Source organism: Lytechinus variegatus, chromosome 5, assembly GCF_018143015.1.
Source record: "Lytechinus variegatus isolate NC3 chromosome 5, Lvar_3.0, whole genome shotgun sequence".
Classification (NCBI taxonomy): Eukaryota; Metazoa; Echinodermata; class Echinoidea; order Temnopleuroida; family Toxopneustidae; genus Lytechinus; species Lytechinus variegatus.
The window spans coordinates 18,456,094-18,600,272 of record NC_054744.1 but is presented as its reverse complement, the minus strand read 5'-3'; the positions used below and the strand labels follow the sequence as shown (position 1 = coordinate 18,600,272).

At 37.2% G+C, this 144,179-nt stretch overlaps 4 protein-coding genes across 4 annotated transcripts; 1 reads left to right on the top strand and 3 right to left on the bottom strand.

Annotated features, from left to right (window-relative positions):
- Positions 1-1,303: 1,303 nt before the first annotated feature.
- Positions 1,304-19,546, top strand: LOC121415636 (glutamate receptor 2-like). Its single transcript, XM_041608924.1, has 12 exons — positions 1,304-1,399; positions 1,534-1,669; positions 6,177-6,362; positions 10,371-10,616; positions 12,621-12,796; positions 13,325-13,378; positions 14,188-14,469; positions 14,977-15,090; positions 15,916-16,050; positions 16,525-16,700; positions 17,403-17,490; positions 18,041-19,546. Exons 2-12 carry the CDS (start codon positions 1,594-1,596, stop codon positions 19,262-19,264), a joined length of 2,757 nt encoding a protein of 918 aa, XP_041464858.1. The 5' UTR covers positions 1,304-1,399; positions 1,534-1,593; the 3' UTR covers positions 19,265-19,546.
- A 5,779-nt stretch (positions 19,547-25,325) lies between these two features.
- On the bottom strand, positions 25,326-40,524 carry LOC121415635 (glutamate receptor 1-like). The gene is made up of 10 exons (XM_041608923.1): positions 40,108-40,524; positions 34,024-34,197; positions 32,654-32,908; positions 31,602-31,780; positions 31,189-31,242; positions 30,406-30,729; positions 29,716-29,823; positions 28,860-28,991; positions 27,973-28,251; positions 25,326-27,202 (listed from the first exon to the last, which is right to left on the bottom strand). Exons 1-10 carry the CDS (start codon positions 40,226-40,228, stop codon positions 25,991-25,993), a joined length of 2,838 nt encoding a protein of 945 aa, XP_041464857.1. The 5' UTR covers positions 40,229-40,524; the 3' UTR covers positions 25,326-25,990.
- Positions 40,525-43,056: 2,532 nt separating this feature from the next.
- Positions 43,057-65,763, bottom strand: LOC121415634 (glutamate receptor 3-like). The gene is made up of 10 exons (XM_041608922.1): positions 65,390-65,763; positions 53,805-53,978; positions 52,984-53,238; positions 52,381-52,556; positions 51,487-51,540; positions 50,774-51,097; positions 49,856-49,963; positions 48,531-48,662; positions 47,748-48,002; positions 43,057-46,742 (listed from the first exon to the last, which is right to left on the bottom strand). Exons 1-10 carry the CDS (start codon positions 65,499-65,501, stop codon positions 45,534-45,536), a joined length of 2,799 nt encoding a protein of 932 aa, XP_041464856.1. The 5' UTR covers positions 65,502-65,763; the 3' UTR covers positions 43,057-45,533.
- A 14,652-nt stretch (positions 65,764-80,415) lies between these two features.
- On the bottom strand, positions 80,416-138,022 carry LOC121414923. Its single transcript, XM_041607969.1, has 9 exons — positions 137,900-138,022; positions 123,432-123,805; positions 122,784-122,955; positions 120,126-121,748; positions 119,091-119,262; positions 117,976-118,063; positions 116,645-116,815; positions 86,622-86,854; positions 80,416-81,813 (listed from the first exon to the last, which is right to left on the bottom strand). Exons 2-9 carry the CDS (start codon positions 123,753-123,755, stop codon positions 81,720-81,722), a joined length of 2,877 nt encoding a protein of 958 aa, XP_041463903.1. The 5' UTR covers positions 123,756-123,805; positions 137,900-138,022; the 3' UTR covers positions 80,416-81,719.
- Between the last annotated feature and the right edge of the window lie 6,157 nt (positions 138,023-144,179).

Below are 144,179 nucleotides of genomic sequence, written 5' to 3'. Positions count from 1 at the left end.
ATATTCGTCTTGATGGGTGTTTGGACATGAACCTTCGATCTCCTGCCTGTAATTTTTGAAAAAATAGTTTCGTTCTCTCTCTGAGGTTCTCATAGCATTATGTTCTGGCCTGATCACGCTGATAACAAACTTCATTTGACCGTGAGAGCAACGAGGATAGAATGTTATGCATTATCCTCAGTTAACAAGAGTATTGGTTTAGGGAAGATTAAATGCATTCTTAAAGATTACCCGTAAACTTAAGAAACTTGTTAATCCTATTTCGTTGAAACAGCTTTTGCATATGAATAGAGGCATTTATGTGGACAAAGTGAATGTCCTGCAGGCCGCAGCGATGACGTATACGAACGTCACTCTAAGTTGAACTTGAGTGACCGTCTATGAGGACTCGAATTTAATTGTGACAAATAAACAAAGTTACTCCTTTACTTGATTTGTTTGATCTTAACCATAAACTACTATTTCCATAGTCTTGATTTTAAGATACAAATACCTAAATATGCATACATGACATGTAAATCGGTACGTCAGAAAGATTGATCTTCTTCTTGTACGTCAATTTTTTGGTTTTTCTTAATTTTCACAGAGTGGATATTGCATCTCGCAGTTTTGTTGATGTATTTGAAGCAAATTGTTGGAAAGTGCATACATTTGTGGGCGGGCTATGTAGCCAGAATAATGGCCTGCTGGGATATGTATCTGACTTTTCCTTCTTAAATCTCTTAGATATACAGATATATGTTAGATAATTCTTGATAAACCTTCTCCATATTTTTTTTCAATTTTAGTGGAGGGGACATATGGAAGTCTTGCCAAAATCACTTTAGAAATTATGCAAAGATTATGCAATGAATTACCTGTCATGGGGGAAATATATCCACTTCTTATTTGAAAGATATTTCCTGGGAGATTCCCAGGAGGGATACCATCCGTCAGTTCCGTATATCCGATCCTGAGGTGGCACTGATCGACACCATCATATCCCCAGAGCTTAACTCATTAAGTTGGTATCCATTTAAAATAGAGAGAAGGATGGAATAAATTGGATGGAAGAAGTAAAAATGGAAAGGTAGAAGGGGTGAAGACCATCTCTTTCCAGTCGAAAATAGTCCCGGCTCTTCACAAAAGTAGTCTCGCGTTCAGATGGCATTCCTCCATTGTTCCACTAATTTCCCCACCAATCGGTTGGGATGACACCAGGCTCATTGCTAAGCTTCAAGTTCATCAAGGCGTTACGGATTAAGACGGCGATCAACCGAAACTATTTTCATCCCTCCTTCTAATCTCATCATCACCCCTCTGGAAATAGTTCCGTCCCACCTTGGGCTTCTTCGTGGGGTTGGCTGTTGAGGTGTCGATTAAAAGAACTTTCACGCCGAACTTCTGTTTCAGCGCCAAGGTGTGTGTAATGAGGTCCAGCTAGGGGTCCCGTGTACTTCCCTGTGGCGGCGACACTGATCACAGACATCTTTCCCGAAGGTGACTTCTACTGAATTACACCATTTATACGTTTGTTCATATTTTATTCTCTAGCTGCAGAGAGCGGACCCTTTACTCAAGATTGCAACCATTTTTTAATGTTGAAATCAGACGATGAGGATGGGGATACTCCATGCCATCATTCTCCCGATGCTACTGGCCTACTGCGCCGCCGAGTCCATCAAAATAGGTGAGTAATCGTCAAAATACCTTTAGTTCGTTCTTATCTAACATGATTGACCCGGGTGTTTATATCAATGTTAAAGTGATGTGTATATGATATTGGCCGTTATAGAAAAGTTTGAAAAAGAGGGAGATAACGTATAGGGGGCATGCAGCTAAGGTGGGCGCGGACCCCCCCCCTCTCTGTCTCTCTCTTCCGCGACGTTCTATTTAGATATCATCTTCTAGTGTAGACCTTCGGGTTGTTATATTTCGATTAGACCTGTTTATTGTCTTTATCACCTTTATTTTATTGTACCGTCTCTTTTGCATGTTCTTTTTTGATATTTTAAAAGTCTCTCTTAGTTTCTGATTTGCCTTTGTAAAATAAAAGATGCTGGGTGTTTTATTCTTTCAGTTCTAATTTCTCCTAGAAAGAATTAGGGGTTTTTAAAATGTATTTAAAGATATATAAAATTACTTTTTACATTAAATATAATACCCTTTTATGTGTGTAAAATGACCCATCAAATGTGGTAGAAAATCATGATCTCGGGTGTGACAATACAACCATATGTTTGTAAGGGTTATTCCCGAACTCTATGGATAGCTTAGTCATTTTGTTTTTATGATTGACAACTGGTGTTGTTGTATTTGCCGACGCGCTTTGTCGCTGATGACAGGAGAGAAAGAAGAAGAACAAGAAGAAAAAGACAAAAACAAGTAACGATCAACACGCTGTCATTGACATTGTCAATGCCACTCTTGGTGGCAGAATTAATTAAAGTCTGAAATTCAATATTTTTTCAGCTCACTAAAATGCATGCAGGAATCACGAACACTGTGTTATCTGTTTGAATGATTTTTATTTCAGTTTGATGAATGCAGTCTATTTGATTTTTGAGTCCCCTATCCTTGAATTACGTGTGACCTATATACAAAGTAGATACGTTTGAATTAGACCTACAGTTCGTTTATATACTTAAGGGATTAAGCTAACGAATTCATAAATTCTGTTAAACAGAACAATTCCTCTCCAAAATATGTGTTTTTGCTCCCCCCCCCAAAGAAAAAAATGTGGAAATGTACTTCCCGCCTTTCATGGCATTTCCTTGAACTTCTAAGTGATCGGGTAACATTTTCCTCTGATAAATTTCATTACCCCCCCCAAAGAAAAAAACCGGATAAATGAATAAAAGAAAAAAATGCTCTGTTTGAACACTCAAATGTTTTAAGGAACAAAAAAATATATCAGTGAATGGATTGTCTGGATATGGAATTCCGAATTTCAGTAGTAACCAGTTTCACATATGGCCTTTCTGCACATTACGATATTACTACAAAAGCACATCTCAAATCTGTATCTAGTTGTTGAAGCTGAGATGTGATGTTTCATGTGACGATACGCTCATGAATCTCTCTATGGGGGGTCATTTATAGGTGATAATAACCAGACAAGTGTAGTGATTTATAGTACCTATGCAGGTGAGATGTGATACCTGCCCGAAACCACTAAAGTTGGATCCTCCAACTGGCTCACTCCCTACATATATCCGCTTTAAAGGGCGTATCGGGCCCCTCAAATCAAACAGTTTTCAGGAAATTCCGAAACTCTTCTTTGAAAGAGAATTTAATGAACGGTGACGCCCACGGTCCCAAATAGGAATACGAAAAGTTAGCTACTACTAGCAATATTGCAGCAGCAGCAGCAGTAGTAGTAGTAGTAGTAGTAGTAGTAGTAGTAGTAGTAGTAGTAGTAGTAGTAGTAGTAGTAGTAGTAGTAGTAGTAGTAGTAGTAGTAGTAGTAGTAGAAGTAGTAGTAGTAGTAGTAGTAGTAGTAGTAGTAGTAGTAGTAGATGTAGTAATAGTAGTAGTAGTAGTAGTAGTAGTAGTAGTAGTAGTAGTAGTAGTAGTAGTAGTAGTAGTAGTAGTAGTAGTAGAAGAAGAAGCAGCAGCAGTAATAGTAGCAGCAGCAGTAGTAGTAGAAGGGTTTAAATCAAGTACGTTTAGGGATATAGGCCTAGGGAGAAAATCCGGATCTAAGACTATAAACAGGTAGTAGCATGATGCAGAAGCATTGCGTGATGTTATTTATAAAGCTAAGAAATAATATTTCTGACGTGTTTTCTCAATGTTCAAAAAGTTAAACGAAATAACATTCTATTTCTGCATTGTTCTGCTCATTTCCGCGGCATTATGCACTGAAAGCATTCTTCCCGCCAATCGACTGTGCATCATTAATCTCAGTCAAGCATGGAATAAAGAGACGAATAAAGACTAAAGAAGGGGCTGATTAAGAAAAGAATGGGAATCAACGGACCAACCATTCTACCATGTCTACGTAATATATTTGGAACAAAGCGAGAAAAGTTCAACGAAAAGCCGATTAAGGGGTAAAAAGGAGCAGAGCTGTGTTTCCCTAATAATAATACAATTATGCCCCCACCCCTTACCCCTCACCCAGCATACCATATTTCGTCAACCCCATTCTTCTCATTCCAAGACGGAGTGACTTATTACCAGAAATCATTTCTTCAATGAAAGAGTAAAGATAATGTTTCCCAATTTTCAAGACTTGTGAGGAAGAGTAGGAGAGATATAACTGAAGGGGATCCTCTATATAGAAATAGGGACCGTTGGTCGTAAACCCGCACCCGAAGGTTCGCCAGTCATAAAACGGAAAGTGTATCAATATTCATAAATCCATAAGGGTTCGATTCACAAAGTCCAGTATTCATAATACGGAAAGGGTGTTGTTTGTCGTGATGGAAGAAAATGACAGCTTTTCATGATAAGAGAAGGGTGTCTCTTTACATAATATTGGAGAAAAGGATCTTTAACATAATTCCAGAAGATCAAGGTCGCCATATTTGAAATAATCACTAGTAGTCTGATGATCCAACATAAAAGAGTGTGTACATCCCTTCACAAGAATATCGCATTTCCGAGAGCAGCTCTTCGTCAATCAAATAGAAAGATTAAACAAAGAATAAAGAAGACATGATACACGCATCTCTCTCTAAGGAAGTCGTGGTTATTCAAAGTTATGCTTATTGACCAACATATCTACGGGAGGTGTACAAACGCTTCAAAGAAGCTCATTTTAAGGTCAGCTTTACCTTACCCAGGATAAGTTTTAAGATGATAAAAACTTCCAAACATATTTGATTTAGTTCAAGATCCATGGATTCAGAAAGATATTAAAATGTGAAGGAAATATCTTTGCTCGTTTTAACGATGGAGTGGGGATCGAGAGGAAATTTAGAGGGGTTGATTCTATGATGTAGCGCATGAATCATATCTCGTATTCTGAAGTCGGGTTTAACTTAAACTCAGGCTTAAAGTTGTGGTTTAAGAATGGGAAGCCAAAAGTATCAAAATTTTTATCAAGTTGTCTGTTTCTTATGTTTACTGTGCTCTTTCCTGATTCACCGATGGTGAAGACAATCATCTATTCATACTTCCTACAAAATCATGAATGATTTGAGAGCCGAATAAGCTGAAAGTATGATATCTCTACTGTTAGTGATTATGTAACAATTGGCTGTCCATACTTAAACCACAACTTTAAACCTGAGTTTAAGTTTAAACCCTACTTCAGAATACGGGCCATATTGTATATTGCCTTTGTATACCGTGTGGAGGTTTCATCATCATGCTCATGGAGAAATATGAACTGATTTTATCGTAGCATATTGCATACTGTATTTTCCAGGGAAATCAGAGAAAGGTAGTTGACTTTTACGATTGGTGATACGAGATACCACTTTTGACACGAACAAGAGAAAGTTCAGGATCTCGATAAAACACTACCGCCTACCTTTAAACATTTCTTATTGCAGTCAGTCATAAATCATTTCTGTATCTGCAGACGTCAACGAGATGATAAAACACCCTGTTCCCCCGTTATCATTATCTGATATTTTCAATGAAATATGGTCACATCAATGACAGCCTAGCATCACGAGCATTTATGCCATGCCGAATAGACAGAGACACAAGAACGTCCTGAAAAAAAAGATAACCAAGTTGACGAAGAAATGATAGAATGTTATCATCCACAAACGGTGTATTTGACAAGTAAAAAAAAGTTTATCCAGGGAAGTGGGCGGTAGAAGTTCCCCGTCGTATCTTTCAGATTGAATATATTGGATGTTATGATATTTGGGTCTGACTGAGACCCTTCGATTTTTACGATCAATAGCAGAGTGAAATGCGGTCTTTTTTATCATGCATGTCTTTAACCAATAGTTCAGTTCAAGAACCCGTTTGGTATGGGTACAAAGGCTAGAAATGCATCTCTATGTATGATGAAAAGTTTTCCGAGGAGAAGCTGATGGGGTGGGTGATGATTTCGGTCAAAAAGATTGATTCCTTATACAAGGCTGGTATTGTATAAATATATCTATTACATGTAGTTTAGAAAAGAAAATGTAAACACTCAATCACGGTCATGAATATGTCTCCTCTCCTCTCCCCTTCTTTCCCTCTCTTTAATAACTATCACACTCTCAACCTTATGATTCCCCTCCTAGGTGCTTTATACGGTGAGAACACCCATGTCGACGACATCTACAAGAACATCTTAACGGATGCCCAGCAGTTCATCAACCGAGATTTCTCCATCCTCCCTAGCGGTGATGAGGTGTCCGTGGTTCACTACCAACCACCTAACGGGAATGATTGGTCTTGGGGTTCGTTGGCCGTTGCAATAAGAGCATGTAAGTTGATCGATAGATGTACTTCTATCAGCTGCGACCATGATGATGGAGATGATGTTGAGATGTGATCGATGGTGATTTGTCGGCAATGACATCGTCGGAATAATGTTTTAATTTTACACTTTTTTTAAATGTAGAGGTGAGCGAAAGGTGTATGTATCAGGAATACGTGTATGTGTATGTGTCAGGAAGCGTCAATATGTGTGTATGTCAGGAATAGTCAATATAGAGTATAACAATATAAGTGATCTTGTGATCATACTGAAAATGTTATGATGAGGAGGATGAAGATGGTGGTGGTGATGGTGAAAATATGAAGATATAGATGGTGCTGCAGGTGGTGACGATGGCGTTAGTGGTGGTGAAAACGGTGAGAGTGGTAGTGACGACGGAAATAGTTGTGTTGACGAGATGGAGACACTGATGACGCTGATGATGACGATGATGGTAGTAGTGGGGGTGACAAGATGATAAAATTGAAGGTGATGGTGACGATGGTGGTAGTGGGGGTGACAAGATGATAGAATTGAAGGTGCTGATGGTGACGACGGAAATAGTAGTGTTGACGAGATGATAAAATTGAAGGTGCTGATGGTGACGATGGTGGTAGTGGGGGTGACGAGATGATAAAATTGAAGGTGCTGATGGTGACGATGGTGGTAGTGGGGGTGACAAGATGATACAATTGAAGGTGCTGATGGTGACGATGGTGGTAGTGGGGATGACAAGATGATAACATTGAAGGTGCTGATGGTGACGATGATGGTAGTGGGGATGACAAGATGATAAAATTGAAGGTGCTGATGGTGACGATGGTGGTAGTGGGGGTGACAAGATGATAAAATTGAAGGTGCTGATGGTGACGATGGTGGTAGTGGGGGTGACGAGATGATAAAATTGAAGGTGCTGATGGTGACGATGGTGGTAGTGGGGGTGACAAGATGATAAAATTGAAGGTGCTGATGGTGACGATGGTGGTAGTGGGGATGACAAGATGATAACATTGGAGGTGCTGATGGTGACGATGGTGGTAGTGGGGGTGACAAGATGATAAAATTGAAGGTGTTGATGGTGACGATGGTGGTAGTGGGGGTGACAAGATGATAAAATTGAAGGTGCTGATGGTGACGATGGTGGTAGTGGGGATGACAAGATGATAAAATTGAAGGTGTTGATGGTGACGACGGAAATAGCTGTGTTGACGAGATGATAAAATTGAAGGTGCTGATGGTGACGATGGTGGTAGTGGGGGTGACGAGATGATAAAATTGAAGGTGCTGATGGTGACGATGGTGGTAGTGGGGGTGACGAGATGATAAAATTGAAGGTGCTGATGGTGACGATGGTGGTAGTGGGGGTGACGAGATGATAAAATTGAAGGTGCTGATGGTGACGATGGTGGTAGTGGGGGTGACGAGATGATAAAATTGAAGGTGCTGATGGTGACGATGGTGGTAGTGGGGGTGACGAGATGATAAAATTGAAGTTGCTGATGGTGACGATGGTGGTAGTGGGGGTGACGAGATGATAAAATTGAAGGTGCTGATGGTGACGATGGTGGTAGTGGGGGTGACGAGATGATAAAATTGAAGGTGCTGATGGTGACGATGGTGGTAGTGGGGGTGACAAGATGATAACATTGAAGGTGCTGATGGTGACGATGGTGGTAGTGGGGGTGACAAGATGATAACATTGAAGGTGCTGATGGTGACGATGGTGGTAGTGGGGGTGACAAGATGATAAAATTGAAGGTGCTGATGGTGACGATGGTGGTAGTGGGGATGACAAGATGATAAAATTGAAGGTGCTGATGGTGACGACGGAAATAGTTGTGTTGACGAGATGATAAAATTGAAGGTGCTGATGGTGACGACGGTGGTAGTGGGGGTGACGAGATGATAAAATTGAAGGTGCTGATGGTGACGATGGTGGTAGTGGGGGTGACAAGATGATAAAATTGAAGGTGCTGATGGTGACGATGGTGGTAGTGGGGGTGACAAGATGATAAAATTGAAGGTGCTGATGGTGACGATGGTGGTAGTGGGGGTGACAAGATGATAAAATTGAAGGTGCTGATGGTGACGATGGTGGTAGTGGGGGTGACAAGATGATAAAATTGAAGGTGCTGATGGTGACGATGGTGGTAGTGGGGATGACAAGATGATAAAATTGAAGGTGCTGATGGTGACGACGGAAATAGTTGTGTTGACGAGATGATAAAATTGAAGGTGCTGATGGTGACGATGGTGGTAGTGGGGGTGACAAGATGATAAAATTGAAGGTGCTGATGGTGACGATGGTGGTAGTGGGGGTGACAAGATGATAAAATTGAAGGTGCTGATGGTGACGATGGTGGTAGTGGGGGTGACAAGATGATAAAATTGAAGGTGCTGATGGTGACGATGGTGGTAGTGGGGATGACAAGATGATAAAATTGAAGGTGCTGATGGTGACGATGGTGGTAGTGGGGGTGACGAGATGATAAAATTGAAGGTGCTGATGGTGACGATGGTGGTAGTGGGGGTGACAAGATGATAAAATTGAAGGTGATGGTGACGATGGTGGTAGTGGGGGTGACAAGATGATAAAATTGAAGGTGCTGATGGTGACGATGGTGGTAGTGGGGGTGACAAGATGATAAAATTGAAGGTGCTGATGGTGACGATGGTGGTAGTGGGGGTGACAAGATGATAAAATTGAAGGTGCTGATGGTGACGATGGTGGTAGTAGGGTGGCATGTGGTGATCGAGGTGGTGACGATCGTGACAGTGGTGGTGACGATGGTGATAGTGGTGGTGACAAGATGATGATATTGATGGTACTGGTGTTGACGATGGTGGTAGTGGGGTGACAAATGTGACAATATGTGACGATAGTGATGGTGACGAGATAATATTGATGGTGCTGCTGGTGGCGACGATGATGTCAGTGTTAGTGACTATGGTGAGAGTGGTTTTGACAACGGAAATACTTTAAGTAATGAGATGATAACATTGATGACCCTGGTGGTGACGGTAGTGGTAGTGGGGTGACGCTTGTGATAGTGGTGGTGGTGACTAGATGATAAAATTGAAGGTGCTGATGATGACGACATTGGTAGGCGGGGTGACATGTGGTGATAGTGGTGGCGACGATGGTGGCAGTGGTGGTGACTATGGTAATAGTGGTGGCGACAAGATATACTGGTGGTGACGATGGTAGAAGTGTGGGTGACAATTGCAACAATGGTGGTGATAATAGTGGTTGTAACTATATGATGATATTGATGGTGCTGCTGGTGGTGACGGTGGTGTTAGTGTTGGTGATGATGGTGAGAGTGGTTTTGACAACAGAAATACTTTAAGTAATGAGATGATAACATTGATGACCCTGGTGGTGACGGTAGTGGTAGTGGGGTGACGCTTGTGATAGTGGTGGTGACTAGATGATAAAACTGAAGGTACTGATGATAACGATGGTGGTTGTCGGGTGACCGTGTGGTGATAGTGGTGGCGGCGATGGTGACAGTGGTGTGACGAGATGATGATATTGATATTACTGGTGGTGACGATGGTTGTTGGTGGGGTAACAACTGTAACAATGGTGGCAATGATAATAACGGTGACGAGATTATTATATTGATGGTGCTGGTGGGGACAGTAGTGGTGGTGACAGTGGTAGTACTGCTGGTGATTACGATGATGGTAGCGGTGCTGACGATTGTGATAGTGGCGGTAACGATATATTGAGGGTGCTGGTAGTGACGATGGGGGTGATGATTAATGTATATATTGATGGTGATGATGATGATGATGATGATAACAATGACGACGACGATGATGATGATGCCGATGATGTTGATACTTGTTGTGATGGCGACTCTGTTGATTGCGATGATAACCAGGGAGGGGGCACGTTTAGAACCGTAAGCATTTGACTTCGTCCACAGCAGTGACAATTTTCTCCTGATCATCGACCTCCTCCTCCTCTTCAAATTCATCAATCCCAATCTTCACCCTGTACCTCCAGCATGCTCCTTCATCAACAACAAAGATGCACATACCCTCATCATTCCCGACGATGTATGCTTGGATTGTGGAGGACTCGGAGGGGTCATAGGGAATGGCTACTCCCCTACCCTCGCTACCGACCAAGCCGCCGATTCAAGGGCCATCAAGCTATACCCCATCAAAGATGACTTGATAGAGCTGATTTCGGGGGTGATCAAACATTACAGATGGACCACGATGATCTACCTGTATGACCAGGACAGTGGTAAGTCAGACAGCTCTTATTTTTGTTGGGTTTTCTTTTTTTTTTTCTTTTTTTTTTTTTTTTTTTTTTTTTGTGGGGGGGGGGGGCAATTACACCCCTCGGATACCACTGCTGGTTGTCATTTCGCTATCTTGCGTATTACAATATTTAATGGTGTTTTTTTATTATTCATTGTACTTGTCCGAATGTCCTAATACCGAACAACTAATGATGATGATGATGATGATAACAACAATAGTAATAATAGTTATAGAAATTATAATTATAATAATAATGAAATGATAATAATAATAAAATATTAATAATAATAATAACAACGTTTTATTTACCAAGGGTAGCCCCTTCAGTTAGGAAACTGTTCTACCAGCGGGCCCTGCATAACATAATAATGTGTATGTTATTCAGTTTTATAATAAGGTATATGTTATTCAATTTTTCAATTTAATAAACCATCCACAAAACCAGAACAAATTTTAGAAATGACAAATACACATTCTGGCATTATATTTTTATGATCTCTCTTAAAGATGAACGAGGTTAATGGTAACCAACTTAATTGATTGTGTTCTGCCGTTTACATTTAATTTTAAGAGAGAATCCGATATCATTAAAAAAGAATGATTCATGGTTTGTTTTCCTCTTCACCTGGATACCCGCCGCTGATTTAATTTGATTGATTTCTTTTTATGTTTTCAATTTTATAAAAAGATGTCAGATTGTGAAGCCATGGTTTGTGAACATTTCAATAAAAGATTCGAATCCGTCCAATTCGCTGCGATGACAATAGTAACAAATGCTCCGATTTTGAACTCGGCTAGTTCCACCTCCCCCGCCCAAAAGGTGTCTTGCGGATTTCATGCGCATCGTTTGGAACCACATGACCTAAAATAGCTGTGAACTTCTCAACTTTTGATGTTTGTACGGCTGCTTTCAGCTGCTTTACAATATGATACAAGCTTCGTTTGCTAGTGAATGACAGTGCTTCGAACTCATAGCTTACACGACGGAATCCCATAGATTAGACAGAATAAAAGCCAAATAATTTAATTAAAAAGTTTGCTGAACTCTTCAAAAAACGTGATGGTAGTTTGCACGTTTTTAAGCGGGAGACAAAACACAATTCTTAAATTATTTTTTCAATTTCAATTTCAGATCAGATTTCTATTCTTTTGGAAGGGTGAAGGACAATATACTTAATTATCTCATAATGCTTAAGTTAGAATTGTCAAGTTGACTGAAAGTTTACATCGTTTCTTAGGAAGTAAACAGACAAACAATGTATTGGAAATTTGCTTGCAAATAGGTACTTCAGGATTAAAATCATCTTTTGAGTAGATAAAGTAAAATCCAATAACAAAACACTGAGAATTTAATCAAAATCAGGCATGGAATAAGAAGTTATGACATTTCAAAGTTTTGCATCATTTTTGGAAAAAGTTCGACGCATGTCTTCACGAATAAGCAACGAGCAAGGAAATGATGTCATATCCCAACTTATTCTCTTGTGTTTATATGTCGTTAAATGTTATCAGTTAAAATTTTGCCCCCCTGCGAAATAAAAATAGATTTGATATCTGATTTAATGCGTAAGATATTCATTGCTACTATTTATTTTGTTGCAAGGCCTATCGTGCGCAACACACATATGAAAGTATAATAGAAGTATGATTTCCTATAATAAAAGGAAATTGAAAGTGGAATATGACGTCATAAGCTCAGCTAATTTATATTCATGACGGCATGTGTATAACTGTTTTCACAATATATTGCTTAACTTTATATTTCAACAAATTCGTGAATTTGCTATCAGATTTTAAAGTTTTTTTCAGCGTTTTGCCCGGTGAACTTCAATAAATATAATTAGTTTCAGCCCGGAGTATCCATTGATATTGATTCAGAATTCTTGAATTGCACTCCCCCACCCCTCTCCAGTCGTGTCATTCCGGTTACCAAGCCGATTTATCGGCATGTATCTCAAGGATTCTTTATAAATTTCCTTAACAGCCTATGACATCCTTGAGGAGTTGATGAGGAAGGCTCCTGAATACGGCTGGGTAATCCATCCCATGGTACTCGCTGATGACGTCAGATCTCAAATGAGAGACCTCAAAGAAAAGGCAATCAAGAACATCATCGTCTACATGCACGTCGAGGAGAATATCAAGACCGTCGTCGATCACGTATGTGATACTTCTAAAATGTTTGCCATTTCTGTTGGAGGCGTTCGTGAGATTAACTTGGCCGATGTTTTTCTTGGACAAAGTTTGTTTTATCCGACATCCTACCATAACGATCAAAGCTTCCCAGTCACTAAAAACTAGAGAAAGTTATCCGAAAACAATGAATGAAATGTTCTCATGTTACCAATTTGGTTGGGGCGATTGTTTCTTTTATTATTTGTCGATCAGAGTTTACACATTAATGGTAAAATATACTTGTTGACCATTTTAATATTTTTCGTAGGCCATGAAGATGTGTAAAAATGGGTCATTGGTTCATCAATAAGTATATCCCCAGAATATAAATTATCAACGAAGTTGCGAAAGATTGGTACATTGGTATGAAAATGTATGAATTTTAATTTGCAGATAGGTTAGCCTTGCATGATTAAGTCACTGTCACCAAAGGTATAGATATATAGAATGTGTTAACGAACTTTTCTCTTGTTTTTAACAGTTTCATTCTCGTCTTTTCCATGTCCAATATAGGCATATGAGGAAAACGTACTCAAGGATACTTGGCATTGGCTCTTCGGTAATCCCGTAAGTTTGATTCTTTTCTATCATTCTTGGGCGTTTTTTCATAGGAATTGAAGTTGTTTATATTCTCTATACTTTTCTTGTTAATTGCATAGTGTATGTTTTAGTTCACTGATGTTGTTTTGTTCAGTCTTGTAAGAGTTTGTTTCGTTTAAATCTGAGAAGCCACATTGAGTAAAATGTTGAGCATTGTAGATAAAGACAATTTAATGGATTTTTTTCTACCGCGACGAAATCACAATGACCTTCATGTCAAAGAGTAACCAAGAAGTCTTCTTCGAAAATTTGGACTCCAGACAAACGACATATTTGCACATTTTCGTCAGATCCGAAAATTAGGACGAAACTGCTGTTCCGGTTTTCCACCAATATTTCGACAAAGACCTCCCAAATCTTCATTGTGATTTGACTTTCAATTTCGATACATTTACTGTGTTCTTAAATTGGTCGTGCCATGTGCGAAAACTCTGTGATAAACTATTTACGCCCTCTCCACCATGTTGTCAGAAGAGTTAAGAATGTCAGGATCATGTTTAGTTTACCATTTCGTTTAACTACTTTCTATATTCTATTTTATTTTTGAAACTTTCGTCAAGGTCTTTGTGGCTCCTCGTGGCCAATGGTTCACTATACTCTGACTAGCATTGTCTTCCATAATTCTTCAAATACGACATCCGAAATATTTAGAGTTCAAGTATACTTTCACATTCGGTGTCAAGGATACAAATTGCCAAAATTTAGCTTAATCTCAATATATGGCATTTTCCTTTTCTCCAAATCCTCTCTGCAATCAATATTCAACCCTGGTATAGAATGTGGCCTCCCTTGGTAAGACATTTCTCGAGACAAAGCTCCGCTACAACTCGGCCTTCCTAACTCGGTTCAAGATGAAAGTTTCTTCAGCGGTGGAAGGAACCTTCTACACCCGAAGGCCAGACGCCATCCGAAAATGGCCGTTCAGACAGCAGTTGACCTACGACTCGCTCTTGGCTACTTCATACGCCCTTCGAGCTTACCACGACGAGCACGGCTCCTACCCAGCATCGGCGAGGTGTGGCAGGACCATCAGTCAGCTTATGCCATATTTCCACAAGGTATGCCTGCAATAAATTGATAGATTTTAGGAAATATGAAATATCGAAAGTGATTTGAAAGTCTGCATTTCCATGCTATTAATATCATTGTGCTTCTGTTTTCACTCTTCACTCCATCTATCTTCTATCTCTTTATCTTTCTGTTTCTCATTCTGTCTAGCTGCATAATCTTTATGACTCTCTGTCATCCTATATATCTATCTTTCTATACAATGTTTACGTATCATTCCATCTCGCTAACAATCAACATCCTCTTACCTCTCAGTCTTCATAACAATTCCTCATTTTTACAGGCCTTCAATTGAACAAAACATGAAATTATCCAAATCAAAAATATTCACTCCCTGATAGCAAGATAACCGTCCACCATATCGCAAGCACTTTCGTGTTCAGATTATGAAAGATGATACTTTGTCTTGATTTCTCCCATCACGATTGGTTTCCCAATACGTGACGACTGACGACTAAAGTAGTAACTAGATGACGCTTTTTATCTCTCCTTTTTAGGCTCGAACTTTCGAAGGTTGCAGTGGAGAGGTTTCATTTGATGCAGATGGCAATCGAGTCAACTACACCATTGATATTTTTGTCGGCAAGAACCAATATCTTTCAACAAGTAAGGTAAAGGAATCACTCCCACTGCAATTTATATATTTTTTTATTTTGTGAAAGTATAAAGTACATCTTGAGCAAGGTACACATAAAACTATTATTTAAACTTATTGTTTACGAAAATCTAAAGTGTGCGATACTGTCTCTCATGAGAGAATGAAATGTGACATGACACGATGCCGTGAATTAATTTGGGGGAAAGGTAAATTGATGAAAGATGGCGCATTGCAAGACAATCAAGAATTTTATTGATCAACGAAGCGACCGATCATTGGGATATCGATAATCCAAACAGTCATCTAACCAACTAACCGACCAACAAGCTGATAAATCAACCAAACAATTAATCAATCAATTAATCAAATAATCACTAGTCTTTTAATAATCGATCAAACCTCAAACAAACAACCAACCAGTCACCTAAAAATCAATTAATCACTCAACTGAAAATCAACCAATTAATAAATCTATCAATCACTTAGTTCAATCAAATGTTAAACAGTCAGTCATTCAACTATCGAACAGTCGATCAAGCAAACAGTCGTCTGTCAAATCTTTCATTCATTCAATCAATTAATTAATCAATCAATTAAACAGTCGGGTAATCAATTATCAATCGAGTAAACAAACAATCAGATAATCTACCCTCAGACAATCAGTCAATTAATCAATCATTCACTCAAATCAACGAAGCAATGAGTCGGTCATGTTACTTATCTACCAATCAAGTAAGTACGTGATCAAGCAAGCAAACTATAAGTAAATCTCAAACAATCAAAATAACCAATTAACCAGCCATTAAATCAGTCAATTATCATTCTTCTTTTTCTACAGCTTGGTGTATTCACACAGAACATCGACCACTGGGAGAGGAAAGAACGATCAACATGGATGAAGCCAGGTTCAAGACTCTACATGAAACCCTACAGGATGGCTGAAGCCACTCATATCCATGTTCTAAGTATCGAGGTAATTCAACAACACAACACTTGGGATTGTCTTTCCAGCCTAAATTGTCCCAATTATAATCGAAAAAAACATAACAAAATCTTGTTAAATTATTTGACTATAGACGGATCCCACTGGAACCAAAGTGGTTAAGATGGCATCTCTTTATTCGTAATACTAGAATTGGATCAAGTTCGATGATAGTGAACCAGTTAAATATTTTTGTTACTGTGTAGAATAATTTCTAAATACAAGATGTTCCATTTTTAGGGGGGGGGGGGTGAGGCACAGTTGACAGTTGGACTTGTGACTAGAAATTTATTACCCCTATCTTTAAAGTTTAGAAAATTGTGTTTTTTTAAAAAAAATTGTGGTATTTTGTACCAGAGACACTACAAGGAATGTTTTTGTTTGTACATTAACGATATATTTTATGACGTCATAAATGACCAGTTGACAATTTTTTTTTTAAATCTTATTGATCGAAATCTACAGGAACCTCCTTTCCTGATGCACAGGGACTACGAGCTGACTCGACGCCCTAACCGTCGTCGCTTCCGTCGCCAGGATGTCAATCCCGAACTCGACCTCTACATCGGCTACGTCCCAATGCTCCTCAAGGAAATCAAGAAAGTGTTCGAAGAGGATATGGGGCTCGACTTTACCTACAGGTAGGCTTTGTGTCGATTTCGTGAGCTATAAGTGTCTATAATAAATAGACCGGGTGAGATTTCTTTTTTTAAACACGGAGCAAAAAGGTTTAAACTCGACTAATAGGAGAGGGCTGGCTTAAATGATATTGGGGTGTTTGTGGTGGTGATGTAATTAGGGAGCTTTCGCAATGCGCCGCAGAATCAATCTTAGCTCGCAGTAAAGGCATTGAAGATGCAAGTCAAATCACAATGAAAACCTGGGAGGTCTTTGTAGAAAATTGCCCAATTGTTGAATTGGAACAGCTTTTTCGTCCGACGTTTAAAAAATGATGAAAAATTGCACATAATATGTCGTTTGTCCAGAGTCACGGCGAAATTGCTGTTTCAATTCTCTAACCTACTAAAAAGATTTCATTGTCATGTAGGGCATTTCATAATAGATTATCTACGTCCAGAAGCGTCTGCGCAGCTTTAGCGAAAATTCCCTTGAGATGATGATGACGACGACGATGATGATGATGATGACGACGACGATGAGAATGATGATGATGATGATAATGATGATGATGACGACGATGATGATAATGATGATGATGACGACGATGATGATGATGATAATGATGATGACGACGATGATGATGATGAAAGAGTTGGTACTCAACTGTGATACCTGTATGTAATTGACATGACTTATTTGATGAGTTATATTTGGTTTTACAGGCTTGAGCTTCTTGGTGAAGGGAACTATGGTAAATACGACAAGTCTACACTTGAGTGGGATGGCATGATGAGAGATTTGTACGACGGGGTAAGTGTGACATCCTGACAGTATATACGACGGAATTTTAATTGCTCAGTATATTTAGACGACCGTAAATTTTACATGCGGAATCAGGCCTGAAAAGGACGTATTTTCATTATTCTGTAGCATGTTATAGGGATGTCTTTTCAAAGTGAGGCGCCCTCCTGACGATGGGTGACGTTGTTTCTGATTTCAATCTTACCCGGGTATTGCCTTTTAATAAAATAAACCCTTTTTATATTCGTCGAAGTGATCAATAGCCATAGCCAACTAGGGCTTACGGGAACCGAAAATCCAGTAGAGCTGTGATGTTGAAAATGCAGGTTTATTTTACTGGGGGGCGAGAATAAGTAAAAAGCTCAAGAATTAAAATTGGTCAAGGGGATTGAGAGTCCCCCCCCCATTGGACTCCCTTCCTCTTAATGTTCTACCAAAATGATACTTGGTAAGAAACTGATAAAAACGAAATTGACAATTATGTATTTAACATGTTTCCATTCTTTCTTTTTTGTCAAAATTCAGAAAATTACTTTTATCAATTATTTTATTTTTTTAGGACGCAGATGTCATTGCTGCTGCTCTAACCAAGACTGATATTCGAGAGGAGTTTATCGATTATACGTCCATCTGGTATAAAAGCGACATCAAACTCCTCATCAAGCATCCGTCTTTCGTGTGGGAATACCCGTTCGTGCCCCTTTTCCCATTTAATGTCTATGCCTGGATGGCTAATTTCCTTGCTTTCTTTGTTGCCACGATACTGATGTGGGTTATCAGTCGGCTGAACCAGAATGAATGGAGGGCGCTATCCAGCCGTGGAGAGGCCACTGAGGAAGAGGGTGATACCTTCACTCTCTACAATACCACCTATTATATGATGTCCATCTGGGCTTTCCAGGGGTACAAGAAGTCGCCAAATTCCTACAGCGGAAGAGTCTTTACCGGCTTCTGGTTTGCGTACACCCTGATCATGGTATGGCTCTACGTCTCCAACCTCACTCCGTTCTTGAAGGCCAGCAAGGTTGGCATGAAGATATACAGCCTCAATGACCTCAATAAGCAGGAACAGTTCGATTATGGTGTTGTTCGGAACAGTCCGACGTATGATCTCTTTCAACAGTCGACCAAAGGTGACAAAAGAATCACGTGGGACGACATCCAGACCGGTGACGAGGACAAGATCGTTCAAGACAGCATCGAAGGCGTCCGTAAGGTTAGGCGGGACAACGGGCGTTACGCCTTGCTTTCAGAGAGGAAAATGCTCGAGTATGAGGCCTACCGTTGGCCATGTGATCTCTACGTGTCTGGTGGGTATGTAACCAAGATCAAGTTCCCTCTAGCCGTTCAGTCAGGGTCACCGCTCCGGGACCAACTCACCTACGCTATCAAGAAACTCAAGAAAAATGGCGTCATCGCCAACATCACAAGCACTTCATTTTACAAACCATATTGCTCCAAGTCCTCCCTGTGGCAAAAGCAAGCAAAGAAGTCTATCACAGGAGCCGATCTGGCTGGAATTTACTACCTAATGCTTCTAGGTTTTGCTTCTAGTCTTATTATGTTCGCCGTTGAGACCATTTATTTCTATCTTCGAGGGAACAGCGGCGTCCGAATTCCAGTCAAAAGCCGTCAGAAGAGAGATAACATTCCGCTTAGCCGTAACGGTGGAGGAGGTGGCGGGGGTATAGCAAGTGGTATGGGGGTGCATGATACCGGTCGTGCCGGTACTTCCGGTTACCGTACCGGAGAACCAGAGAAGAGAGCTGCTGACTGGCTTTAAAGCAAACAAAATACTCTTTGATTTTTCACATATCAAAATTAGCAAAGTGTTTTCGCTGTTCCTGCTAGGGCTACAAAAACTTCCATCTAGAATAAGTATTTTTCAGAAGTGTGAACATGGCCTCTGTCATGTTGTAATTGCTTCATTCAATCAGATATACCAGAGAGCTTGGATTCGGACAGTAAAACAGCTAAATATCTTGTCATTCTATTAGAATGGTGATCTTCCCGAAAAATTGAGATATGAGGTTTCGTCGCCTCAATAACACTATGTTAGATGATATTCGAACAAAATAACTGTTCATCCTAGTCGATGTCATTTTTGTACGGTTTCCTTCCCTTGTTTCATCATGCTGTCACTTGTTATTATTATGTGCTTTACTCAGATGAACCATTCCTAATTTAAGTATTGCAGTTGCGTTCAGGATTTTTTTTTCCGCCACTGCAATTTATTTTGCAGTATGGACGCTTCTGTATTTAAAGGAGAATGAAACCATTGAAACAAGATAGCTTGTGTGAAAACAGAAAAATCAAAGAAACAGATCAACGAAAGTTTGAGAAAAATCGGACAAATAATGAGAAAGTTATGAGCATTTGAATATTGCGATCACTAATGCTATGGAGATAGCAAATTGGCAATGCGACAAAGATGTGTGATGTCACTTGTGAACAACTCTCCCCATTACTTTAGTATATATTTCACTTGAATTGCCTCTTTTATCACATCTATCCATAAATCATACTGTTCTTTCTACATGAGGGCATGTAATACATATTTTTTAAGAATACATCATGGATAAAGAGTTTGTATCATCATAAGAAAAAGCAAAAAGAGACATTTTGAGGGTATTTTATAGTCCACCAAAGGAAAAGTTGTTCATCAGTGACATCACACATCCTTGTCGCACTGCCAATGTGAGGATCTCCATAGCATTAGTGATTGCAATATTCAAATGCTCATAACTTTCTCACTATTTGTCCAATTTTTCTCAAACTTTCTTTATTCTTATTATTTTATTTTTCTGTTTCTACACAAGCCTATTTGTTCCAAAGGTTTCATTCCCCTTTAAGATTCTCATTGTGTATACCCTACAAAATGGTGGGGGCCAAGATAGCTAATATAATATACATGTATTACAAGTAAAATACATACATCCATTTCCCAATTTCACTTTTCATCATTGTTTGGGGTGCCTTGGTGTGGTTGAATACGACTTTATACAGTTTACACCATTTAATTGATAATACTGTTTTGCTTATTGATGGGGGCGGCCTTCAAGGCCTATATGGAAGAATTGAGATTTAAGATAATTAAGGATAGTCTACAGAACCTTGATGTACTCTTTTTATGAAAATATTAAATATTGTTTGTCTTTTTTCTAATAAGACGGGAATGTTTTTCTTGTGTGTTGATTAGTATGTTGTAATTGTCTATTTGATATTGATAATTTACCGTAACGGTCAAGTGTTTATTTACATTATCTTCACAGATTGAATTAATTGGATTTATTAAAACATCAACATAATTTACCATCCCCTCTCGAAAGTTAGTATGAGTATCAAACAACCAATTAAATGCCCTGAACGAAAAACAGGTATGGTCAATTCTTTCATGGCAGACGGAACTATTAGTACAAAGAGCGTGGTTTATAGAGATTTTGTTTCCAAATAATGGTGAATTGTATATAGTCAGAGAGGAGAAAAAATGAAGAAGGAGTGAGCAATAATCAGAGATAGAGGGAGAGAGAGAAACGGGAGATATCGATAATGGAATAGTGAGGGAAATGGAGAGATATGAAATAAGAACACAGAAGGAAACCAGAAACTAGAAAGATATTACCGGAGGAGGGGTGGGGGTAAGCGAAGACCTCCCTCTGTATATTTTCAAGAGGTGGCCAGGGGAGTGGGTGATAAGAGGAAAGAAAGGGAATGAAAAAGAGAGGTTCGGTAATTCATGTTATTATCTTTGTTGTGTACTACCCGCCCCCCCCCCCATGTGGTGAGAGAATAAAAAGAGTGTGAGACTGACAGTGTTTAGGCAGGCTGCTTGGCATATCCACTCTGCAAAATGCTGAAAATGTCACCAAAATCGGATTACAAATAACGAAGTTATTGAATTTTAGAAATTTTTAACAGTTCTAGGCATGTCTTCATGAATATTCATTAGTTGGGCTGATGATGTCACATCCCCACTTTCCTCATTCGTATGTTATTACATCAAATCCTAATTGTTTCATTTCTTCATAAATGTGCAAATGATTTGTCTCCATCATGATGAAATAAGTTGCAGCAAGGAATAACTAATCCACTTAATCAGCTGTCACAGGTGCGTACGCAGGATTTTTGAAAGGGGGGGGGGGGTTTCGAGCTGATTTTTTTTTTAAATCTCCCGCCCAGTCTCTAAAAAGTGATGAGCGGGGGGGGGAGGTGATGATTTTTTTTTCTTTTTTTTTCAGCGCTGCAAATAAGACAATAACATTTAAGTGGGGATGGGTATGTAACAGTGCGGTCATGACCCGCGAGCGAGCAGAAATGTTCTCGTTTTTGCGTTGAAAACATAACCTTTTTGTCAATAGTTTGTTGGTATCATAGTCATAGTCGATGCTACATGTCCTTCGGATCGTAACACTCATGATATGGCCAACCGCGTAGCCAGGATTTCATTTTGGAGGGGGCGGTAAATGCACGCGAAGCGTTCGCGCGCTCCCTAGGGGGTGGGTGCAGGGAGGGGGAGTTTCCCCCTCCCGCGCGAAGCGCGAAGCTTTTAGTGTTTCATAAATTAAAATGAAAAGGAGCCGTTTCTCTTGTCTCTAGTACCTCCAATTCGGTTGACTATATTGCGATTTTGAACCTTGTTTTCAAAAGTGATTGTAAACGCGCAGAGGTATACAATGGAGGAAATTAAAATGATAATAACTCCGCGCGAAGCGCGGAAGCTAAAGTGATTTATCAATTTTTCTTGCCATAAAAGGGGTCCCGAGAAAAGGGTATTCTCAAAGATATATTGAAACTTTCTTTGGAAAGATCAGATTTGATTACAAACAATTTAGCATCAGTGCATATTTTTAACTCGCAAAACAGAGGAGAAGATTGGTAGAGGAAGATATTCCTCCCCGCGATGAGCAATGAAACTCTGAAATTTCAAAGGGCGGACGTTTCATCAAATGTAGATATCTCTAATACCCAATCGTCTCTAATTCAATTGATTTTCTAAGATTATTGAACTTCATTACAAGGAAAATGGTGCGCATAAAGTTGAAACTTCTGTGATTTATTGAAATTATCTATCTATATAATAAAGGATGATTAATTTTTTGACTTATCCTGAAGCGCTTCATTTTGAATATAAAGAAACTTAAGTGTCATTCAAAATTTCAAACTGAGGGCGCAAAACAGGACAGGAGATGAATGTATACAGGGAAATGACATGAAGTTTAATACAATTTGATAAAAAAAAATATTGTACTTTTTTATTTAATACGACACGAATTCCATACCTTCCTCTTTTTAAATTAGGAACCTGTTTGCCCCCAAATTATGGTTGTTTATAGTAATTAGCTGAAAAGCGGGAGAAGCTGACTTTATGGAGGTGACGGCAGAAACTGATATAAAGATTTTACCCGCTCGGAGCCGACCAGACCAGAAGTTGCGCGATCAATTGAAAAAAAAAGATAACTTCATACATTTACTTCGGCCTAACCTTACTCAAATTCATGCCCTAATGTATACAATTTTAACTTTAACTGGCAAGAAGCACATAGCTGAGGTGGAAAAACAGGGTTAGAGAAAAGGTGGGGGAACAATGGAGAACTTCAATACTGTCATTTAACCGCGCGCAGCGCGGAAGCAAAATTCATATATGAATTTAAAGCAAGAAGAGTGAAGGAGTTTCTCTTTTGAGAAAAAAATAAAGAATAAATAGAAAAAACACAAAGCTACCTTTCTTCCCTTTCCTTTCTTCACTTTTCCTTTTCTCCTCTCCTTTTTTCCCTTCTTTTTTTTCTTTTTGGGGACGTTTTTTTTGGGGGGCGACCGCCCCCCCTGGCTACGCGCCTGGATATGGCCTTGATCAGAACACTAGAAACTTGAGAAATGTCATGAATAATTACGAGCGAGCGGAGCAAGCGAGCCGAAATGTTTGCGTTTTTCCGTCAAAACATACAATTCTTCTCAATAGCTTGTTGGTAATGATTACATATTAGTTGATGATACATGTCCTTCTGCTCGTAAGTCTCATGATATGGCCTTGATCAAGAGACTAGAAACTTATGGAATTTCATATATTACGAGCGAGCGGAGCGAGCTAACCGACATTTTAGCGTTTTCCGTCATTTTGGTTTTCATATTGGTAAAACATATTTTGTAAGAAAACGTATGTCTTTGTCTTGGTTCACTTGTATTCATAAGTATACATCATGATAATCATGTATGGCCTTGTTAATGGCGATACCGTGATCATGTCGGCGACATGCGGAAATAAAAGATATAATAAAATGGAGCGAGCGAAGCGAGCGGAAATTTTTTCTGTGTTTTTCGTCGGAAACATGAGATTCTGTTCATTATTGCTGTCATATACATTATTGGGTAGGGGAACTGTCCGTAACCAGACCAAGGAGTTATCAGGCTCTTGCCCGATAACTCCTTGACCAGATCGACCTCTGGGGAGACAAGCAAAAAAAAAAAAAAAAAAAAAAAAGGAAACGAAAAGGGGGGGGGGGTTGAACCCCCGAACCCCCCCCCCCCTTGCGTACGCGCCTGAGCTGTCAATCCATTTTTTCAGTTTTTGGTAGAAAATTTTTGAACAAACCTAATTTCATATAATAGAATACAAAAGAATAAGTGGGGATATGACATCAGCCCACCTCATGAATATTCATGAAGACATGCCGAGAAATGTTACCTTAAAAGTCAATGACTTCGTTACTTTATCCGATTTGGAAAACATTTTCAGCACTTTGTTCTGTGAATTTACTCTATTTATCAAGATATAATTATCTTCAGGGCTCACAGGCCTAAATCATTTCCTATAGACTCGTGTGTTAAAGTGGCACTTAAAAAGAATTCATAAAAAATGAGGAAATTCGAGGGTTGAATGTTTACTACCAGTGGATAGGATAAATGTCTGACATTCCATATCTGACCAGAAAAGGGTACCTCGACCGGCTCATTTTAAAAGTAAATCAGCAAATTTGAAGACTACACCTGACGGGACCAAATTCATCACTTGAGGGAGTAAAATGACCCTAATTCTTCCGTCAGTAAAAGTATAGTTCCATAGTAGTGATACATCTTTCCAATTTGGAAAAAGTAAGTTCAGTAGGTACCCTCCCGAGAATCCGTGTTAGATTGTCAGTCGTATTCATTCATTTTTGTCAATCAGCAATATCAAATTTAAAAATTGAGCTCGAATGAATATCTATGGCAAAACATGTAGGGACTTTGAAATACTACAAAACTCCTTAGCATTAAGTCCATTATTAAGGAGAGTGTTAATAATTAGACTGTAGTTATAGCAGTAAAGCTCAAGATATGAAATGCAAAAGCAACGTCAAATTTCGAAATCACCCCCCCCCCTCCATGCCCTCGCTCTCTTTCTCTCTCCCTCTTTGCCCCGAGTAGTCAATCATACATATAGCTGTCTATTTTCACCATCATCCCATCACCCTTCATCACAATCAGTATCTTTATCATATCACCCACCATCACCGCCATCATCCTCATCACCATCATCATCATCATCATCATCACCGCCATCATCCTCATCACCATCACCGCCATCATCCTCATCATCATCATCATCATCAATATAATCCTTTATCATCCGCATTACTATCATAATCCTCCTTTTCATCATCGCCGTCATAACTTGTTCATCCATTAGGTAGCAGCAATCCTAATGAAACTCGACAATCGCCATTACCAACCTCGTATAATCAACATCAAAATACCATGATAATCAACATCAATCTATCGTCAATTTCGCTACACCACCAATACCATAGTCATAAGTCTCAAATACTTAAAAAAACATTGAAAGGAAGTATTGTCAGTTCATACATATGTATTTTATGACAATTAAAAAAACTCTCTCACCTTTATTTCAATATACATTGCAAAGGGTGTATTTGAAGTTGCAATATCATATCATACATCCAATTCATTTTATACAAAACTTTCAAACACGAATATCATTCAAGGAGTATCAAACAGGTTATATGAAAAGTAGCCGCATTGTCATTTTTTGAAACAACGTATACTTCATGACAAATAAACTGAGAGTGCAACATATACATTCATTTAAAACATGATCATGAATTCTAATACGTTTTCCCTTACAATAATATCATCATAATATGGCATTACAATAAAACATATTAGGCATATTATTTACAACAGAATTTTTTAGGAATGCTATCTATATTGAAAGATATTTTTGAGGAACGCTATAAACTCTATTCACATATCTCCCCCTTCCGGGTCTCGTCACGAGAAACAATTAACAATAATTATGTTTAAACTTGATAGGGTGCATATTCTATGAAAAGGGTGAAACAGTTTCCGCTCGTGATTTATCATTATAACGCATGCACTGTTACATAAGAAAATGCAATGAAAATGTATCATATACAGAGAAAAGGGACGTCTTAAAGGAATAGCTCGTCTCCGTCCTGAGGACTTTACAAAGAGTGATTGATTCGAAAGTTTCTTGGGAGGATTTAGATGAGTGTTAGATCCATAAGTTGGGATCATTTCCTCCGCCACCTCCTCCTGCACCACCACCACCGGATGCAGACTTTTTACCACCAGACTTGCTGGATCCAGTCCCTCCCCTCCCAGTGCCGTTCAGCTGATGGCCGCCGGATTTTCCTGAGGTTTTCTCTCTTCCTTTGCAACCATACACCATGATCTCGAGAACGAACACGAGGATGCTGATGGCGAACCCGAGCAAGAGGAAGAAGTAGATGCCTTCCATATCACTGACGGTGAAGGAGAACATACCCTGTCGCTCGTAGCGGGTGAGATTCCTGCAGCGTTGCCAGTAGGTTCTGTCCAAGCCCCACCATTCTCTGTGAAGATCTTCCAGGACACCAGTATCTCTAAGGGTCTCTATGGCATATGACAGGTGGTCACCGAGCGGTGACCCCTTCGAGACGACCATGGCGTAGGTGCTACGATCCACGTACCCACCGCTTACGATTAGATCACACGGGCGCAGACTGGCGGCGTAATCCAGCTCACCGGATTCTCCCAGGAAAGCATATTTGCCATTGCTGTCTCGTACCCTCTGGATACCCACTGTGGTGTTCTCGACGTACACCTTCGCAGGATTATGGTACATCCGGTGCCAGATGCGGCTGTAGGCTGGGATTCCAGATTTGAAGAGATACCAATGGATGGAACCATCGTACACCGTACCAATATTCACATCAGCTTGGTTGGTCAGGTCATCGGGGTTCTTGATGTAGGTGAGTCGTTTGTTGGTGTTGAGCTTTCCAGGGAGATTGAATAGATAGACGAACACCATGACCAACACGAACACCCACCAAAAGGCCGTGAGCGTATGCCCGGCGTTGGAGCGAGGAGCGCGATCGTATCCTTGGAGGAATAGTGTAGTTGTGCAGTACCAAAGTGAGTTCTTCCAACAGAAGTTGCGGCCGTTCTCCTCAAAGGTCTCCCCACGCTCGGCTGCGGCTTTCCACTCGTACGGATCAAAGTAGTTAATGAGACAAAGAACACCAGCAACGATGAGGAATGTTCCTAAGTTGACAAACCAGACTTCGATGCCGAAGGGATGAAGGAAACGGAATGGATTGTGGTCGATGTAATAAGGATTCTTGAGGAGAAGTTTGATGCCTCCGCTCATGAAGGAATCTGTGAACTCGACATCTTTTAGGCGCTCTTTAGTGATGGTGATGGGAGCAGCAGCGATGTCCGCTTTCTGTGATTATAAGAAACAATAAATTCATTTTAGTTCACATCAAATTCTAGATGTTTACATTGAATAAAGCTATTTTTCTTGTTGGGATTGTCTGTCAGTTTCGATTTGTCAATCAGTTACCAGAAATCACATAATATCGATACGTTCTGCAATGCGTGAACAAAATTGTAAGACTCTGAATCCTTCCATTTCCATTGGAAATGACAAAGTGGTATATAAAAAAAACACTTTCTTCATCTTTAAGCATGCTATTTATTCTGAATTTCTGCATGCATCTGAAAATAAGAAGTCAATCCAAAACATCACATAAGTAATTCAATCAGTTCAAACAAATATGTGGTAAAGGCAACCATTATCTACGTCTGCTCATCTTATGATATTAAACATTTTGATTAATAAATCGTTCTATTCAACATTGAAATTTATTCTCAAAATAACGTTCATATAACGAAATTTTTACTTTGAATTAGTCTGTGCTGTTTTTCATGAAAAATGAAAAGAACATGGACATCAGTTCAGTGCAGATAGGGCATGGGAACCAAACAAAATTCGCTTTAAAATGATTAACATTGTTAAAGAGAAGAATTTAGATGTTTTCAACAAATCTATAACGACGACAGGCGTCACCCCTTTTGCCCCTCCGTGATTCAGAAATATTCTAAATTACTGATACTGTCATCAGAGTAGAAATATATAGAATAGACTCATTTCTGGGAAATGTCGGAGGGAGTGTTTAACGGACAGGGGAAAAACAGGGCAACACAACTCACCTTCCGCAACACCTCTCCAATCATGCCGTCCCACTTCTTGCTGTACTTGCTCTTGTGACCGTACTTGCCATCAGGTACGAGCTCCACCTCGTATTCGAAGTCTATTCCGCGCATGTAAGCTTTGATCCTGCTGAGCAGATCCATGATGTAGCCGTCGTAACGGTCGTTGCCGGTGTATGGACCTGTCTGGATCTGCCGCTTGCGTCGGCCAGCGTAGAGGCTGTTTTCCTGGCGACGGAGCTCCAGGTAGTTTTCACGCTTGAAGAGGAACGGTTCCGCCTTTTGGAAAATGTAAACGGTGAAGGAACTATAAGGAATCCGTTTGACCTGAACTTATCACCTTACACAATATTATTTCATGATCATATTTATTCATCTCTATCTCTGTTTGCCGTTATGGCAACTACCACAATAACAGGGCTCATTATTCAATCACATTCAACATGTTCAAGGTTTCAATGGAAGTTACAATAATGACAATTTCTCAAAAGCTGCAAGTTTTTATGATCGCGTCACAGTTCTATACATTTTTTTTTATTTTGTTCTTCCCAGATTAAATATCAGTTCGATAATCTACCTTAAATCCCAAGAAATGATACATATCAAATCATTTGAGAACTTACGCTGGTATTGCCAATTGAAAACACTAAGCGCGCAAGTGTAAACGGGTCCTTTTAAAGTCCCAACTCCATTGAAACTAGGCAAATTGTAGAATATTCCAACATAAATATATCTTTAGCTTTATCTAATTCTTGATTCATCAAACCCCGATTAAAACATACACACGCATGAAAATCTCATGTGCGATCATGATATCGGCATGAATTCAAAGCGACAAATAAGGCATTCGGTTTCTAAGGGAAGGGAAGGGAACATAATATTCTCACCTCAATTGTCACGATCTTAATACGTCTATCATTTCCATAGTTGTAATTGGTGACGTTGAGTCTACCCTCGCTTTGCCATTCCCTATTCCACGTGTCTTCCCAATGTTTGATATTCTGGGTCCAGATGCCACGCTGTAAAAATGATAACAGAGAAAGGGGTGTACATTGAAAGGAAGGCCGGAAGATAGATCTTCGAAAAATATTTCACCTTGCAGGACTGAATCCACCAACCTTACAGACAGGTCAACCGTTTACATGGTTTACATGCCTTAAATCTTACTTTCCACTCTTCCAACAAAACGATGAACGGCTTCATTGATAAGTGGGTGCGTCGTGGTCTAGTGGTTCTGACTCTCGCCTTTCAAACAGAGGGTCGTGTGTTTGAATCCTAGCCATGGCGTATTTTATTTATCCACATTGTGCTGCACTCGACCCAGGTGAGGTAAATGGGTACCGGCAGGAAGTAATTCCTCAAAAAGCTGTCCGCACCAGAATCGGTAGACTAGCTTAGCCGGGGTAATATAGGAGCGCCTTGAGCACCTAGCAAGGTGGATACGTGCGCTATACAAATCCTTTATTATTTATTTATTAATTCCTTACAATAATTATTGCACTGTAAGACATGGTGGTACTTAAAAAAAAACATTTATTAGAGTGATGTAGTGCCTTGTTTTCATTCGAACTGGAGGTACTGTAATATGATCCAACGGCCCTACAAATTATAAGTACAGCAAATATTCCAGTCACGGCATGATATTTCATACCCATAATTCATCTTAATTTGCTCTCTTCATTCTACATTTTATTTACATCTAAATAAATGAATACCGGTATTGCGCCTTTTTGGTATACTTACTATTTGATGGACCGATTCTCCTTGCCCGCTGTATATAGTAATTGTGTAATTGGTGCGATCTCCGTTATCGTTGAAAGCGACATTTCCCGTTATGCCTTCAAAACTTATCTGATATGAAAAAGGAAGATAATGTCACACATCAGGTCAATGTAAAGTCTCCCAATCCTCTTTTTCCCTACAAGTTTGTTTCCATAAATGCATTAGGCCCCTCAGTACCAGTAGGTTAGAATATCAAATTCAAAATCAGCTTAATTTGATTAAGAAACTATTTATATGAAGCATCGAATAAAATCTAAACACCTTTAGTACGTTTAATCATCATTAACATTTTAAGGTTTTGATTCACTTTGAAAGTCTGGATACACAAAATACATGCGCATAAGCAGGACGAGCTGCCCCATCGTTGAAGTGATAATAAAAGCAGAGAAAGGGATGTTTAAAACAAAAGAAAATGAAAAAATATGAGGGAAGAACGGTAGGCTAAGGTTACTGTATGTACATCCGTAAATAAATAATATTTTCACAAATCAGCTAGGAAACGTTTTGAGCGCTGTTCTCCTCTCTCAATGATAATAATAATAATGACAATGATTAGCATAACATACAATATGGAAAATGAGGATTGACGGGAACTTTATACTAAAATCAAAGACTAAAATGTCAAACTACCGCCAAAACTTCGGCGCTTACATTTTTCAAGTATCTTGTGAGCACGTTGGTGGCGACTATTGAGGGTGAAGAGGGACACGCGGGCATGGGGGTATCTCCGGGCAACACCGAGCTACCGACAACCCCGTCGGCTTCTCTCTTCAAACGGTACTTCCTGAGCGCGTGCCCGATGGCGATGGCGGCATCGTAGGCGTTTCGTTCACGGAATTCCCACTCGGTGAACTGTGATGAACCGGTGGTCGGGAGGGCGTACTGCCAATCACGGGTGTAGTTCATGCTGAAGCGAGTGATGTAAGCGTTGGTGTCTTCTAAAGTTTCCATGAATGTCCGGTCCATGGCCAAGTCCTGCAATCGGGAAAGAGAAAATGTTGCTTATTTTCATATTATGTCTAACCAAAGTTTGGATTCCGCAGTGTTACAACAAAACACTATATTAAACGCATAGGCCTAACCAGAATTCTAGTAAGCCTAAAAGTGTGTCGATCCGGTATAGGGGCTAGTTCGTGCCCCTGAAATAGAGATTTCACTATGGAGCAAGGATCGAGGGTGACAATGCTCCTAATAATATATGAAATCTCGTACTAATTTTCTATTAACACTTTACAAGAAACTAATTGTGTTTTTCTAGAGTCTTAACAAACAATACGCATTCTGTTACACGTATAAAAATGTATGTAAAGATTAATATTCATTTGTATGATGGAAGTCACTGCAATTTCATTATGAGTAGCATAGGCCTACTCTCATTTTACTCTTTGATTAAAAAAAATACGATATTTGGGATGGTGTTATATTTATACTCACCAGGTTGCCGATCATCCACGTGTATTTCGGTCCTAATATTCGGAGGTCAATGGCCTGCAAGATATATAAAAGTATGATTGTCAATATAATGCTGTCAGTTCTGTTAAAACTAAAAATTGATTGACCTAAATCAAGACATTACTTCAAAACGACACTCCGGAAAATAACTGTTAGATAACATGGATAATGAAATTCAATTTCAGTCTAAGTTGTTTCTCATCAGTGACAATAGTGATCACACTTCATCTTAGTCAATCATGTAGTCAATGCTTCCCCCTTCTTACCTGTAAAAACCTCGATATGGGTCTTTTTATAAAATCAGTAATCTTTGACAAGGTCGACCTCAAATACAATAGAGAAAACAATGAGGAAAAGTCTCATCCATTCATGAATTTCCAGAGACTATATCTTACCCTATCAAGGGTCCTCCTTAGTGTTGCCTCCGAAGTACAGATGAGGAAGATATTCGTGGTCTTCTCATCCTCGATGGTTGGGACGTTGTTCTCGAAGTCGTCCTCGTCCAGGACCACGGCCGTTACGTTCCACTCTTGCGATGACGCATATTCCAGAAGGCCTTCCATGTTGGCAAAGGCTGTCAAGGAGAAAAATATATATATATATATACACAAGTTATTATCGTAATTCATTCCTCTATCATAGTATACCTTATCACCACTGGCGTATAGCTGGGGTGGATTCATGGTCCCAAAACTCCTCCCCCCCCCTCTTAAAAAGGGAGAAAATTAGAGGAAATGAGAGGAAAAGTATGAAATATGATATCATTTACTAATATTGCCAAAAATCTATAAAAATATATCTTTTCAAATTCAAAGGTCAAAAATTACGTCAATTCCAGAATGTGATTGTCATGGTTATAAATGATTTCATAATCATAATAAAATTTCATTTGAGAATATCAGTCGGTTTTCTTGTTCCCTTTTTTTCGACATTCTCCTTTCTCCAATCGATCTCCATGCTAAATTCCATCTTCTTTTCTTGACTCCCCTCCCAATTCCATCCTTCTCCTTTGTATATCACATTCAATTCTTCCCCTATCTAAAATCGAATACACCCCCTCCCTACCCTTCATGCCTTCAAAATCCTCAATATTATCATGTACCTCTCCTCTGCTCCAAATTATTTCCTAATATTTTTCTTAAGACCCCTCTTTATCAAGAGACATTATCAAAGGTGATTTAAAGATGTAACTATGTAGAAAGCTTGATAATTTTTTAATAAGAATGAGTATGTTTTATGTGCACGCGAATATTTTGTACTTGTCTCTCCTTGATTATGTATAATTCCTTATGTGTTGTAATTTGTATGTTTGCATGTAAACAAAATGAATTTCCATTAAGTTGGACAATAAAACAATATTATAATCATAATATACCAATGCCATTGCTACTTGGCAAAAACAAATACAATTTTATTCTTGCAAAATGAGTATAAATTAGATTCTTACCACTGCTGTCATCGTATAATAAGATGAAAGCCCTCCACGAGAAATACGTCATGATGTCGACATAGAATTCAGTCATTTCCTCGGGGGTAGGGTACATTTTAAAAGCCTTGGACCCGGACCCGAAATTGCCCTGGTCGATGGAAAAGACAGGGTTGGAGCCGTGACTGACCACGCCGGCGATGTCGTCGTGGTCTGTACACCGGTCGGCTGGGAGGATCAGTGCCGAGATCTGCTCCGTCGCTATATGCTGACAGGCTGTTCAATACATAAACATAAATCATAGACTTATAATTGTTTTCATACTTTTTATTTATATTATGCATGTAATTGCATTTTCTGTAATCCGAGGCCAAAATATGGGAGTGGTTTCGAAAATAATCCAAATGGCATGTCAAAACATTAGGATGAACGAATAAACTGACTAAAGGAAAAACGACTGATGAATAAAACAAAACACATCGACAAGTTCACGTTTTTAAAAACTTGAATCGTGTAAAATTAATCATGATAAAAACACGTGCGATATTCGATGAATCAGGGAAACGTCTGTCTATACTGAAATTATTGAGTTTCAATTAATAGTAATATACATAATTATATACATATTTCGTTACATATTTATTATCCTTATGTTTTTATTAATAATCATCAAGAATGACAATATTTAAAATAGGTTGCCATGATAGCATTGTAAAAACACCGACCCCCAAAAAATAAACATTAAGAATAAAAAGAAATAAAAGAAAAGGCAGAACATAATGTAAAACATATTATTTTAGAACAAACTCCGAGAATGACAAAAGATGGTATACGAGGAATGATGGTAAAACCAACCAATCGCCTTACCGCTGAGCGGCCTCACTGAAAACCAGAAGAAAAAAACTATTGAATGAATGTGACGTTTTCGTATTCTTTTTCAAATAAGATATTTTGTCATCTCAAAATTAATTGAACGGGCACCTTGCTATAAAGGTTTATGATGAGTCAAAATCTGTAAATTGATAGATTCAGGATATGTAGTATTTACTATGCCATTATTTTAGGGTGAATCTGAACATGGACCTTCTACAGGTCCATGATCTGACACGCAAAGATCAGTATAATAAAATAAAAATGTGAATCGCCAATTCGCCTCTTTAAGTAATATGTTCGACTAATATTCAGAAAATCAATAATGATATGGTAATAATAATGATAATGATGATGGTACTAATAGCCTTATAATGATAATAATAATGATGATGATATAATAATGATAATAATCAAATAGATCAATAGATAAACAAATAAGTAAATAAATAACTAATAAATGAATAACTAATACATAAATAAATAAATGAAAGTAAATGAATATTCAATGGGCAACTCACCGTCCACTAACCCATCGTATGATGTGTTGCTGGGGATGATATTATCTTTATCAATGAACTCCAGGGTATGAATACCACCGAGGAATGTCTGGTTTCGATTCACGTAGAGTACGCCATCGTTGATCACGGTCCGGTAATTATTAGCATACCCGGTATCCTCTCCAAACATGGCACCTTTGGGTTTAAAGAGAGGAAGAGACAACAAGAAAATCATTTAGAATTGTATTTAATATAGGGAAGGCTTTGGTTAAGGCCTGATAATTATACCAAACTGTGGATGAGGACTGAATATCTAACAAAATATGGTCTACATCATTCGGGTTATTTTATTCTACAAACAAATTGATATCCAACCCTGCAACCTGTTACGATAGCCCATGGCTCAGAAAATAACTACAATTACATTTAATTCATTCATTGTAAGCGCTTTGGATTTAATAGGAAAGGCGCAGTATAAGTAATAATGATAACCATGGCCCGTTTTGATTTAAATGTGAATTGGCACGCATTTGGCGTGCATTTACATGTAATTTATGTCTTACGGCCGTGTTCACATCTGCACTGTATCGCTGTGAAGCCAATTCCTTGTCACGCGTCACTGGCTTGGCATTGCGGTGCGTCACGTGATCGAACAAATTAGCCAATCACATGAGAGTATTTTAGGAAGGTCAATGAGCGGTGCTATGTATACGGTCTTGCCAAGTTGACGCTGCCATCGTTATTCATTTCTTGATGTTATAAAATGTGAAAAAATATATAAAATACGGAATGTTCGTCAAAATATTTCAATTATTTTGAAAAGAGGGAACAGGGGGCCAAAATTTTAAACAGAATATCAAACAGAAATAGAAATTGAAAGTGGAAAGAGTAAGAGACACAGATATGAAAAAAATGCACAATCAATAATATAATTCATATTGATATGTTTTATTAAACATTACAACATTTTGAAAAAAATTGTTAAGTTGTGATATAAATGCTCTCAACTAACTTTCTGATATGTAACCTTGTAACAACTGACATAAACTAAACAAAACTTGAAAAGAATCCTCACAGATCAGTCCAGACAATTGAAGCACCAAGGTTAGTCAGAGGTAATTGGGTCAGTTTTCGGCCAGATCTGCAGCACGTACCAAACATTACAAATGTTTGAAAGGGAGACTAAAGAGATTATACTGATAGATATACAATCGAATATGCGCGCCTGAACTCAAAAACATACTGCCAGACAAAGGTGAGGAATAATCAAAATTTGACAGATATCTTGGGGACTAAAAATGTATATTTATTTGTCCCATGGCATGAAAATACCAAGATCCACTTAGCTCAGTTGTATGTTCAACAGGCAAAATAGTTCACGTTTTATAGACTAGATTCCATTTTGCTCCATCCTGAAGATGGCATTATAAGCAATAAGAAAATAAATTCAATCCCATTAAGCTATTTGATGTCTTTGAAGTATATTTTCTATGAACTTCTCTGACCTCACCCCCTCCCCTCACCCACCCCAATCATTTATATTCATTTGGGTTTCTGTCTTTCCTTTCTCCCTCGTGGTTTATGTGATTTCTTGCTTCTTATATTTTTCCACAATTCATTTTCTATACTGTATTTCAATGTGTTATATTTTTTTAAATTTCATTATTACCAAATTATGTGTGTGTCTTTTTTTTTTAGAATTTATGATACATCATTAATAGGAAATACAATTAATAGACCCTATTCAAAATTGACTGTATTTTTGTTAATTGTACAAACATTAACTTCTTGTGTCTTTCATTATCACCAAATCATGGTGTGTGTGTTTTTTTTTAGAATTTATGATACATCATAAATAGGAGATACAATTAATAGACCCTACTTGAAATTGACTGTATTTTTGTTAATTGTATAAACATCAACCTCTTGTGTCTGTTTTTCTATCCTCGCCCACAATGTTTCAAAGATTGTGATACTGTTACTCTGCATTCTAATAACCCAAACCTTTCTTTATATGGTCTGGGAGTCCTAAACTATCACAAAGTATAAGGTATGACTTCAGATATTCCAATCTCTTTCTCAAGCATTCCATTTCCAATTGTAAACGAAAATTGATACAATTCCGCTCAAAGAGGGAAATAATCTAAAACACATTCAATTGCACTCGGTCAAGAAGAAATTTAGAAATTCAATTGAGGTCAACGAAAAGAACAGAATAACAATTTTGATGAGGTGACGTAAGAAGATCACGTGGGGAAAATAGGACGTTAACCCCCTCCAAATACAACAAGTTTCTTGAGGGAAGGTTTGAACTTCCCGAGCAAAGCTCTCTTATAATCCCAGTTATGATCGTGTGCGGTATATAGTATCAAATATCCGAAGGCCTATATCAAAAATGTGAAAATGAGAAAAATACATTTAATACCCAAATTGCATGGACCTTGGTCGCGGTAGGAAACTCATATTACTGGTTTATTCTATCTAGGAATAAAAAGGGTGTGACGCTGTGAACGAAATAAGAAATTGACAGACCATTTGGATCTTATAACACGAAAACAGAAAGGTTAGTCCTAATTTCGGTATTCTGCCGTTTCGGACCAAGGTTTTGATAACAAAGATTTTTTAAATTCAATATGGCGAAGATTAAAAAATATATTTATAGTCTATTGCACCTGTCATTTACATTTAAGAAAATAACATAAGGAAAGCAATTATTGAAAATGATATTAAGATCCTTTTTTGTCGATTCACCAGTTAATAGGCCCAATATAAAAGCTCCGTCTTATTATCAGTGAACAATACATGTACAATGTCATAGATAGACATGAAATTGCTGTTGTATGTTGATGATTGGCATGATCTTTGTATACATGCAGTGCCGGGAGGTGGTTTTAGATTCGACTTGACTTTGTGTTTATGAAATTCTTATCCGACGTACGTCTGTTATACCGCGTCAACAAAACGCCAGACCCTCCATCGCCTCGACCCTTCCCCCTCCCTCTCTCTCTCTCTTTCCCACACACACACACACACACCCACACTCACACACACACTCTCACACGCACAACACACCCACATACACCCCCCCCCTCTCTCTCTCTCCATTCCATATCCTATTCCTCCACACACCTTCCACTGTTCTCCTGCAATGACAATTAAATGGGCTAGCCACTAATTGCAATCTAAGAATTAGAATCACAAAGAACCTGTAGAAGGTAGATCCAAGTTCACTGCCGGATACACATTGTTTGTAGTGAAATCTATGAGGTGTGGCTATTACCCTAGCATTGACCCAGCCAAACAATAGCTACCCATTCCATTCCCGAAGTGGGGGCAAACTTATCCCTTTGTACCCCTCCAAGGACTGATGAAGTCATACACAATCGGTTAAGGTTCACCAAGTTTTAGATGGGATTCTTTTCACATGACTTTGTGAAAAAAAGTTAAATGTCATCCTTTCAATATTATTTGTTGATGTTTTTTTCATCTGGCGATGATCGCAGCACATGTCAGATTTATGCAAAATTTATCATGCCTATTGTTAATAACGATATCAAAAGCTATATCAGCTGGCCAGGGGAGAGGGATATTAATTTCTTGAACTTGATTTCAATCAACGTTCATTCCGTGGTGCACAATTCTTTTCATGAAATTCGATTCCCCTTTGATTTTAGTTTGTATTATAGAAAAAAAAAATTGTTGAGATATAAACAAAATGGTACTTCAATATATCGTGAAATCGAAAGCATCGGATGCAGTCCTTACTAGTATCGGATTATTCTGACTTGAATAATTTTGACCTTCATATTTTCAAGGATACAATGAAGATGTTTTTCAGATGTCATCACCTATAGTGATTCATAGACCATGTAGACCATTACGATGGACATAAAACATATATTGTTGAGTTGTCTGTCAGCGTCCAGCAAGATTTTGTCCAATAAATTTTCATATCTTGGCCATTTTGACGGACTGGTAAGCTTTCTTTTATTCTACATCAATGATATAACAAAGCGCCATATATATATATATTTTTTTTCTCACAGATAAAACGTCCGTTCACATCATATGTGTTCTATACCTTAACAGAAATTGTGAAAGCATCAATAAGTTGTTGAATTTCAGGGTATGATAACGATATGGAGACTATAGCATGTCTACAAGTACAAGGTATGCTCAAAATCATGAACATCGATCAAACAAAACAGTTTCTTACCTACTGAAGACGGTCTTGCTCTGTGTTTGTATTTTTGCCCCCCCCCCCAAAAAAAAAACATATACATATGACCCCCCCCTCTCTCTCTCTCTCTGTCCCTCGCCTTATATCCCAAACTCTATCTATCCCCATTTCTCCCTGCTCTAGTCTTACATACCCCTCCCCCCATATTTCTTTCTCTTCTTGTATCCACACAGCTTTCTTTCTCAAGTTGCATCAATGAACAACCTCCTCGGATCTGAACTCACTGCTAAAAAACAAACCTGTGCAACACAAAACTGCTTGTTTTTGACCTACCAGATTATATACGTTTCCCCCAGCTGATTCAAAGTTTTCTGGAGTACCTTTTTAACCCAACCCAACTCCAAATGGTACCCGTGAGGTTTAAAACGTGACAGTCATTGGGAGTTATTGATGCATTGCTCGCATATGTTCGTTTGTCATCCGATGGTTTTAAACTTGAAGAGCGAATCAATAGCCTTGTTGACTTTCAGTGTATTTTTTTTTACTGTGATGCTAGTCATGTATGTGAAGCGACAAGGGAGGAAATTTGAAGTTTGTGTTACTTCGGTTGGAGATATTCTTGTTTTATTTTTTTTAGATATGCTTTCTTTCATGTACCGATTTTGATGTGTAGGGTATCACCAAGTATTCGACGCGGGTGAAAGTCAAGTTTCATTTCCTATTTATGATTACTACATATACGACTAAATAGAGTAGTAAATCACTGTGATGAAAAGAAGACTTTAAAATAAGATTATCTTCAGATATTTTAAAAACAAACAATCATCCACCCAACTACAAAATAATTAAACACATCAATTAGATAGATATTAAGATAAATAAATAGATAGATAGATAGATAGATAGAGAAAGAGAGAAGGAGATATAAATATATGAAAAATGAAAAAAGTTCCAAATACATGCGTATCCTCGCTGATATTTTCAATAAAAAATTGTATTGCTCTTTAAAGGTATGATGAAGAAGACGAAGAAAAAAGGAGATGGAGGAAGAGAAGGAAAAAAAGAAGGAAAAAGAAGAAGAAGCAGAAAAAGAAGAAGGAAAAGAAAAAGAAAAACAAAGAAGAAAGAATAAGAGGAGGAGGAAGAGGAAGGAAAAGAGGGGGAAGACAAAAAAATAGAACATATTTTGTCATTTTATTTCGAGATAATTGAAGATGAATTTACCAACCGGCTTTTTGAGGTCAGGTTCAGTGGCGCCGGTCATTTATATCATCTGATCTCCGATTTGAAAGTGATACCTCGATCGAGAATTTTTATCTTCATCAGAGTGCACTTACCAACAACTTTCACATCGTCGAAATCAATTATCTTTCAGTTTTGTATCATGTCAGATCGATTCGTTTTGCCCATTTTCACCGCTTTTTAGAACTATAATTATGATAATAATATGCATAAGCAAGACGTCTTATCTTTCCGTTAATGCCAGCAATCAAGTACAAAATCTTGGTTATTGCGGTTGAACTATTTTAAGTTTGACTTGTCCTAAATGCATCGCGGATGAACATCTTTTACATCGTATAACCCGTATCCATTGAAAATAGTCGAACTTTTAGAATTCATAATACTAATTCAGCACAATTATAGTACGAACAATCAAACATAAAATCACTCACACACACTCAAAACAAATCATTGACATAGTTAATGAGTGCAAAGTGGCATTCCTGTAGTCAATCCTTTATCAAGTTACGTTACTGTCACAATGGCCCTAATTGGACATATGACGTCATAATATTCAGCCACCCCCCCCCCTCCCGCCACCAACCCCAATTGCATTCCCTCTAAACTACTGCGCATGGAAAGTCGCGGGATTACTCGTGCAATGTCAAATACATTGAAACAAATATTTTTTTAGGTTTACTTACTTATTCCAACTGTTGCTGCATCACACACCAAAGAACCAAGCCAAATGACAACAAGGATCTGGACCAGTCCTGGTATCCAGGAAGGGGTCTCCTCCCCTCTCCTCCTCCGTCGTCCTGTCATTTTGCCCCTTCTCGCTTCCAAAAGAGCCAAGAATCAACTGGTATCCAATCGCCTTTGCTTACCCCCTCCTCTCCTGGCACTCACCACTTCAAAAACGAATTATATTTCATAAATCATTCACTTCCTAGACGCTTTTCCCGAAATAAAAACTTCCAATGATGCCCCTTTTCTCAAATGTTACGTGAGTTTTAAGCGTCCTTATACCGCTTTTTCTGAGATGCATCCAAAAAGTAGGAGAAAAGGGCTCTCCGAGCTTCTCCGCCGATATGAATAACACCGCTCCAAAGTGCTTGCCTCCGCGTAGGTATTCTCTGTTCGAACTAAAACCATTCGAGTGTAACATCGTAGTCTCGGTTTTCAGCTCTTTTTGGTGAGTTGTATCTTTTCTGATTTTTCACTCTTATCATAGGAATTATCGATCTCCTTACTAGACACATTGGTATTTGTTGACTGGAAAATGTCTGAAATATAATGAAATCCAATTCGGTGCCAGTTTTGACAGAAAATTATATCAGTGAGTGTAAGGGGAACACCACTTCAGTTGATCTATAACTTTACTCAGCAATATTTTACCTCAGTAAATTAATTTTACACAAGGTCTTAACTGAAAATAAGTATCAAAGAAAAGTTCTCAACACATACTTTCCCGAATTTGCTTTGTTTGGGACAAGTCGCCCATTTTCATCGAAAATTAGTGTTACAAATATTGTTTTCGAAGTAGAAGAAACAAAAACTCTCCGCGAGGCAAAAATATAGTCCCGCGGAGCAATTTTACTTTGATTAAAAGGCTCTAAGCTATCAGCTCTGATGGACAAGGCCAGCTGAATATTTGAAGTGGGATTATAAAAGGTCGGCCAGATCGGAGGGAACATTATCTGGTTTTATTTAGCCTACCAAGTGTTTTCCACATCGTATCTATATGGTATCCTTTTTTTATCAAAGCACTAATTTGACATATTTTTCTTCTGACGTAAAATATATCACAAGCATATTCAGTCTGTCATAGGTATATTTTTTATTATGATCTCGTTTGAAATTTGACATCCCCTAGATTTAACATGGGTCTTACCATATCAATGATGTCACTGGCAATGACATCATTTCTCAAAACCATCATAATGTCATTGACATTGACATGTATTGTGTTCATTGTAATTAAATTGTGGTAAAGATATAAGGCTGTTCTTTTGGGGGAACATGTAAAGAATAAAAAGAAATGGGGGTAAACATTGGAGAGAAAACATTAAAGAACAGTATAGGAGAGGGATGGAGTATGGGTTGATAGGGGAATAAACTGTGATGCTGCAGGCGTTAAAACTCAGTAAAGGACGATTCCTTCAACTGATGTAACCCAAGTCAGAACATTATTTTTTTCCATAGTTTTGTCACTGCATCGGTTTTTGTATTCAAACTATCAAATAATAACGGATAACGCAATATTAACCCTACAAGAAGCGACAGGGAGTTAGAGGCTCGCGCCTTCATCCCGTACCAGATGATGATGATGCTGCTGCTTCTGCTGCTGCTGATAAGATAAAGACAATAAGCCATAGGTGACCTTGTTGATAAATAAGAAACAAATTGCCAATTTTTCCATCGCAATAACTTCAGAATTATCATATATTTTAATGACATGTTGCCTATAAGTGTTGATGTACTGGTTCACGGCATTCGTGAAAGGGTGTGGAAGTTACTATAATGTGCATGTTATTTGCAAATCAAGTTGTATTTTTAATTAAATTGATTGCGAGGTTATTCGACTAACGAAGATTTTAGTTAGCCATTTTGCAGAGGATGGGGCCTTTCATCATTAGTCGATATACAGTGATTTTAATGAATTTTGAACTTTTATTATTTCATATAAACCTGTTGATTATTCTTCAATCATGATTTAACGTGTAATAACCATAATTTAACATCAACTCATCGTACTTTATACTTATATAGATCGTAGCCCCCCCCCCCCCCCGTTTCCGCGACCCCTTTAACTGATCACGTTCGATAATTTTGGAAATAATTTACCACTCAATAATGATATGTTCATGGTAAGCATACAGGAAAATATCTATTCTGTTACTGGTTTTATCACGCAGAATAATAATATGCATGATCATGTTACTTTTTGCTTGTATAATTTAGTACAACACAAAGCCGAGACGAACCACCCCATAATTTGCATTTCTATCTACGCCTCTTGAAACGTAGTTCTTCCATCTAGTAACAAATGCCTTTTTCTTTAAATTTCATTGTGCAAGCCGAAGAACGTCGAAGGTAATCGTTGAACATGCGCGGTGCACTAATATAGTTCTCTTTTGCTTAGGAATTAGTGATCCATGCTTCAGTGGCATTGACACAATGCACGCTTTTACACTATACTCACAATGGTGAACTGCTATGTTGTATCCAAATACACTATGCTATAGTCTGTGTGCACTATAGCAAGTACGTCATGTCGAATATAGGTCTAGTCAGAACAAGACATTACCCTTTGAAATAAACATTAAGGGCTAATTAATCACGTGACCTATGATATTGTTTGATCTATGCATTGTATTTACTGTTTTTTTAACTGATGAACTGTATAGCTCTCAAAAATGTTTTATTGTGATCCATAATCTACACAATTTAGAGAATTTACATGTGAAAGGGTGTGGGGTGGATGTGTGATGGTATGTGTGTCGTTAGTGTATATGATAAGCCTATGTTTGTAAGAATCAAAACATAATATTGGTTAATACGCTATATACACACTCATTGCATAACATAATAAAGCCTACTACATATCTCAATTAAACAATCAATAATAACACTGTATTTTCGTTATTGTATTTTTCTACAATTTATTAGAAAAAAAGTGAAAGAGTTTATACATTCTTGAGTGAAAATGTGTTAACAATTATGTACTAGAAACTTTACACCTTTGAATTCGATTAAAATCAGCTAGAAAGTAAACATTATAAAGTTACTTTAACCTAAAATCATTAAAATAGATATTTTGATCCAGTGCTTTGTGATATGAAAACATGTATTCCATTTGTACAGTATTTCAGTAGGCCCTAAGGGATAACTGTTGAACAATGAAATATATGTCCCACGGTAGGAAGAATGTTACACAATTAACTTGCAAACACGAAAATATGCACTTGCCCAATATTGTCCTATCCACGTGCGTATAGAAAAATACAAATGATAGATCAAGTTTCTTCATTTTGCGCTTTTGTACGATAAAAGAAAAATCACATTTTTTTTTAATTTGAAGAACAAGGGGCAAGCAGTAAACGGGATTTAATTGCATTTTCTTGATGTTAGTAATACCAAATTAATTTGGAATGTATGCTTAAAATAAAAAAAAATTGATGCAATGCCCCTACAAATTATGTACATGACGAATTAACGATAGTGAAAATGCGTTGCCTCAACTAAAATATAAAGTAAACGTTTTTACTTACGAACTACATTGGTAATTACTACATGTAGTTCATGTATTTATATTTCATATGGGAGCCTATTTCTAAGATTTGGCGCAAATATAGTCTGTATTCATATACAAAACGAACTGACGATTATGTATCAGTTGAAATATAAACAATCCATCCGTCATATACATAATTAATTTAATCTATCCGAAAAAGGTATATCTACACAGTTAAACAGAGTCCCAACATACACAAAGCCGTTCAAGAACACGCACAAGAGCATGATTAAGCACCTTGGTCGATATGGTGCTAGTCATTCACTTAAAGGCATTTTTTTGACAGATGCCCCATTCACAATGAAACCTAAAATCGTATGAACGTCCCCAGAGTCTGAAACTGAATACACACACTTTTGTCGAAAAAAAATCATACACAATGGTAAGACATTTTCCAAACTATTTACATCCTCTCAATAACACCTTTTTGCTAGATATAGTAATATGATATAAAAAAAGTGACACATTAAAACGAATCTAAAAGCAAAAATATCAAATTTTCTTTCTTAACCCTACACATTCTTAATTTTGACTGACGACATATATATATCATTATATTCACATTATCATACATAAAATCATTACATGCTGTTTTCATAAACCGACATGACATAAATCTGTATTATTTGCATAAGACAGACTGAATACAATATCCACAACAAAATATTAGTAGCAGGTAACAGCAGCATCTATTATTTCAACTCATGCACATATCGAGGAGCCGGAAAAATGAATGTATTGCGAGTAGGCTATTTCACGTGAATTTTATCATACTTCGTCACTTCGTCACGCAGGGCAAAATCTAAGCGTCATTCGATAAAACGCCAAATGTTGTAAAAGAAATAAGCCCAATCTCCTCATCTACGCAAAGTTTCGGAAGCATTACTAGCTACATGTACATAGCGAATAAAAAAAAACACGGTTGCGAAAGTTATATAGCTTCTTTGTGACTCTTAAAAAACAAATGGAATATTTTGGTTATCACCTTTTGAGCACTGCAATAACGTTGTGGTTCTATCTAGGCTGCGACTTACAGATGCAAATATTTCTTAGTACTGCTAAAAATAGAAATTAACAGGGAATCATCACAATGGGTCTATTCTCAGAGGTAACTCAGGTTCAATTCCAGACAGGGCAACATTTCAATTCCTACTTCTATAGGAATTGCGAGCTTTTTCTTCATTTATTCAATATTCATGACAAAGGAAATCTGTACAAAGAACTCATTGAGCCTCAATTTATATTCATATTATTCTCTTTTCTTTCTCATGTTAAGTCTTTGTAAACCTACTTCAACTTATGAGAGCATCTACACAAAATAGCAATACATTGTGTGACATCAACGTAAAGATTGCTTCCCAATAATTTTTTTAAGCATTACAAAAGGACCGTCGAAAATAATGTCTCTTATCATTAAGATTATTTTCTCTAATATTATTACAGAAATCCTACATAGCGTTTCTTTAGTCCAATAAGCAGATTTCAATCATTATCAAGCGATCATGGTGACGATAATGTTTTTGATACAATTTGCGATTAAAATTTATCCCTCGTAGCCGCCCCCTCCCACCCCCCCCCCAAAAAAAAAACAAATCCCGCTTTTGATGCTGCTTAACACGCGAAATTTTGTAAGGGATCCGGTCTCAAATTAGCACCAATCAAACTCAAAGGTCACAAACTTCCCTGTCGTTCTTGCTCTTCAGATCGGACATATTTCTTAGAGGCACAAGAGTATTATGTCCTTGGATTGATATACCTGATGTTCGGCGGAGAGGGCGTCGTGCTAGTTTTTAACATGTCCAGCAAAGAATTGAATCAGAGTTGATAAGGTCACTATATCCACATCTTTTCTTTGCCATCGCTTGCACCTCCTCCACCACCTATTGGCTGTCCTCCACCAACTGGCCCTCCGCCACCTGACCTGGCGGGCTTCTTTCTTGAGGCGCCTCCACCACCGCTGTTGGTTTTCTTACTTTTCCCACCACAGGCAGCGAAAACAATAACTTCTAGAATAAATACCACAAAAGTGATCAAGAAACCAAGCAGCAGCATGTAGTACACACCTTGAAGATCATTGACGGTGAAGGAGAAAACTCCTTGTCGTTCCCAACTTGTCAAATTTTGGCATCGATACCTGTACGTGACGCCCGTGTCCATCTCCCACCATTCCCGCTGCAGATCCTCCAGGACACCAGAATCACGAAGGGTCTCGATGGCATACGAAAGTTGGTCACGGAGAGGTGAATCTGTCTGAACGGCCAAGGCGTAAGTGGTGCGGACTATGTAACCCCCACTGACGATCAGGTTACATGGGCGTTTGCTTGCAATGTAATCGAGCTCTCCTGCTTCTCCCAAGAAAGCGTAGAACCCGTTACTATCTCGTACACGCTGAACTCCTTCGGTGACATTCTTGACAAACGCAGTTGGTTGCGCTGAATACATGCGTTGCCAAATGCGATTATACTCGGGAATGGATGACTTGTAGAGGTACCAGTAGATGGATCCTTCATCAACGGTTCCAAAGACGACATCATCTTGGTTCAGGAGGTCCCCGGCATCTTTGACATGCACCAAACGCTTGTTGGAATTGATGAAGTAGGTGAGATTGAATAGGTACAAGAACACCATCACCAGGATAAAGACCCACCAGAAGGCTGTCAGGGTTCGACCGGCATTGGAGCGTGGGCTGTTGTCATAGCTCTGCAAGAACATCGTGGTGGTGCAGAACCAGAAAGAATTCTTCATGTTGAAGTTCTTGCCGTTCTCCTCGAAGGTTTCCCCTCGCTCGGCGGCAGCCTGCCATTCATATGGATCAAAGTAGTTGAAGAGGAAGAGGAGAAGAGCTACCAGCAAGAAGACGATGAGGTTGATAAACCACACCTCGATTCCGAACGGGTACATGAGGCGGAATGTGTAGTGTTGGACGAAGTATGGGTTCTGGAGGAGGAGCTTAACACCGCCGCTCATGAACGAGTAAGTGAAGTCAACATCCTCTTCACGTTCTTCGGTCACTGTCAGCGGTCCGGCTGCAATATCAGCTTTCTGTGAATATAATAAAAAAGGGAGAGAACAATAATGATCCTGATATCGACACAAGATAATACTATGTAAATGTATTATGATATACAATGTCGAGATGAACGTTTTATCATAAACAATAATACATAACAATCAAGAAAAACATGTCAAAGTCTGAAGCGAGTCGCCGGAGAAAACACCTTGTCAAATTGACAAAAAAGAATAAACACTCGTAACGTTTGCACCTCAAAGATGACAACAATCACATTTAATTCATTTATTTTTATTTATTTATGTGCTTTTTTTTTGGGGGGGGGGGTGGGGGTCAAAATGGAATTGCAACTTCAGTATTGTGAGAAAGGATGAGGGAAATGAGAAAAATACCAATTATAACAATACCACGCCATATCAATACTGCTAAAACTTGATTAATGCTATAAAGCGACTTCATAATTTACCTGAACGAAATTATTTTATGTTTATTCACAATTATTTATTTATTTGTTTTCTCTATTTTATACTGCAGGGTAGGCCTGTTCTGTTATGCAAAACTGCTTTCCAAAGGCCCCTGCAGTGTAACAAATAACGCAACATCAATAGCAATTCAATGTATGTAACATAATAATAGAGCATGAACAATTATTATCAATTATAGACTGAATCAACAAGTATCAGGGAATCATTACATCAAGTTATTCAGTGTATAACAGTCAGAATTTTAATGATCTACAGTGTTTTTGAATGCATGGAGGGACGTGCATTTTCGTATATCACAATTGAGCGAATTAAATAAGACGGCAGCAACATATTCAAAAGACTTTATTTTATAATCCGTCCTTGGGCAGGGTATTTGAAGGGGACATTGTTCAGAATATCGTCTTTTATAGGTACATCACGTTTGCAGAGAAGCTCCAGATTGAAATTAGGAAGGTGCTAAATCGTTATGTTCTTTAATCGTTGACCCTGCGAAGCTTTGAACTTGGAGAAAATTCGAATGCTAGAAGGCAATCGTTTCGAGCAGTTTCTTACCCTGCGTACGATCTCGCCGATCATCCCATTCCACTCTTCACTGAACACGTCCTTGTTTCCGTATCTGCCATCGGGTACGAGCTCCACCTCGTAATCGAAATCGAGTCCGCGCATGTGCGACTTGAGCCTGGCGAGTAGGTCCATGATGTAGCCTTCGTAACGGTCGTTGCCAGTATAGGTTGAACTCTGACGCCTGTTGACAAGTTGGTTGAGCTCCAGCGCACGTTCCTCTCTCAGGAACAAAAATGGTTTCGCCTGTTAATGAGCAAAATACAAATAGAATTAGGTTACAAATAATTGTGCTACTAACACACTCGTTTTATATGTTTCATAAGCACGGTTGATCAATCATTTAATCTGAACACATATCAATGTATTAATCTATTCCTTCAGAGCAAATATAGGCGCACTGATAGGCAGGTTCTCATTTTGTGAGGTTGATATCAACTTCAATCCTTGGTTGCGAGTTTATTCAGAAACGCACTAACATTCACGACACTTCATGATGTTGTTGTGTATGGAGTCCTATACATAAAAGTAATTATATACGATGTATGAATAGATTGTGCCTATAATATCGAAATTGTAAAAAAAAATGTTGGTTATATCAGCTGATCGTTTCTGAGCATATTACAAATGAGTTTTTATGCAACTTCTTCGACAAATATCTTCTAAAAACATCACAAAGTAAAACATCAAAACGGATTCCATATTTATGCTTAAATGTTAAGTTTTCAATAGGAAATATTATCTTCGGCTACCCTTGAATGATCATCCACTCACCCTGATGGCGACGACTTTGATTTTTCGGTCGTTACCGTAGTTGTAGGTAGTCACGTTGAGCCGTCCATCGCTCTCCCACTTCCGGTCCCATCTGTCCTCCCAATAGTCGATATTCTGCGTCCAGTCGCCTCTCTGAATGTCAAAAGAGAAGATGGCATCATGATGATATCCTAAATCTAAGAATGTGTCTTCTTTCGAGAAACTAATTGAAGGATGGGTACGGGAGGTATAAGCTGAATAAGCTAATATTGCAGCGGAAAAATACTGACCATGAGAGCATATTGATAAGACATGCATCAATCGATCCCCCAGAGAAATATTGATTTGAATAGCAGGGAAAATCAAACTAGCATAACACTGAAAATTTCATCAAAATCGGATGTAGAATAAGAAAGTTAAGGCATTTTAAAGTTCGCTTATTTTTCACAAAACGGTGAAATGCAAAACTCGGTAACATGCAAATGAGTAAGTCGATGATGTATTTCTTTTGTTTTTTGTTGTTTGAATTATACAATATTTTATTTTTTTTACAGATTTGACCATAGGGACCGACTTGACTGACCATATAGTATTAAACAATGCTAATCCCACGTGCTCAGGGAGGAATTAATCACCGTTTCACTTGAAAATGAGGAGAAAATTAGAATATTTCATATCTCAAAGATATGGTGAGTGGATAACGGCATCAGTCTCCTCATTTGCATACCGACCAGGTGGGAGGATCATAAAGCTGTTTGTAAGATACGAATGACTTTACGCATGACTGATGACCCTTTCTTGTGCTAGATGATACATCCCTATGTCATTCACTTAGGACAGTCGTGCGTAAAATTTTGCGTAACTTTACGAACGGCTTTATGAAACACACACCAGGATGTGCATATAACTGTGAAATTAAGTGAAACTTTAAAATGTCATGACTTTCTTATTTTACATCCGATTTTGATGAATTGTTCAGTGTTATGCTTGTTGGATTTTCATTTTTGTATTCAAATCAATTTTTGTCGGGGTGGACTTGTCCTTTAAGGACAAGGAAACACCAGTTTGATATGTTATCAAGAATATAGATGAATACGAATCAATATACGACGTACGGGGAAGGAAAAGTGAAAAGAGAGGGAGAGAACGAAGCGAGGAAGACAAACTATCAAGTACATGATTAAGCTTTTTGTTGACAATGTTAACAGTAGGCCTATACTGTTACAAAATAACCAAGCAATCAACGGGTTATAAAATGTGGATGGCAATTGGCAGCCAAGTCGCACCTATAACAGGGGAGAAAGTTGTACTCCTTTCTTGGCAGTTAAAACCATTAAGGTACTTACAATTTGGTCGATAGTTTCGCCCTGTCCACTGCGGATGGTAATGGTGTAGTTGACTCTGTTTCCCTCGTCGTCAAAGGCAATATTGCCAGTGATACCTTCAAAACTGATCTGCAATCAAAAGAAGATTTAATGACGTTACCCTCTTAAGTCTTTTTCTCCATAAAGCTTCCTTTGCTATGGTGTCAACTACCCGGTAAGACGACCCAGCAACCAAGCAATATATTATAATGGCAGAGTTATCACGAATATCGTTTTTTTTCCTGGCAACGAGGCCAACATCTTTATTGTGTTTTTCTTGAGGCATCAAAGACGACAAATATGATAGATTCATCTGCTTAAGAAACAATGCCGATGTCCACATGGCCACAAAGAAAAGTTTTAAGGAACTTGTTATCTCTATCTGCAACATTGCAATGGGTTTAAGAACACTGTTATAAACCTGACTCTGTGATGGGTTCAGGGTTAGGATTGGCTGCACCCCTCAAATATTTTGTGTAGCTTGTGTAACTTGTTTAAATAGCCATTCTTACTGAGCCCCGAAAAAGGTGACAAACGTCACCATGCATTCTATTCCATTACGATGCCTCAACGTAAAATAAAAAATTAGGCCATTGCCTTTTGGAATCAGGCTGTCCCGACATGATATTATAAGAAATCAGTAGTCAGTGGCTCTGTGTTAGAGCATCCGCCGCGTGGACCGGATGTCGTGGGTTCGATCCCCGCATGGTTTATACCAAAAGATGCCAAAAATGGGACAGTCAGGCTGCTGGTCTGGATGTTTTAGAATGGAGAAGGGTAATGATGCCATTGTTTTGGAGGGCTCGCTGGGAGAACAGTTCATAAGAGCTGAACGGTCTCTCATGGGTAATTAAGAATTAGTATCATAAATTGATTAAACTTGTCCTTTGTTGACCATACCTGTTTCATGTATCTGGTGAGTTCATTCTCACTCACGACCGGGTTCGTGGTAGGACAGGCCGGCATCGGGGTGTCCCCAGGAAGAACTGAACTACCCGTCGCACCGGCCCTTGTTCGCTCCAATCGGTACAAGCGGAGCGCGTGCCCGACGGCGATCACCGAGTCGAAGGCACAACGTTCACGGAACATCCACTCTCCTGTTGGGGTGTTACGGGCGGTCGGCAGAGCGTATTGCTGTTCACGTGTGTAGTTCATATTGAAACGTGTAATGAACGCGTTGCTGTCTTCTAAGTCCTCTAGGAACTGGCGGTCGATACCCATGTCCTACACAGAATCAAGGTAAGAATCGTGTTTTATTAATGATTGTTTGTTAAACACAAATACAGAGAAAACACATTGGAGATGAAACCAAGGTGATATTTTTCTTCCTGGGAGTTTGCTGAGACGAGATGCGCCTACTGCTCTCTGAAAGACCATTGTGACTTCCAGACATTAAAGGAGTAAAATTTACAGAGCAGCTAGCTGAATGAGATCAATTATTCAATACCCTTTGTATTTTTTAATCGAGTAATTGAAAAATTTTCTCCACTTAAAAAAAAGTTGTTGATAATCTAAACTTGTTCAATACTCAGCACCAGATTGGTTTAAAGGACAACAATTGATTAAAAAGAGAGAGGGATAGGGTCTGGGTTGAAGAACAAAGACACACTTACCATATTGCCAATCATCCAAGTGTATTCTGGTCCCATAGTTCCCAACAAAATAGCCTGGAAGAAAAAATTAAAATAATGTTATTCTCACAACAAAATAAATCCAAACAGAATGAAATCAGTCAGTTTCCCATGTGAATAGTTACTTAAAAAAAAATCCTTTTTATAATAATCAAAGGATATTTCATTATCGACCATCAAGCTATTGCTCACTCTCATCATCAGTGAACACCTAGAAAATTTGCTTAATTTCTAATGTACTCCAGGGAGTTTAAGTAGGAGAATATTTATGGCATGGAATAAAAGTATTTAAAAAACAAGTAATATATTTAGCAAATTTTAAGTGCAGCGAATAAAAACGTTTTCATCGACTGGCAAGCTATTGCTCACGTCCAAGATCACTGACCACTTAAGCAATTTGATCAACTTTCAAATCGAATCCTTGCAGTTTAAGTTTAGAATGTTTATGCCACCGATAGAAGCCTAAATGCCTCCCAGATAATCAGATCTCAGATCTTGTCATGTCTACATTCTTGAGGAGAAATTGTTAGATTACAAGATCTCGGAACTCGTAAATATCCTCTAAAGGAAATATTCAACTGACAGGATCTCGGATCTAGTTATGTCAACATCAGGTAGAATAGACGATCAATGACTAGATCTTCAATTTTAGAAGGTGAGTCGATCTCGTCGAGTCTACATCTTGCAAATGATCATCCCCTCAAAAGCATGTAGACATGACGAGAATCACATGATTATCTGAACATCTTGTTTGCACTTAAAAGCTTCCAGTCGTGTGATAGAACATTCTAATCATTGCCATTCAGCAACATCTACAGGTGAAGTGCAATTTATCATTAACTGTTTCTCATTAGGACATATTCCTGAGTCCCATACCTGGTCAATGGTAGATCGTAGGAGAGTCTCTGAAGAGCAGTAGATGAAGATGTTCCTGGAACCTCGTTCTTCAATCATTGGGATGTTGTTTTGGAATTCCTCGTCGATGATGACGGTGGAGATGTTCCACTTGTTCATTGTAGCAAATTCCATGATGCCTTCCATGTTTTGAAAAGCTATTATTGCAAAATAGAAAGTAATTACATGAGGATATATATTTTTTCGTATGCACATCTTAAAAAAAACGTCACCCATTGAATTGCTTGGCTTAGACTGTATGACTTTGTGAACTGGTGCCCTCTTCGCTAGAGCTCCTGTGAGTACTGAGCTGACCGGATTTGCCCCTCAGATTGTTGTTGTATAGAGCAGCAAGTAGGAGGGCACCAGGCCCCATAAGAATGTAGCCATGAATTCTAATGGGTTATGCAAAATTATATATGTTCAAGCAAGTGTTATAACTATTAACATCATTTTAGGTATATAGGTTAATTTGTATATTCAGTTTATTATTAGCTTGTTCATATAGATGCTGAGCTAGCGTCATGTGTGTCTTTGAACGGTGTGTGCTCTCTCCAAATTTGTTCATTATGGACATGGACTCACCTCCGCCGTCGTCATAGAGAAGGGTGAAATTTCTCCAATTATAATAGGAGAGGATGTCAATAAAGAAGCTAGTCATGTCTTCGGGTGATGGCTGCATCTTGAAAGCCTGCGACCCCGAGCCTAGGTTTCCCTGGTCAATAGAGAAAACGGGGTTGGTGGCGTGGCTGATGACACCGGCGATGTCGTCGCTTGCAGTGCACTGATCACGCGGAAGGACAAGGGCGGACACCTGCGATGACGCTACGTGTTCGCAATCTGGTGGCGAAGATAAATTGGGAAAGGAAGGGAAGTGAATGATCACAAACATCATTAGGAAAGGGGCTTTCGTCCTATACCTTTATCACAAAAAGGTGACTAAAAAGAGGGAAGAAATGAAAGGGAGATGGGTGTCAAGCAACGTGTTTACACCCCCAATATATATTCCGACTTCTTAAGGGTAATTAATAAACTGCCAGCATCAGTGCACGGTAGGTATACGGGAAAACTGGCATAATTGGAAATTTAAAGTGGTATACTTTGTCACCGAATTTAAAGTGCACTATCAGTATCTTTTATTTTATTTCACTGAGATCGAAATATTCAAAACTTTAAGAAAACATGTAATTATAATCTTGGGATAGATGATGTTACTGCTGATGTTGTTGTTGTTGTTGATACTGCCGCTACGTACTGTTGTTTAGGATTGTAACTACGGAAGACAAGTAGGTTACATGTTTCAATTCACACGGTCTTTTTTAATGTTTCTTTTGGTAGAAATCATTTCTGTTTGGTAGATTTTAATATAAAAAAAAATCCGTAGGGCTCTCACTGGGGGCTCTTACCTTCTTGTAATGCGACGTAAACTGAGTTGCTAGGTCTGTTATGAGAAGGATCCACAAAAACCAGCTGATGGACCTCTGAGAGGAATGACGTATTTCTATTGATGTACCTGACGCCATCTTGGATGATTGTTTTGTAGTTATCTTCTATAGAGGTCTCTGCTCCAAACATAGCACCTTAAAGGAATAAAAAATGATAATCATTAGAAGAAAGATGAATGATATTTGTTCGTCCGACGTTGATTCTGATGTTAACTAAGCAATGATTATTTGTGTGTAGCCCCCAAAATATAGCAAAGAGTAAATGAATGGCTACGAAAAAAAACCCGCTAAATATAACCTTTCACATTGGTTCGTTTTTGCAAACACATTATTAATGTGCATGACATCATTACAATGGAGCGATAAACGTTTTGACAATAAAATGTAACAGAAATTAAATGATAAAATAACGATCGATTCACACATTTGTTTCATTTCCATTTGTAATTTGTAGACCTGTAATCATGCAAGAACAGTTTGTTTAATATAATTGTGATATAAAGACGGGCTTTACACTGTGATGTTCAGCGAGAAGAAAATAACGATGTAATTGCAATGTAATCATTTGTCAAAGTACGATGAAAACGGTTATGTTAGGTATTATAGAGATCTAATCTTTATAACATGATGAAAGACGAACGATTGTATTACTGTGTATTGTGGCACAAAACTGGGAGGATATGAATTTTGTATTTGATCAGTAAACATGGCTTCTTTGGCATGATATGAGATTTTAAAAAAATAAAAAAAAACGATGTGAGGTATCAGTTATTACATCAATGTCAGAACGGCGATGTGATATAGGAATAGGATATAATACGAATTATTTTGTCAATAATACGACTGGCCTACCTATATATTACATTGAAATTCGGTAGCTAAGCGTCACTGCATGATAAACATCCAGATGGTCGTGTATTGATTTGAAAAAAAATTGTAGTGGTAAAGCCATTTGTAAACATGAAACCCATGAATGCATAGGCCTATGTAGCGAATATTTGCCTATTATCTATCGGTTAATTAAAAATAAAGACAGTTGTTTTAGGCCTATATATTGTGTAAACATTCAGTTTCAAGATCTGACGAATATTTTCGAAAGACCTTTGGTGGAAAAATGTCAATGTAAAATTCAAAGAATGATTTCAGCTGATAAATTGGAAATTAAATTCGAACATGTAGGCCGACATAAAAACAATATATATTGGGTAAACATGCTTCATGAGGGTCATTGTGTGTCCGACGAACATTGTGCATTTCTTTAGGGCATTTCTATTTATCCAGTGTGGTGAAAATTTTGCCCATTCTAAATAATCGCTGCTTATTTTTTTTATAACCTTACTGGACAATATGCTTCCCGCATTGGGTAAAATACTGCCCTAAATTGGTTGGACACATGATTTTAATACCCTAGTCATGCTAGTGCAGGTTAAAATTCTACCCAATATTTTTGTTTACAGTGTAACGGCAAAATGAGCCCTTTCAGCTTCCAAAAAGAATGGGATTTTCCATAATCCAGCATTGTCTGTACTAGCTCCGGTGGCCTTTTACCCCCCCCCCCCACCTCCTCCCCGAATCCAAAAACAATTTAATCATCAGGTGATCAATCAATGTATTCGTCACTCTACCGTATGATGCATTAATTTATATTTATCGCCATATGATCACGAATTCTATGCATTATTACAATGAAGCATTATGATGAACGTGGTTTCAATATCCATTACGAAGAAGATGAAACTTGCGTAGACTCTGAAGGCAGCATGTCTCATAAATGTTATGTTTTATACCTCATTGAATTTGAATGTATATAGGTTATGTAAACACGTTTCAAGCATCTTAATAGGTTAGCTGCTGCTCTTTTTTAACGTGATTTACTGCCGTATTAAACTACATATGAAATTAGAAGAAAACATTCAAATTTGTCAGTTTAAAGTGAAAGCTAACATGCAGTGCCATATGCCTCTGATATACCCCCTCCCTCTTTCTCTTTTAACATACTTGATTTTGGGGTCAAACATGTTTTCCAATATTTTCATCCAATGCCGAAAGAGAACAGTTCTATCCAAAGATACACGTCGCGATCATCGCCGATCATAATTGCTTTTAAAGCTCAAAGGGGGATACAAAAAGATAAAGAGTTAAAGACTCTAAAAGTGGTATGGACACATTCTACATCCCCTTCTATTCACTCCGATACTGCAGTTTCATTTGACATTCTTCCAAACTCCAGAGGACAGGAGCCGACAGGAGATGAAATCCTTGTGATCATCAAGATCATCTGAGCTTTGACATCATGTATCATCTCAAAGACCTTTTGACAGCTTTATCGATCGAGCAGCAAAAAGGAAGAGTGCTTCCACCTTCGCTTGATAACATTTTACCAACATTTTTCCTCATGAAAAATGTTCTGATGTACAGATGAAGGAGGAACTGGGGTCGGTCTTGAACTTTGCGGAATTTATTACGCGAGAAACTTCACACGCGTTTCACAATTTTAATACAATGGACCAAAAGGGATACTCATATAAAAATGTATGGCTATAGTCATGATAGTATGGGCCCATATATTTTTCAAGAGGGTGTCAAATCGAAAATAGTATAGGTCCTACTGCACAGCATAGTTTTCATACAAGAACTTTTAAACAATTGTAGTATATTTGCCGATATAATTGCTTTCTGCGACTTTGAAGACGGCGAGAAATATTATCTAGTCCGATTGACAGCACACAAGTACGTGTAGGCCTAACAAGAAAAAAAGCGGGTAATATTACCTGAATGTATACTTACATGCTTACAACAACATGATTATGCAGACTTATAATTTTTCACAAGTTAATTGGATAATAACATAGTTTACTCTGAAGAACAAGTGCAAGTACGGTAGGATGTCGACCTCGCTCTTTTCCGCATTCCTGCATACCTTCGTTGTTGAATATAGGGCCTGCTGTTCCCTGGTTACTAAAACACACCTTTACCATGATTACTCTGAAGTCTGATATGAAAAATGACGCTACTGGTATTGAGTTCCCTTTCTTTATCTTATTCATACTAGTTTGAATCAGTTAAATGTAACACCTCTATAACATTCAGTCTCAATGAAGTTCACCGGAGAGTCCGGCATAGGCAGAAAAATGATTAGAAACATATTGATACAACACCTTCGTATGACATCAAGAAACTCTCCTATAATCAATTGGTTGACATTTGACACGATACCGGTTAGCAGAAATTGTTATCAAAATATAATTCCTCAATTTTCCTCGCAGAGAATCGGAGTAAATTCTCCTCAGTCCTCATATCGTTTGACTTCAACAAAATTAAATGTAACACTAAAGATTAAAACAGCGGGTGTCGAGAAGATCAGTTGCATCGAATTCTCAGAAATTGTGTTTGTCGAACTTTAAATCAAAAGCATTGATCAATTAGACTATCGGATTAATATACATGAATGAGGTAGAAACTGGAATCTTACACTTCACCTTCAACAAGATTCGTATCAGTCAATCCTATCAAATCAGATTAATTCAAAAGAAAAAAAAACCGGATCGAATTGTGAACCCATTGCCTTACTATCAACTCTAACACAAATCAGAATGATTCAGTTGAATTTTATACCCTCAGTTGACGCTTTTTTTTTTCAAATGAGTTTCTAAATTTTCCCTGAAGTTTCATTGAAGGCTTTTGATCAAATTTAATATGCTGTTTGATTTTCTTCAATTTCATTAAAGACCAGTCCTCCAAGGAAATGTTCTTCTAAGAATAACATTTAGTACTAAAAATAATGTGGCTATATAGCGCACACATTGCCTAACTGTCTAAGGACACCCACTAAGCTAGTTATGAAAGAAAATACCTATAATTTCCCAATACCAGAAATCAAACCAATCTTTAATGAAAGATAAGTTTTGTCTCATATATTCAGGGACGGTGTGCATGAAGCTCAAAATCAGAATTTACAACATACAAGCACTGGTGAGTGTATACCAACTTACAGCAAGAGGTTGATTTTTTAAAAACGGGTTTTAACTATATTCCCGCCACTACATTGCTAAGTGCATCGTGATTAATATTTTCTCAATGATACAAGGGGAAATATTAACCAAAAATAATGCATTTGTTTTTTTATCTATTACTAGCAACCAAATAGGACTATACTGAATATGTGTTGCATTCATTGTCTTTTCATCTATTCATGGAGCTATAATAGCTCCATGATCTATTTCAGTCTTTTCAGTGTTTGAAAGTAAGCATAGGGAAAATTACAAATGACTTTACTTCCTTCCCGAATAAATTTGCGCGCCATTTTTCAGAATGTGTCTGCGTTTTATTACCATCAACTCAAGAAAGCTAATCATGTCTGCTGCACTAATCCGTTTAATTTACTTGTTATGTACTAAAGAATTTCATGTCGTAACACTACAATGGCTCGTCATAAGATATAAACACAATCCAAAAATCAAAGGAATTTAAATCCAGGGTGGAGAAAAGTTGCCTCATTATACTGCCTTTATCCCATTATACTTAGAAGTAATTAAAGCAGGATAATCTTAAATTCCATCTATATTTTACTTTTCTAGTTCATCCGATGTTTCCTCATTCTTTCCCTTTTGCTCCTCGGACCGAGCTTTCCTTGCCATTGGTTTGAGAAAGAAGGGACATGCTTATGTACACCCTTTTCATTATTATTAGGATGAATGTGTAATATGTTTTCCTGGAGATTAAGCATAATTATCAGAGCAGCAGCGGTCGTATTACAAAAAGTAGAAGCATAAAAGGGATGATATACGATTAGTAGTCGTAGTAGTGTACGTAGTAGTAGTAGTAGTAGTAGTAGTAGTAGTAGTAGTAGTAGTAGTAGTAGTAGTAGTAGTAGTAGTAGTAGTAGTAGTAGTAGTAGTAGTAGTAGTAGTAGTAGTAGTAGTAGTAGTAGTAGTAGTAGTAGTAGTAGAAATATATAGAAGTAGTAGTAGCAGTAGTATATAGAAGTAGTAGTAGTAGTAGTAGTAGTAGTAGTAGTAGTAGTAGTAGTAGTAGTAGTAGTAGTAGTAGTAGTAGTAGTAGTAGTAGTAGTAGTAGTAGTAGTAGTAGTAGTAGGAGTAGAAGTAGGAGTAGTAGTAGTAGGGTAGTAGTAGTAGTAGTAGTAGTAGAATCTGGTTATCTTGTAGGACACTGAATGGAAAGTATATTTATCAGCTTTATTGCGTAAATGGCTTACGCATAATAGTAACACTCATATGGTTATACCTCCATAATGATACATACTGTATTGTATGGTAAATAGGCAAGTCCTGTGTCATAGTGTATGTAGGACAAACCGATGTGTTTTATTTGTTCCCTATTTTGAACTGAAAGGGTTTTATTTACGGCGTACTACTAGCTCACTCGGCGTACCTCGTTGAGTCAGCCACTCATTGTTCTGTATCTTTTGATGTGCACCACGGCGTGGAATGACTAAACCCATTATTCTTTTCAATAAACAATAAAGAAAGAATATCGTGACCCTGCATTTATTTATGGTAGCGTTAAATGGAATTCAATGGGAGAGTATTGCACGGAAGAGGGGGGCCGGGGGCTTGGGTGATTGTGGGGTGGGGGTATTTCAAATGACGAACAACAGGTGGCGACATTGCACTTCTTGTTTTCTACTTTCCCTCCTTTTTTTATTTCCCCCAAGAAAATAGAATATGAAATATAGCTTAAAGTTAAAAGGATAATGCATGATTTTTTTTTTATAGAGATCAGTGATGTAAACATGCATACATTGCTCTTCGGGTAACGGTATAGGTTTTTTAATTAGAAGAAAAATCAAAATACTGTCTTATCATGATTGAATTTTTTTTGGATATTTTTTATACTGATTTTCAATTGTATTTTTATGGAAAAGGTCAGTAAATTAATAATACTTCGTAATTTGTTTTCCGTAAGATAAATTTCATATAAAATTGAAGGTTCTCAGCGCTTGACGTACATTGCAGGTACTGGTAGGCAGGTAACAATTATTACTTACTGATAGGCTACAAAGCCCCCCAAACCCTGCCACACTAATATCTACCTACGTGAAGATGGAAGTGTGGCGCTTCAAGGTATGTTCAAGGTATTTTCAATATTCATATATGCAGGACTATTATCATATTGAATTGAGGTACGCGATGCAGTATTGAAACTTCTTATACTGCTAAACACATTAATTGTCTTCTTCATCAAAGTTTAATGAATATCAACCACAAATAATATATAGGCCTATCCACTCCACCCCACCCCCCCCCCCCCGCTCCGTCACCAGGCCACGTACTGTAGTCATTACGTGCCCTTTGTAATAACCTTGTCGTTTCTACGTCACAAATGTCATAATTTGATATTCTTCCTTCTTTAGTAACCATGGTGTGAGGGTCAGCGTGCCCTTTGACCCCCATCAAACGACCTCTAGGGGAGATCTTATCAACCGTTACCATGGAGATGTCGCGCACCTGTCGGTATAAAAGCGAATGTAGGGGGATCCGTTCTTGGTATAGTGATATACGGGCGTCCCATCTCCCCCTGAGGGAAAATATTATTTTTATCATCGAGATAACTTTCGATCGTCGAATGGCAATGACATTTTGCGCTGAGCCGTTTGCATGTTTAACTTAGTAAGCCTATATTAATTCATGTCTACAATTTTTTAGAAGCTCCTGAATAATATGGTGATTACTTCATGCTTCTATGTTCTCCCAACATTAACCCTATCTAGGCCGGGGGGGGGGGGCCTCCAACGAGTCGCGCGATATTTTTGCGTCACCCGGGTACGTGGTTCCGAAGTTACGCAACGTTATGTAAGTGCATGTCAGACCAAAAATTGCTCAAAAACGTGATTTCGTGTACAAAGTCAATGTAAATTGTGTTTTCAACCAAAAATCATAAATGTATGATTATTTTTAGTTTTGCTGGCCTAAATGTATGTATTTTATGCTGTTTATGATCTTAGAAGATTCCCCAACGAATTTCATTGAAAAAACAATGAAAAACAAAAGGTCCAAAAAACAAAGAAATACATAAGAAATTGCAAAAACAATATAATACATAAGAAATTGATCTGATATCACAATTTTTTTCATGTACACTTGCTAAGAACATCACAGAGTTTCTATGCCCAAAATTAGAACATTTGGAGCTTTATTTATGGAGTTAGAGGAAAAAGTATGATTTCGCATACTAATTACGCATAAATTAGCATAATTACGTAATAACGATTCGCATGAAATAAATTACTATACCATTTTGTAGATTATATCCCAGACAACCTGTGTGCCAATTTTCGGCGCGATCGCGCGGTCAACGGCCGAGATCTCAAGGGGGGGGGGCTGGGAGGCCCCCCCCCCGGCCATATGAACTCCCAAAATACCCCGGCCTATCATGGACCTACTGTGTAATGCAATTATAAACTTGATGAATTTGATCATTTTATTTTGGGTAAATTTTCATGATTTGTGCACACGTCTATTATATTACACTATATATGCATCAAATGTGCAGAGTGCTACACTGCCTGAGGCAATATTCAATGCCAACACAAGGGTCCTCTTTATTGATCGAATGAAATGTTTTTTTCATAATGAATTGGATTTACAGCGAATCATTATAGGCCTATACTGCATCCGCCGTCTGTTCCAACTGCACTGCTCTACTTACCGAGGTCTTTTACAAAATAATGAAAGTAGCCAGAATGCGAATTGCGAAATACAGTCAGGAATGATTCCAGCAAGACGTGAATATGGATACATAATGGATAGACTTTGAAATAACCTCATTTTCATATAAAATAAATGTTAATCGATTCGTCTTATGAGTAAATCTGTGATTAGTTTGACAGATATGCTTTTTGTTTTGTTCCGAGATCCTCATAGATAGGGCATCTTCACACAGAAAGGGCATGAGTGAATGCAAAAATAATATGGTCCCTTGATCTGGAGCGTAGAGCGTTGCAGCCCATGTCTCCGGACTTTGAAACCGAGGATCGTGTGCTCGAATCCCAGCAATGGCGTAATTTCCTTCGGCAAGAAATTTATCCACATTGTGCTGCACTCGACCCAGGTGAGGTGAATGGGTACCCGATAGGATTTAATCCTTGAACGCTTTTACGCCTATTAATATGGCGGCTCAGCTATAGCCGGGGTAATAATATCATACCAAGTATCAAAGCGCAGTAGAGTATATGCACATAGTAACTGCGCTATATAAATGGACATATCATTATTATTATTATCTACGTTTTTGTTTTTAGACCTCCAAAACATTATAGAGTTTGTGCAGAGGGATGTAAATACCTGTCTCGTAGCTATAGGTAACTTCGATATTTTGTAAACTTGGTACACAACCTCTATTTCACTTTCATTTTCTTGATGGCTAATTCATAAATTCACATTGTCTATTGCAGTTAATATATTATGTTATGTCTATTTTATACTTTCTTATCGCAATCTGTTAACAATTTGTATAAACTTTTTTAACTCATAATATAAAAAACTGAAATCCTTTTCATGATGTTCGGAAAAACTGACGTTTACTGAATACCATTTCACAGTTAATTCTTTCTCAAACTGATTTACGTGCATCAATTTCGATGGTACAATAGCTCCCGATTTACTAGCTGAAAAGCTGTCATAAACTACACAAGTTTTGCTTTTCAAAGTCAATGGCGTGCTGTATGGTCCACCGCACATCTAATGAAATTTCCATGTAACTTATTTATAAGCCTCGAAGCCAAGGGGGTTTTACGGTGATGCGCACTAATAGTGATCATTGGTAAGTCTATTGTATTTTTTTTTCAATCCGGACCAATTGGTACCCATTTAAAATGACAGATGATCTGATCATCTCCATAAATTTAATGAATAATGGATAGAATTATGGGTAGAATAAGTGTTATTATATTAAAAAAAATACCAAGAAAGGAATCGATTTGTTAGCAATGTTTTATTAATATATAATGTTTGTTCATCTAAGATACCTCAGATTTTTCCTTGGTAACCCTCCCCAGGCCAGGACCAGCCTCTTCATCTTCTTTTGACCCTTCTCCTTTAAAGTTTCCCATTTCCAATAATAATTATTTTCTAGTATATAATAATGGATGATCATTTCCATAAATTTGATGAATAATGGATAGAATTATGGGTAGAATAAGTGTTATTATATTAGAAAAAATACTAAGAAAGGAATCGATTTGTTAGCAATGCTTTATTAATATATAATGTTTGTTCATCTAAGATACCTCAGATTTTTCCTTGGTAACCCTCCCCAGGCCAGGACCAGCCTCTTCATCTTCTTTTGACCCTTCTCCTTTAAAGTTTCCCATTTCCAATAATAATTATTTTCTATTATATAATAATGGATGATCACCTCCATAAATTTGATGAATAATGGATAGAATTATGGGTAGAATAAGTGTTATTATATTTTAAAAAAATACCAAGAAAGGAATCGATTTGTTAGCAATGTTTTATTAATATATAATGTTTGGTCATCTAAGATACCTCATATTTTTCCTTGGTAACCCTCCCCAGGCCAGGACCAGCCTCTTCATCTTCTTTTGACCCTTCTCCTTTAAAGTTTCCCATTTCCAATAATAATTATTTTCTAGTATATAATAATGGATGATCATCTCCATAAATTTGATGAATAATGGATAGAATTATGGGTAGAATAAGTGTTATTATATTAGAAAAAATACTAAGAAAGGAATCGATTTGTTAGCAATGCTTTATTGATATATAATGTTTGGTCATCTAAGATACCTCAGATTTTTCCTTGGTAACCCTCCCCAGGCCAGGACCAGCCTCTTCATCTTCTTTTGACCCTTCTCCTTTAAAGTTTCCCATTTCCAATAATAATTATTTTCTAGTATATAATATAATGGATGATCACCTCCATAAATTTGATGAATAATGGATAGAATTATGGGTAGAATAAGTGTTATTATATTAAAAAAAATACCAAGAAAGGAATCGATTTGTTAGCAATGTTTTATTAATATATAATGTTTGTTCATCTAAGATACCTCAGATTTTTCCTTGGTAACCCTCCCCAGGCCAGGACCAGCCTCTTCATCTTCTTTTGACCCTTCTCCTTTAAAGTTTCCCATTTCCAATAATAATTAGTTTCTAGAATGATCATTCTTTCCAATCATTACTAATATGAATCTATTTAATACTAAAACCATGCACTGAAACAACTGAAGCTGAGAAGAAAAATTCGAGAGTGCTGAAAGAAAAAAAAGGATAGAAGTCTGTATTGAGAAAACTTGTTGGATTAAATCAGGGAATTGTGAGTCAATATTCCCTGATTTAATCAAGAAGAAACCATACATGTATTCCATTCGCTGAAAAAAGACAGTGTCTACTGTGTCTTTTCATATTCTAGAACGAGCTGGCTTTACAAGATACATAACTATAATACATCACAGTGCCCAAGTAGCAAGGAGATAAACAAAAGATGTGTATTGTTCCACGGTGGGTGGTGAAAGGATAATGCGCTTATATAACACCGTTATATCTTAACAATTGGGTTGTTATTGTGGTGGTAATGATGATAAAGGGTACTGGTCCAATCATGAAGACCAATAGTTCTGGCATTCTGCTCTATAAGTATTGCTATCATGTGAAAGTAATGAGTAGGTCTTCGAATTGGCGGGATGACCGTAATTTTGACCTGATCGATATATATCTTTGAATTATCTTTTTTTCAGTCGCCAGCCCGGTGACGATATTCAATTCAGAGGTGAAGGTACTGCTGTATGCGTGTTGCTGAATGGGGCTGGCCTGGCCTGCATAGGGAAATTCTGGGAAAATGACATGGATGATGATAATGTTGTAGGCCGGGGTTGTAGGCCAATTGCTTGTGGAGTGGCGAAGTGCCACAGGTCTTTCCCCAGCATTAAATATGAAAAAGGTTTAATCAACATCGCATCTTGTGTGTGTGGATAATAAATCACTGAATATTGTTCATTCAGTAGGTTAAACATGAAGGGGTCTGTTGGCAATTGCGTTTGGCAATGCGTTGTTCGAAACGTTAATCAGCGCCATTTTGAATAATAAATAATACTTTATCTATATTGAGGTAATCATTCGCATTTAATTTCCAGATTTGCATACCAAACGGCATCTCCATTTGCTGTGGCCACGCCCATCTGTTTACCATCACAATAGAAGATGACGTCAGCCTACAGATTCGTCGGGTATTACAAAAGCACCGAATTGAATGTATCGAACTCTTTTCAAAATGTGAACATTGTAACGACTAACGGTTGATGAAAATGAAAATTAAACCCCCAAAACCCCTTTTTTGTCGATCAAAGAACATATTTTGACCTGAATAAGAATACTGCCGAAAACGGCCCGAATCCCGTGATTCCAAAGATATATTAACATAATGAATTCTGATAGCCAGTGGCTTCCCAAGACATAAATTAGCAACGGAGTGCCAGCAGGGTTTGGATCCCTAAAATAATATAAGAGGGTTGGAGAGAACAATAAGTATGTATCATAAGGATTATTATACTATTATATACTTACTTATTCCTACATCCGCAGATTCTGCTAAACAAAAACACCACAATGTTAATATAAAAATCTGTATAAGCGTCCTTCGCGATCGCGTATCGTCTTTTATCTCTCTCCTCGCCATCTTTGCTCACTACGACTTAAAGAATATCCTCCTGAAGGAAACAGTGTCATCCAATGATGCCGTAAATCCAGGAATATAAGACCGTTACATCCAATTTTCTCCCAGGTTTATTTGATTCCGTGTAGCTAAGTAGGAAATGCAAAATAACTTTCGTCGTGGGCCTCTCCAAAATAATATTTCATCGCACGGTCGTGTGCGTATACTTCGACAACGCAAAGTCGAGATGGAAAATCCGATCGCCGTGAGCAGAAAACTGAAAAAAAAGTAAGCCGCCCGCCAAGCTGGAATGTCGGACAGGACCACTTTCAACAAAAGGGGGTTTACGGTCGTCTTGAGTTAGCGGAACAAAAGTTCGGAAACTCGGTGATCGCTAATGAGCCCGTGACGAAACGCCGAGCTTATGAATAATAAACAAACGAAGTGCGAAACTGATGCATATGCATGATAGAGGCAAACGAAGATTGGAGAAGGCGGGGCTTAGGTGTGGGAGGCGGTACGATCAGACGATGATTCCACCGATGTTACACATCGAAACAGTCATCGTTTGAAAATTCAGAAATGGAGCTCGAAATATTTTTATAACGACCAATTCGCTGGGGATTTCTGGACGCAGGAATGAAATCGAAGCGAGTTGTTCTTCATGATGACTAATGATTTCCGGAAATGGACTGAGATCGTATGAATCTCATATAAAAGAAATCGAATATACAATTTATTTTGATGCGATTTTTCGTAATAATCATATTCATATCATACATTTTAGAATTTCCTCTTGCTCTTCTTCTTCCTAGCTTTACCCGTCTTCATGGTCATTTAAAAAATGATCTTGAAGACGAAACCAGATTTGAAGTTACTATTGGTAAATTAAAAACAACCAACAACATTCACTGCTCTTCTTATTCTCTTCCTTCCTTCCTTCCTTCCTTCCTCCCTCCCTCCCCCCTCCCTCTCTCCCTTTCTTTCTTTCTTTCTTTCTTTCTTCCTTTCTGTTTTTCCTTTTGTTTGATTTTTTCTTCATTTTATTCCAGTACTCCTCTTATCCCATCTACTTGTCCCCCATTCTAGTTCTTCTACGCCATTTTAAAACAACGCCATTTCTGTATCTATTGATATACATGTAGTTTGAAGATAACATAATATAGTTGGTCCATATAGACCACCTCTAGTTTGGGTTTATTTCCAATTCATCTAATGCCAATTCGCCCAATCGCCAACTCGTTTACTATCATTTGGTCTATCATCAGTTCGTCTACTCACCACATGGTCTACTTTTATTAAGTCTAATGCTATTCCGTCTAATACCCAGTTGGTCCAATATCCATTTAGTCCATATACCATTTGGTCTAATTAAACTAAAGTGTTAATAAATTGTGCAAAATGAATGAAAAGAAAATGAGTAATAGACCAACTGGTTGTTGGACGGAATGGTAATAGACGAACTGGTGATTAGACGAAGTGATGATTGGACCAAATGGTTGTTAGGCCAAATGTTATTGGACGGAATGGCATTAGACTAAATGAAGGTAGGCCATGTGGTGAGTGGACGAATTGGCAATTTATCTAGGTGGATATCCATGGTTGGTCTAAACGATTTCCAGGGGAGGTATATAGGGACAGTATCGGATGGGGTTTGTGTCTGAAAGTTTTTTTTTTTTTTGCTTCAATGATCTAAAATTAAACTTTTGTAATTTGAGAATACTTATCATGTTTATTGAAAAAAAATAAAATAAAAGTAACATTTTCGGGAAAAGGTCCTTGACGCAGTAATAAAATATTGAGCAGAACTCAGCAGATTATCATGATATTTTGCACATTGTGCATTTTCTTTTCAACACAAGCAATGGACAAACGATTTCCTATTTTGTGGTTGTGCAATATATTCATACTCAGATGAGCACTAAAAGAAATTTGCTTGAGTATATGGAATTTTATTGTACTGGACTCTATTGGGTTTGTGGTATTTTTAGGGCACTATTTCGTAGTTGTTTCATTGTGTGTTGTGTTTGTTGCGTTGGATAGTGAATGGTCATGCTTCACACCGTGGTTTCAATGGGCATTAATCATCTCAGTGTGAAGGAAGGTAATAAAAGTAAAGAAAACTCAAGATATTGCAGGAACTGAAAAGAGTTGTGAAGAGAATTGTCCGAGAGAAGTGCCACAATGAGGGGATGGACGGGATATAGAGACAGAGAAAGGAGAGGTGACGGAGGGGGGGGGGGGGTAAAGAAGAGAAAAAAAATAAAAAGCAAAGGGGAGGTTCGGTGAAATGAATTGAGTCGTATAATGGGGGGGGGGGGGTATAGAGTCCGAATGGGTGAGCACCCAACATCGTCATCTCAACATGCTCAATCCTCAGTTTCACATCATGTTCACATCATATCGTATCATAATGCATAAGGAAATTGAATATTGGAAACCCTGAATAATTTTCGTCGATTGTCGGCACGGACCCCATACGAACGTGCTGTCAAAAAAAATCAAACTGGTTGACACATTCTCCAATATTTACTATTTTCTACTTTCTGCTTGATAACATCCAATGATTATTTTCCAAAACCATAGGGGAACGCCGTTACTTCAGGCATGAAGCTATCAATCAATGAAATTATTTGTTTCGTATATTTGCTTTGTTCTCAGTAAATATTATTTCCCATGTTTTCCATCCAAAATAAAATACATTTGGCAAAATACTGCCTGAGAAATGCAGCATTGCATGAAGGTCGCTATAGGACGCGGATGAGTAATTTACAGAACAGATTTGCCACGATTTATTGTACTTTCCAGAACGTCAATATTATGATTTCTGTACCTTGGTTTGTGAATTTTGAAGGCAATATTCATTTTCAATTGTTACGGTTATCTTTTCCTTCAATTCTATTGTTACAAACGAGAAACAATACTCGGTGACATAACCGATTACTCTCAAATTTATATTTTGTGGAAAGGAATCACTACGCAGAAACTGATGACTATTACCCAGTGACTATTAACATTATTCAAAAGGAATGATAACTTTAAGAATTCCAACAGCAAATTCAACGCAGATCATAGGCAGAATGGATAGCAGTAGCGTACAGATCGGGGGGGGGGGGCTTGCGGGGGATCTTGCCCCCAAGGAAAAAATAGAAAAGTAAAAAGAGAAGGGTGAAATATTGTATTATTTTCTGAATATTATGTCAAAATCTATCACAAAATTAGATTTTTGAAATAACATATCGATAATTTTTTATAAATTTTACGCGAAACTCCATATCTAGCCCCCTCCAAATTTTTGTCTCACTACGCCACTGATGCGACGGCTTGTATGTGGAGGCCTAATATAAGTTCCACGAAATATTGAGAATGAAGAAAACAGCGGTAACGATTATGATTATAATGAAAATAATGATCGCAAGACATATTGTTGATGAAGTTGGTGTAGGTCTCACGTCGGATATGACTATAACGGTCAACCCCTAATCCTCTGCATGACAAACTTTTGATTGTATCTTTAAGCTAATCCGGACTTATACCCTTAATCCAGTCACTTTAAAAGCAGATGTCAAATTAGGGAATTTGAAGCAAAGTCAGTTTCACTCTTACAAACTGTACATTAATTTGACAGGAAAGCAAGAATATAAACAAAATGCACATTCCCACCGGAAATTATAATATATGCCTATTTTTCACTGTGAAAAAAACACGTTTTCGTAAAAGCATGCATGGACATAATAGGTCCATGGTAAAAGCAATATTATGACATGCAAATGCTATGCTAATTTACTTTACATTGTGATATTACGTCTTTATCAGTCATAACGGTCATAAACCCCCGATATCATGCTTACATTCGACAGAATTGTTGTAACTTCCAGATATTTATATAATAGGGCCTGATTATAAATGATGGTGAACTGATTTTCATATATACGAAGACGAATAAAAGAGCAAAATTGGTAATCCCCGCGATATGACGAATCCGTATTTCTTAAAAAAAAAACTATTCCCCATTTTATTGTTGTTGGTTAGCTTTCCATGAAGCTGTCTGTTCTCCGTAACATCCGCTTCGTTCGAGTAGCAAAATGCAACATCATCTTATGATTGGATATATAGGTCGTCATCTAATCGATATCTGTTCGTCCAATTCAATTGCTTCAACATCATGATCATGGTACAACCTTGCACGGATGCACATCATTTTCGCCAGTGATTTCTTGTTGCTAATGGCAACGGCCGCCACATCACATGATCAACGATACTTCTCGATTAGGTTTCACAAAACGTTCACATAAATACAAACAAAGCTTGTGTTTGTGTTTGAATCTCTTTTACATCTGTGCCACCTTAAAAAATGATAGATAAAATTACAAAGAAAACGAACTTGTATTTGAAAATTATTTTGATCGAATTTTAAAGAAGCAAATTAGTGATCAGAAGTCGGGCAAGCATAGACAAGGAAAGGATCAATCGTAAACCGTAACAACATTGCATTGTACATTATGATTATGAGTGACCCATTTTATGCTGTACATTGAATACCCCGATCCTGGAACCAGATTTAAATAACCTTCTTGGTAAACACTTTGACTTATAATCTCTTAACTTAAAATAGTAATTGATAATGAGTACACAAATAAGACATTTGATAAAAGTGTGGAAAGACTGTCATTTGGTCTTGTTTAATTTGATTTGTCTCATAACATTATAAAAAGATGAGAGGTTAAGATAACATTAGAGTGGCTTCCAATTCGTACTCCAGAAGTACCATGAATGACCAGAAAAGCTACATGTTCTTTGAATATACGGGAACTCCATGACGACCGAGTTCAGAAAAGTTGCTTAAATTTGACAGGTCTTTTCAATATGTGAATAAGGAAACTTCGGTCGAGTTTTATCTAACTTGGTAGTGTGACACCACGTCTCACTAGTCTGCAGGCACAGACCCTGATTGAAAACTCTGATCAACAAGTGTGTCTCCACGCAAAGACTAGCACATACAAAACTTGCCGGGCATTCAGTACACAAGGCATGAGTGTGGGTTGCACATTCAGACCCTTAACTCGAGTGAAGGGTTTGCACAGCATACCAATGTCTCACTGTGGGGCCATGCTGATACACTTATTTTATTCTGGTTTTTCTAAACCTGAAAGAGATTGTCGTTTATCCACCATGGACACTAATCTCATCGATCGCTATTATTATTTTACTTTCACTTTCTAACTGAAAAGGTGAGTTTAAATTGGGGCATGCATTGCGGTGCTGGACCATCCAGATTTGAAGAACCGTGGATATTGCATGGGGGGGGGGGGCAGACGAAGTCGATCAATAGCAGATCGATATGTATATTCGGAAGATATAACGGAAAGCAGACCACGCCCACATTTAGGCCCAACCCCCAGTATAGTACTGCATAAGTATGCAAATTGTAAAAGCGTGCACACAGAACTGGCAGTTGGTTACATTCCATTTGGAATTAAGATCAATCTTTTTTTTAAAATTCCTTTCAGTATTTACGAAACTTTATTTAACGGAATACTGATTCTAAATGCTATCAAGTCTAATTTCGAATGTCTAATTTTGAATGACTTCCTTCGGTGGAGAAAAATGACTGGAAAATAACCCGGCTATATATATGTTTGGGTTTGATTAGACGTAAAATCGTATGGCGTTGTAATTTATTGGGTGTGGTTCAAAATGATACAGATGAATCACTATCATTGAGGAAGATGGTGCGAACAGACTATATGAAACAGTAAAATGTAATGTATTTGATATATATCATTTGCAAACTGGACAATAATATGTATATATATGATCTGGGAATTGAATATCATTGTGAATCACAGGGTGGAGTATAAAAAAACCTACAAAACATCAATATAGAAATATAGAATCCGTAGGCCATTCTAAAAAGAAAATACATGTAGTTCTAACAATTTTAACAATGATTCCTCTATTGTTTATGACCCGCCTCTTTTTTTTTTCTTTTTGTCATTATCTTCATTCCCCTTTTCCTTTTGAATTCCATTTAAAATGAATAAACGTAGTATAAATAACCCTTTCAAAATAAATGGAAGTGTAAAAATGGTGAGGGGAGGGGTAATGAATGATCAAACCATGAAGGCACATGTCCTTACATTACTTCTTTTTATTTATGTTTCGTCTTTTGGTTGACTTTTTGTTACTTTCATCAAATTGAAATTTTTCCCTTTTAGATCGAAGTCAATAAAGAAAAACATTTTGCATTGAATGTATTGTACATAATTATTGAAAGAAGGTGGACTACCTACTTTCCCCATCACTCAAATTAAGTAGGCCTAATACATTCGATAATTTTGAAGAAAAAAAAACATGAGTGATTCATAGTTCGTTTCTCCCTCATAATCTGAAATTGCAAACTACTATCATTCTAGTACAGTGACACATTCAAACATAGTGATACCTTGGAGGAAAAAATAGTTGGATTTAAAGAAACTCAGAAACATGTGACTTCAATAGATCCTATAATCTTGAACTTACAATTCAACCGAATGAAGCTATAGCACTCAATAATGTAGGAGAATCATTTTTTATAGCAGTGCATGTTCATAATCTTAAATTGCAAACTCGTATCTTTTAGATAAAACGAAACACTCAAGCATAGTGAAATATCGACGGTGGAAAAAAACTTTGCGGATTTTATTAAAGAAACTCAGAAACGCATGACTTCAATGGATCCTAATCTTGAATTTACAATTTAAGCGAATAAAGCTATAGCACTTAATCATGTAGGAGTACCATTATAGCAGTGATGTGAATCACAGAACTACACAATATGTTTGAATTGTTATCCACTTAAGTTTGACAGGCTTATTTTGCAAACGACCATTTTCAAAACTTCCAATTTGAGAAACTGGGTCAGAAAAAGCGAGAGAGAATGTGTGGGGGGGGGGGGTAGAGAAAAAGGGATGTAAAGAGGGGAACATCTCTCAGAAAATTTGAAGCAATCTGAAATATTGCACAGATCGGATTCTTTTATATTATTTCCCCAAACGTCTGAATGCATTTAGTAGTAATAAGCTACCAATGTGGGAGATTTCAGTCATAACCCCATCAGTTCTAATGTTCTTTCCATAAAAAAAACAATAAGTAAATCAATCAAATAAAAGAGTCCCAAACCATAATGGGTGCAAATCTCGCTTATTCAATATTTCTCTTTTTTAAATTCCAGTGATTTACTTTACTTGAAAGTTGAAACATCCTTCAGATTCAGTTTTCATTCCCTTGAAATAAACTACATGTTTTTCTAGTCATTGCTTCCATGGAGCTGGTGCTATACGTTAAAATAGACATAAAAACACTTGATAACTGGTGTAAACTGAAACAAACTTTCTCCTCGAAAACATCGACCTATCAAGTCTCAATTATACGTTGAAGCCTTATCACTTTTTTTTTACTTGAATCCCATGCTCTATGAAAAATACAAGAAATTATGAAAACGAGAATGTGAAAGACACTTAAATTATGTGACTAATACACAATTATGAAATTCTTGTGAATGAGGTGGTTATTACATTTTGATGTCCAGTTTTTGCAGCATAGCCAACCCTGCAATGTGTTCGAGGAAATGTGATTTCTTTGGAGCGCTTTTCACAATTCAAACGAATACAGTTAGATTGTATACTTCCATACAATTTTTCAAAGAATCTCAAAACATTGCCATTGCACTTTCAAACCTAGAATGTGAATACAGGGGAGAGAGTGCACAAACCAAAAACGTCTCATTTAAAAAGATATACTGTTTGTATATAAGGTCTCCTTTTGGTTTGAAATGTTTGCTTCTGCGCCAACTGGCATGGAGGGTTTCTTCCAAATAATAAGAGGGCTGTCAATATTGGAGTTAAGGTTTAACTTGTTTGTTGCGGTGGTCAAGAAATACAAAGGTGGGTTTTCATAATGGGAGTTCATCAAAAGACTTTCAGTTCTTGGTCATTGCGAAGAATGTCTTCCACAAAATATCTTGATTTAATGTTGATGGATATTGGACAAAATATGAACATATATTATCAACAATATTTCAAAATGATTTAACGAATCACCAGTCTTTCCGTGCATATCAAGAACCTAAAGGTTAAAACCTGTCAGTTTTCATGAACATTATTATGCAGCAACCTAATATAGTGCAATACCTCCTCTCATCTCCACCCCTGATTTTCCCCTCTCTCCACTCTTCGCACCCATCCAGCCTTCATTCAACTTTCTCCGTCCAATATTTCATGTATAAAATCATCAACAGACCAAGGATTTCATTATAGGGATGGGGCACAGAGATTTTATGTTTTTGTGCGTGACACAAATAGTTTTTGGAGAAGCAAAAATATATACAAACAAACAACAACAAATTGATTAATACTTTAGGACGAAAGAGCAATTGGGCCCCTGTATGCCCCAGTTCCCTCCCTGGATCTTTGCCTATATAAGAAATAAGATCTGCAATCCAACAAGTAGGATGTTAACCAATACACAGTCACTTAGTTGTAAAATTTACATTTATTACAATCATCCTTTTTATCTTTAACATATAATATAATTATTATCATAAATTTCACATTCATAAAATTACACAATTCTTATATAATTTTGTAAGGCCTACATTTTGCATCATTAAGTAATAGATTGAATACAATAAATCACAATACACAGAAAAAAAAGAAATTGTGAACTTTCAGCTCTATACATAAAATCCACCAAGAGATATAGAAAGTGATAATAATAGATCCTTTATTTATGACTAGAATAGGAAGTCAAATGTAAGGCTTGGCTCCCAAATATACACAAATAAAATTGAAAGTTTTCTGTTGTTGTTGAAAGAACAGCGGGTGGATAGTAGCATTCAACACATCCAAGAAAATACAATCATGTAAACAGATTCATCACATATAATTTTTCTGTAACTGTTTGACAGGGAGAGTTCATAGATCATAGAATGCAAAAAGAACATACATACAATGTGGACGAAATAAATACATTTAAAATGTTTGTGTTTCTTTAATCAGAATAAGAACTGCAATATATACATATACTGATATATTTCAGAGATATTCAATAGTCATTCAAATTACACCCTGCAGTAACAAGGAATGCATACTAACCTAAATACAGTATCTAGTACATGACAATGTAATAATATTGATAAGTTCTTTCATAATACACTTATGAGTGCAATCCTAACTTTGAAACTAACTTTTAACACCAGTCCAGAAAATTTATTAAACATAGACCTAGACCAAATATAATTTTGTTTAAATTCTTTTAAAGCTTATGGCCTTACGCTCTCGTGGTTGCATCACTTCCAATGCCAACTAAATACCCCAAACTATAACTAGACCTGTAAGGTCTGCACCTATGGGTGTTTTAAACAGACAATAATACCAGGAATTATCATCATTCACAATCATTATTAAAGAGAAATTCCAGTAGTTGCAGTAAACACTGATTTCATGTGAAAGTCTGTAAAACAAGGCTTAATTGTCAGTATATCATCGAGGATCTAGATCTGGTACAGTTACATTAACTGAACTTTGTGAAGTCTTGAAATCTATGCTGAAAAATGTTCACACCGAAGATCCCCAACACAGATAAGCGCACGTGGGACAATGTATATTTATTGCTTAGGGCCCGACGCCCTACCCGATTCCTGTGCTTATTTGCTGATTTCTCAGCAATTACACAATTTCTTCCAGAATTCTTTGGCACATGCGTTTTATTTATACAAACAGACACTTTGGTGGTCATTTCATTGGATTCTGTACGAACTCATTTTGGTATCGTTACCAAAACTAGCATTTACCTTTAACCTGTGCTTAAACTAAAAACCAACTGCAAATTTACTCTCACCCTACCTCAGAAGAAAAAGATAGAACATTCCAGAATTAATCCTAAACCTGGAAATAAACCGTGCAAAATGCACAAAAAAACTGCACCTATGTTCTTCTTTCTTTCCTTTTTTTTACAATACATGCTTTTAATATACACTTCAGCCCTATATAGAAACAAGAAGCAGACCTCAACCTATGCACAAGGATAACCCAACAGTCACCTTAATTCTCATTTGATCTACATATGTACATGGCCATAGTATGTGGTTTCCATTATACCATACTAGCATCAAGTGTGAGGATTAATCTAAATTGATTCATTTGGATTTAATTTCAACATCAATTATTCTAAAATTTTGTAAATCACCAAATATTTATAAAAATTGATACACCCATTTTGCATAGCACTGTAAGTATTTTCATTTTGAAAAAGAAAACTGAGACAAGAAGTAAAGAAGTAACCCTTCAATGAAATACGGGAATATTTTACTCACATTTTATGTTAATTGCACAACTACATGTAAGAACATTTATTTCAACATAAAGCAGTCCCCCTATTTTTCTTTATCTTCTGGAATTTTATCTTAACATATACACTTCAACATGAGGTCACATACCATTACTTTTATGCAATAAATTGTGAGTTTTGATCTGAGTGTACAAAAAAATTGATATACAGGAATATTTGCATATAATTAACAATACCGCTACTATGAAAAATATATTGAATAGACTTCTACATTTCTTTCATTTTCATGTCATTTCATATTCATTCATTTTCTAAATTTCATGTATCTATTTCTCTATTAATTTCAATTATCTAATTCCATCTTGTGAACCTCCACAATGCAGATTCTCTGATAGGACAAGAGATTCGGAATCTCAGGTTTAAATGAAATATTCACAAGTTCAAAGCCCGAGAGTGGCCCGAGATCTACACGTCTGTAGCTGACAGCTAGGACGGGGGCGATGTGTGGGGGCCATGCTGAATCTGCATGTTTGTTTCATGTTTTTAACCATTCAATACTCCCATGCGCGACAGTGTATGACTAATGAACAATGGAGACATGCACCTGACAATGCAATGCTACAAAATAATAACAGAAGCGAGAAATGATACAAAAACACAAAAGAATTTTTGTCTTCTCATTGCAATGGAAGATGAACAGTCTGCTAGTACAATATGTGACCCAGATAGGATGAACAGTGAACGATGTTTGAATAGTCTGCTTGGGTCTGTCGAGCTGTTACTGCTTAAAATAGAAGAAGTTGCTGAATCAACAAGTCAGTAGTTTCTTCTGCTTTCAATGAAGATACCTCTCAAACATCATCAGAGACTTTTTTCTGAAAAGGGAGGGGAGGGCAGGTAAATGCCCCTGCCCCCCTCCCCACCCTCCAAATTTCAATAATTGCTTACATTTACAGGGTATGTTTCACTTCTGAATAATGAAATAAAATTGACTGTACACAATCTCTAATGCACAAGCTCAGAACATGAGTTCATGTTCAAGTGTCCTTTTCAGTTCAAGAAAATCTGGGCTTAAAAGTAAAATGCCCTTTAACATCAAACGCGGTGATTAATCTACCTTACCATCTCGGGTTAATCAATATATGCATAAATTTCTTTTTCTCCAGATAATAAGCCAAAACAGTCCAGAAATGAATAGAACATCAAATTCTGTAACAATAACTTCACATTGTGATGTTATTTTGCTGTTGCTCTTCCATATTTCTTTGCTAAGCAAGTCTGGAACCTACCCCTGGAGCTGTAGGAGTGCATTGTTTGTGATAAATAGCAGTCGCCTGCAGACTCTTTAATGTTGCACATTAAATTCTATGACAATTGGTTCAATCAATATCTAAAAAAGAGGCCTTACAATTGCTCTGTCATAAAGTAACATGCAAGCTCATGAATACCCCAGGCAATTAATACCGATGCATTCAAATGAAATAAATCACATTTGGTTTTGATCGGTTGCATGATAGCAGATGCTACATTTGCAGAGGGCACATATGCCCTGGAGAGAAATTTGTTCAACAAGAAGCAGAAAAATGAGAGGAAAATGTCAAAGTTTGTGGATAAATGTACTTAAAGTAAGATGGTAATTAATAAGAATTGAAAATTTGATGATGGATATGGGGACTCTATACCTCCCCCTTGATTCAATCAGTAAATTGGCAACTCTACATGTTGCAAGGGGGGAGAAACATCTGGGGCACCTACTTTAGGTATAAGGGCCGAGCCATGTCTATCCTGCAGGAAGCCTGCACGTGGCTTTTCATTACCAATCATCACATTTCACCATAGAGAAAGTAAGAGGGGAGTACTGGAAAGCTGCAATGAAAAGACATGGAGTATTCTTCCTGTTAAAAGACACCAAATATCCTTATAACAAAGCCCTTTTGTGACTTAACTTTCCATAGATCTGCTTAGGACTAAATGAATGATATTTTCTTCAAGAAAGCTTTGAAGCAAATATTCTACCTAAATAGCATAAATAATGGGGCGAACTTATGGATCCAAAGGTCGCATTTATGACACTATTCATGTATTACGGATGCTTTCTAAAAATCGACCTCCTAATGGATGCAACTTCCCTTAACGAAGCAATTAAGGCACATGTGATGCCAAAGATATAATAATGATAATAGATTCTCATCAGCTGCATACAATCTAGACAATCTAAAGAGTGTAAATTACTGCATTTTCATTTTCAAGGTTTATGTTGTTGCTGATTTGTTTCGATTCCAATCCGCACATTTTGTTAAAATTGTGTTTGAACAGGTAAACATTTCATGGAAATATTTTCTCCATAATTTGTTAAGGGCATCATTTCACATGCGTATCATGTTTGTGAAGGTATGTATAGCGAGAGTACTGAGCTTTCCAATACCCTACACGGCCAAATTACAAATAGTCAATACATATCAAAGTATATACACAAGTGAATTGATAGGTTTATTTCTTTTCCTGACAATCAATTCATTCCTGGAACAAATCTGATGGACGCTTCTCTTTTAGTCTTTTGTCTCCTTTCTCTTTCACAGTCGTTCTCTAAAATCATTTTTGTACATGTAACTTCTACATCATTTCTTTTTGTTCAAAAATATCATGCAAAGATTTTGTACCTATGCAGATTCCCACGATGGTTTTTATCAATCTCTAACAAGCTGTGATCCTACAGGTGATTATGAGATTTGTATTGTTCAGGTTCAGAATGCAGGGGTGCAAACTATTATGCTTTTCACACTGCACTTTTTTTTCCTTAACCCCGGGAAATTGGTGGGGCTAAGGGGGGTCTTTGCCCCATCAATTTCCCGAGGTAAAGCTTAGCCCACTTTGTTTTCACACGTTTTAGCAAAGTGGGCTAGCACGATAAACAGTACGGTACTATCTGGCCCTGCAAAAAAGCAGGGTTAGCCAGCTTACTGTGGTGTTAGCACTTAACACCATAATTGCGGTGCTAAGAGATGCAGTGTGAAATGAAACAGGGCTAATGAAAAGTGGGGCTAAGCATTAGCCAATCACAGAAGTTGAAATTGCACATTAATCGCACTCTGTATGGTAATCATCAATATTCATGAGATGTGTGATAGTCCGGGATGAGGTGTTAACCCCGGCTAAGCAAATAGTATGGGGTTAAGAAAGACAGTGCGAATCTGAAAAAAGATAGTATGGGGTTAAGAATAGTATGGGGTTAACAAAATGCAGTGTGAAAAGCAGAATAGAATGCTGACGAGAATCCCTGCAACACCTGAGTAAAGGTAATCTCAATGGGGGATTACAGATAATCAGGTGTGCTCTTGCTTATTATTCACTGCCAATCAGGAAAATATCTCTACAGGTTGCATGGAAAGGGAGGTATTGAAGCAAAAATGAAAATACAAAGAGTGAGGATGTGAAAGAAATGTAAGGATGGGAAGATAAGGCTCTAGAAAATTACTTACAGATATTCAAACAATAATAACCAATCAAGTGTAAAACTTGCACATAGATTGAAAATAATGGGAGGGTATGAGTTGAACAGTTTGGGAGGGTAATGCATTCCAAGCTAATTTTTAACAAGTCAATGGGTAAAGAGATAGACTGATACTAGAAGGACTGACAAAATACCAAAATACTTCTGAGAAACAGGAGGAAAACAGGGAGAAAGAAGAAACACAAAGAGAAAGACTGAAAGAGGCGGGGGGGGGGGGGGGTGTTGAAAACAAAACATCAAGAAAGGAAAGTGGGGATCATGAGAAAGAGCTCAGTGAGGTAAAAATATGTCTGAATGGGGAGGCTAGAAATGTAAGGAAAAAAACGAGAGAAATGAATAGTGCACGAAGAAATGAAAAGAGACAAAGATAGAGAGAAAGAGAAAAAGACACACCCACATGGTAAGAGGGAAAAGGAAACATATATATGTTATATTGAAAGGAAGATGTTAAGAGGGGATCTATGTAAGCCTGGTCCCTGAAAAAAACGAAACAAAATGCAACCACATCCCACAGCACCTCGGCATTTGGACCCCAGGCCATTATGTGGTAAATAATTTGGAAACAACCAAAAGCAATAAAAAAATTTTCATGAAAATTGGACAGAACAAGAGACTTCACCTGGGGAAAATATTGAAAGTAAACACCGCAGGGATCTAAAAATGAATCAACTGCAATGTACTTTTTTTTCCCTTACAGAGAGTGACCTGTAAAGTGCAAATCCCAAGCTCTGGTGAATAGATCTGAAATAACTTGTCAAATATTCTCAGAACCAAAATCTCTTCCCTTGAAAAATTGGTCAATTGTTGAGTTTTTTGTTGTGGAATTCCAGGGCCTTTTTTTTTCAATCGACTGTTCACAGTTTAAATCACCATGCTAAATTTAATTGAGATTTAAATACTAAAAATTAAACTTTATTGTTCAAAATTTCAAACAATGGTTTACACTGTTTAAACAACTACTGTAAGGTTCATATAGTAAACGAAAAATTAAAGATGTTAAATAGTGTTTATATAAGCCAGGCATATCCAACAATTTAAGGACATTTCATTTCTTATTTTCTTCTTACCAGAGCGACATGCAAGTTTTTGTAACAAGGGTAAGCACACACACTACCACTAATGATATTGTATCTTGTAAAGACACAAAATTCCAGTGATTCAAAAATAAAACACGCTTTACAAACAAGAACAAGAAAAGTCGCTTCAAAGGGAAGCCCCTTTCAATGTGTGCAATGCCTGTAATGCAAAGTGTGAACAGCTCATTAGGTGCTCTGTATATGAGCAAAATTTATGGAATGCCAAATATGCAATAAGAGGCTAGATATATAACTCTGAAATTAATTGGTGAGTATCGGAAGCCCTTTGTGTCATGACAAGTTTCCAATTGAACGTGACAGCCTCAAGAGATATCCGAACTTCAGCCCAAGAAAGAATTAAAGAGAAGAACCAGAATATCATTGATTGTGCGTTTCTTCTCGAGTCATTGTGGACAACATACACAATGTGGCAAATGTGTTGGAAAATGAGGTGCTTTGTAAAGAAAAGATAGTTTGGACATTGGGGTATAAGAACATATAAATATATGACTATCATATTTTGTGTTTAATGCTATATGGGGAAAACATGTATCAGATCAAAGAACAGTGGGCAGTTTGGTGTAGTGCATTCACACTTACGGCTACAGATTCAGAGGGCATATTTTCTGAATTGAATTTTTTCAATAATACAAATTGCAAACACATTAAAACAAACTTTGGAATGTACAAGCATGCCTCCTAAAACACAATAGTACTGGTCTTTTACAGGAATAGCAAACATTATACAATCATAGCAAGAAAGGCATCCACTCTCTGAAGAATATTATAATAATATGGGAGTCTTCTATAGTCTCTGTGGTGGGGGGGGGGGGTAATCATGGCCTGAGATTCCATTTCGTTTCAGCTCAAAGTCTACTTCATTTTGTAAGGCAAACTGATCAAAATGAGACTATAATGGTTTCTGCAAGACAGGATATTTGAATTTGTGCTTACAAAGAAAGAAAAAATAACCCAAAATGCCTATCGTTATATAAACTACCAATTACTTTGTTGAGAAAGTAATTCTTTTAAACAATAGGGGCTCACTTTGCTTTGTGGAAATGGATGGTCTGATGTGTATTTGCCAGCTAATTCAAGATTACTTAAACATAATTCTTAGGCTTGAGATTCAGTTTCAAATTATGGCATATACATACAATGATGTGAATATTTCAGCCTTTTTATACAAAATAATGAGGGTTCTATGGCTTCTTTGTGCAAGTGCACAGCAATGTCACTCTGATACTACACAGAGATACAATTACTAATATTCTCTATAGATGCACGATCACAGCCTCTGGGGAGAAGAGTCCTCATTATCCAGGTTCATAGAGAAGATACCCCTCCTACCGACGACGCCATCGGAGATGCTGTCTCCACAGCAACCAGAGTTTTCAGTCTGCTCAGATGTTTCATTGCCCTGTGTTGATTGAAGAGAAACAGAAACAATTCATGAATAACTTATATTTCTATGAGCTACATATTGTGCTGAAAATCATCATATTTCTGGTTTTGAAACGAGTAATTTGTTATATTTACCTCCTGGTACATAATCTTTTTAAAGGATGTCCCACTGACTGACACAATTATGTACAACGTATGTCAAGAATATCAACATTCTTTTTACAACTAACAAATTCAGCTCGTAAGATGAAAAATAATAGTGCAGCAATATGTGATGTAACATATTAAGCTTAAGAAAAGGCTTATCCTGGTACCTGAAATGGTAAAATAGTTGCAATTTTTTTAGAAGTCTGTTGAATATTGACAACTCTTAGCTTTTATTTGATAACAATATCACTTGGTTTTCACTTCCAGTTCTTGGAATAATAGCTATTTCAATTTCCTAGAAGAAATTGAAAATGAAGAGACGTTGTTTACATCAAAATAATACTAAATAACCAATCTAAATGTAGGTTCTACATGTAACAATTGCAAGTAGGTTTAAATAATGAAAATCTGAGCTTATGATTAAAAATAATACATGCATCTTATAATACCAAGGATCAAAACTTTCAAAGGTCTGTTGGAATTTCCTTTATACCCCAGTCACATTTGCTGTAGGCGGCCATACGGCAAGTTATTGACTGAGGTATTACTTGGTTCGAATATATCCATCACATTCCTTTATTTTTGGGTGGTTTCAATATTTGTATTCAAAAGATAAACGAAATTTATCTTGACATTGATATTTTCAAAATCATATACATGTATGCACATATTGCTCCTTCTTCAGTTAGTTTATTTTATTTATTTATTATTCATGCATTTTCATTTATTTTTTATTATTTATCTATTTATTTATTTTTGTTTATTTATTTATCCATTTATTTATTCATTTATTCATTTTTTTTTTTTGGGGGGGAAGATTATAATGTAACCTGAACAAAATGAGTCCTGAGCAGACAGCATAAGTTCTTGACTTCTTAAACTGGATTAATTTGTATTTCAGATCAAAATGGCATCAAGTGCTTCCATTCTTCATCAAAAGACGGCAATCTATAATAATCACACATTTTGCACATTTAACCTATGAAACTAATGCACCTTCTTTGTGATAGTGCATTTGTGATTTTAAATCACTTTGTTGAGGGCTAGACTAGGTGATGACTGCATATGTACATTCACACATTGCAATAATTGTGATTTGAATTGAAATAAATGTCTTATTTTCAATCACATATGAGAAAAACAAAACTATCGGCTTTTTGAGTTCAGCATATTATGTCAGAATAGCGCATATATTACATAAAACGGGATGGGCAGATCTTATGGTATTAAAATTCCAGGTTAAAATCAATATTATTCAATGGTTCCCACTTTAAAGCACTTAGCAAACTCCTGTGAGCAATACACCCCCCCTTCTCCCCCCAAACCACAATAATTTTGAATCACGATCTCTCCCAACTCACCTGATTAGAATCAAAATTATTTACGAACTTCAAGGTATCCCCCCCCCCCCGATACTTCTTCCCGTTTATGACACCCCCCATGGTGTCCTAGTGTTTACTGGTACTCTTATTTTTTATAATTACATAAATTAATCTTCTTATTTTGTCTATGAACAGATGACAAGATGACTGATTGCAACTGATACCAGCAGAAAAGGCAAACACAGATGGCACGACTGATAGAGATCAATTAATATATTCTGATCTTGTCTAGGTACATGTTAGCATCATTATGATCATGGCTTTTACCATTCCTGTTTCCTCAGCACAAATATTGCAAGATGCAGACCCTTTCTTCATGCATTCCTGAGTAAAATGTAACTTTATAATTGGTAAAACTGTAGTATACAGGTGTACAGTATGTTGTTTTTATAGATGCATGATATAGTCAACATATAAGTTATAACATTACATATTTACATTCAGTAGATTATCTTGAACCTACCAAAAATATGTAATTCAAAGTGCTAACGTATGCTTAAAGGACAAGTCCACCCCAACAAAAACTTGATTTGAATAAAAAGAGAAAAATTCAACAAGCATAACACTGAAAATTTCATCAAAATCGGATGTAAAATAAGAAAGTTACGGCATTTTCAAGTTTTGCTTATTTTCAACAAAATAGTTATATGAACGAGCCAGTTAAATCCAAATGAGAGAGTTGATGACATCACTCACTATTTCTTTTGTAATTTATTATATGAAATATTTTCATTTTCTCGTCATTGTCATGTGAAATGAAGTTTCATTCGTCCCTGAACACATGGGATTCTATTATTTCAACATTTTGTGCTTCAGGCAAGGAGGTCCTAATCGTCAAATTCGTAAAAAGTGAAATATTGTACAATTCAAACAATAAAAACACAAAAGAAATAGTAAGTGAGTGACATCATCGACTCTCTCATTTGGATGTAACTGGCTCGTTCTATTTTGTTTAAAATATGCGAAACTTTGAAATGTCATAACTTTCTTATTTTACATCCAATTTTGATGAAATTTTCAGAATTGTGTTTGTCTGATTTTTCTCTATTGATTCAAATCAACATTTTTCTGGGGTGGACTTGACCTTTAATTACAGAGTAGGTGTAGGTGCAGTTATACCAGTAATGATGAATACGAGATCAAGGAACGCCTTTAATGGAGGAGTTGGCCTGTTGGGTTTTTTAATAGTCTGGAAAATTAGGGAGCTTTCAATGTCAATCTCACCATGGAGCTATCACAAATCAAACTGAATTGGGTTGGGCATAACAGCAAATCAAACTACATGTATACAGGGTTGGATTAGAGAATTATATCAATTTAAGGGGTGGCTTTGTGAAGACGAATGAATATGTACATGTGTAATGTATGTCTCAGAACTAAATGCTCAATGAAAAAATTATTGTACTTTTTACAGTCTTTGTCAGTTATATCTGTGTAATGCCAAACTTGTCAAATTATTTTTTCAAAATAGATTTTAATAGGCCTCTTGTTGATTATTCCTATACAGTATTCTGACTTTCAATTTGACAAATATGGGTTAAACCATGGTTGAACTGGGAAGACTTCTACTTTAAATCTGATACAGATAAAGTTCCCGCCATTTCATGTGTAACCTTTATAAAAAGGAACTGCTTGCATACATGTATCTATTTAAGCCTGCTATAGAAGTGTTTCTTTATACCATTGAGTAAATTTAAGAGTTTGCAAACAAACACGAAGTTTTATGAATGAAAGATGGAAAACTCTCACATAAAAAGGGCAGTAAAGCATGCACCCCTGACTGCCCCCATTCAAACCATTCTATTCCATTCCCAAAGTTACATAACTTTATTAGGTATATCATTGTAATGGCAAATAAATACTTAATAAAACACACACACAAAAAGAAGATAATTCTAAAATCATGGAAGAGAGAGCAAAATTATGAAGAATTTAAGCTATCCCCCAACAAGTGATGTTCTGAATCAATCATTATTCATTGGTAAAGGAGCAAATTCAGTATTTTTGTATTTGTCATATCTTGAAACTGATTTAATATTTTCTAATGCAGCACATTCATTTTCTCATTTATATGCAATGCGAAAAATTTTGTTGTTGGTTTATTTTTTTTTTGATAATCAAACAATATCCCTCAAACATTGAAATGTTTGCAAAATAAAAAGTACAATATTTGACAATGATTTTCTGAAAAAACATAAACAAAAACAATCATAACAAAAAAGAAAAAAATTGATACATCATTTGGGAAGAAAAAGCACAACACCATACACATAAAGAAATGGTGTTGCATAATTGTGTCTGTAGAGAGAGGAAATAGTTCTCCTAACACTTGAAATCTGAAATTAAAAAACCCCTTTGAATAGCAAAACCTTAAAACTTTCTTCTTATCCCCCTCTGCCTAACAATGAGGGAAAGAGTGATTACAACTGTAAAAGAGATGCTGAAAAGGATTCTAACTGTAAGAAACAACACACACTTATATATATATATACATGTATAGAAATTTATATATTATACAATTAATGCACATTTATGAGTGTGTTATGACGATGCAGCACACTCGAGGGTATTTACAATTATGCGAAAGCAAGAGGCGCTTGCGCCGAGTGCTTTTGCATAATATTGTGAATGCCCGAGAGTTGCTCGCATTGTCACTAACATCACGAATCTTAAAATGTGCATTAATTGTTTTATAAAACGGGTCGGCAAAAAGAATTTTTCATGGAAATCTTGTTCAAATCCAATTCAAATCCCTCCAACTTGTGTACGATCGCACAGACGAAGAGATCACAAGACTATCAATTATGACATCACAGGCGTATCTACTATGCGCGCCTAAGTAAGCGCATCAAAATCCTAGCCAGCCTCTTTTACTGAACGCGTATCAGTTTTTACGTGCTATTGGAACTAATGCTGCACAAAAATTGCACAGTGCTGCACAAAAATGCACAGTGCTGCACGAAAAATGCACGACTGGGAGGTTGCGCATAATTAAAGCATGAACACGTGACTTGAATACGCACTCACCATTGGCTACATCCTTGAACCCGTTTTATAAAATACAATATCTTAGATATGAATACTTGGTAGTGTTGGATTACATCAAAACAGAAACATTTAAAAAGGCAGCCACACATTACATGATTAGACTACGACATGATTTAAAAGAAAAAATGAAATTTCATTTTAAATATGAAAGATCCAATACGTTTGGCATAACAGTAGGAATAATAAAATGAGAAAGTGTACTGTGAGCCGTCCTGAAGACAGTACAAGAATTATGAATATTCATTACCTTTGTAGAGATTGTCCCCCTGGCTCCTCTTCAAACTTCTTCTGACTTTGGAAGGAGACATTCTTGATCCGGTTCTGAGATGATGTTGATGAGAATGTTGTATCCTTTTCTCTAGCTCCACGGAGTACTGATGGTGATGATGATGATGGCATTGTTGACGGAGTTGGTTGTTTCTTTGATGAGGCAAGATGTCTAGTTCCCCCACTGGGAGTTGCTGAATGCCTTGTTATATCCTGAACACAGAAGATATTAAAAAAAGAAAGATAATGATGACTATGTATATTATGTTAATAAATATGTACTGTACTTATACAACAAGACTGAGAATTTCTCAAGCAGTATTAAATAAAAATTTTGAAAAAAAAATAAAGATAATTGTATCTTAAAAGCATATATATCTGCACTTGAATTACATAAAATATTCAAATATAAATTATAACTTTCTTCTTTCTTTATGTATACTCTATTCAAAACATAATAAAACATGGCAGCATGGCATAACTCATGCCTGATCTGAACTTGTGAGCAATTGCAGGTCTACCTTGCAGTAGCCAGTGATACTCCAAGGGCCTCCATCATCCTTATGATGGAACACAACTAAACATAGTCTGGACTGTGCATCCCCCCATGACTTTTTAACGATGACAAATCTACACATGGTCAGTTGTGGAATTTGTATTTTTTCCCAAATTCTTTTGAGGTCCACCTTTGACCTACCATGGACCTACATGATTGTAGAAGAGAAATAAATGGAGGAATGGTCATAGGAGTAGGAAAAAAGGGCGAGGGTGAGGGGTAGTCCACTCCTAGATGGTGAGGGTACCATCTGCAGGCATAGCAAGAAGCTGGACAGCAGAGGGGTAGGCTTAAGTGGCAGATCCAGTGAAAGCCTTTCTTCTTACTTTTTTTCTTTTTCTTTTGCTCGTCGCAGTATTATGAGGAAAAATTTGACCCCTTCCCTGGTCAATTCTAGATCCAGCAAATAGGAGAGGGACTTGGATACAGTAGAAAGAACCTCAGTACTATCTATAAAGAAACAGAGAATCCTGTGTACCTCAAGGAATATCTCCATGATTAGTGGGTGACTACAGTGCCTTTTATGTAGATCGTGTAAACAAACTTGTTGTGCTATGGCATGAGTTTTATGTATGTTGTCTTGGTGTATCTTCACAGGGGCCTATCTTGATACAAGTATGAAATGCGTACTATGAACCTCAAGAACGCGAAACATGGCCCCTTCTTACACTGCTTTTCTATCTCTGTCCTCACATTCACATTTCTTCAGATGCTGTTTAAATCCTTCAATTTTTAGAGGTAACAGGTGTTCCTCCCGCTCTTCTATAAGTGTTTGAGAGGGGCGATGCTTTGACAAGATCAAGAGCTAAGAGAGCTGCAATGCCCTCATAACCTACAAGAGTTTGGGTCTTGGGGAAGAAAAGGGGAGGGAAGGGAAAATGCAAAAACTTATGCAAAGATGCAGTAATATACCCCTTTTCCATGTAATGTCTTTTGGTCAGCAAACAATTTCTTGCCAGGTTTCTACATGTACATGGAGGTGGTTTAGGTCCTATTACTGGTCCAAATTCAAGGTCAAGCAGGTACACATAAATATACATTGACCAGCTAGTCTTTTAATTAAAGCTATGTGGTCTAGTTGATGCTGGCTGGCTGTAAATTTGAGCTAGATAATGGAAAGGTGTATTATAGCCATACAAAAAAAAATGTTACTGCCAAATAATAAGCCATTCCATCTACCCACAAAAAAGATGTACGAATACAGAAATTTCATTAGAGAAGCTTACAAGTTCCAACAACCAACCATGAACCAAGAAAACTAATTGGAATCCATCCATTCTATATACAAAGGGAGAAAGGAATCAGATACTTCTGAGGATCTTTCTGTGACATTGACACTTGATATCTTTCTCAAAGTCAACAAAAGCCAAAGACAGCAAGAAGAAAAAAACCCTCAGAAAACCAGGTGTGGTCGCAAGCTGGATTTCATGAAGATCTCATATTTGCAGGCATCCCTTTCTTTATTGACTGAGCAAACAAGGTGAAGTCGAAGGTTAAGAAGTCCTCTAACATTGTTTGCCGAATCAAAATAAATATACACATCACAAGATATCTATTCACTTTTTTCCTTATTCAATTTGGTCCCGGGACAAGGAGTGGAACTTCTCAGACTCCTCTGATTCCCAATCATGTGAATGGAACGACAAAGCAAAAAAAGAAAGAAAAAAGATATAATTAGAAAGGCATTAATTTCGTGCTCTGAACATAGACATTACGATTTCCACATTTAAATGATTTCTAAAGGATAAGACATCATCTATATTTTGTACTTGTTGGTACTGACTGACTGCACGATTCCCAGCTCCTTCAAAAATCAAGCTGCTCTTAAAACGTGCCAGCGTGTATTTGCTTGTACAACTAACCGCATAACTCTATCAACATCCAGAAGTGACTGCTTACTAAAGAAAGAACTAAAAACTTCAATCCAATGACATCTTGTCAAGTTATGAAGGGTTTGCCAATGCTCCTGATTAAACAGAAAAAAAATATTCCTATAAGTTCAGAATGAATCATCTTGTGAGTATCAATTTGAACAACAAAGTAAATATACTATGGGAAATTGGCTTTTTAACCTTACTTTTTAAACAACAATGACCAGAATTTGGTTTCACAACATCAGCTTCTAATCTAGAATGGAATCAATTTTAGGAGCGGCAAGTAAAATGGGCGTAAGCAATTTGGTAGAGGGAGGAGGAAGTTGCCCCCTCCCAAGAAATTTTCAAAACCTAAGTTTTATTTCAGATTCTTACATAAATCAATGGAAAGTGGGCATCAAATCCTTTGTTTTGAAATTTGAGATGCAACTACCCCCCCCTGTGGTACTAAAGATTGGTTACTTTACCTGTGCATTTCATATATACCTGCCCCCTTAGAAAAAAGAAAAATCTGTATATGACAAGGGTATGTTCCTTTTTATACTATGCATGACATTACGGATTGCTTGGTATGGTCAGATTTTCTCACTACTTAAATCTTGACAATTAGAGCTTACAAGGCATGGCAACACTTACTTTATTACACTAGATTTCAGTATAGCAACTTATTTACATGTATCAAGATATTAATTTGTAGAGTAACTGGCTCCCAAGAAAAGAGGCAACAATTATATACTAGTACACCTGATCATTGCCAACAATAGCCAGCGCCCCGTAACACGAAGGAATAGCGATTAATCGCTTAATTGAAAGAATGATTCTGATTGGTTCCCAGTCAGTCTAGTGAGCAATATGCACATGCATTAACAGTGATTGGTGATAGGCCATTTCAATTAGCGATTAATCACTAACCTTTGTATTACGGGGCCCAGGTTTGTGAACTGCAAGAGATCAATTATAACAAAGGGAGGCAGATAAATTATCTTTTAAAAAGTAATGAAAAATCGTTCAAAATTGAATGTCTTAAAAGCTTGGGAATGTGGGATAATTCATATTGCTATACATAAAAATTTCATAGAATCTTTACATAGCAGTACCCATATCACCTGATGACTTTCAGAAGTTACTTGAAGAAAGGTTGCATGACTTGCAGATGATATTGAATAATTGCCTCCCCCTCCCCACAAAATAAAAAAAATTGAAAAGAAGGGAAATTATGGAAATCCCCCATACATGATTTCAGATGTTTACCCCGATCAGAAAATACCAGTTGATTTTGGCAGTGTGAAAGCAAATTACACATTTAAAACATTCCCCCAAAAAATCCCAGCTAAAGAGTAGGTACTTGTCAAAGTAACAAGAACTTTCGGGGGATTTTTCGAAGGTGGTAGGTATTTTGGCAGTGTGAAAGCAAATAATAGGAACTTTTAGCCCAGCTGAGCGCGGTGCCATGGGTGGCTGCTGAGCTAGCAATATTGAATCTCACGCCTTGCTTGCTTATCAGACCATACTGCGCATGCTCGTAACTTCAGGAACTATCTCGAAGGGTACATTTTTAGACTGAAAAGGTTCTCGTAATTCAACGGGGATTCTTGCGATCGGTTTGAAACCACCTATTGGCATGGCGTTGGATTTACAGGCCTACTTCTATCATGCCCAGATGAACAATAAAAGCCTCTCTTGTGATATAAAACTAAATTGAAAAGATAGCCACTGCACCATCCAAGATCATAGTGTACTTGGTCAAAGTTCGCTTATTTTTCTTTTGTAACTTCCTATTCTTTCCTGCTGGATACTTATGGAAAGGACGACAATTCTTTTTTTAATGTTTAATAGTCTATACATCAACCATGGACCTATAGGTCCGTGCATCAACTCAACATTTTCTTGAACACAGGTGTCCTCTCCAGCATATTATTCTGTTATGAATAAGGAAGGAACTTCAGACAAACTTGCAAACAAACAAGTAAAATGAGACCAATAGTGAGATTGGTTAAAAGATGTGCAAGTTTGATTTCATATATTATTCTGTCATGAATAAGGAAGGAACTTCAGACACTGAAACTTGCAAACAAAACAAGTATAAGACCAAAAGGGGTACTGGATAAAAGATGTGCAAGTTTGATTGAAACTGGTAGTACAGTGGATTGTAATCTAATACCCTTTTCATACACCTATCCTCCAATTAGCCGCCTAAGAGTAATGCGGATAATTCAATAAAAATTGCGTTCATAAACTCCGAAAATAAGCCGCATTATTTTTACGAGCGCCCGTCCTGAAAAAAAGGCGGATAATCGCCATGACAACTGGACACGCCCCCTCCGATGCGGTTGTGTTGGAAAAGGGTGACCTTGTGACCGCACCATGGCAATTATCCGCATAATTTGGAAATGCGTTCATAAACTCAAAATCTTGTCCCAATGCTGCTATTATGCGGATAATAGCAGCATCAGAGTAATGCGGATAACTCTTGTCCTCCAATTTTACGACCAAATTATGCTGCTATTAGCCGCCTAATTCATTTTAATGGGGTTTATGAAAGGGGTATAAGTAATTGTAAAATGAAAACAACAGACCCAGGAGAAATAGGGCACTTGATAAAAATTTTGTTTTGGTGTTGTTTCCCAGGACATCACAAAGGCTCCTCATATCGTCACTGATTTTCTACTGCAAACCGTGACTGAACATTTGAACGCCATAGGTTATGTGTCAAATGAATAATAACACAAACAGGTCTTTACATTTGCTGACAGAATGGAGATACACATCTGTGATTATCTAGGTTAACTGCATGTATCATCCATTGTTATCTAATATTGTAGTAGGTCTGTTCCCAATATCCAGAGTCATCCAGGGCAGAAAAGGCGACTCGCCTCTCGGAGCTGATAATTTTCCATTCACATTGGGGGAAAAAAAGGCGAGTTAAATGCCTTTCCTTTTAATTTTTTTTCCTAATTGGTGGGGCTAAGGGGATTTAAGCTTAGCCAACTTCGTTTTCACACTACAATTTAGCAAAGCGGGCTAGCACGGTAAATAGTATGGTACTATCTGGCCCTGCAAAAAAGCAGGGTTATCTGGCTTATTATGGTGCTAGCACCACAATTGCGGTGCTAAGAGATGCAGTGTGAAACTAAACTGGGCTATATAAGGAAAAGTGGGGCGAAGCAATAGCCAATCACAGAAGTCGAAATTGCATGTTAATCATGCTCTGTATGGTAAAATCATCAATATTCATGAGCTGTGGGATAGTCGCTAAGCAGATAGTATGGAGTTAAGAAAGACAGAGTGAATAAAAAAAAAGATAGTATGGGGTTAAGGATAGTCCGGGGTTAAGGATAGCAATGTGAAAAGCATATTAGACTCACCTCACGAGTCTGATTCGTAATTGTGAGAACTCTGTTAGAACATGGCTGAAGTCTTTGGAAAATGTGTTATACATGTAGCAAAATCAAAACAAAGTCTCTTATTAAAAATAAGTGGAATGCCTCTGGCAGTCTCGCCTGCATTACGCAATTTAATATAGCAGCAGTGCTAACTTTGAAAACTTCTATAAAATAATCATTCACCAAAAAAAACATTCATATAATGGCATAATACCACGTTCACTGACCATAAATGACATTTGAACGGTGACTTAAGACTTGACAACTACACCCATGTCCACATTTCATTCACTCTATCCATAAACTTTCAAAGTTAAGATGGCAATTCAACAATTACCAAAAGATGGCATACAGTGTAAGTTTATTGACCTTAAATGACCTTTGACCTTGGTTTTGTGCCCTGAAACTTACAGGGGATGTTCAGTGATACTTGATTACTCTTATATCCCAAGTTTTATGAACTAGATCCATAAACTTTCAAGAGTAAAGGCGCTGTCACACCTTGGCGTTTTAGACAGCGTATGCCCGACGTATGAGGAATTTGGCGAATACGCTGGCGTACGTCGAAAACGTTACGGGTAAGTTTTGCATACGTTAAGAGTACGCTAAAACACGCTGGTATACGTCGTCATACGGCGAGGTCGTCGAAAAATTTTGTGCAAGCACAAAATTTTTCGACGTATGCCAGCGTATGGCTCATACGTCCCGCATACGCGGGCCATAAGTTGTAGGCAAGTTACGCGATCGTTGATACACGTTGACACACGTTACTCGTAAGTTACTCATAAGTCGATGTACGTCGAGATAATGTCCAGCGTACCCTAAAACTTACTTCTAACCTATGAGTAACGTGCTTTGAACGTATGTGTAACTTAACTCCAACGTATATTGATGTATGAAGACGTGCTCGGACGACCACAAAACTTACTGAACATGTTTATAACTTACAGCTACCGTATAATGGCGTATTGACAACGTTTCTAGGAATTGGTATATAAAGGTGGGGTCCACAGGAGTTTTCTTCGGCATGGCGGTGGTGTTGATACGGTGATGTATCGTGCGGTTATGATTTGAATAGTCGAGCGGCAGCCTTTTTATAGGCTACGACACGTGTTCGTCAGCGATACGCTGCCGCGCGCTATGCGTTAGTTAGGCTATCGTAGGGCATAAGTTGTGTACGCCAGCAATACGCTAAGCATTCGTTGGAATACGTTACTTATAAGTTAACGCAGCGTTCGATATAAGTTACTAAGACGTTATGTATACGTCCAACTCGTTATGAATATGCTAAGTATACGCCCAGAGTTGAAAAAAAAAATCAAAGTTCAGCGTATGCCGACGTTTTAGAGAAATTTTGATACGTCGGGCATACGCTGTCTAAAACGCCAAGGTGTGACACCACCTTTAGGATGGTAATTCAACAAATACCCCCAACACGGCCAAAAATCATTGACCTTAAATGACCTTTGACCATAGACATGTGATCTGAAACTCGGGCAGGATGTTCAGTAATACTTGATTACTCTTATGTCCAAGTTTCATGAACTAGATCCATAAATTTTCAAAGTTATGATGGTAATTCAACAAATACCCCCAACTTGGCCAAAGTTCATTGACCCTAAATGACGTTTGACCTTGGTCATGTGACCTGAAACTCTGGCAGGATGTGATCCTTGATTAATCTTACATATACGTCCACGTTTCATGAACCAGGTCCATATAATTTTTAAGTTGTGCTGTCATTTCAAAAACTGAACCTTCGGTTAAGATTTGATGTTGACCCCGCCGCTGCTGCCGTCGGAAAAGCGGCGTCTATACTCTCACTCTGCTAGGCAGGTGAGACAAAAAACCTGCAGATCGTATCTTCATTCTAAAGTAGTACAACATTAACGTTTTCGTGCCTGAACATCATTTGTATTTTATGTAATAATGATCCATCAGGTGTAAATTGTGCAGGATCGATAATTCAAAAATTAAAAAAAAAAATCAAAGTAGCTTTAATACACTCCTTCTGATCAGGTTGGTTTCCACAAATAACAGTTGGTGGACTACTTTGAAATCTCAGGCTAATAGAGACAGAGCTACATAACATATCATAAATCAACCCACATCTCATTATATTCTATACATTATTATGCGCATAATTCATTTTTTTGACTGACCAAATAATGATACTTGGCTTCATGCTCCAGTTGTTTTGCAGTTTAGAATGGCACATTAAGGTCTTCTTTTTCTGAGATAAAATATCCATTGATGAAAGAGGAAATATATGTAATGTCATTAAAAAAAATTTCAATGAAATTTACTGCATTCTACAGAGTACAGTGTATGTCAGATTTCTGACAAACGCCTAAGGCCTATACCAGTAACTTGACTTTCAGAGTTTAATATAACTTGATAGTACTGCTTTCAAAATTTAAGTGGTTGATTAATGACAAAAAATGATAACCATATGATAATGGGAATGTGGTGACTCAATCCTTTTGTAATAAATTTTATTTACCACAATCTTCATATAAACATACAAATCAAGAAATATGAATACTTCAAATAAAATACATTGTAACAAAAGTAAGAATATTTAAGAATAGTGGAAGGATCACAGGAAAGTTACAAAGAACTCATAAATTACTGATCCTCAAATTACACACTAATCTTACACAAAACAGCACAAACACACAAATGCAGTCTGGAAATCTAGAACAAGAAACATATAATTGAATCTATATTAGAAACTATTAGTATTAGTCTAGACTTTGTGCATTAAATGGATTTTAAATGTCTTTTTTGCACTGTAATATTTTGAGGAAGCTTTAAATTCCAAATAATGGGACCCCTACAAAAAATATGATGTTTGAGAAAGAATAAATGCATATATAGATAAACAAATATTTACACAAATATTATTTGGTGCTCGATCAAAATAACTGTTGATTGGCAAATCATATCTTTTTTATATGTAATCTCCTCTTAAAGAGAAATTCCAGCAGTTGCAGTAAACACTGATTTCATGAGAAAGTCTGTAAAACAAGGCTTAATTGTCAGTATATCATCGAGGATCTAGATCTGGTACAGTTACATTAACTGAACTTTGTGAAATCTTGAAATCTATGCTGAAAAATGTTCACACCGAAGATCCCCAACACAGATAAGCGCACGTGGGACAATGTATAATTATTACTTAGAGCATCGGGCCCGACGCTCTACCCGAATCCTGTGCTTATTTGCTGATTTCTCAGCAATTACACAATTTCTTCCAGAATCCTTTGGCACATGCGTTTTATTTATACAGACACTTTGTGGTCATTTCATTGGATTCTGTACGAACTCATTTTGATATCGTTACCAAAACTAGCATTTACCTTTAAGTATACAAAAAAGTCACTTCTCTTCATATACTTATTCTTTACCAAAGGTCCAGACAGATGCTAGTTTAATGAGACTCCTGGGTGCAATGAAATCTTTTGTTATTGAAAACTTTTTTAGGTCCATACAGTAGAGGTATTTTTGTTTTTGCTATGTACAGGCGGTGCTGCACCATCCCGAGTTTGCTCAATCTCGAGATTTTAGCCAGATCGGCCCTCTTTGCGATTAATCTCGAGATTCAAGAAACCCCGTCTCCACTATCGCAAATTCGCAAGAGCGATTCCTGCTCGAGCGAGGCATCGATGCATTATGGTCTAAAGCCGTGAATAAGTAATCCCGAGTGCGTCTGCACCTACGAATTAGCGCGCTATTTAAATAATGAAAATAATCCCAAGTTGACTTGGGATTGCAATCTCGAGATTAATCCTACGTACTAGCGCAATAACTGCGTCTCCATTGCAAATATCTCGAGATTGTTCAGATCGGGATAATTTGCCAGATCAGAAATAGCGCGCTAATTTGAAAACTCGGGATTGTGCAGACGGCCCTATTGTTCCGAAATGAAGGTAGCACCATTCTCTTTTTATAATTATGGGGTGCACCCACACCTTTCGCCACCCCCTGGATCTGCGTCAGACTTTCTGCTATAAGTATCATGTAAAACCTCTTTGTAAGGCGGGTCCCAGGGGCCCGGTGCAGAAAGAGTTGCAATCAATCGCAACTCTAAAAAATCATGTGCAACTTGATTTTCAACCAATCAACAGCGCACATTTGGGACTTGCGTTTAAACGCAACTCTTTCTGCAACGGACACTCTTCAAGTGTGATTTTATCTGTTGATTCTTTGTGAATATTTGAATTTCACTTAGGCTTGAGGTGCCCTCTCCACGATGTTCTTCTTCTAACAAGACGACCCTTTGAACATCTCATGTGACTGGATATCAGAGTTTCAGGATCGTAACCAAAATAATGTTATGGTAAATTTCATAGGATCTTCTTATAAAACACATTTTAATTTCATGTTACCCATTCCTTGTAGTAACAAGACATGCCACTTTTTGTTTGGGGGGGAGTGAACTGAAACCTCTAAATTAATATTCAGTATGAATAATTAATAATAATAGGCATTTATATAGCGCCATCTATCTAAAAATATTCTATTCCGAGGCGCGATGTTATTTTTATTATTACCCCGGCCGTAGCGCGAGCTACCTTTCAGCGCTCATGCATTCAAGGAATTAATCCTACCGGGTACCCATTCACCACACCTGGGTCGAGTGCAGCACAATGTGGATAAATTTCTTGCTGAAGGAAATTAAGCCATGGCTGGGATTCGAACCCAATAATTATTGTTCTTACATGCTGTACGCCTATATGAATGTTGGTGCGCATGAACAGATGCATGCAAACTTGGAAACATATTTTCAAAATAATAATTTAAGCAAACTCATGCCCCTTCTATCCTATTTTTCAGAGAGAAAAAACTCAAGAAATCCTTAATGGTGGTGTCACACCTTGACGTTTTAGACAGCGTATGCCCGACGTATCAAAATTTCTCTAAAACGTCGGCATACGCTGAACTTTGATTTTTTTTTCAACTCTGGGCGTATACTTAGCGTATTCATAACGAGTTGGACGTATACATAACGTACTAGTAACTTATATCGAACGCTTCGTTAACTTATAAGTAACGTATTCCAACGAATGCTTAGCGTATTGCTGGCGTACACAACTTATGCCCTACGATAGCCTACCTTACGCATAGCGCGCGGCAGCGTATCGCTGACGAACACGTGTCGTAGCCTATAAAAAGGCTGCCGCTCGACTATTCAAATCATAACCGCATCAGTTCTGATGGGTTCCTCCTGTGAACCCCACCTTTATATACCAATTCCTATAAACGTTGTCAATACGCCATTATACGGTAGCTGTAAGTTATAAACACGTTCAGTAAGTTTTGTGGTCGTCCGGAGCACGTCTTCATACGTCAATATACGTTGGAGTTAAGTTACACATACGTTCAAAGCACGTTACTCATAGGTTAGAAGTTTTAGGGTACGCTGGACATTATCTCGACGTACATCGACTTATGAGTAACTTACGAGTAACGTGTAACGTGTGTCAACGTGTATCAACGATCGCGTAACTTGCCTACAACTTATGGCCCGCGTATGCGGGACGTATGAGCCATACACTGGCATGCATCGAAAAATTTTGTGCTTACACAAAATTTTTCGACGACCTCGCTGTATGACGACGTATACCAGCGTGTTTTAGCGTACTCTTAACGTATGCAAAACTTACCCGTAATGTATTCAAAGTACGCCAGCGTATTCGCCAAACTCTTCATACGTCGGGCATACGCTGTCTAAAACGCCAAGGTGTGACAGCTCCTTTAGAAATTGAAAAAATGCTCCAAAATCATGGTCGATCTTCAATCAAAGAAAAATAAATAGATTGAATTCAAGGTTGATTATAAAGAAATCCTTTAAAATCAACGTTGACTTTGGGGGATTGTTTTTAATTTCTTACAGATTTTTCAAATATAGTTTGGGGTATTACAAAATAATTCAAGACCTTAATCCACTGAAACTAATTGGGGGTAAAGGGTTTGATCAAGAACAAAAACCACAATTTAAAAGACATGAACTCGGTGAAATTGGCCTCGTTTATCATTGAAAACAAACCAAAGAAAGTTCATTTCAAATTTTCTTGGTATGTTTCAAGAACTGTGGAAGAAGAATGAATCTATTTTACTACACTCCAGAGAATTGTCTTTGACCTTGGTGTGACCTACACAGAGACTAATTTATGTCCCCTGTTTCCAACATTCCCCAGCTGTTCAATGTTTGTTACAAATAGTGGAATGTATGGATGAATCTTATTTTGACATCAATATCAAAATGCATTTTTGGTATACAATGGCTTGAGGGGAAGCCTGTAAAACTCATTTGATATCGTTACCAAAACTGGCATTTACATGTCCCTTTAATCATCGGGCATGAAAAGTAGCCAGAACATGCTAAAACCACATAGGTCTATGTATGTACTGTACAACGAAAAGCATGACGAATCTTGAAATGCAAAGTTGTAAGGGCCTGAAATCTGGCAATGTCTGGACAGACTGGCATCCTTGTTCATTTTTTTATTATGTAATCAGCCGCTAAAAAGGCTTTCCTGGGTTGTTATCTTGTTCTTTACATTTTGTAGATATTGCTTGACAACATTCTATTCACTTTTATAACCCAAGTTTGTATTTCATCTGTCCAATGACCCTTCACATGTGCACATATCACACCTCATCCTAGCTCAAGTATCAAGTCCATCTCAGCTATGCATGATAAGCATGCAAGGGGTTGCTATCAGAAGCCAGTGTTTACTTAACCCAGACCTCTATCTGAAGATAACATCTCAATGACTGTCAGAGACTCCTTGTTTCTATCTGTCTGTCACTTCAAGAGGGGGGGGGGACTACTTGTAGTTCTCCGTGACGAGCGATATCATCAGAATCAGAACAAAATCGGTGCTATTACTGATTCACAAATTAGACCGATCAGAGAAAACCTGTCTCACTTTCTGCTTGAGCCCACTGTTTCACATAAAAGTCAGCATGGACCTATAGTTGCAATTAAGAGAGGTCATCGCTTGCTAAATTTCACTGAAAGTTTTGCCCTTCATCAATCTTAAGCCCGAATTTGAATAGAACTTTTTTTTTAATACAGTGTTATTCACTGACAAAAGGCAGCACCTCTTTGGTTTCTTTTGAACAAAGAAGACATGAGTCAACAGAGAGAATTAAGAAGTAATGTTTTGCTAGATTCAAATCAAGCTGGACGAATTTTTTCAGTAATGAAAGCTAATTAGGTTGAAAATAGCACTTGCACATTGTGCATTAATACCATTTCTAAATCTAATGAAAAACACATAAAAGCTTTGTTGTTGGGGGGGGGGGGTAGAGCATTCATGTCCCACAGGGAACAGTTGGCATCACAGGACACTCTCTGTGTCTTTATTTCATAAATACAATTATTTTCTGGCTCCTCGGTTATCAGAATATCTCATTCTTACGATTTGGTTGCTCACAAGACTTGTATAGGAGGGCTGTCTGAGCCAGCCTGAGTTTTCAAATAATCGCGCTATTTCTGATCCACAAAATTATCCCGATCTGAACAATCTCAAGATCATTGCAAATGGAGATGCAATCATTGTGATACATGTAGTAGTTGGATTAATCTCGAGATTGCAATCAGTCAACTTTGGATTATTTGCAAAATACCAAGCTATAGCCTATACATATACAAATTATCCCATAATGCATCAATGCCTCGCTCAAGCACAAATTGCTCTTCTTGCGCTGGTGGAATCTCGAGATTAATCGCGAGGAGGGCTAATCGGGCTAAAGTCTATAGACTGAGAAATCTCAGGCTGGTGCAGCACTGTCTACTGGTATGAGGTCTGATAATTTTCCAAGGTACAGGTGGAGGGGTGGGGGGGCTGCATTGAAACACTGAAATGTTCTGATACATGGAAAAGCATCATGTGCAAATGTTTTCTAAATAGGACATTCCATTTCAAAGCATTCTCACTGTGCTGGCTTGGATCAGGTTGCCAATTTGAGTGCATCCCGCTGCTATCAGCTGATCAGCTTCAAAAGAAGGTTGGTTTAAAGGGTGACTGATACCGCTTTCATAGTGAAGGCGAAGTGGAGTTACTCCGGAGTAACTCCGCGTTGAGTTGATCCGCTTGTACTGCGGACCGACTTTAAACCCCCTTTCATATTGGCAAGCATCGCAGCGGTGTATCCGCAGTCGTTGCCATGGTTTCCAAGCGAGTTCGCGCCATACGTGTGGCGAGATCACAGCGATAAGCGCATACCGCATTTCCGGTGCGGAGTAACTCCGTTTGTAACCCTCTTCTCGAAGTGGGTTGAGTACTCCGCTTTGAATCCGGATCGAACTAATCTCAGAATATTCATATTGCCCTCCAAAGTGGAGTAACTCCTCCTGGACTAAGGACTCCACTTCGGCTCTCACTATGAAACGGGTATAAGACAGGCAGAACAATCTGCAAGTGATGCCCATTTTAGCTGGTGACTAGTGACTACATCTTCTCCCTCCAAAAGCACATTTCCACGCATAGAAAATAAATTACTTTGAAGACCAACTTAAAAGAATAAAACATATAGTGCCTACAGGATAGTATTTTTTTCATCTCAACTTTGAGTTGACTTCTGTACAGTACCTCCCATTTACTTTGTAATACTTTTTCTCCCTACAATTTTGTTACCACCTCAAAATTCAATTTTGCATTGTCATTGACACCAAACATCATATACGAATTTTGCCCCTTTGGGTAGAAATTCAAGATATTATCAACATCCCCCAAATGCCTTTGAAAGTGAGACTGAACATGATAATGACTCATTTGCATAGAATGGATGACCCTTCTGTGAACAAGGGAATCAGAGTCAATTGAGACTTCAGCAGGAGTGAAAATAGAATTAAAGCATATAAAAAGGAATCTCAATAGTCCAATAACACACCCCTCCACAAGAAACCAGCAAGTCGTCTATTAACCCATAGAGTTGTCATAGCACCAAGGATAAGACACATCTGCAGGCAGAATGATGGTGAACAGTTTCGTTGACCCTTTCACAACTTAATATGTACTATAGAATATGATCTATGGAAACCAATATGAACATCAACCACCTAGAAATTGGGGTAAGTAATTTAATATTTACATGTAGGTAAGCCTTGCTAAGCTTTAAAAGTCAAGGCATCCCACAGCCAAACCGATCATAGTATACATGTAGGACACCGAATGAAGCAGCCAATGTGAAAAGCTCTTTAGAATATTACTTTACAATAGAATGCACAAACCTCTGCCATCTTTCTTTAGATTATATTAGGGATTTTTCACTCCACAACGTACAGAGGATCCAAGAAAACAGTTACTACTATACATTGAAAATGCCTGTCAAATGACAAAGAACAGCTGGGAGGTCTTCGTCAAAAGTTGGTGGACCGTAAAAGCAGTTTCGTCCTAAGTTTCGGAGCTGACGAAATATTGCAAATATGTCCTCTGTCCAGAGTCCACGACGAATCTGCTGTTTTCACTAACCAATTTTAGACAAAGACTTCTTGGCTGTGCTTTGTCATGACAAGCATTTGAAAATACATAAGTTCTTGAATCCATCATGGATTGTGGAGGCGAAAATTCCCTAATGCCACCTTGTGAAACAACCCCAAAACAAAAAACAAATCCATAAAACAGAAGATGAATTTGGTCAGTAAAATGGACAGTGCAGAGTGCAAGGTTTTAGCACATGCTTGACCAAACACTATAAACTCAAGAGAGAAAAGTAATTTGTAGTTGTTAGCCTTGCTGTACCTCCTAAATGTCAAACTCCAGTAAACTGGCATCAATAGACTGAGAGATATATGAAAGATCTATCTAATCACAATCTCAGAAATGTTTTCAAGTATTAAACGTACTAAAAAGAGAAATAGATGATCGATAGATAGTGAACAAACTTTTGAAATGCTCCAAAATTCTGTGATGTGGTAATTTAGCAAAAATATTGTTATGTGCTTATCCTATGCATCTGCAAAAACATTTTTGCCAAATGAATGCACCACAAAAGTTCTGACCAAATCTTAAATTTTCTATTTAACGAAATGCGAGAATGAGAATGAAACAGAGAGAAAGGAAGGGGGTGGGGGCAGAGTGAAGAGATAAAGATAGAGAGTGTGAAACATACTTCTTATATTACAAGTAAATCTCAATGAAAGTCTGTTAATTCTTAAATTCACTGCTTTTGAAAGGTTAAAATGCAAATTTACAAAAAATTCCATCTGAGCTTCATGAAAAAAAGGGCCATGTGAATTTTCTAACCATGATCTATTTAAAAAAATCTTAAGTTTTTCAAATGGAAATTATCCAAACCCCATACTTTCTATAAATTCAATCATCTGTTCAAACTCTACTGAGGGCCTGTGTATCATGGTGTATAATGCAGTAGAAAGAGTCAATAATTGACTTGTCAATATTGACATAGCCTTGATAACTTTGCCATCATTTTACCAACATAATAACAATAGAACAGTTGTTCTAGAGTAAATGGCTATCGGTATGTATCTGAAATCTTCATTATAAATACCACAATCCAAAACATGTTTAAATTGTGATGATAAACCTGTTTTGCAATTACATGTAACACAGAAATGGTAATACAATTTAATATAATCACAAAGTGATGAGTCATTTCAGATCATCCGCAGGAACTGATTTGAAACAGGGATATCTAATGAATTATATAATATAGAACTTATTAAATCATCAATGGAAAAGGCACCGAATTACATTACCCCATTCAATCAATCTTTTGAAACTGATGAAATACAGACTGAAAATTGTGTTAAGCAATAAATGTATATCATTCATTGCGGCTTATTTGAAAACATTCCTTGTTTAACAGTCTGAAGAATGTTAGGCCTAAGATCACAGATATGAAGATATCTATAGAGTTTTAATGTAGGCCTAGATAATTTTGAAATGAAAAAAAATGAAAAGAATTGAGAAAATAAAAGTAATCATCTGCCCATTGAGGCGGGCAGAGGATGTTAAAAGTACCGTACAAGAAAGTGACAGATGCAAAAGAGAGTGGACGAAAACATTCTTGGTTATAAAAATTGTGATATCCTCTTCATAATTTCTGGTGAATCTTAAGGTACTTGCAGTAAGAAATTATTATGAGATCCTACCACAACTATTTGGGTAGTTGGCATTTTTACTACAAATGGGGTATATTCCTGTAAACCATCCTGAATTTCGCTGAACTACTGACATGGTTCCTATGATCAAGTCCATGGGATGATCAACTTTGACACTTTCTCATGATTCCATCAAAATTGACTGGCCATTGATTATGGAACCACACACTCCTAACTTTGTTCTTGGTTCTCAGTTTACTATTTATATGAAATGAATATCATCATGCACAGTACTTCTTATTATTTGCCATAATTGGCGCCAGAAAAATGAAATGAAAGTAAAATAATTGGTTGCTTTAATAGTCAAGTTTAGTTTTTTACACTATGGGCCCGAATTCTGAACTCGGGTTTAAATTAAACCAAACCCTGGTTTAAAGTTGTAGTTTAACTATGGAGAGCCAATTTGGGCATAAATCTCTATTGCATGTTCAACTTATTAACTCAGATGACACTAAAATCATTTATTACTGTTTCAGAATAATTATTTTCTTATGAAAGCAAAGAGAAACATGATGACAGTATATATATTTATATATTACCGTAAAGTAGATTTTTTTAGTTTTTGGCTTCCTATAATTTTAGCACAGAGTAAGACCATAACCCAAGTCCAGAAAATTTACGGAACTACATGCCTATTAAGGACCCCATGGATGAACAGTGGCATTTTGTTAGTGTGGATGAAATGGGCTATCTGCAATATCATATCTTAATTCTTAACACATGTATATGTTTTGATATGATATGGAAATAAATACAAACAAAAATATCAACATAAACTGAGCTAGAATTATTTTACTTGATCTGAAAAAAAGGAAAGTCAACCAGAATTCTTTTTTCTTAAAAATCACTTAAAGACATAAACTGTAAAGCCATAGAACTGTATTCGGAATAGATAGCAATTATAAAAAATCTAATAAAATAAATACTTTGATTTTCTCAACCGTGAAAATAAATTCCACAGAAATGGAGCATGGCTATTATGCCTGCTGGATCAATAACCCAAATTAACACAAACATAATACAGAAGTTTCAACATTTTTTTTATAAAGTAATATTTCACACATCTCTATGGATACTGAAACTACAGTAAACAATTACTTCTGAAACTGTAACCTGCTATCTGAAAATGAAAATTATTCAAACGATTACACAAGTGAAGCTTGAAGCTGTTAATTGAAACTACTACGCAATTTGTTTTAAAATATACGGATGAATGATGGCCTTGTAATGTGAATGTTTACTCATGACAAAAAAGAGAATATTCACAGATAAAAACCATAGATGAATGACTGTACATGTAAAGTAATTATCAATACACAATGGCGCAGTAGGTAGTCAAATGAGCTTTATACTACATGTACATACAAGGTAACTCTTGAGCAATCTCTCTTAAATGAAGGGATTACTTAATAGCAGGGTGTTTCTTTCCATTTCTACATCCAAATGAGAGATTAATACCTTGGTCACATTTGAGTCGAAAACAGCTGATTTCACATTTTATGTACGAGTTACATACAGCAGGTTTGTAAAAAAATGTATAAAACGGCTATTTTCGACTCGCCGTAGAGTAAATGTGACCATGGTATTAGAGTAGCAAAGAGATGATGTCACATGTTTTTCTGCATCACCATTTTTTATTTCACTTCCTACCCACAGCCTACTTTTATAAGAATGGGTTCAAGAAGGGCTGAGACATAATGACCACAAGAATATGTACATGTAGGCCCAATTAGCCATATGGAAGTCAATGTACACAATTGGCCTGGTTCTGAGTGTTTATTTCCATTCGTCTAGTGCCAAAACCTCCAATTGCCAACTTGTCTACCATCATTTGGTCTACCATCAGTTCGTCCACAATCCAAATGGTCTAACTGCCAATTCGTCCACTCAACATTTCATAACCACTTGATCTACATGTAACTGGACTAAGTGTTAATTGTGAAAAATGAAGGAAAATGAAATGGAAATTAGACCAAATGGTTATCAGACAAAATGGTAATTAGACGAAGTGATGATTGGACCAAATGATTATTGGACCAAATGGTTGTTAGACGAAATTTTGATGGACAGAATGGCATTAGATGCGGTGAGTGGACGAGTTGGCAGTAGACAAATTGGCAATTCACCTGTTTTATTAAAAAAAAACCTTTTCCTATTAAAAAAACCCTTTACCCACAGAAATTTCTCACAAAAGGCTCAACAATGAGTGGAAGAAATGTTTTGGTTGGCATTTGACCATTTTGCTAAACTGGTCAAATGCTTGATGAATACTGCAACCAACCACCTAGCCACTACAAACTACATGTAAAACCTGATGAACAAATGTAATTCAAGTTTGCATTCAAAGTGTGGTCAACAGAATATGTGAAGGTGAAAATCATTAAATCCAGCAATCCAAGTGTTTTTTTTTTTCCATCTATAAGATGACTTCGACCTTGAGTAATGCTTAAAACCACTGCACTGCCAAATAAATCAAGCAAGATACATGAGTCTTTATCAATCAGTGCCTCAATCATATTGAATGAGGAAACATCATCAATTCAGGGAAGGTTTTATTTTGTTCTTCATTTCAAAGGAATTTCCCAGCTTCCATTACTGTAACAAGTTCCTTCTACATTATGCTAATGACATGGGAAAAAGTGGGCGGTGCTGGGTAAGGACACACCCACTACTTGCATAATCTAAGCGTGCATTGTAATCACCTAATTTTCATAGCAGATCCCACCCCAGTCCCATTTTCTATCTTCATACCAGACACCCCCCCCCCTTCCTACCTCACTATAACGTCTTTCTAAAAAAATTGACTGGCTTTTGTGTGTTTACTGGCCAATTCTCTAAATAGGTGAATCCAGACCGACTCAAAGTTCAAGAATACCGGGTATCCTCTGATTGGGAAATTTACCATGATCTACCCCGATCAGAAAATACCAGGTATTTTGGTCAATGTGAAAGCAAATCACCTGCAATATTCCCAAAAGAAAATACCTGCTCAATAGTACATGTAGCTTTCCAAGGTCGCATGCATTCTTGCAGCGTGAATGCAAAGTACGAGAACTTTCTCACCCCTGCGAGTAGTTTGTTGCAGGTGCCGTGGTCTGCCGAGCTAGAGATTTTGAACCACGTGCCTCTCCTGCTAATCAGACAATACTGCGCATTGCTTGTAACTTCAAGAGCTTTCCCTGAAAGAGTCTGCTATAGGTTGCTATGAATGCGCAAAATAATTATCAGATATTTTTTTAAGTCTGAGCAACTTCTCATATTTTAACAGGTATTCTTATGATCGAGTCGTTCTGAATACACTTAATGTTATTTCAATTGTTCAACAGCTGTCCTCCCCCCCCCCCTAAATGGATAACAAAATAAGAAGCAACACCCTTTGGCCTATCCATTTCCAATTTCAAATCAGGAGGAAAAGGTGGACCAACAAGATAAACAGTAAAACCAGCATGATTCTATCTAGCTAGCCTCTTCTTCTAGTCCAAATGAGGGGCATAAGATATGACCCAGTGACCTTTCACCTGATGAGGTCATCCACTCAGTGGGGGCACTGATACCTCCTTCAGGGAGTAGCTATTTGGAAGATAATGGGATGTAATAACAGTGGAGTTTTTATTCCACCATGTTTCGAAAAGGTCTTGATTTATTACAGAGTCTATAGCTGTACTTCATGCATAGAGAGAGAGAGAGAGAGGGGGGGGGGGGGGGTCTCTAATTCATATGAATCAAATATAATAACTTAAAGCAGACTCAGATATGAAAAATAAGAGCAAAAGAGAGCATTTGAATAAAAAAGTCTTTTTTGTTTCAAAAGTATTGAAAAATATTCCATGATAGATGAATTATGATATGGTAATATACCCATGCATATTCTACAAGTAAAAACAATTTGAGCTTCATAACAGGACTGGCTATGAAAATGATACAATTGACACTAAAGTCAACTCAATATAAAAAGGGGGTTATGAATTTTGTACATGTGCAGCATGCTTTCCTTCAAGAAAAATGTCAACTCCAAGTTCCTGACATATGTGTATCTGATTTCTGTTTTGATTGTAAACTTCCTACAATATTTTCTCATGCCCCTCGGTGACAACAGCAAACAAAATGGAAGCAAGAAGAGATCCATGTTTATAGAAAGAATATGGCATGGTACTGATAGAGATACAGAGATTTCCTGAGGGCAAAGTAGGTCCATCTGAAGTTGAATGAAATAATATTGTGTCCAGCGCATTTCAACCCTTATTTTTCAATCGTGCCACTCTCTGCAGAAAGAACAAACAAGATATGCATCATTCCAGTCTGTTACCCCCATTTTTTTTCTCAAAATCCATGAGCAAATAATGTCATGTTCTTCAATTGCACTCTAAAAATATTGCCTAAAAATGCTTCATGATGAGGGTATTTATGTTTCCAACCAACATTGGGCATTTCTTTTGTCTTGTAATATTTATTCATCCAGTGTGATAAAAATTTTGCTCATTCTAAAGCAATTGCTGCATATTTTTTAACCTTTTAATACTGGACAACATGCTTCCCACATTGAATAATATACTGCCCCAAACCGGTTGGACACATAATTACCGTCGTGCTGGTTAAAATTTTAACCAATATTTTTTACAGTGTGCTCAAGGGAGCAAAGTGAGCAAGCCACAAATATGTTGGCTGATTATTCTATATAGGCCTATGCGAAATCCTATTTTCCATCCTCGATCCACTTTCTTTTCTACTTCCTTGACCCTGCCTTTTCTAATATCTTTGTTACATGTATCAATGCACAATATTTTTATTTAATTAACATCTCTGGACAATCTGTTGCCCCATGGCTCCCTCATGGTTTCTCTGCATCCTCGACCCTCTTTATTAATATCTTGGTCACATTTGCTCTACGGCGGCCGTACGGCGAGTCAAAAACAGCCGTTTTAACATTTTTGTACAAGCTACATATAGGCGGTTTGCCAAATTAAAAAAAAAAACGGCTGTTTTCAGCTCGCCGAAGAGCAAATGTGACAGAGGTTTACTTTTTTTACTTTTACTTTTTGCAAAATGTCACATGAAGAATATTTTCAGTTCAACTTATAAATTCCATGTACATGTAGGCCCATAATATGAGAAATGTCACTCTGACCTACCTGCAAATACTTTGTTTATTATTGAATAAAAGAAATGGGCATTCATTGATCAATCTGAACTAAAAGCAATCAGATATCTACATATAAGTATTCAAATCAAGGTGAGGTATTATGAAATTTGGGTAGGACTCTACAAAGCAGATACTTGTAGTAGATTATACTAAAATCCTTTCCATTCTGGAGCACATGATGGCGCTAGACCACAAATAATGACGGAATGGTATTAGAATAAACAATATAGAGGGGGAAAACAAGTTGTCATTTTCTTAGGAATTTGCATTTACAAAATCCCCAGCATTCAAAAAAACTATGTCTGATATGTTGATATAAACATGCAAATTTAAGGATTATAAAATTTATAAAATGAACATGTACAAGTGTCTGGAGTTTTAACAAACATACATCTATCGCAAAAGGCATCTTCACCATAATGCAAATCAACATGACCAAAAAAAAACCCATTTTGTTTTGATTTCAGTATTTATTATAAGTCATTGAGAATGACATTTTACTTTTGGTGTTGGAATTCAAACTTTATGAGAAACACTTGTGAATTCACCTCTCCAGCTGTGATGTGTGTTTTCAATAAATTTTGAATTTTACATGTAAAGAACAGGGAATGAAATGAAATGAGGCAATCAAATACCATGAGCCTGAAAAAAAAGACGAAAGTAAGAGTTCAAAATTGATAGCTTTCTTATCTACAGGGCCATTAAAAAGTGCAGTTTTGTTATGCTCAGCATGCATCCAAGTTATCCATGAGGACAGCCTTGTACTTTGTAGTATTTACATTTGAATGTTTTCATGCTGTCATGTTTTCATCTGGAATCGATATGAAAATATTCTTTTCCCCATGAAGATGTACTACACTCAACAGGCATCCAATTCATTCACTGATTTCATGGAAATAGCCTTGCACTCCTGTAGTATTTCCATTTGTAATGTTTTCAAGCTGTCATGCTGTCAGTTTGGAAAATGTCCTCATCAAAAGAAGAATGTGGAAGAGACAAAGGAATGCTTTGCTGAAGACTGCTACTAATGACCAATTAGTAGCTTGTGCCCGCATCATATAGCCCTGGCCTCTTGTCTGTTTCCTATAGGCCTGACCTGACTGACCTAGAGTAGTGGTCCTGAACTTGACTGAGAGAGAGAGAGACAGAAGGTGGTTACAGACAGACAGACAGAGAGAGAAAGAGAGATATGGGAGTAGAAAATGTAAGGCAGAGAAATACTGCATTCAGATTATCCCCCCCTGCGAGTGTGAATACTGTGTAAAAAGTGGGAATAAAACTTTGCTTTAGCTGTGTCAGATGAGCTAATAGAGAGATTTCGATTGTCTGCGACTGCAACGTATTCCTAGTTCACCGGAAGTGGTGACACCGCTCGTTCAGTATCACGTTCGTACATTGATGAAAACATTTCGATTTAAGTCAACGTACCCGTACCACGCCACAGCATATACCAGCGTGATAGCGAGCGGGCCGTGGGCCGATGCTTGGCCGGAGAATCAGGCGTAGCATCACGCTACGAACCAGTGGGGCGACTGTGGGTGCAACATTTGCACTCTTGCGCAAAAAGCCAAAAAAACACGGTTGTTTGGAATTAAAACATCAATTACATGTACCTATCGGATATGTAGTGTCTGAAAACAGGACACACTAAATGTAATGGAAAAGCTGGCAACAAGCAGTAATTTGCAGTTTACCAGCCCTGCTGAATCAACGAAACTCGAGTGTTGATGCGGCTTCATTCATTTTTGCCAAGCTGGGATGACGTCATCATGTACGAACTAGCGCTCGTTCAAGCACTATGACACCGAACGTCAAAACCCTCAAATACGAGTCACAGATTTGGTCAGTGAACGAGAAGGCTCGTCACAGATTACTTCGCGCATGCGCAGTGCTCCCAAAATTCCTTAATCTCGTACGTCCACATGGCACGTCACAGAAAACGAAAGGTCTCAAATGAAAGCCAGGGAAAACGGCAGCCCATGTAATGATCAGCAAAAATATTACAGAAAAGGAACTATAATCTGTTTGTCCACCCCCCCCATCCGCGTTAGTGGATAGCGGGGAATTTCAAAGTAGTGTGACTGTGTACTTTCATTCCTAAATACAAAAAATAAGCTCTCCCCATTCCATTCCTCTCAGTAAATGGGACACAGTGTGAATACCATGACAGGGGGGGGGGGCAGGATGCAAGCAAGGAAGATTCAAGACCTTGTAAATGTCATGTGAGGTCAAATACCAGCTGACATAGTGCCATTCATAAAAAAAGAAGGAAGAATTGGGGAAAGGAGCCTTGCTGTAATATACACAGAGCAGATGTGGGGCAGGGAAATAAACATCAAGTAAACCATGAGTGGATAAGCCTGGGAAAGAAAAATAATATGGTGATATGAATGGGAAGTTGATGTTGATTCAAGGGATCTAACATTCCTAAAGTGGAGTAACAGTGAGAGAGAGGGGCGAGGGAGGGAATTGAATGGAGGGGGAGAGAGAGACTGAAGAATGGTTAAAATAATAAATGATAGAATCTGAGACACCGTTCTCACTACCTTCCTAAAACTAGTTTAATACTGGAAACTAGTTTAGTGGAAACTTTAATGCGTAAGAACAGTCAAAGCGATCTTTCAAACTGTTCATAAAACCACCTCATGATGTAGTTTTCAAGATCGCTTTGCCTCCTTAAACTGGTTTTAGAGTAAATGAGGACACAACCGTTCTTCGGGAAGCAATCTTTGCATATTTGAGTGTGCTACTCCACACAATGTATGTACAATGCTTACGCTGCGGTTTCAAATTTCGCATGAATCGTGTCACCCCACTTAGAGCGTTCCCGTAGCAACAAGATCGCTTTATGTAAAGTGATTTTGAAAACCACTTTCGGGTAATTAAATGGGAACGCAAGCAAAGCGATCTTCCAAACTGGTCTCCTAAACCGGTCTCCAGTAAACTATTTTTAGAAAACGTAATGGGAACGGGGTCCAAGTGAACAGTTTGCAGGGATACTGGGGAAAGAAAAGAGTGCAAAAGGGGTGAAGAGAAAGGCAAGTAGACAGAACAAAAAGTGCAAAATATAGGCTACATCTTGCGGACTTTTCCTGGAATGAACATAAAGCAATAACACATCTGGTCTTGGGGAGGGACTGAATGAGATACTTTATTCTTATTCTTTCTTTCTCCCCTTTTCTGCCTCCCTTTTTCATGTTCACTTATTGTTACAAGTAAAATAAATTGGAAGCTAAACTGGAGAGCAATCATAAAAGTACAGTAACAAAACAGGAATAAAGTACACCAAGCTCTTATGATTTGAACAGAAAAAAACAAAATCAGAAAAACAAAACACTGAAAACTCCATCAAAGTTGGACAAGGTACGTATGACAGTTAAAAGTTTTGCATTGTAATGCAATGCGACATTGTGATCAGATATAAAGTTTTGAAAAGAATTCAAGTCAAGGTGAAATACAGATGACTATGCATGTACACATTTACTCTGAAACCTTGGAACAACAAATAATTTTATACAGACTAATTCACTAATCAAGTGCAGAATTCTCCACTTAATGATAAATAAATAAAATAATGCTAGAACTAAAAAGTAACAAAAACAAGTGGAATGCTTTGGGCAGTCTAGCCTGCATGATAAGCAATTCACAGCAGCCCTGACTTTGAAAATAACAAGATTAATAATTTGTCCATAAGAAACATTCATTTGATAAGAAAATGCCCCATATTGACTTTGACCTTGACTAAGAAACTTTTTTAATTTCATATCATTTGTGACTAATCCACTAACCATGTCATATAGATTTCATTTAATGTGATTATTATTTCTTTCTTTAATGAGCAAAATATTGATTCTTATCTTATCCAAATTCATTGATCTGAAATAACTGAAGACCTTGATCCAGTAGCCTGAAATTATATTTATTATGATACCTGTTAACCACCTTTTATTGTTTAACGTAAAAATGACAGACAATTTCAAAATTATCATGAAAAATATAAAAAATGAATAAGTTTATTGACCCATGAATGACTTCAACTAGCAAAATTGTCTTGGAAGTTCAAAATCTCCACACAGGTTTAAATACATTTTTGATATTCACAATAGAGTCAATGTCCACTGACCCAAAACAAAATTTGACTCTGATCATGTGACATACCACTCAACCCACATTGTCAGTGGTGATACATGTACCTTCATGCATATCCAAGTTTCATGAAATAAGCCAATTCATTCAAAGTTAAGACATTTCAAAAACTTAACCTTGGGCAAGATTTAAATACTGATACATGTACCTCAACTGCTTTACTTGACCCTACAGTAAATGACCTTCAATCTTGATCATGTGGCCTGAAACTCTTGCAAATTGAAAAGTGATTCCTTATTACCTGACATCTTGGGTCCATATACATGTACATCATGATGACATTTCAATATTTAACCTGGGCTAAGATTTCAATGTTGATGTTGCTGCAGTAGCCATCACACTACACTAGAAAGTATTCAACTGGAACCAAGGAGCTTCCTGGGATACAGTAGAGACATATTCCATACAGGTTCCAAATATTTCAAATTCTAGATGATTTTCTTCAAACTAATGGTGGAAGGAACTGTAATAGGCCCAGTTCAGGGCCAAAACAAACAAACGGGACAACTGAGTATATAGAATATGCTAAAAAAACAAAAAAACATAATCACTCTCATTAAAAAATAGAGCACCTACATGTACATGTACAAGCCCAAGCTGGCACATCAGTATAGGGACTCTGTGAGTTAATAGAGGGCTACAATGCATGATCTTCCCACATGGATGTACGTGTACCAGTCCGTACCTTAATATGGTATATTGTAGGCCAAGTATTTAGATCTTAGTCATAGATTGGACTCAAAAGCTAATCATGGACAAGCCTGTGGGATAGAGAGGGGGCCGGCCCTTGGCAGGCCCTGGCCAGGTGTCCTACTGCTTTTGCTAGCTCACCGGATGGCAAAGCAATATTCCAGAGCACGTAAACAAAATGTACAAGCTAAACATACAGTATACATATAAACAAGTGGAATGCCTCTGGCCGTCTCACCTGCATCACGCGGTTCAATATAGCAGCAGTGCTGACTTTGAATTCTACTCTAACTCGCACAAGGTGTTCAGTGATACATGGTTACTCTTATGTCCACTTTTTATGAACTAGACCAATAAACTTACAGAGATATGATGGTTATTCAACAAAAAACCCCAACATGGCCTAAGTTCATTGACCTTACATGACCTTTGACCTTGATCATGTGACCTGAAACTCGAACAGGATATTCAGTGATACTTGATTACTCTTATGTACAAGTTTCATGAATCAGATCCATAAACTTTCAAAGTTATGATGGTAATTCAACAGATACACCCAATTCGGCCAAAGTTCATTGACCTTTGACCTTGGTCATGTGACCTGAAACGCGCACAGGATGTTCAGTGATACTTGATTACTCTAATGTCCAAGTTTAATGAACTAGACCAATAAACTTGCAAAGTTATGATGGTAATTCAACAGATACCCCCAATTCGGCCAAAGTTCATTGACCCTAAATGACCTTTGACCTTAATCATGAGACCTGAAACTTGCACAAAATTTTCAGTGATGCTTGATTACTATTATGTCCAAGTTTCATGAATCAGATCCATAAACTTCCAAAGTTATGATGGGAATTCAACAGATATCCCCAATTCGGCCAAAGTTCATTGACCCTAAATGACCTTTGACCTTGGTCATGTGGCGTGAAACTCATGCAGGATGTTCAGTGATACTTGATTAAGCTTATGTCCAAGTTTCATGAACTAGGTCCATATATTTTCTAAGTTATGATGACATTTCAAAAACTTAACCTCAGGTTAAGATTTCGATGTTGATTCCTCCAACATGGTCTAAGTTCATTGACCCTAAATGACCTTTGACCTTGGTCATGTGACATGAAATTCTAATAGGATGTTCAGTACTACTTGATTAACCTTATGGCCAAGTTTTATTAACTAGGTCCATATACTTTCTAAGTTATGACATCATTTCAAAAACTTAACCTCAGGTTAAGATTTGATGTTGACGCCGCCGCCGCCGCCGTCGGAAAAGCGGCGCCTATAGTCTCACTTTGCTTCGCAGGTGAGACAAAAATTTTAATAGTTCTTAATAAAATGTAATGTGAATCTGCACTGAGTCGCCCCATCGCTGTATATGACTTGACTAAAAAGTAGCCATTTTGGTGATGTAAAAAAAGTTAAAATAGTAGCTCTGTGCAGCTTTGTAGCTTTCTATCCTGCATACAGATTGTGTGCAAAAATGTTGCCTCTCAGAGATGAAGAGGCTAACAAAGGTCAGATGAAAAATATGGTCTCGAGCAATGGGTCTCACCCATTCAAACTCATAGCACTTTCTATTATCTGTGCATATCACTTTAAGCCTTACTCCGAGCCGAAGATATCTAATTAAATAGAGTAAAATTCACAGAGCAAAATGCTGAAAATTTCATCAATATCGGATAACAAATGAAGATGTTATTGAATTTTAAAGATTTGCATTATTCTGGTGGAACAGTTCTAGGCATGTCTTCATGAATATTCATTAGGTAGTAGCACCCCCTCCCATGGACCGGTGTGACGCTTTTTGACTTTTGAATGTCAAATGGTGCAATTACGAAGTATGAATATCAAGATCAAAGTCGAAAATTGACAAAAGTAATATGGTAACTCCTGATCAGTCCTCTTCCAAAGTTAGTTCCAACTTTGTTTGATATTATGAATAGTTTCACAGTTTAAAATTCAAGCGATCCGCATCCAAATAGCGGGCCTCAGCAAACAACTCTGCGGCTAGTGTCCCGCACAATTCCAGCTCTAGATCTAGTCATGTTTGCTTCATTCCGTGACAAAGTCATTGATTAGAGAATCATTCCACTTTCAAAAATTAGTTCGAATTTGGTGTGCCACTATGAACAAATCAGTACTTCATGACTGTAAAAATGATTTGTATCCTCAGCTGAGTAAGTAAAATTTGAATCTGATATAATTCCGAAGCGATGAGATCATCGAGAGCACTCAACAAGAGAAATTGAAGCAGCAGGACTTCGGCAAAATGAGCGGGCCGTCAGCAAACAATAGTGGGCTAGGGTGCATATACTACTACGGCGATATCCCGTAGCACATCACCAACACATGCCATGAAAATCAGCTCATACCTTTTGCTAGCCTATTTCAAGAGTCGTTTTTACAAGTAATATAATTACAATTACGTACATTTCCACATAAAATTACGCATCTATATTTTAATGTCTGTTTTGCAAGGCTGACAATAAAACGGAATAGGAGAAAAAAGAGGAAAAAATAGAAAACGCAGAAAAGAGCACAGATGCGTGGAAATGAACTTTTAAAAACGCAGAAATGTGGAAGTCTCACATGCCTGACTGTGCTTTGGCTAATCTTTACTTCAGCTATTAAAAGCCAGGGCCAGTATTCAATTGGATATTTAGGCCAGAATTTAAAATATTTTCCTTGGCATTTTGCTTAAGTAAAATACTTATCCACCTTTGGCATTCAATTGCATTTCTGGCTAAGTGATTTGCTTAAATGATGTTTTATGATGCAACAATTGTTTTGAGTGAGTAAGTATTTGCTTGAAATTTGGCTTGATAGACATGATAGATATTATAGATGAACTGAATACGAGTTTCAGCATTTTGCTTAGAAAAGCAAAATAAAGAAAATACTAACAAAATCAATACTTCCAATTGAATACCGACTGGACCAAACAGTGGATAGAACAAGTGATAATTTCACATGCTAGACAAAATCATTTTTTTAGCCGAAATGAAGAAAGCCTACAGTCTGATTTAGATTAAATAGTTTCAAACCATACACAATCTGTCTTTAGGACTTACATGTAGCTTCTTGCTTCTTTCTGATGAAGGTTCCCTATGCTGGTGTAATTTTGTTTCTCCTCCTGATTCTACATCATGCAGTGATGCCATGTCCTGCAGCTTGAACAGCATATTTTTCAGTGACTCAAGCGGGCCTTCAGAAATACGTTCCTCAGAAATATCAGGACTCTCCTGAAAAAAATGGCAATAGATCATGGATTACGTACAAATTACAAATTGCAAAATGTGAGTAAAAATCTTCAATTTTATTAGCACAATATATATCCAGATATTATTCGGTTTCTTTTTTCTGATTGAATTTGACACTTGGCAGTGCTTTTGTTTTTGCATGATTTGATGAATCCATCAACAGAAAAAAAATACTTCAAAGTTCAAAGAAAGCTGAAACCAAAAATATACTTTGGAAAATTTGTGAATACATGGTAACATTTAAAGTATAAAACAGGGATTAACATTTCTGAAAGGCAATTTGTATCCCTCTCACTCATGTGAGGATGTTGGCTCAGTTGTGTGTCTGACTGCTAAAACCAAATAGAGTGGCTTCAGGTTCACTCTGGGCAGATGATTAAATTCTCTGTTGTGTGTTATCATGTCCCCACTCTGTTTCATAAATGCATGCTATGTAACGGTGCAAAAACAATTTGTCCCAAAAATAAGATGCTAAAAAGGAGGCCCCATGTAGATGAGTCACCAGTTTTTGCATCAAACCCACTGCACTTTTCATAAGAGTATAATAATAATAATAATAATAGGTCCATTTATATAGCGCAGCTACTATGTGCATATACTCTACTGCGCTTTGGTAATTGGTATCATATTATTACCCCGGCTGTAGCTGAGCCGCCATATTAATAGGCGCTAAAGCGTTCAAGGAAAAATCCTACCGGGTACCCATTCACCTCACCTGGGTCGAGTGCAGCACAATGTGGATAAATTTCTTGCTGAAGGAAATTACGCCATGGCTGGGATTCGAACCCACGACCCTCTGTTTCAAAGTCCGAAGACTAATCCACTGGGCCATAACGCTCCACGGGAAACCTCTGCGTAATGGTCCACCTGCACATCCCCAATTAGTAAAATCAGGAAGACAGATCTGCAGTCACAACGATTCAGTTTGCTTTTTGGCTCCCAGGCACAGGTGATGACAAATATCAAAGAAATAATGACAACTTTTCTTCTCTCATTCTCAACTCAGTATAATGACTTCTCACTTGCCTCCCCTTCCCCTACACTACCTCTGTCTGTCTATCTGTTCCATATCCCTTTTCTCTCTCTCTCACTTTCTACCCCTCCCTTTCAATTTATCTCCCTGAACATGATTATAGACTCACCTTTCCCGATAGAATACAATCTTCTAGAAAATGATCAAGCATTTCCTGGGTTGTAGGATCTCTGAAGGCACCTCCCTCTGCTTTTAAGCTGCAAAATAAAATAAAGCAAACAAAAAGATAGGTTTCACATCTGATAGCCATTGTACCCATTCTCAAGTACAGATAGCAAGTTAAAAAAAAAAGGTTTTGAATTTAAATGAAAAAAAAAAACCATGACTGTTCAGTCTCAAGAATCTCATGCAAAAACAAAACAGAATATTGTAATTTTGTCATTTTCAGACAATGTTTGCATTTATTATCTTCCAATTTGAATAGTAATCATGCACAATCACAAGCCTGACCTAACCAGTCTGGTACAATAACATAAACTAGGGTGACACGTCTTTGTATTTCAAAAAGTGAGGGGAGGACTATTTCTCTCTTTTAGTGGTAAAATAATCTAAAAGCGATTTCATGCCCAGATCCAAGCTTTGGCACATTCAAGATAGAGTTATAAATGTCTTTACAGGGCTCTCTTTCTCCTGGAAATTTATGTTTTTTAAAACAAGGTTTTGCTTCCCTCAGCTGCAATGTAAATTTTTACGATCAGTTCCCTCCCAACATTCGTACCCTGGTGAGAGAAGATAGACATCAGCACCAAGAGCAATGCACACATGGAGGATCAACAGCTTTAAGGCCACTGCACATCTCACGACCCAACTGGTCTATGATTGGCTTGCGACTGATTGAGGGGAGATATGACGTCACAGCTCTTGTCAGCTTGAGAGTTGCAGACCGGTCAGAGACAAGTCGCAAGAATAATCGTAAGGATTTCACATGTCAAATAATTACAACTGGATTGCAAGCTCAATCCATCATCCAGCCAATCAGACAGCAGAATACCGACGGGTACATCAATGTGCAACGCGCATACGCAGTAGTAAGCGTCATTTTCTCAGTTGCTATGGCAAAAAGCAAAAGGCGCATGCGTGAGTCGCAGACAGCATGGAAGTCGGATCACAAGGTGTGCGGTGTCGAGGCTTATGACTACCTTGCGATTCATCTCTACTCACTCAGCCGCAGACCAGTCGGATCGTAAGGTGTGCGGTGGCCTCTAGAAGTACAAAGAGCCTTACCGTGTTTGCACTCTGCTCATTAATTCTTGGTCTCCTGCCAGGAGTTCCTCTGTATCCGAGCTCCTCGCTGTATGAGCCTGCTCCTCCAAGAGACTGGAGTCGTTGAGGCTAGCCTGGGTATTCTCCACGATGCGGTTAGCTCGACGGAGCATGGCATTCGTTCTAGCCGTATCTATGAATTTGAGACAGTGAAGTACTTGATGTGTAAAATTAAGAGCAACAGAAACTGTTACTAACAAAATCATTTATCAATTACAATGTCCCATCAGACAGATGCACAGAAGATCACTAAAATGCTCCATGAATTTTTTTCAAAATGCATGCTGATACAAGATATAAAAAATAAACACATTGCAAGAAAAAACAAACCTGGCTTTGAGCACTTCAAACGAGTTACATGTTAAAGCATTGCTCTAAATTGATGTATCTTCCATTAGATTTGTACAATTTGTAAAATTTTGTTCTCATCAGCTTAAAAAAAAAGAAGATCTCTTAAACTGAAATACAAACTATGCTTCGAAAAGTATCATAATGCAGTCTTTAATCTATTTCTTAATGATAGTCTGTTACAATCCAGTTAGCTTTTTGATATTTCAGGGGCCCGTCTTACAACGAGTTACGATTGATCCGATCAACGTCAACTGTATGAAAATCCGTTGATGTCATAATTTTTTCAACAAAAAAAATGCACACTCTCCTTTGTAAGTAAAGAGAATCACTCTAAATTTTCAAGAAATCAATTATGAATTTACACCATATCTAGAAAATATTTCAAGCAAACATGGATTTTAGGTGTCGATAATGCTGGCTTTCCATAGTTATGGCTGATCGGATCAATCACAACTCTTTGTAATGCATATTAGCAGTTCCCCAGCATTGGCTAAAACTTTTAAATGCATGATTAACAATATGAAAATATACTCTGATAATACAAAACAGGATGGTTTCAAGGAGTTTTAAAAGATTTTTCTGAATATTTCACAAGATCATTATATATATGGAACCATCAATACAGAAATACATGGCATCACACACCTCCAACTGTTGATTCGCTGACATGATCTGCTATGAGGGGGGTCCTTGATGCCTTCTCATTCATTAGACTATCTGTATCTAATGTTATAGATGAAAGAGAGCTCAAAGATGAAGCAAGTTCCTCCTCTTTCAATGTTCTATCAAGGCCCTTACTTTGGACAGGAGACAGTTTATGTGATTCACCATAGGCTGGCGGCAGTACTGACAGGTCAGGAAAGGGCATGTCCCGATCAAGGCCAAAAGGAGATGAATAAATAAGGCTATCTGTGGTAGTACTGATGTCTAGTTGCGTATTCTTGGTGGACTGTTGTGGGTCTGATTCGCTGACAAAATATGATGGTGGTGGAAGGTGGCCCTGTCGAGGTGACCGTGCGAAAGGCAAGTTGGTGTGGGTGGATGATCTTAGTGTTGAAGTTCTGGAAGACTTGTCCTTGTGGCTGGCTTGTGGTTTACCTTTACTCTGTCTCAGCAGGTGGAGACGGTGATTGATAGCGTGGGAGGAAGGAGCATTAGTTGTATCGCAATGAGGTGACTCTTTGATCAGGTCATTGGTACTGGCACTTTGTGTCCTGTGGAGTCTCTGATTTATCGTCCTCTCTTTGGTAAAAGCTACATCAGAAGAAGTCCTGTCTTTGATTATGTTTCTATCCATATTCCCACCTTTAGAATATCTCATTTCTGATGCAGTATGTTTAGATGTAACCTTATGCTGCTTTAAATCTGACTGTAGACTTGCTGGCCGAGACACTTCCCCAGACAATCCATTCTTATGACTATTGTTGATGACAACCCGATGGTTAACTCTATGATCTCTTGTATAACGGCCTTCCATTTTCTTGCCAAGCATTCTTAGGGATCCTGACAGGCTATCAACAGTGGTATCCAACTCTTCAACCCAAGAGGGTGGAGGTCTTGCTGCTGACATGACTGACATTGCTCGGTCCTCTAAATGACCCTGTGAAGACAAAGTGTGCATCATTAGATCACTGCGAGGTAACGACGTGGATGTTCCATTCATCTGACTTTGTTTCATGGAGTCTAGGTGTATTGTACCACTACTATCTGCACTCAACAGAGTGTCTGTGTACAGGGTGTCTAGCCTCTTCTTGCTCATTGCAGAGCTGTCCAGGTCAGAGACCCATGCAGGAATGGGTCTTCCATCGCTCCTGGAAGAAACGGTTCTCCTCGTTTCCTGTCTTTTATCATACACAGAGTGCTTTGGTGATGGAACCCCGTGAGACATCCTCAAGACATTGCTGCTGTCTAAAGAAACTTGAGGTCTTTGACCACTTAACTGGCTTGAACTTGACTTTGTCTGTTGCCTAGTCTCATTCAATCTTCCCAAGCTCTTTATGTGTCTCTGCCTAGCATAGCTGGATGAGGCAGAAAGCCTTGCTGAATCTATGCTCCTTGACCTACGTAATGATGAGGCAGCACCTTGATCTGATGTCCTTCCACGTTGACTGAACTTCACCATGTATGGGTTGGCTAACAGAAGAGCATCGGTGGATGAACTAATTTCACTTATGGTGTCTGAAAACTCTTTCCCATTAGGCGTTGATTCTCCTATGGTCAAAGAACTTTCTGATCCAAGATGCTTGGCAGTGGCAACTATTGTAGAGGCTGGAAAGTATACATGTAAAGCAAAGAGTATGGTAAGAAAGAGGGAAAAATTATTATCAAAGTAAGGATACAAAATATCAAGAAATAAATACTGTTGCTTGAATAGAGAGTGACTTTTATTTACCCCCCTCTAAAAGAAAAAAAAAAACATTAGTGTAACCTCCCTGCAAAAAATATTTAAAAGTATCACACAGATACAGAATTAGACTATTTCTCATTGCATCATAGTCATACAACCCTAGGTTATAATAATTGAACCAATCTATTAATTATAAGACTGTACTCTGTTTTTGCAGCAAAGTAATGTGCAGAGTATATCTAAGTCATTACTTTAATTTAAAAAAAAGAAGCTACTCTTCGTAAGCCGACAGGAAGGGGAGAAAATATATTCTTCACCCAAACATACTTGAATTTCCTGTTTTTAGAGCTTTACATGCATGAAACGCCCATACATGTATATTCTCCATATTTCCTTAAAAACCATTAATTTAGTTGGTAGTTACCCAGAAATGAGTAATACTACCTTCTTTTTTGAATCTGGAAGTTTATGGAAGTTTTCTTTAATGTGAGATAATAAAATTAGTAATATCAATAGGTACATGTAGCACTTGACAGCGACAGGATCAGATTATGGAGAGGCCAACAAAAGAACACTTGTTTTTATACTTTGAAGTTGCAGGCAAAAGAATACATTATATGTCAATGAATAATCCACAAAGAAATTAATAGAATCATTGAATTTGATTTTGTACTTAATTTAACTTCGAGGTCCTTTTCACAAAAGTAGATAAACAAAAATTGTATCAGCTTCAATATGGAATAATAGGGTATTATGGGTAAAGCGAGAGTTCACCGACTTGCCCAAGAATTCAATGTTAATGTGACTATATGAATTTTTTTTGTATTTCTGATTTATTGATCCACTGGTCTATAGAAATTACAAAAGTGACCAGCAGCATCAGTTGGGCACCAACCAGCTGAAATCAGGCCCAATTTGGAGTATTAAAAGCTATTATTCGTCACTCGTCTCTTTACCTTTTCCTTGCTCCAAATCTGCCCTTAGAATCTGCTCATATGAGTCATCAATTAGCTTGCGGATGTTGAAGCGATGAAATTCATCTTTGGTGTCTTGATCTCCTGTTTCTAGGCTTCTTTGTACTGTTTTCTGGAGTGATGACTTAGGAAGAAGCAGATCACTCACAGTTCTCTGTATGGGGATACACAGAAGTAAAATAAGTTTTTGAACATTCGCTTCAAAAGATTGTGGGGTATAAAATACAAACATCCAAGTTTTCTGTTACTTTAAATCTTTATAGAAAGTCTTTCTTTATATAAAACTGATTTTATGATTATTCTGCTTAAAATCATTTACACACTATAATGTGTATCTGTAGAGCAATATGGGGAGGGGGCGGGACAGGACTTTTTTTTAGAAACAGCTTTTCAATGCGTTACTGTCACCCGTAAAAAAAAATCTAGCAGAGTACATAGTACAACTAATTTCATAATATCATCACTGAACTAAATACTTATATTGTATTGTATAGAGCTATATATTTATTTAAATCTTTATATGATGTGGTCAAACAATTATATAAAATGTGTGAAAAATATGTTGGGAATGAATAGTGGAAGAAAAGAATCACAATTCACATTGCAAATTATACACATCGTAGCACTCACTCTGTACGAAGGCTGTGATTGTGAATCTTGAGAAGAATTTTGGCTTTCATAGTCTGAAATATAATCTGACAGCGCAGCCGAGGCTGACGGATATTGCTTGTGGTTGTATGTCATGATCGAGGCTCGGCCTGTAAGGCTCTGTGAGCTGCGCCATAAATCATCACGGGGCTTTTCAAACCTTGGCGGGTTCACAGGAAGACTTCTGCTCATGGGTATGGAGTGGTTGCGGACGACGGACCGGTAGTGGGTGTCCGTACGACCCAGAGGACGCCCATTCATGTCACTCATGGTCAGCCTTCTTACATCTTCTATTGTTTGCATCATGGTAACTTGGAATGCTTCTCATTAAAAGTTGTGTTTCTACGGCTGATGGGCTGGGGAAGATACAGATAAAAGAATCATAATGAATTAAAACAATAAATGATAGCAATAATGATGAATGTCAGTTATAGGGCTATTGACGAGTCGCATGTCCAATCCATTAGCTTTAGGTCCTGGGTGCAAATTAATGCACAATACTATAATAGAGAGAAATAAAAGGATGGAAATGTGTGGAATCTTTTAGTCTTTTTATCATAGCTTTCTCACAAAGGGAGACAGTTCATGCGGTATGTATGGGTTTCTATTGGAATTTTTATGAAATATACTTGGTGTCCACCATAACAAATGTTACATGAGTTAGAGAGAATTAGCTTATTTTCGTTTGAAAAAGTGTCCGAGTCAGTTGTTATTGTGTCAATGCCAATGGGAAAACGTGTGGTGGAAGGAAGTCCCCGCTCAGTGAGAAGCTTCGCACCGTTTCGCATCACGAACAATAGATATCTTTTGAAAATCTTCCAACCGTGGATTCTATTGAAAGATTGCTGATTTTTGAGGCGTGTCTCAAGTTTGTCCCCAGTGACTTGGATGACGATAAGCCCCCTAAATTTAGGCCATAATTTATAGGAATGGGCTGGAAATTCAAGGCCAAAACGTACCCGTTTGGCGTCGCCTTTCCCAACATGCGTAGGAATAGCGGTGTCGCCACAGAGTGCACAGCACAGCCACAGGCACAGGCCACTCATTCAATGAACAAGGTTATGATATAACCTTGTTCTCACTTATATCTCCATGTGTGCACTCATTCAATGAACAAGGTTATGATATAACCTTGTTCTCAGTTATATCTCCATGTGTGCACTCATTCAATGAACAAGGTTATGATATAGCCTTGTTCTCAGTTATATCTCCATGTGTGGCAAAATAAGGGTGGCAATGTTTGGCTAATTTTCTCTTTTTGTTTGGGGAAAATGATTGATGTTTTTACACTGACAGTTTCCATTACACCTATTATTCATACAACTTGGCTCTTATTTAAATAGATACTTTAAATCATTTTTTTCTTAATTAAAAATAGAGATCAAAAAATGAAAATTTTCCTTCCATATTAATTTCTACCAATCGAGGGCGTACACAAAAATATGCTCAAAATTCAAGTTTTTGAGCGCTCTGGTGAATACAAAAATTATTCCCAAGTTACTAATGAAAAATATATTGCAACTGTACAGAAATTAGTAATTTTGGTCACAAAAGTGATATTTTAATGATTTTTTAAAGTGTGTGCTCTGTATAGTGAGTGATTGTATTACCGACTGGCCTTGTATTACCGAACGCGTGCATCATATGCGTCAGAAAATAATCAAATACGCTCAAACCTTTGCAACTTCCTTCCAAAGGGAACTTAAATAGAAAAATGATGAAAAATTATCAAAAACACAATTTCGAAGTCTTTATATACTCAAAACAATAAAAAATGGTCAAAATAGCTCTTCAGTGACTTTGTTGTTTTCCCAACTTTTCCCATAGAAAACACACGTTCGGTAATACGATACCTTTTCAAGTGACCAAAATATTTCACTTTCGAAGAGGGGTCCAATTGGAAGCTGATGTCGTAAAAAGGAAAAACAATTTTGGCAAAATTTCTGCATATTTATATTTTGTAGGTATTTGTGTATTTATGGTGAAAGTTTGGTGAATTTTATTGGAATAATGTGTTTGATATGATCAAATTCATGAAAAGTGTTCGGTAATACGATCCACTACCATACAACATTGGCATACCATAGTCCTACCTGTAGATTTCCCACAGGCAGGGTGGTAGCAGTGAACAAGCACTTGTTCACTGCTACAATCTGGCCTGTGGAGAATCTACAGGTAGGACTATGGTATGTCAATGCTGTATAGAGCACACACTTTAAAAAATCATTAAAATATCTTTTTTGTGACCAAAATTACCAATTTCCATACACTACAGTTTTGATTTATTTATCATGTTTATCATTAATAATGTGGGAATAATTTTTGTATTCACCAGAGCGCTCAAAAACTTGAATTTTGGGCATATTTTTGTGTACGCCCTCTATTGGTGGAAAGTAATATGGCAAGAAAATTTTCATTTTTTTGATCTCTTTTTTTAATTAAGAAAAAATTATATAAAGAATCAAATTTCAATAAGAGCCAAACAGTATGAATTAACAGGTCTAATGGAAACTGTCAGTGTAAAAAATCAAGCATTTGCCCCAAAGAAAAAGAGAAAATAAGCCAAACATTGCCACCCTTATTTTGTCACACATGGAGATATAACCACTCCTAGTACCAATGAGGTCCAAACATTACATGTATGGACCTCATAGGCGACATCAGTGGAAATGCGGGGTTAGAAATCTTTGACTCACACTATATTTCGATATTATTTGACAAGTACGCGCTCTTTAAACAATTTTCTTTGAAATTATAATTAAGAATTGTTAATAGTTTTTTCCCAACAACAATGAAATTAAAGATATTAAGGGAAACTTACATTTTGACGACTTTTTCCTGATTTTCTTGGCAGGTGCTCTTCCCTTCTGACGCACGATCGCAGCTGAATATAGATCAAGTGTACGCGTTCTCGTCACCTGATCGGTTTGTTATTCTTTTCGCCAGACGTTAATAATTATATATTTGATAGTGCTAGTATTCATCGCGAATTTAGGTGAAAGAAATTGAAGTTAAACAGCGCCAGCTTGAATTTTTCGACTAACAACGTTTCAAATTTCGCCACCCACTAGCCAGCAATTATCTTTTTCTTTTACCAAAATACTCTCCCCAAAAAGGAAGATTTAAAGAGAAAGAGAATTATGATGGTAGAGAAAACAAAATACTTTATTTTCCCGCTTTTACTAGCTGTTTAACGCGAATTTCAATCGAATATCAAATGGGGTTTACATTTTTTAAAGTCTATTAATAAAAAAATATTCATTGTCTGGATTTTAGCTCCCCGGCTGAACTCCCATGAAATTTCAATGTTTTTCATGATTACCGAAAATGGTTTAAAATGTTCAAGTTTTTTATCGGGATAAACAAAGTTTTAGCTCGGTGCGCTGCGCTCGCCTTATTTTATAATGCTGAGATAGCATTTTATGCTGTTAATGAATTTCCAAGTGCTATGATTTGATTGGTAAGTTCATGAATGATTAATAAGATTAATTAATTCGTGTCTCTTTTTTTATTAAACAATGTCAGCTTGCGCTTTGAGCACGCAATATTTTGATGAGTAAGATTCTTCTCTTGTATATGCAGTATTTCCACAACTCCAAAATAAATGTCCCGAAACTTAAGCCAAAATTTGCTCACGTTCATAAATATTTCCTGGAATTTTCAAGTTTGATTTTAAACAAAAATCGGGCAATAATACAGCGAGCCTAATTTCGGCCTAGGTTGCCCAAATCAAGTTATTTAGCATTATTTTTTGTTCACGTCCTCTTTAAAAAATCATCTATTACAAATGCCAACGCGGAGCGAGAGCGGAAAATTTTGAGCTACGTAAATGTTACCTGAAATTGATAGTTTCTACGTTTAATTGTTGTTTGGTTGTAATTTTCTGATTTCCCGAAATTTCCTGGAATTTTTTCGTTTCCCGAACCTTTCCTGGAAAAAGCAAAAATTTCATGAACTTGAAATTTTCTGAATTTTGGGAAGAGTGGAAACATTGTGTATGCGAGTGTCATACTACAGAGAGAGGGGGGGTCCCTCAGCTACTTGTCCTCGCCAATTCCCCCAACATATCAATTTGTTGTGTACAAAAAACGCTCCTCTTATAAGGCATAGAAATGGGACGTTTAACGCACAGTCACTAATACGCGCCCCTGTCTTCGCATCGTGCAGGCAGTCTACGTGTATAGTGGCGGGCTGCTACATTGCGGTGCAGGGGTGTTCAACTTACATATCGTGAGCGCACTCAGCTGCGTGTTTTCACTTCTTCTCCTTTTCTTGTCATTTTTCCTCGTATTACTTGTTTTCATAAATTTCCCTCTCACTTTCCTTGTTTTCTCACTCCCTTCAGTTTTGTAACTCTTCTTGATCACTTGCATTCATTGGCACACCCCCCGGTCAAAATGGTACGGTCCTATCCAACATACACTCAAGTTGTCGCTGTACGAATAATGAAAACTTGCAAAATTCTTCACGCGCTGCGTTGCATAGCTATGCGTGTGTACTGTGTACACACAATGCCATCGGCTGAATCCGCCAAACTATAGTGACCAATTATTGCAAAAGCTTTTGCAAATGTGAAAAGTGACAGAGGTTTTTTTTATCCAATCAAAATCATTCTTAGGTATTCGCAATCTACCGCATTTTCTGCAAAATGTCTTTTTTTGATAGGGTCTATTGTGACGTATATATTTTTTTACAACAATGTGAAGTTGCACCAAACGTTTCGTTTCCAGCACTTGCCCATTGGCTCATGTACAAATGGATTTCCAAAATCATCAAGAAAGGTTCCAAAAACCTCAAAAGTGACAGAACTTAATTTGACTAAAATGAAATGAAAATCATATCATGTTCAAGGTGAGAATCTGCTCTATTCTATTCTGTTTTGATAGATCACCTTGTTGACGCGTTTGGGAGATATCTTAGCAAATCCGTCAAAAACGGCGTATTTTCTATTATTCTCCATAGGGAAATAATTTAACACGCTACGCACTGCAAAAAAGGAGCGCAAACAAATTGATATGTTTTCGTCTTGCTCGTGTTTTTTTTTTCACCCTTTTTATTAAAAAATTAGAAAGAATTGGGTGTCAAAAAAACACTAGGGGAAATGAGAAGAGGGAGAGAAACATATTGGGATAAGAAAAATTTGTGTCACATAATTATTACATAAGAAAATATTTGTCATAATTTATGAAACTTTACTTTTTACTTGCATGGTGCCCACCCACTTATATATATGAAATCTTAAATTACTTCACCATGGCATCTCGCACTAAATGTTTTCACCCTGCTATATAACTTTGAACCTGCTGACAGGGATTACTAATTTAAGGTTAAAGGTTGAATGTTTATCAAACATAATTTGGTTGGGGTCTATGTGTTCGTCATTCATGGTGATATACAATAGAATATTCAGAGGTGTCGATCATGGGGGCGGCAGGGGCGATCGCCCTAGCAATATTGGGGGGATATCGTTTTGCCCCCCCCCCCATAATTCAGCATGTGCAAAAATAAAATATGATTGCAATGACACACAAAAATCAGCAAGCATGATAGCGATACATAACTCGTTCTTTAATCCTGCTCAAAATATCCGCTTATCAGATTGAAATAGAATATATATGAATATATATATATATAGATATATATAGGTAAGCAAGTAGTAAGTGATATACTGCAATATCTAATAGTGCTCGACTGTGTATAGGACAGGAGTTCTCAAACTACGGCCCGCGGGCCGGATCCGGCCCTTGGAGCTTTTCAATCCCGCCCGTGGACTTATGATTTCCATAACAATATCCACTGATGCAAGCACATCAGGTTGGGGAGCTGTGCGTCATTCAGATAATTCTTTCTCTCAAGGTTTTTGGTCTTCTGGGTTACAAGATTTGCATATCAATGCTCTTGAATTGCTAGCAATAGAACAAGCACTACATACCTTATGTAGCCAATGTCAGGATATCCATATTCGTATTTTCTCTGACAATAGCACTTCGGTCGCTTATGTTAATAAGATGGGAGGTAATGTACCCTTTTTAAATGACATAGCGTTACGCATTTGGTTTTGGTGCATTAAATAAGGAATTTGGATTTCCGCCTCTCACGTGGCAGGGAAAGATAATTCATTTGCTGATGTCCTTTCAAAGAGGGACATGAACAAGGAATTAAGCCTGCTCCCCTGTATTTTTAATAGCATTATCAATACCACGTTTGCCCCTGACATTGCTTTGTTTGCATCATCTGAAAATAAACAACTTCCAAAATATGCTTCTTGGAAGTACGACCCATTTGCATATATTATTGATGCTTTTTCCATTTCGTGGGAATTCTTTTCTCCTTACATTTTTCCATCCTTTTGCCTTATCCCTAGAATCCTCAAACTTCGAGCAGACCAAACAAGACTGGCCCTCGTCATAGCCCCGATGTGGAGAGCACAACACTGGTTCCCTTCTCTTCTCCACATGCTGGTTGCCCCACCCCTTCTTCTCCCAATAAACTACGTCGCCCCAACAACTATCCAGTAAGTCTGCACCTAGCCGCTTGGATACTCTCGGCAGACAATGGAATGCAGCAGGCATTTCAAAATCAGCTGCCAACTTACTCGCCCGATCTTGGAGACAAGGAACGTCTAAACAATATCAATCTGCATGGAATCAATGGTGTGATTGGTGTTGTAAACAACAAATTGATCCCTGTTCACTTAACTTCCTTGCCCATGAACATTCTTCAGGCAAAGCTTATTCCACAATTAATTCTTACAGATCTGCTTTATCTTCTGCCATTCCACCCATTGGGATGCATTCAGTGGGTCAACACCCTTTAGTCGTACGTTTAATGGAAGGGATATTCAATGAAAATCCCCCTAAGCCTAGGTACAGTAGTATGTGGGATGTGTCAATTGTTTTGAACTACATTAAGTCTTTACCCGATAATGAACAATTAACCCTAACACTGTTAAGTAAAAAACTTCTGGCCTTGATGGCCCTTGTTTCCGCCCAGCGGGTTCAGACGTTATTATGTTTAGATATTTCCTCTTCTATATCAAATAATCATGCGGTATTCTACTTGACAGAGTTACAAAGGACAACTTCTACCAAAAACAGTTTAATTAACCAGACTGTTGAATTTAATTCATATCCACATGATAAGAAAGTTTGTGTTATATCGTCCCTGCTAGAGTAAAACTATGTGAAACGTACTACCCCTTTAAGGATTGAAAATGGTGAACGCAGACTTTTCTTTTGTGTGAAGCACTGCCTTAGCACCTGGAATATGATTAGCCCACAATTTTTCATTGTGCATAATACGGTGAAACATTTTATGGGTGCTACTTTTATGCTTCATGTATATAAAAATGCCTTATGTATATGCTTAAAATTGCATGGGCTGTTACATTTTGTCTTTATAAAGTGAGATAATTATGAATTTTGCGTTGTTCACAAAGTTTACAAAAAATGCGATTTTAAGATAAAGTGTTAAGAGTTTCGATTAAAGTATCCCCCTTAAAGGACAAGTATAAAAGAATAAAAAGAGAAAAATTCAACAAGCATAACACTTAAAATTTCATCAACATCGAATGTAAAATAAGAAAGTTATGGCATTTTAACAGTTCGTTTCATTTCACAAAACAGTTATATGAACATCTCGGTCGGTGTGCAAATGAGGAACTGATGACATCACTCACTCACTATTTCTTTTGTATCTAATTTTATGAAAGATGAAATATTTTTGTTTTCTCGACATTGTCATGTGAAATGAAGTTTCATTTATCCCTGAACACGTGAAATTCCATTATTTTAACATTTTGTGGTTCAGGCAAGGAGGTCCTAATCGTAAATTGAAATATTGTATAATTCCAACAATAAAAAAGTACAGAGATAGTGAGAGAGTGACATCATCGACTCTCTCATTTAGCATGTTTATATAACTATTTTGTTAAAAATAAGGGAAACTTTGAAATGTCATAACTTTTTATTTCAAATCCGATATTGATGAAATTTTCAGCATTTTGCCTGACTGACTTTCTCTATTTGATTAAAATCAACATTTTTCTGAGGTGGACTTGACCTTTTAATAATAAAACATTATTCTATGGTGTTTCTGAAATAAAAATGTTTTTAATAATTAATTCCAATTTCGTGGATATGCTGTTATTCTATTCACATTTATGTCCTTCTTCATATAGGCCCTAACAGATTAATATTAAAGCATATGTAGGTGAATTATATTTTAGAGTACATTGACACGAACACAAAGATTTAAATGAACTCTGATGTGGACATAATTATGAAGTAAATATATTTTGTGCTGTGATTTCTCTTTTGAATTTTATATTCATGCGTCATTTGGGTTAATCATTTCTTTATGCACATAATTATTTTGCCTCCCCGCATTTCTTTCAATTTCGTACAATGTGTTGTTACTGTCACAATTTGGATTACCTAGCACGTATATCATCGACACTGGATGAAAAGTCTAAATAAAAATTATATTTTTGTAAGGGTTCAGATTAGTTTTCAAGAGGATCTTATGTTATGAAATTTTGCCTAATGTACGCATATTAAAAGAGCAATTATTCTTCTCAACCCGTTTTAAAGAAAAGGTGTTTTATTTGCATAATGAGGAAAAAAATGTGTGTAATCATGTTGATGCATATTATTTTTTGATCCAAGCAACACTGTGTCGTTCGTTGTTATGTCTGCGATTTTTTTCCATGTATTTCTAATGTACAAAATACTTTTAAAAATGCTGAGTAATAGTTTAAAGGTCTGTATTATTTTTGCAAATCATTAAAGAGAGCACAATTTGAATTGAAAACTTTGTTTTCATAAATAAAATTGGATTAAAAATAGTGAATTGCAGAAAAGCATTGTTGCTCGAACGCAAGCCATAACAGCAGACCACTGCAATGAAAGAAGCACATGAAATTGACTAACGTGTTTTTATTGTTTGTATTAAGTTGATTGATTACAATGATGATGATGGTGGTTATGGTGATGATGGTGATGGTGGCGGAATAATGATGGTTGTAATGGCCATGATAATGACGTTGATGATGATGATGATGATGACTAGATGTTGTTTTGTTATTTTGTCTTTTAATAAAATAAGTAGTGCAAATTTGAATTCATTAAAACTTTATTATGAAAATAGCATAAACAATGGTATAAGAAATTGGTATGCATTAAGGAAAATCCATTCCTGACCAAAAGAAAATAAAAAAGTGATAATTGAGTGATGACGTAGGCCTATATATGCGAGCACTTTTCCTTCAAATCGGAAACAATTAATGTTTAAAAAAATAAAGGAAATGTCATTTTCTATAAATACATGCTAATGACATTCACTGTACCTTCAATATATCAATAGAACTTCATATCCGTTCCAAAAAGAAAAAGGTGAGTCATTAGAGATCATTAAAATTGGAAAATATAGAGCATTAGCTCGTTTATGACGACAGAAATCAAGCATACGAAAATTTATTAACTCTAATTTTGTTCAAATAAAACCTCTGATTTTTTAATGATTTTTCTTAGTAAAAAAAAAATATCAGGGTAAAAAATCCCCTTTCACTTGCAAAACAGTTTCAGTGTGTAACGGTAATTTAAATCATTCACCTGATAACCAGAACTATCCAATAAACAAGATAAATATCATTAATTCATGCGGGCGCGCAGCGCGTGCTGCAACGTTTAATATATTGCTGTGAAGCGTAAAATAGAATGAATATCATTTAAAATATATATCACAGATAAAATTATACCAGCTCGACGCGCGAGCTAAAAAAATTACGTTTTCCGACTTTTTTTTTATATCAATAACAAAATGGATATGAAATTAACCGACTTATGCGAGCATACAATTTACACTCTAAATTGCAGGGATTTAAAATAAGTCCACATGGACTGTAGTTAGGGACCAATCGAATTCCGGATTTAGTTTGAATCCTTAAGATTCATTTTTGAATCTCGAAAGATTTCAATTTAAATCATTTGAGATTTAAATTTAAGTCTTTAGGATTAAAACTGAATCCAGAAATCGATTGGTCCCTAACTACAGTCTCTCTGGACTTATTTTAAATCCCTGTAATTTAGAGTGTAGACAGGGTCTATCCTATAACCTTTATAATATACAATGTCTTAAGTCATATAAAGAGAAACGCAGATTCTAAGTATTTTTTTATAAACAGGATAACTACATAGACAATTTATTAATTGAAAATTTGGGATTCTTTTCCTAAAATGAATATAAAAGACAATAAAGAACACAATTTATTTTCGGACGAAGCCAGCAAAATTAGGGGACCACCAAAAATTTTGTACAAGCAAAAGAAGGCTTTACAGGGGGTTGGGACCGATAATTTTTGACAAGCAACAACAAAATGTTATCAACAAAAAAATTAGCGCGATCGTCCCCAATCAAATTTAGGGGGCAGGTCCCCCACCCCCGCTGGTTTTAGAGCGTCAGAGTGCGACTTACCTTCAACCGCTATCACTATCGGTAACATGAAGCAATTGGAACATTTTCCGATTCCATCAGCTTGTCATTTTTTGCAAACAGTCCAACAAACCCCGCTCTTGTAAAACAGGCAGACATTAATTTGCTGAAACGGACAACATCTCAAACTCAGTATTTCTTTTACACGGATACATACAATCTCACCAACCCCAATACCTTTCTCACTATTTTCTCCTCCCTTAAATTTTCTATTAATTTTTTATTTGCTTGCTCTCTTTACTCTCTTTTCTTCTTTCTCTACCTCCTTTCTGTCCTATTTTCTCTTCGATTTTTTTTCTCGTCTCATCGCTTTTCCTAATCCCCAGCCCCCGACGGCCGCGCAAATTAACCGACAAAATCCAGAATAGTGGGAGAAAAAGGGCGAAAGGGCAGAAAACTCTGCCCAAAGGGGGGCCAGAGGCTAGAAAAAGGTTTATCACCCCATAGTCAGGTCGTCTGGTGCAAAATACATGTTTCATTCAAATTTAGATTTATGTATTTCTTTCAATAATAAAATACCAAAAATAGTAGGGGATATTTCATATTGTACCCCCTACAATTTTTATAAAGAGACGCATCTCCTTGGGCATTTAGGCCATGGAGGGGGGATTCAGTGGCGAACCGTGACCCGGAGGAGAGAAAGCATGGGGGGGCACAGCATTTCACAGACATTGCAGTCCCCCTCCCCCAACGCTTTGTCTCGTCCGGGTCACGGTCCGCTACGGGGGGATTACTTGTACCTCCCTTCATCTTAGTGACGGCCGTGATTCTAGGTCGGAATCATAATTATTTTGGAAGAGTGTAATACACTCATTGAGATGTATACGCTCGATCTCATACCTGACGTAGACGGCGCTATTCAACAAATGCACAATCTCCAATATAAAAAATAGAACAGAAAGTACGCCTTGAACACAGGCCAAAATGCCTAACGATTTCTCCGCGGCATTAACAACTATCGTAAAGGGCGCTCCATTTATAAATAAAGATGGATGACTAGCATGTCTATGGCGACGGAATTTACCGCTACTATTTGCCAAGAATTGTGAGAAGTGGTCTGGAAATGCAACAAAAGAACCGGTGAGTACCGATTAAACATTATTATACTATTTATACTAGGTATGTGACAAAAAAAATGAAAATCCTCAAATCTCAATGAATTTGGTATCATTTGAAAGCCCTTAAAAAGACCTTTCAAATGATACCAAGAACTCAAATTTTCATCAAGAAATTATAAAGTTATTCCAGTTTAAGTCGCGCATATTTATCCAAATTTGTGGTCATTGTCTTAATGTAAAGTCAATGGAGTGCATAACCGATTTTTGTGACCATTTTGTGACCATTTTGAACCCAAGTCTTCAACGGGCTCTAACTTCTTTGTTTTTGAGCCCTTTGAAGTAATTTAGGTATCAATGGAAAGGTGAAAGAAAACTCAATTGATGTGTAATCATTTCACTTGGTAATTTTTCTTCTTATGTGTAAAATAATTTCTTTTAATTAATTCTAATTAATTATGCAAATTACAATTACTCGCCTCTTTTTTTTGCCAAATGAAGGTGATAATGAGAGATAATTTGTATATAATTTAGTTGGCATCAAAACAGCATCATGTAGATAATTTCCTAAATGAATTTGTTTAAAGTATTGTTTTTGTAATTTCTAATGTATTTCTTTGTTTTTCTGATATAAATTACAATTAGCTCTTTTTCAACTTTAGTATTGTGTACATGTATGTATGGGGTCTTTTTTTTACAAATGAAAAATATCATTCCTTTTGTACATGTACTTTGTATGGTATAAAAATACAAGTGTGCTTTTCTGATGTATTTGATTGTTTCACCAATTCTTTATGTATTTTATTGTTTCAACAATTTGTTTATAGATGGATAATGTACCTTTCATTTTGGAGACCGTGGGCATTCGATTACAATTTTTTTTAGGAAGGATGAGCAGCAGAGTCTTGAGGGTGTAAAGAAGTAGCATTGCATGTAATTTAAGTATCAAGAAGGAAACATAAAAATTAAGCTTTAATATATGCATTTCTTGGATATGTATGATTACAACAAAGGCCATGTTCGAGCACTCCTTTTTTAATGAAAAATAAGTTCATATTCTAGCGTGAAATCACTGCACATAAATAAAGCTCTGAACAGCAACAAAAACAAGCATCAAAGCTCCAACACTCAAAACAAGAGAACAAAAGTGACACAAAAACTTATACAAATCCCATCCCCATTTCAACTTATGAACACAACCCTCCCCCCCCCCCCTGCACCCTTCTTGAAAAAAAAATAATTATAATAAAATAGAAAAAAAATGAATAACATAAAAAAAAATAGACAATAGAGCCATGTGGAAGTGAAATATTTCCTCTGAGAGTGAAAAATTAAACAACAAATTTTTTGCATTTTAATCATGAGCGGAAATTGGCCCCAAAGGTAGGGGGACGCTGGCGAAAGCCAACAGTTTTAGGGGGGACCACCAAATTATTTTGATAATCAAAAAAATACACCAAAGGTTATCAACCAAAAATTATAGGGGGACGCAGAAAACTAAATTTGACAAGCAAAAAAAAAAAGAAAAGAAAAAAAAAGGTTATCAAAAAAAAAAAAAAAAAATTGAGGTGGGGGGATCGTCCCCCACCTCAAATTAAGGGCGGGGGGGTACACTTCCCCCAGCTTTCGCTGCCTATGGATGCTGGCAACTCTGACAAGTTAAAAAAAAAAGTTTATCCCCAAACTGTTGTAAGGTCATTTTCACCCCAAAAAGTTTGACCAAAAAAGAAAAAAAGAAAGAAAAAAAAAAAAATGTATTATTGTTACATGTCCCCCTATTATTTTGGGTAGGGGGACGTGTCCCCCTGGGATTTCCACCCATGAATTTAATTTTAGAAAAGTCAACATTGATATTCCACTGTCAAAAGCAAATTCAGTTTCCAAATGAAACGATAATCAACCACCTAGAATCTTGAGTCACATAACCTTGGGATGATAAAATCTTTCTGTGACAAATGAATGTATTAAAATCAATATCAGAATTATCTACGGTATAATGACAGAGATTTCCCAAAAAAGGCACAACATAATCATCAAGTAAGCAATTTACGATCTAGTTCAATCCAGCATGAACGACTCACTATCGACCGCTCCCATCACCCTGCCAACCGCAGGCGCATCGGGCAGCTCGACTGCCGAGAGACCGGCTGTGACAGGGGTAGCTGGCATCTCTTATATCTGGACTGCGCAACGTCAGAATCGCGTAAGTTTGGATTTTTTGATAATTCAAATATATTTCCAGTCAAATTGTATACCTAATCGGATTCTTGTTTTACTTACCATTAAAAAATTTCGAACATTTACGCGTCCAAAAATTTGATGAACTTTCAAGCTCCGATATCCACACTTTACAGGCGAGTATCCACATTGAAAGTTATATGTACAGAAAGAGCACATCTTCAGCTGTCTGTTAAAAGGCACGAGATTGCACCTACTATGTGCGCATGCGCATTAAACCCCATTTTCAATGAGTCGCCCAGACAGAGGCGATGCCACTCGTAGCAAAACCCGCGCGAAAACCGTGCCACCAAATTCAAAACCAGCGCTCGCGATGCCCCCATATTCGCACATAGCTATTTATACCTATCTTATAAATGTGTACAATTAAAAAAAAAATCGCAAAAATCACTTAGTTCTAAGCTAGGGCGGCCCAAACGCGCGTGAGTGGAGTCTCAGTTTTTTAACACGGGTAAGTATTGGGGTGTCGCCTAGAGTGGATATAACTGAGAACAAGTTCATTGAATGAGTGTGAACAAGTGAGGTAAACCATACACAAATTACTACATATGGGACTTTACTTTTTCCAATTTTAAATTAAAACAAGGTTATTTTCGTCAATATTATATAGTCTTATGCTATAGGTCCTTGCCTAAATTTGCATTGCATCTAGAATACGGTACTTACCGGTCCTTTCATTCGCCAACATACAAACTCAAAGATGTACAAATAAAAGTCACATTATAAATCTCTATCTCAATCGAATCTCCATATAGTCTCTAGCTAACTGAAGTTAGCATCGTAATTTTTAATTCCTATCGATCTCCGCCGCCGCTAGCTTGGCACACTTCTAACGTTAGTCAATCAAAGGCGGATCCAGGGTGCCCCGAGGCGGCGAGGCCCCCCCCCCCCCCTATTGGCGAAGCAAAACAAAAGAAAAAAGGAAGACAAAAAAAAGATAAAGAAGGGGAAAGGGTGCCGGGGAAAGAAAGGAGGAAAAAAGAAGAGCAAAATAAGAGGAGGGAGACGAGTGAAAAAAATAAGGTCGATCACGATCGAAGACTTGGAAAATGAGTTTAATATATTTCGATGTCTTTTTATTGAATTTTCGCTCGCGCTTCGCATAGCGCCTGTTCTATGAGTATGAGATACCGGTACATATCTTGCTCAAATTTTGAAGTCAATATACAAAACATATTTCAGCTCGGACATCGAGCTTTTGTTATTTTGTTTGATTTACAAATCGATTTTTTTAAGTGCTCTGTAAAATGTCCGTTTTATGGTGTGAATATCATTTGCAGCTTTTTGCGCTGTGTGCTCGCATTATTTGATTTCCCAAGTAGGCCTACTTATATTGTCTTTGTTTATTCCGTAAGATTCTTTATATATTGATTCTATAACAATTAAACTACTTAAAATCTTTTTGATGACAGTTTATCAAAATTTCGTCTCTCGCTTTGCGCTCGCATTAATAGTTAAAAAAAATCAACTCATCCTATTCATGATTACAAAAGTGCTTTTATCCAGTTTTCAGGCTTCAAATGTCAACAACTTTAACTCACTCATCAGGCTTATGATGATAACATTTTCATGAATTCCTAATAGCTATATTGTCCCCTTTTCAAAAACTTGAGGAATATCGACAAGTTTTATATCACGCTTAGAAAGAGAAAAGGAAAAATAGTCATCTTTTTCATAATGACAAAGTCAAAATACTAATAAGAAAGTCAGCTCGCACTTCGCACTCGCATCATTTATTAAGTGATATCCACTATAGCGTACTTACGGGGGGGGGACGAATTAAATCCTTTACTTGTGGTTAAAGACCTTATTTTTTATTTTTTTGTCAATTTTTTCAGGACGATTTTGCCCCCCCCCCTGTGAAAAATCATACTCGGGTACGCTACTGGTGCTATCCACATACACTTCACAAGTTCCCTACACAGTGCTTTAGATAGTGCTTAAATTCATCATTTTCATACCAGAATATCACGTAATTTCCGCTCGCGCTTCACGCTCTTATTATCAATTTTCATGATAAAAAATGTATTCAGAATGCTAAGCAGATTCTGTCTAACTGTAAAACACTAGCGCACATATGTTTATTGAGATACACAGCTCAGGGGCGGATCCAGCCTTTGCCAATAGGGGGGGGGGCGGAATTTTTTTTGCCATATTTTTTACCGATCGGCCGCTCGAAGCTGTTTTTTGGGTTTATTTTGAAGGTGTATAGTCACTTCTTAGCGTTATTCTTATGAATACTCATGGTATATATCATATTCCTTATTTATATAATGCGAGCGCGAAGCGCGAGCCAATTTTTTTGGAAATCTTATGTTCTTTTTCCAAAAATTTTGAACATTCTGGGCAATTTTTGTTAGCCTGAAAAAGATCTGTATGCAAATGAATAATTACTATGAACGCCAAGCGCGATCAGAAATGAACTGATGAAAAAGGTACCTGTTAAAGACTGCTTGCAATTAGCTATGAAGACGTTACAAGTTTTTAAAATCAAATAATGCGAGCGCGAAGCGCGAGCTGAAAATTTTTGACATTTCTACATGAAGAATCGTGTAAATGCTAATCAACTTTTGTAATCGTGAACAGGATAGCTATTTAACTAGACAATTGATGCGAGCGCGAAGCGCGAGCGAAAAATTCGAGATTTAGACGTACAAACGGGACACTCTATTCATGTTTTGTAAATCATGAAAAGAATGAGCAATATGGAATCTGAATTCCTACATTAAAAATGCGATCAGAAAATTTTTTAAATTGCGATCCAAAACTGGATAATAATTTAAATAGAGAACAAGTTGAGTATCTGAATAAACATGCGCGTGTGTTTCATATTTAGACCTAGAATCTACATAAGCATTCGAAATACATTTTTTGTCATGAAAATCTACGCTAGCGCGAAGCGCGAGCTTAAACTATTTGATAGTCCAATCTGAAAAAAAGAGTGAGTCAGTTTCATCTCTATATTTCAAGCAGTTGGTAGGAAAAGTGTGAGGTGAATATGGATCGCACTTAATAAAGAGCTGGTATTTTTCCTTAATATTACTTAAAGTTTTAACATAGGACCGGGACATCCTTAAGACATGCATGTCATCATATGAAAATGATGACTATTCCTCTTGCTAATCGCGAGATAAAACAAAATGAACAATTTAATTATTAAATCAATATCTTATTCATTAATGCCTAATGAGGGCACAAAGTCTGACGATATTATGGCCTGAAAACTGAACATTTCAAGCACTTTTTGTGATTATAAATAGGATGCATCAGTTAATATATTTGAACGATTAATGCGAGCACAAATTGCGAACAAAATTTTTTGATATACTGTCATGAATTCAAAGGGGATTTAAGTACCTTGTTTTATAATCAATATTGAGACATACACGATTCGCCAATCAAAATGCCAGCGTGCGGCGCTAGCTGATGCGTTTTAAAATCAGACCTGAAAGGGATATTTTGAAAAAATATAGAATACACGTAAATTATAGGTATATCAAAAATTGCGAGCGCGCAGCGCGAGCAGACAATGTTATTATTTAGACCATAAAACTGACATTTTTACAGAGTACTTTTAAAAATCAATTTGTAAATCACACAAAATAATGAAAATTTCAATTTCCGAGATGCATCATGTTTTGTATATTGACTTACAAATTTAATATTCAAAGTCCATATTGAACAAGATATGTAAATCACCTAACATACAATGCGAGCGCGAAGCGCGAGCGAAAATTTTATCTAGTGACATGAAAGATTATTTTTGTTTTCCAAGTCTTCCCCTTATTTTATTCACTCGTCTTCTTCCTCTTCCTTTTTTCTCCTCTCTTCCCTCCTTTTTCTTTTTTTTTCCTTTTTTGCTCCGCCAATAGGAGGGGGGCCGGGCCCCTCGCTCCCCTAGATCCGCCTATGACATGTACTCACTATATTATAGAAGGAGGAGAGGAGATATGATAATGGTCCACCAGATTATGCATGGATTGGTCAACATTTCTCCAGACCATTTCTTCTCCAAGTCTGGCAGTAACTCTACATATGGTCACTCCATGAAATTATTGAAATCCCGGCATAGCAAACTGGATGTGAGAAATAAGTCTTTCAGTAGAAGAGTAATCAATGACTGGAATAGTCTTCCTGAAAAACTAATACAAATGCCATCAACAGACAAATTTAAAAGAAATGTTGATATATTTTGGCGAAATAAGCATTTTGAGCTTCCATGACTCCTCACGCAAGCTCATGAAGTAGTAGTTTTCAGTGACCAATCCTACAAGAAGCGACCGGAGTTACAGGCTTGCGCCTTCATCCCGTACCAGATGATGATGATGATTAGTAGCCGAAAATTTCGAAATGATTCGGATTGGGTGAGTGAGTGTGTGTTGAGATAAAAAGTTTAATATTTTTAGGGATACCATCATTTATCTTAAGAGTACACTGGCGAACGGTATTATCTGTTCGCGGCTCCTTTTTTTTTAAAAATAAGTTTAAAAAAAAGCAAATTGATATACTGTAGAAAGTAAGGTGAATAAGGCGTAATAATATTTTAACTATACATGTTGGTTTCTACGCTAAAAGATGGGATGAGTATAAAGTAACTTAATGTATAAATACTTCTCATTATCTCGGTCTTTGTCGTACTTGAGAGAAAACTCCACTATATACCAAAATAAAAGGTTATCCTTTCTCGCATCCCTCATAATTCGTAAAAGTCTGCACTTTTTCCAGCAGCAAATGGCTATTTACAACTAAGTCAATACTGAGTCATATTTTTTATAGATAGGTGAGAGTGTGACAAAATATTGTAATGTTATTGAATAAAAAAGAACGTCTAACTGACCGTTATTTTGACAATGATATTGTTTGAACCTTTTCAATCTGCATATACATGATATAGGAAATGAAGTAGAAGCTGCTTTGGTTCGTGTGTCAGATTATATTCTTCGTGCTGTTGATGACAAGAAGGTTGTTTTCCTCCTGTTTGATATTTCGTCAGCATCTGATACTGTTGAAATGTTGTGGCTTAGGAGGAGTTGTACTTAATTGGTTTTCAAATTGTCTTCATAAAAAAGATCGCAGGTTAAACTTCCTTTCGGCGTGCTCCAAGGTTCAGTCTTCGGGCCGTTGTTTTTTTGCCATCTACTCTAGTCCTCTGGCAAAAATTACGCATAAACACGACGTAAACATGATACACAATTGTATGTTTTGTTTGATCCAACCATGTAGGGTCAATGATCCAACTGACCCTGCTAGTGAGTTGTCTGCCAGGCTAAGTATTACGATACGCGGTCATTGATGCTTGTTCATTATTAGTTCGAAGTCAAAAAGTCATTTGATGATAGGACCGCACTATACAGATTTTGATTAAAGCTTTGTCATCAGTTCGAAATCTCGGTGTTGTATTGGACGAAAATATGTCCATGGATGCACATGTAAAGAACATGTCAATCAGTATACTGATACAATATAAATGCGTGTATTTATTATTATTATTGTTGTCGATTGTTTTTCTCGATTTTGTACCACGATTATAATCACTTTTTACTCGTTCGCTTGCGCTCTTAGTATCCCTAAATTTAGAACCCAAAGTAGCCAATCTGGAATAAAATTATTGGAAATGGTTTTTTGACTGATTTTAGTAGGTATGGGTGTCAACATTTACCAAAAAAAAGATAGGAGGAATACGGGTTGGGGAAAGTGCTTTTTTTTAAGGTCAAAGGTCAATGACCTTTTCATATATACTGTATAATGGTATCTCTGAGATGGAAAGGTGCAGGTTGGTGGTAATGGTGTCAAAATGTACAGATTCTTACAAGAAGATAAAATAGAATGAATTCAAGTACTTAGAATTGACATTCACAAATGAAATTTAAGGTCAAAGGTTTTAAAAGGTCAATGACCTTTTTACATTATATATACCATACTGTATAATGGTATCTCTGGGATGAAAAGGCACAGGTTGGTGATCATGGTGTCAAAATGCACTGATTCTGACCAGAAGACCAAATGAAATAAAATTAATTACCTAGAATACACATTCACCCTTAAAATTTAAGGCCAAAGGTCAATGACCTTTTATACATAATATACCATATTATCACCCGTATCAGACATCTGAGCTGGTCATTTACAAAACCGTATTGCCCTACATTTTCTTAATATCGGGAAGGGTAGGTATATTGTTTGTATTTTCCTCGGTCTCAATGTGCGCATTTACTTTGCATGCAGAGACGACGCAAAATATACCTTTGTATGTTCCCTGGTCTCACATCCGGGCATTTGTGGATGCGTATAAAGAGATACGCTTCATAAGGATCTGCGCACCAACAATATACGTCATAATAAAGACAACGCTGGATCCAAGAGCTTGCAAGTACGTCATAATGGTAAAGTGCAGAGCCTAGACCGATATTAACATGACACAATAGAACTCTATTTTTAAAAGAAATATCCCCATTATCATGATTTTTGCTCTAGATATCTGATTTGGATGATAATAAAAATATTGACTGGCTCTTCTTTCGGGGAACATCAATATATTGCCCTTAAAAGACCCATATTGCCCAGGTCTAAAGACTCGGGCCAATATGATTCTTTTGCTGGCAATATATTTGATGTTCCCCTCAAGGCCAGTCAATATTATATAATTATATAATGGTATCTCTAAGATGAAACGGCGAAGGTTGGTGTTCTTGGTGTCAAAATACACAGATTCTTACGGGAAGATTAAATAAAATAAAATTAAGCATCAAGAACTTATATTCACCTTTAAAATTCAAGGACAAAGGTCAATGTCCTTTTTAACATAAGATAATGGTAATGGTATCTCTGAGATAAAACATCACAGGTTCGTAATCTTGGTGCCAAAATGCAAAGATTTGTACCAGTAGATCAAACAACAACAAAATCAGTATACAGAATATTGTTTCACCCTTGAATTCCAAGTTAA

Coding starts and splice junctions, on each gene's coding strand:
- LOC121415636 (XM_041608924.1), top strand. CDS start 1,594: ATGAGGATGGGGATACTCCATGCCATCATTCTCCCGATGCTACTGGCC. Junction 16,051..16,524: donor TCCATGTTCTAAGTATCGAG/GTAATTCAACAA, acceptor CGAAATCTACAG/GAACCTCCTTTCCTGATGCA. Junction 17,491..18,040: donor TGAGAGATTTGTACGACGGG/GTAAGTGTGACA, acceptor TTATTTTTTTAG/GACGCAGATGTCATTGCTGC.
- LOC121415635 (XM_041608923.1), bottom strand. CDS start 40,228: ATGACAGGACGACGGAGGAGGAGAGGGGAGGAGACCCCTTCCTGGATA. Junction 30,730..31,188: donor CGTGGATGATCGGCAACCTG/GTGAGTATAAAT, acceptor TCCCGATTGCAG/GACTTGGCCATGGACCGGAC. Junction 27,203..27,972: donor TTGGAGAGGTGTTGCGGAAG/GTGAGTTGTGTT, acceptor TTATAATCACAG/AAAGCGGACATCGCTGCTGC.
- LOC121415634 (XM_041608922.1), bottom strand. CDS start 65,501: ATGGCGAGGAGAGAGATAAAAGACGATACGCGATCGCGAAGGACGCTT. Junction 51,541..52,380: donor TACGATCTACCATTGACCAG/GTATGGGACTCA, acceptor TTTTTCTTCCAG/GCTATTTTGTTGGGAACTAT. Junction 49,964..50,773: donor TCACCAGATACATGAAACAG/GTATGGTCAACA, acceptor TTTTGATTGCAG/ATCAGTTTTGAAGGTATCAC.
- LOC121414923 (XM_041607969.1), bottom strand. CDS start 123,755: ATGATGCAAACAATAGAAGATGTAAGAAGGCTGACCATGAGTGACATG. Junction 121,749..122,783: donor AGATTTGGAGCAAGGAAAAG/GTAAAGAGACGA, acceptor TATACTTTCCAG/CCTCTACAATAGTTGCCACT. Junction 118,064..119,090: donor ATGAGCAGAGTGCAAACACG/GTAAGGCTCTTT, acceptor TTTATTTTGCAG/CTTAAAAGCAGAGGGAGGTG.